The sequence below is a fragment of the Telmatherina bonti genome, assembly GCF_933228915.1.
Source record: "Telmatherina bonti genome assembly, chromosome: 6".
Lineage (NCBI taxonomy): Eukaryota > Metazoa > Chordata > Actinopteri > Atheriniformes > Telmatherinidae > Telmatherina > Telmatherina bonti.
The window spans coordinates 35,967,964-36,112,142 of record NC_136624.1 but is presented as its reverse complement, the minus strand read 5'-3'; the positions used below and the strand labels follow the sequence as shown (position 1 = coordinate 36,112,142).

Sequence of the window (144,179 nt, the reverse complement as noted above, 5' to 3'; positions counted from 1 at the left end):
AGGAGAGGCAGCTGGAAAGGCTCAAAATCCAAAACTCCCAACATTAATTTGATCTGCAAAAATGCTTAGAAGGCTTGCAAATGTCAAAGTTGCATCCATGTGCATGAAACAATGTCATGATACAAGGTTTTCCATCAGAACGTTGCACAGTAACAAGTTAGCTGTTTACATTTATTGTGAAGGGCTTATCGATGTTAATGGCTCCATAATGACTGATTTAGACTGACCAGTGACCACAAAGAGTGTGTGTGTGTGTGTGTGTGTGTGTGGGGGGAATTTCTGGTTGTCTCTTACTGTGAGTTTCAGGGAATGAAGGTGATGCAGGAGCCAAACGCAGACCAGAGAAACCCAGAAGGCAGGTGTTTTAATCAAACCGGAGGAAATGGAAAGCAACAATATAACTTGACTTTGCTTGACTTAACAGAGAAAAGAGAAAAGCAGAAGAGGAGTGAACTGAAACCAAGTGGTATGAATACACTGAAAGCACAACAAGACACAGGTGGAATAAATGAGCTGAACTAACGAGCAGGGAATGACGCTGGATAGAAAACAGAAGGAAAACGACAAAATAAAATAAGAAACCAAAACTAAAGACTAAAAACTCCATTAGAAAGAGTCCTTTCTGTTATGGTAATAAATCAGCTGACTGTGAACAAGAATGTTACATTCAAGTTTTTCTTTTTAAATTAACTATATTTTCCTGTTCTTTCCAAAACATCTAGCCAAAGGTTGCACTTTGTGTGTGTTTTCCTCTTTTCCTCTCTCTTCTGTTTTCTACAAGGTCATCATTTGTCCCTGATAGGTGCCACCACCTCGGCCTGTCTCTGCCTCTTTACGCTCCTCTCCACCGGTACCTCCCTGCCTGTGACACACTATCATTTTCCCCTCCAACAGTTTTCAATTTAGATTGTTAAAACCAGCAAGTTCTTTATAGACAGCAGGGGAGTAAATCTTAAAAGCTGCAGTGAAAGCACAGAGACAATGTTTTCTCCAAAGCTTTTCAGTTTGACCCAGTGTCAGAAGCTGGGCTGATCTGATAAAAGCTGACATCCCATTAGTCTTACATAACTTCACAAACACCAAACTTTTTCCATCGGGCTGTCTCTTTGCCATGTTTGATCTCAACTGTAACATAACATTCAGAGAAGACAGAACAAAGTTGGTCTCAAAGAATGCACATTTTTTCAGGCTCTTTTTTTTCTTATATAACAGACTTGGGGTTATTTTGGGATGGTTGCTTCACTCCTCAACATCATGAAGATGAAAAGTCACCAAACTCCTTAAAGACTTGAAAATATGCCTTGTTTTGTTGTGTGATGTCTCTGTACAGTTCTTTTTAATGAAGTCATTGATCTTCATCTGGTTATCTTTGGTGATGTTTGACAAGAAAAGCCAGCTGTTATTTTAAGCTGAAATAAACTGAATTAAAATAAATTAATTTGTATCCCGAAGGGGAATTTGATCATTGAAATATCAAGCTCAATGTGATTCAAGTAGAATATTAGTACATGCTCTCCTGGCTTGATGAGGTCGGCTTAAATGATCATTTCTGAGCTAAAAACACCATTACTTTTACAACACATCAGTTCTCAGCAACTATTAGTAGTGTTTCCATTACAATGAGAATTGTGCAAAACCTAAGTATCACAATAAAAAAAACGCTAAAGGAAACACACATTAAAAAAAAAACAAAAAACAAATGTCGCTTAACAATCTCATGAGGTGGTTTTTCAGACGTTTTCATATTGAAGTATATTGCAAAAGTGTAATAAACTCTTTTTTGCATTTACATGTCCCTGGACGTGACGTAGAAAGGTCATGTGATCAGTTCATTTTGGTAGTAATGGACGGTTTTGAACAAACAACATTAAATTTCAGGGTTTTACTATGAATTAGAGAAGGAAATGAGGAAGAACGGCTTCCAATAACTGTGGCAGATTCTCTGGAGCAAGTGGAAAACCCAAACTAACACTACGAGGATAACTTGCACAAACCACAACTCTTGTAAAATCTCGTCAGCTGGATGAGATTGTATCAGAACTGAGGCTTAAGTGCAAAACACCGTTCAACTATATCTGTCAACTTCTGGATTTCTAAATAAGGGAAATTCTCTGGCACGGGAGAGTCGAAAGGTATGTTCTGTGGAAATACCTGCAAATCACATTGCTTATTGAAATTTACACAAATATTGTTTTTATTTTGAGAAAAACGTGTTATGGAAACACAAATAATGTCCTGATAAATATAACATCTTGTTTCATTATGTAAATTTGAGAAGCTTGATGTCAGAGTTGTCTGTCTGGTTCTACGGGGGGAGGGGGGGGGGGGGACGACACACACAGGAGGACAAAAGCAAATAAAATGTTAAGAAACTGCTGCTGAATAGCTGAAAATCAGTGAGAAAGTGAACGTGTTGGAGTGTTGTGTTTGTAGCTTAAAGCCATTTGCTTATAAATCATGTAATACATAGACATGTTAACAAGGTTATAAAGCTCGCTCTTCAGCGAAGGAGGAGGAGGAGGACAGACATGGGCTTTTAAAAACACGACACATTTTTTATAAAAGGAAAAATTCTTTTAATAACTTAACTGTGACAAGTCAAATCTTGTACTTTGTGTGTGTAAGTGGTGTCAGTGTGAACAAACAGGGGGATTTTTTTTTCTTTTTTTTGTTTATTCAGCTCCTTTCTCCCTCAACTACAACAAAAGCTCTGTAGTTAGAAAGGGACAGTGATAACCTCCTCTATTGGTTATTGATTGCCTGATAAGGTCAGTGCTCATTTGTCTCCCTTAAACATCCCGTCAGCTGTCGGCGGGCTGATGAACACGCAGGTCGTGCTGTAATGATCAGACACGTGAGAAAGGATCACCATGACCAGGATGTCTTAATGAGGAGACTGTTGTTATCCGTGCACACCAGGAGAAATCCTCCGCCACTGCAACAGATCTACTCACCTGGGGCTTCGTTGGGAAGTCTTAGATTTAGCAAATCCAGCTTTGCTGCTGAGAGAATTTCTTCAATACAACTCGAATTTATGGTAACACTTTACAGTAATGGTACAATTGGTACAATAAATTTATGAAGACTTTGTCATGAATTCTTGTTGCTCATCATGAACTAATGATGATCTCAATGTTCATTCATGTGATTAGGGACCCCTAATTGATCACCAATTGATGAACATTGGTTACCTGTTAATTCATCAATATGTCAACAAATTTGCTGGTTTAGATTCAAATATATAATCTAATTCCCTGCTACTTTTATTTTCTTTTTCATTTAAAGCAAAACATTTTAAAGAAGTTCACTTGGGTGAACATGGATATGTAAAACGCTTGGAGCGATTATTAGGATTTTAAAATGAATGCAGTACATTTAACAAAGATATGACACTGGTATGTATGGGAATGATTTATATCAAATACATAGCTGCTTTAGAAACTACAAAACAAAATAAAACAAACAAAAAAAACAACAACTTACAATCAACCTTTATTAATATTCACTTAAAGCGCTTTTACATCCATGTTCACCCAAATGAACTTCTTTGAATGTGTCTTGCATTAATAAAAAGGAAAATAAAATCAGTAGCTTTCATTTGAACTGGCAAATATGTAAACATATCGATGAATTAACAGTGAACTATAAGGTTCATTAATTGATGATCAATAAAGGATCAAGTAAACACATGAATCAACATTGAGATCATCATTAGTTCATGATGAGCAACAGGAATTCATGATAAAGTCTTCATTAATAACTGCATATGATTTGTACTGTTATTGTAAAGTGTTACCGAATTTATCATATAAAATATAGACATATTTATTGTTCCTACACAGAAAAGCACCAAATGATAGCCTCGACACAGATTATCGTTTAGGACGATCACTACAAAACAAGTCTGAAAGAAAAAATGGCAGACTTAGCAACTATGCAGAATTACTTCAACTCCTGAGCATTCTGTTAAAACTTTTAGTTTCGGTCTTGATATAGATTTTATGCAATTAGATTGCAAAATCAAACTCACCAGTCGCAGTCAGTTAGCCTATTGATTTGTCTAATAATGAGTCAATCTAGCCACTTTCCACCGAGCCTCCAGGCTTATCCCATCAATACTGCATTTAAAACTTTTGTTACACAAACTTTAAGTGAAATTATTGATGGAACCAAATTCCAGCCACAGACATAAAACCTGAAGGCTCAAACTTTCTCACAGTCTGAATAAAAGGATGCAATCAGCCAGTGTAGGCGTTAAAATGATTTATTATCTGTGCGTATCGGATGATAAATAAGGCTGTGTAGGAGTACTTTTATGAAAAAGACGTGAGCTGCTTTCTGCACGACGTGCTGTGAGATAATGAAGGACAGAGCAGCAGGTAGGTCGCTTTAACTTTATTTGTGTGGAATCCAGCTGTGTTGTTTGTGCGTGAGCCAGAGGATGGAAGCTGCTCAGTGGGTTTGGTACAAACATCTTCTCAGACCTTTGCTTTGTTATATCAGATTAAGTCAAATGAAATGAAAAATAGTGTATTAATCCCAGAGGGAAATTCAGTGTTGTTGTAGTTTGTTGTTGTTGATGCTTGTTTGTTTGTTTTCACAAAAACAGTGATACTTTGAAGGTGAATCTTTGTTCCAGAGGCTGATGGCTGCTCTCAGGAAAACCATCTCCTGCATGTTTCTGTCTTTCAGGATCAAGGCAGGAACTGTTTTCTGACTCAGGCTGGTGTTGAAAAGGTGTTGAAAAATCCATCATAGCTGTTCTGAGCAGGTTTTCAGAACCCTGGGGGAGACACCATCTGGACCTGCAGCCTTGTTCCGGTTCAGTCTCTCCAGTTGTTTCCTCACCTGACTGCAGGAGACAGACAGGCCAGAGGTGGAGGCAGAGGAGGTGTCAGTATGTCCAGATGTGGACGATCCATGACTGAACTGCAGGGTGACAGAGTGGAGCTGTGATAGGATTAGTTGTGATGGGACTGTTTTGTGGTTTGTTTGACCGGAGGTGGAGGGGATAACGTTAAGCTGTTTTCTACATAATCTGATAGATGAAAAGATGGCGGCCAAGATGGCGCCTACGTGTGTGGCACGCCGTCTGCCGCTGTCACTTTTTATCGTACTTTTACTAGATATGACATTTATCAGTCAAAATGTCAACTCTCTGTGGGTGTACAATTGTCAAACATTACTGGATCTGAGAGCCTCTGCAAATCTAGTGTGTAAAACACAAGATGGACAAGATACTCTGCCCCCATTACTATCCCAGCTCACCTTTTCGCGTACCCGTGCCACGTCCTCGAAAGAAGCGCCACCGCCGCCGTGGTAAGCGCGGCAGAAAGCTGGTGAGGCTAAAGGCGTGCTTGAGCTGCTGTCCTGTCCATTCTCGGTTGGAGCCGGGAGCGGATCGTCTCACCATCTCTTCCCGGTGCTCTCTGGAGCCTGTAAACGCCTGGTTGGTACTCATCGTCAGGCCCGATGAGCTGTCTTTGCCCGGCCGCTGCCGCTCCCATCGCGCGAGGCATAACGCGCGGCGGCGTGGAATAGATCTGCGGAATCTGCGGCCTGTCTGTCGTGCTCCTCCGACAGCAAACTCCCCGGATCATGTCAAGTGTGGCCTGGTGAACGCCAGATCGCTGGCAAATAAAACCTTCATTCTTAAGGATTACTTTATTTCGAGTGGACTGGATATCCTTTTTGTGACTGAGACGTGGGCAAATGTTGGTGAGTCCTGTGTCTTCACAGAACTATTGCCTCCCGATTGCTGCTTTTTAAATTCACCCCGCATTTCAGGGAGAGGCGGGGGAATAGCTACTGTTTACAAGAGTAAATATGCCTGTAAACAGCTTTCGCAACTGAAAACTTGCAGTTGTAGCTTTGAACTATGTCTATTTGAGCTGGGATGCGCGCGCCCCGTGCTTTGCGCAGTGATCTGTAGACCACCCAAATATCATAAGGATTTTATCAATGACTTTGCTGAGTTTCTGGCAGAAGTTATGCCCAAATATGACTCTCTCCTTATTGCTGGTGATTTTAACATTCACGTGTGCTGTCCAGACAAGCCTATGGCAAACGACTTTTTAAATCTTATTGACTCTTCTAACTTAGTCCAGTCCGTGTCTGCTCCCACTCAAGAGCGCGGGCACATGCTTGATCTGGTCGTTTTCAGTGCCTGTTTTTAATTTAGAGGTGGGCGATTCCACTTTCTCAGATCATATGCCTGTGCTGTTTGATATTACTCTGCCCTGTAACGTTGTCAAACCGTGCGCCCCTGCTCGTCGCTCCCGTGCTATTAACTCTTCCACTGCCGCTCAGTTCTCTCCTGTGTTCAGTCAGGGATGTGGCTGCCCTGACCAATTATACAAATATACTAACACAGGCGAGCTCAGCTCCTGGTTCCACGACACCTGCCAAACTACACTGGATGCTGTGGCTCCACTAAAAACTAGACTAAGGAAAGCTAAATCTGAGCCCTGGTTGAATGAGGAGACTCGTGCAGCCAGACAAGAGTGTGGTAGAGCTGAGCGAAAGTGGAAGAAGGACAAACTGGAGGTGTCTTTCCAAATGTTGAAAGAAAGCTGGCGCATATACCAGTCAACAGTAAAAGAGGCAAAACGGGAACATTTTGCAAACATTATAGTTTCTAATTGCCATAAGCCTCGTGTGTTGTTTAAAACGATTGAATCTGCTCTCAATGCTCCTGTTGCTTGTGTGGAAGCCTCTGTTGAACTGTGTGAACATTTTCTACATTGTTTTTATTGATAAGGTCACTGTGGCCAGGGCCCAAATCACACCCCCTGCTCTTGACCCATCAGCCCCTCCCATGTGCTCTGCTGCCTTCCACCAGTTTGAGCCTATCACACTGTCAGAGCTCCAGGAGGTTGTGAGGTATCTAAAGCCCACAGGTTCCCCCCATGATGCTGTCCCTCCTCAACTGTTTAAAGAAGTCTTCTCTGCATTTGGGTCCTGGGTACTTGCTATAGTAAATAGCAGCCTAACCTCAGGAGTGGTTCCTGGTAATTTTAAGCATGCTGTAGTGGAGCCCCTTTGAAAAAACCCGGTCTAGATGCCAGTAACCTTAACAACTAGAGGGCAACCTCCAAGTTGCCGTTTTTATCTAAAATTTGAGAGAAAATTATTCTCAGACAGTTGACCACATTTTTAAATAAGAACAATCTGCTGGAGGTCTTGCAATCTGGTTTTAAAGCTATGCACAGCACAGAATCTGCACTTTCAAAAGTTTTTAATGACATTTTTTTAGCTTGTGATGCTGGTGATTGTGTGGCCCTTGTATTGCTGGACCTAACCGCTGCATTTGATACAGTGGACCACAATATTTTACTCTCCCGGTTAGAGCACCTTGTGGGCATTAAGGGCGTAGCCCTTGAGTGGTTTAGGTCCTACTTAAAGGGTAGAACTTTCTCTGTCCGTCTGGGAGACTGTGAGTCGTCCTCTGCCCCCTTGATAGCCTTTGGTTATCAGGCCCCTCTCTTATGGAATTAACTCCCAGTTGGTGTTAGGGAAGCAGACACCCTCCCCACCTTCAAGACTAGGCTGAAGACTTATCTTTTTGATAAGTCCTATAGCTAGGGATGGTTAGCATCCCTTAGTTATGCTGCTATAGGTTTAGACTGCTGAGGGACATTTCCTGATACACTGAGCTTCTTTCCTTTTCTCTTTATCTCTCTCTTTTATCCCCCCCCCCCATAACAGTGTTGCATCATTAACATGTATGTCTCCTGTCTCAGCAGGTCTCCCTGGCCGGGAGTAGCAGTTCCTGTTGTCTGTTGTCTTTCTGTCCTTTTCCCCCCACACAGCAGAGGCAGATGGCTGCCTGTCCTTGAGCCGGGTTCTGCCGGAGGTTTCCTTCCTGTTAAAAGGGAGTTTTTTCCTTCCCACTGTCGCCAGTGTGCTTGCTCAGGATGGGAGATTGAGTTGGACTCAACTCAATCTGTTGGTTTCCTTACATAGGCTATTATGAATTGGCCTTCATTATGTTTTCCCCTCTGTCTGTAAAGCATCTTGAGATGGCATTGCCGTGATTTGATGCTATATAAATAAAGTTGAATTGAATTGAATTGTCCTATGGGGTTCCACAGGGTTCAATTTTGGCTCCCACCCTTTTTTCTTTATATCTGCTTCCCCTGGGCTCTATTTTAAGGAAACATGGCATTGCTTTTCATTGTTATGCAGATGATTGTCAAATTTATGTCCTGCTTAAAAAGAAAGACAATTTCTCTGTCAGTGCACTACAAAAATGCCTGTGTGGCATTAAAGATTGGATGGCGTTAACTTCCTCCATTTCAATAATTCAAAGACTGCGGTTTTGGTTGTTGGTCCCAGTAATGGAGTTGCGACTGTGGACCTAGAAACACTAACTAAATATTCAAAAACTGAAATCAGGAACCTTGGTTTTAAAATGGACAGTGACTTTAAGTTGGACAGTCAGATTCGCTCTGTGGTCAAGTCCAGTTTCTACCACCTAAGGCAGCTAGCCAAAGTAAAGCACTTTTTATCACGACAGCACCTTGAAACAGTGATCCACGCCTTTGTCACCACACGGCTGGATTACTTTACTTTGGTGTAAGCCAGTCCGCACTCGCCTGCAGCTTGTACAAAATGCTGCTGCACGTCTTTTAACTGGCACTCGTAAATATGAGCACATCACCCCTGTTTTATCGTCTCTTCACTGGCTGCCCATGCATTTTAGGATCCATTTTAAACTTCTTTTATTTGTTTTTAAATGTTTGAATGATGTAGCCCCCCTCTACCTCTCTGAGTTGTTGCGCCCTTACTTTCCGACGCGGTCACTCAGGTCAGCTGACCAGCACCTCCTGAGTGTACCAAAAACCCACCGTAAACTCAGAGGGGACAGAGCCTTTTCAGTTGCAGCTCCAAAACTATGGAACAAGCTGCCTTTGCACATCCGACAGGCCTCTTCTGTACCTGTTTTTAAATCACGTTTTAAAACCCACCTGTTTTCATTGGCTTTTAACACCACCTGAGATGTTGACATTATTAATCTGACTGTATTTATCATGATTCTACCAGTTTTAGAAATTTTATATGTTTTTGCACTCTGTATTTGTATTATGATCATTATCTCTGTTTTATTCTGTACAGCACTTTGGTCGACTGTGGTTGTGTTAAAAGTGCTATATAAATAAAGTTGCAGTTGCAGTTGCACATAATTCATCAGTCTTGACTTTCATCACTCTGATCTCCTTTAATAGAAAAATGTCGGAGTTTGTGGAGATGTGGGGACTCAAATACAGGACAGAGAGGCGACAGAATACAAGAAATAATCCCAACAGAATGAACAAGGACACCAGGCAGAGGAAACATAACAACAACCTGACAAAGGAAACTGAATACCAGGGAGTATAAATATTGAGGGACTAATAAGAAACAGGTGAAGTGAACGAGGAAATTAAACCAGGTGAGCCAATGAACGGAAAGCAAAACAGGAAAAATAAACAAGAGACCTAAACACAGATAAAACTACAAAATAAAACAGGAAATCAGAACTACACAGAAAACCCCACATGACCACAGAAAAGCTATAATTTACATAAATAATCATTTTATGATGAATTACTCTCAGATCTATGGGTACGGTCACATGATATTTTTTAATTTGGAATTAGTACATCGGAATTAAATAATTCGGAATTAACATATTCTCCTACTAGTTTATATGGAAATAATCATTCTGAATGAAGATTAACATGAAACACGTCCTCACTTAATTCCTCTTTAGAGCGGCGGGTTGGGAAGGGTTCTGATTGGACAGAGGGTGCACAGGACGTATGACGTATACTGAAACTAAACTTGTAAAAACTACATAAGTATCAGTTATCAGTTCGCCGCTATTTTTACTGTAATTTTGAAGTAGCAGCTCAACACAAGCATACTACTTTACTTTTTGCAGCAACTGAGAAGGAGAAGAAAGGAAGACCACCGAACACGGGAGGCAAAACAACGCACGCCATCAGGACAGGACAAGGTAACGAGCATGCTCAGAACGACCGGAATTAACTTGGAGTGGAATGAAAGTTTACATGACAGAGGAATAAAATAGTTCAGAATTAAAATGCGAATAAACCAGCCACTTACATCGGTATTGGGCTTTGTTCCAAATAGAATTTTGCATTAAGAATTAAGTGTTTACATGGTAGTTTTTCATCACTTTAAAGCGGTATTAACTTTTATTCAGAATTAAACAGGAATTAAAACTCCCATGTAAACGTAGCAGATGTCATGAATTGCGTTAAAATTCTGCATTTCTCAGTGCAAAGGTGTTAAAAAGCCAACAAAGGTGTGGCAGCACAGGTGAGTGCAGCTCTTATCTTGATCCTCCAGTTGTGCCCCAGTTCCCCATCAGTGCCTCTGGAAACAGGAATTTAGTTCACAGGGTTTAAAATTAGTGTGAGCATCTATCATTTCCCTTCGGCTGGATAGGTTGGTGCAGGCGCCATGGAAAAGGTAATCTGTCTCCACTTTGCAGTTTGTCCCACCTCTCAGCACCATCATTCAAATACAGCACCTTGTCACTGAGGAGAGAGCCAGTGCAGGTGGAGAAAAGAAATATTGCTGCAGGACACATAAGCAAACACTTATGTCTACCTTAATGGATGTGTGTGGTGAGAATCAGTAACTGAAAGGGGAAGCGTCACAGTTTGCATGAAATCTAACGGAGCGGTGAGGGCAAGGCTTGTGATTTAGCTGTCAGACTTTAGATCTCCAGAAAGTACAGGAACGCCAAAAAAAAAAAAGATGATTAGAAAAGCAAAAAACATCCTTTAAGAAATGCATAAATATAAATTCAACCCCACCAAACTGTTTTTAATAACAGTGTGTTTTCACAGAGGCAAAACTGGTCAAGAGCCGCATCACATCTCAGAGTCTCTGTGGGTTTATCTACAGTAACATTACCCATAATTCATTCTGTTGTGTCAACGGACAACAAAATAACACACATGTGCACCAACATTGTAAACACAACTCAAAAGCAAATCCTGTGAAATCCATCTTTGTTGAAGAAATTCGTTTTTTTTGTCAGAACTTTACTTAATTAGCATGTTTAAAAGTAATCTCAACCCTTTTATGCACAGTGATCACCACAGTGGACACCTATTTACAAGTTTATTTTTCTTGCATGTTCATGAATTAGGATGGTAAATTTTTAAATGAACCACTTTAGCGGACACTGGTGAGCCATCCAATGCATCACTCACTGGCGAATAATTACAGGTAATTGAACATAAATGCATAAATTGTAATTGCACAAGTTTGTATTTGTGATAAATGGGATATAAAATCTTTTTTTTTTCTGCTTATCAGGGGTCGATTTGCAAGGGCAGCTGCCTGAGAAGGGAAACCCAGACCTCCCTCTCCTCGGCCACATTTGCCAGCTCCCCGGGGGGGGTCCAAAGGCGTTCCCAGGCCAGCCAAGAAATATAATCCCTACAGCATGTTTTGGGTCTTCCCCAGGGTCTCCTCTCAGTAGGACATGCCTGGAAGCCTTCATTAGGAAGACATCCAGGAGGCAACCTGACCAGATGCCCTAACCTTCTCATCTGGCTCCTTCGATGTGGAGAAGCAGTTCTACTCTGAGCCGCTCCCAGATGAATGAGCTCCTCAGCTTATCGCTAAGGGAGAGCCCGGCCACCCTGCAAAGGAAACACATTTCACCTGCTTGTGCCCCATTCTTCTGGTCATCCCTCACAGCTTGGGGGTATCATCAATCAGCAATGATACTGCTGTTTCATGGAATATTGACACCTTGTAGTTATAAAAAAATCTATTATTTTATAAATATTTTATGCCGTACATCCAAATAAATACTAGTAAAATTCCAATAATAAGCAGAAAAGGTCTAATTGAATGTGTCTGTAGAGGTAAAATACTGTATTTAAAAAAAAAAAAAAGAAGCATGTTTTTAATCAGTGATGCATGAAAGGGTTAAAATTCTGATACATGTCTAGTCAGGAGGCTGCCTAGTATTTAAGTTATAGTTGCAAAAGCAATAAAACAGATTTTTTTAAAAAAGTAGGAGTTTTATTTGCTAAAAGCCACATAAACCCAACATTTTCTCCAATGTTTAATAAAGATTTCATAAAAACATTTTTATGATTTACATGACGAGGTTTTCATCTTCAACTCTCCATGATGGGACTGTGCTTGTAGTCCTCACAACACGAGGGAAACAAGCAGACACATCACCACCTGACAAAGAAAGTCAGTGATTCAAGCTCAGATGCTGCACTTCCAGTTGTAGCTGCTGATATTCAGCTGTATTGATCGAGGTGTTGGGGTTTGTGTAGGGTGTAATGTTTATTGATCGCTGTGCTCAGCTCAGGTTAAGAGTAAGGTCAATCTCTCAGTCACTCCTGAGAATTTCCTTCAGTGCTGTGTGGGAGTGCTTCTGAATGAGCCGTACATTAATGGGTGTTTTTACACATAGTAAGAGCAAAGAAAGTACAGGTTGTTTTCTATAAATGGATCCGCCTGATGAACTTTGCTCCACTGTGACTGAGATCACATGATCACACACATTGTCGGATGACATGAACAGAAACGCAGAAATGTTTCATAAAGAGGAGGATTTTTTTGGCTTAAAATTCAATTAGTAAGTAAAGAGTTGTGTAAGAAGCTTAAAATACATAAAATATGACACGATTCAGTGAAAAAAATATTTACATAAAGTGCAATAAATAACTGAACCATTTTTCTTTACTTGTGCCAAATAAAACATCCATTTTTCCATGTTACCATGTTGCCAGTTACCATTCTGCCATTATGAGTTTGGTTTTTAATGGGACATTGTGTAAGAAATCTTCTGTTGCATCCAGTGCTTCACACAGCTGTTATCAGCGGTAGCCGCCATGTATGCAGAAGCCTCGACAACATTGGTGAAACCATATCATCCGATGCTTTTGTTCACTCAGGTGAAGAGGTTTGGGATTTCATAAATAATGCTAACGGCATCGCCTCATTAGGCTCAACAAGAAGTTCCCATGTATACAAACCATGTAAACAAAATATGTAAACAAACCATGGATACAGATGAACGTTGTCAAAGTGATAACATTGCTCTACAACAGTCGAATTATTCAGGTTACATTATTTACATTTTGATCTGTGAACTTTATCAGAGCTCATCATGAAGAGCTTTAACGCCTGCAATGAAAATGAATCACTAGAAGAGGGGGAGGCTCTGATCACGTCGCCTTTTTAAGAGCTTTGTTTGTCTTTCTTGGTGATGATAGTGGCGCCTCCTGTTCTGCTGCTGCATATACATTTTGTAAATTGTATTTTTGTAAATGACAACAGAACAGATTTCACAACTTGCTGGAAAGTAAGCCTCTCTCACTGATCTCCTCTTGTGTCACTTGCTGAGTTTCCATTACATTTTTTTGCTAAATAAAAGGGATATTTGTAAGTTTCGACAAACAACAATTGCAATTTGCATGTTTCCATTAAACAGTGTTTAAAAAAAAAAAATTGTTTAGCGTAAAAGTCTCGAAAATTATTGTTCCTCTCGCGAGATTTGACTAAATTTGCAGCTTGCGCAAACTAGCCATGTAGCGTTACTTTGGAGTTTTTTACTTGCTGTGCAGAATTTGCTACAGTTTTTCTAAGCTTTTCTCCCTCATTTTCGAAATTTGCTGTTGTTTTATCCACACCGTGCCATCTTTACCAGAAATTAACTGGCCCCACATCACATCTGGGGAGATGTAAATGAAAAAAAGTGTTTCTATTACACTTTTGCAATATGTTTCTATAGCAAAACGTCTGTGAAAAAACCACTTCATTCAGTCATTCATTCATTTTCTAAACCGCTTAATCCAATTCAGGGTCGCGAGGAAGCTGGAGCCTATCCCAGCTGGCATTGGGCGAAAGGCAGCTTGCCAGTCCATCGCAGTGGAAAAACCACTTCAGAGTGTAAAAAAAAATTAGCAATATCTGAGACTTTTTGAAAGACACTTTTGTTTCCATTAGCATTTTTTTTTAATTGCTATATTTAGTTTTTGTGCAATTCTAGGTGTAATGGAAACACACCTTCAGTCACTGAGTGCTGGCTTGCAGGAAAAACACCTTCTTATCATGTGTTGCTCTATTTGTTCCTTACTGGCAGCCGTAGTTTCAAGATGGCAAACTGTCATGGCACTTCCCTGCCAGCTTATCCGTCATTTGAATAAACAAATCTAAATTTCTTTGCTAATGCGTCAGGTTATGAGTGGAGGTCATAATATGCCAATGTTAACAGATATAGAAATGCTGATGTTAATTTTAGTCCGTAAACATGTTACACAAAATTTCCCTTTAAGTCACCAGGATGGGGACTGAAGCAAACGGATGCAGGAAAAAAAAATGAATAAAAGAACAAATGATGCTTCAAGATAATTAAAGATGTGAAGAAAAAATATCTGGAAAAAACAGAAAAAAACTCTAAAAAAAAGAAGAAATCAAACAGAAGACAGGACGGTAAAACTTTCTGCTGTTTATAACAAGAGGCAGGACAGACAAACACTCAACCAGACCTGGAAACCAAAGAACACATGAAACATAAAGCCAACACTAACCCAAAACCCATGGACCAGTAGGCAGCTCCAGTCCTCACAAGACTGCTGTCTTGCATGTTTTAGATGTTTCCTTTCTCTGATGAAATACATCCAAATTCTGTTCTGCACAGTGTGTTGAAGTGGAAGCCAATAAAATCTTGCACAAGTGTTGCCTACTACTTCCATAGACTACAACATCTTCCTAGCTCACCTCTGCTTCTGTAGGGTTTTTAAAGGTGAGTACAGAAATAGGTATGAACTTATAACTGATTAATAATTATCATAGTCTGTATCTTTACAATACAAATGTTTCATTTTTGTTGAAAACTGTTAGTTCTACACACGTTTCACACGTTCATATGCTTCAGTTTTTATCCTTTAAACTGGAGTTTGCAGGAATTCAATTTGCATGCATTTCACCAACAGACGTTCGATTCTTGTACTGTATATTATAAAAACCACATAAATATATTTTGAACTCTTTATAACTTTTATGTGAAATTAAAGCATGTTTGCAGATCAATAGTGTTTCTGTGCTTTGTAGGATTTCCATTAACTGGTTTTTGTGCATGCAGATATTTGTGAACCATTCATTTCTAAGTAAATGATCACAGTTATACATGATGAATTTCCAATGTTTACGTCCCATATTGCTCCTGCCTAATCAGTCCCTCATTCTGAGGCGTTGTAGGAGGATTTTCCTGGTTCGGTCTCTTGTCCTCCTGGCATTGAAACACAAGACACACCAGAGGAACCAGTCACATGACTTTAAATTTCTCCAGAACTTAATCCGTTAAACCCCACTGTTTAGCTGATCCTCACGAGTAAATTGTGAATTTAAAAGAAGCGATTTACAAATCTATACATTCAGGTCGACATGTACATGAATAGAAAAGGGATTTTACTGTAAACTTAAGTCCAAGTAAAATCTCTGCAGTCCAGGTCTTTAGCATGCTAATTTCAGTGAAGCTATTAGCATCATAAACACAACAAGTGCATAAATATATGCTATTGGAATTATCAGCCAGATTTATCTACCCCTAGAAAAGAAGTCTTGTCACTCCGCTACTGTCATGCCTCCATGGCATCAAGGAGTGGATGGCCTTGAGTTTCTTGACTTTTAACTAGAAAAAGACAGAGGTTGTGTTTGGGTCAAATGGCTCCAGTGGCCCCTCCCCAGTTGAACTGAATAGGGTTTTAAATTGGACAGTGATTTTAAACTGGATGGGCAGATCGAGCTTTTTAACCTTTGTCAACTTGCAAAGATAAAATTATTTCTTACCGCTCCAGACTTTGACACTGTAATCCATCACCTTCATCTCCTCCAGGCTGGAATACTGCAACGCACTTTGTCTCCAACTTGCCCAAAATGCTGCTGCTGGTCGTTTGGTTGGAGCACGTAACAGAGAACACATTATGTCTATTTTAGCATCACTTCATCGACTTCCCGTACATTTTAGAGTTCATTTTAAGATTCTTTTATTTGCTTTTAAGTCCCTACATGGTCTGACCCCTCTGTACCTCTCTGAGCTGTTTAAACCAAACTCACCAGCCTGGAGCCTCGGATCAGCTGGTCAGCTCCTTCAGAAAGGTACCGAGGTCAAGGCAGAAGGTCAGAGGGGACAGAACATTTGCAGTTTCTCCTCCAAAACTATGGAATTTTTTGCCGCTGCAGGTTAGAGAATCCACATCACTGACGACGTTTAATACTCGCCGAAAGAGCCACTTTCATGACCTGGCCTTTCATCCAGTGTGAGACTCTGCTTCTTATTTTCTCTTATTGCTTGTTTTTACTGTTTTTAATGTTTTATCTCTTTTACTTTTTAATCCTTTTTATTGTTTTATCTTTTATTTCTTTAACTTTTATTATTCAGATCTCACTCTCCACGTTTTACTTCTTTGTTCAGCACTTTGTTGCAGCTGGCGTTGTGTTACAGTGCTTTGAAAATAAAGTTGAGTTGAGTTATAATGTAATTTTTTTTTAAATATGATGAAATGTTTGTTCTATGTTTGTTTTTGTTTTCTTTTGCATTTCATGACATATAAAAAGCATTAATTGGATTGACAGTGTCATTTGTCCCTTTCTGTAAGTCACAAAAGGCAGGTATGTGCAAAGCAGGCTTCTGAGTTTGCAACACAGTTTTTAATGTGAGCTGCCTGACTTATTCACTTTTGCTCGTGTGTCAGGTTGTAGCTATGTTCAGTAAGGTTACATTACCTGCCTTGTGTTTGTGGCTGCTGACACAGAATTAGTTATCTACACAATAAGACCAGTGATCCTCTTCAAGGACACACTCCTCATACACTACATGCTCTTGGATGAATGTAATCAGCAGTGTTTTATTATTTTATGTCGCTGTTGTGCAATCCCAACACTACAGCTGTAATTGTTCTCAGCTCCACAGACCTGCTCATTACCATATTATTGTGTATCTTTATTCTTCATATTAACATTCAGTGGTTATGACACAGCTGGAAACATTGTGCATCTCTGCAAAAAGGAAAAAACAAAAACTATGATCAAATAAACGAGTAGGATATGTGACTCTTCCCAATGATAACAGAAGATTTGCCTGCAGGATAAATAAAATATTGATAAGTACAGGAAGATGGATTTCCTCTTGTCTTCCTGGAGGGAAAAGGCTGCATCATCTCTAATTGTTCTTAAAGCGGTGCAACCTGTTTAACAGAAGCCTTCATGCTAACAGTTTCAACATTTTGATACATATCTGGCAGCCTTGTTATGAACAGATCTAACTTTTATTCCTCTGGGCTCAAATGTGATGATTAAAGGCATGATCTGTGCCAGAGCTCTGCACCAGAGGGGAAGATGAGCAAATTACCTACTTGTTAACCTGCCAATACAGATCTGCGTGCAGGATGCACACTTAAGGCAAGGCAAGGCAAGTTTATTTGTATAGCACCATTCATGTACAAAACAATTCAAAGTGTTTTACATGAAACATTAAAGGCATTACGGGAAAAAAGCATAAAAGAAAATACAAATAACAAAATCATAAAAAAAACCATAAATTATATTAAAATAATTAAAATCAGAATCAATCAAAAGTTACTGTGCAGATGTCATGCATATAGGCGCATGAGAAAAGAAATGTTTTTTTAACCTGGATTTAAAAGTTTCTACATTTGGTGAAAATTTAGTCTCCCCTGGCAGTTTGTTCCACTTGTTTGCAGCGTAACGGCTAAATGCTGCTTCTCCATGTTTAGTCTGGACCCTGGTCTGGACTCTGGTCTGGACTAGTTGACCCGAGTCTTTGGATCGAAGAGCTCTGCTTGGTTTATATTCTCTGAACATATCACAGATGTATTCTGGTCCGAAACAGTTCTGGGATTTGTAAACAACCAGAAGGGTTTTTAAATCTATCCTGTGTTTGACTGGAAACCAGTGTAAAGATTTTAAAACTGGTGTGATGTGTTCAGACCTCTTATTCCCAGTTAAAGCTCTTGCAGCAGCATTCTGGATAAGTTGCAGATGTTTAATGCTCTTTTTAGGAAGTCCTGTTAAAAGACCGTTCCAGTAATCCAGTCTGCTGGAGATGAATGCATGGAGGAGTTTCTCCTGGTCTTACTGAGAGACTAAACTTTTCATTCTGTTGTTTCTCAGTTGGTAAAAAGCTTCTTAGTGAAGCTTTTATGTGGCTGCTGAAAGTCAGATCTGAGTCTATCAACACTCCAAGGTTACAGACTTGATTGGTGGTTTTGAGAGCTAAGTCTCCAGGTGTTTACCAACGCTGACCCTCTTCTCTTTGCTGCTAAACAGAATAATCTACGTTTTGTCTTCATTTAATTGAAGAAAATTCTCTCCCATCCAGGTGTTTACTTGCTCCAAACACTGGCACAGTAAGTCTATTGGACTGTGGTCATCTGGTAACAAAGACACATAAAGCTGCATAACTGTGATAATTGATGTCACAGACTTAAATTTGTCTGTGCAGCGAAGATGCTATTTAGCAAGCTGCTACTTAGTAGTCTGGTAATTTGGCTCAATTCTAAATCCACAAGTCTAAATTAGATCAATATCTTTGCAATACTCAGTGACATAAACACAGGGGTGAACTACATGTGACTTATTTTGTGAAAAAAATCGTTCAAACAGGTTTTCTTTTCTGCAGAATGTCAGAATAAAGTTTATGTCCTACTGATCCATATTTTCAGCCAAGTAATACCTGGAAAGCAGCTATCATGATCCATCTGTCAAGCTGTGTGTTTCTATAGTTTTCTTATTGGAACTCTGCTCTTTTTTACTGTTATGTAATCTGCAATGAAGCCAGTGTGATTGGGTGATGAATGGTGGAGGAGTTTAAAGGCGGTGAAGCTGTAGTGAAAAGGCTGTGGCTATCGTGATGCTATCCAATATTTTACTTGTCAATATAACAGTTTATGTTATATTAAACAGTTTATTTTAATTGGGGAGATCCATTTTATTCATCTCTTAGTTGTCATCTAATGAATTCTGACTTTGATATTAAGTATCAGCGCATGCTGTGTCGGGCTGACAGCAGAGGAAAGAAGTATCCATCTTAGCACGGCACTGCCCCCATGTGAGAACTCTGCAAATGAAATCCCCCCTTTTCTTTACAGAAAAACCTTCTTTATGAGGAAGTGGTTGTTTTCATTTATTAACCTCAACTGCAAGGAAAGACAGTGGCAGACTTTTTTTCCTCAGATTTATTTCAAACAATTTGCGGCGACATTCATCAGTCATCTTGCTGAGAAGACATTGATAAAATAAATCTGGTTTCAGCATAGTTTTGACTTTAAGGCGATGGGAGTATACAACTAAGCAGGGAAGAAAGACAAAAACAAGTGAGCCAGTAACCAACCGGCTCAAAGTTTAACTGTAAACATGCAAATTCACACAATTTCTCAATCTTGTATTTGTCCTGTGATCAGGTTTAGTAAGCAACTTGCTTTTCTTAACTAGATCTACATTCAAATGCAGAAAACACACGAGCTTCAGGATCTTTCAGAATAGTACAAAATGCTGAGCGATCCTCAAATACTCTCCCTGCTTAGTTGTAACACTTCACATAAACCTGGTTTTTCTTTTTACTTGTGTATGGATGTCAGTGCAGAAAGATAAAAAAAACTGCCATGCTAACTGACCTTAACCTTCAGAAACCCATTTTAGATGGTTCAGAGTTAAACAGAAGGTAAAGAATCTCTGATTGTTGGGATGTTCAGCTATTTTCTTCAACATGTTTGACTGTATTGCATAGCACCAGATTTCCACTCAATTAAGTTGAAGAGTTTCTGAAGGGAAAGAGGGACGGCTCTCCTTTGAACAGACTTTAATAGATTCTCCTGGAGCTGGTTGATGAGACTGTGGACTTGGTGATAGTGCCACCACCAGACCCAAATCCACCTCCATAACCGTATCCACCGCTGCTGCTGGACAGTCCTGGAGCAGAAAATACAAGGGAAGTATTATCGCATGTTTGGCCTCTGTGCGTCGTCCTGCTGGTTCGCAGACATCCTCAGAGACTTACCTCCACCTCCTGAGCTCTGCTGCACGTGGATGGTGGCGCTGGCTCCTCCGCTGGCCAGTCTGGATGTAGAGATACAGTTAGTAACCCCATCATTTAGAGATTAAGCTTATCCTGCAAACCTGGAATGATAAATATTTAAGTGTGTCTCACCTGCTCTCCTCTCCTTCCAGCAGTTTTCTGTAGGTGGCAATTTCAATATCCAGGGCGAGCTTGACGTTCATCAGCTCCTGGTATTCACGCACTTGGCGGGCCATGTCCTGCTTAGCTCTCTGCAGAGCATCCTCCAGGTCCCTGATGCGAAGCTTGGCATCCTTCACTGCCAGCTCACCGCGCTCCTCAGCTTCTGCGATCTGACCCTCAAGGTTGGCCCTCTGCGGGAAATTATGTCACAAATAATGAACATAATAAAAATGTAAAAAAAAAAAAAAGCTCTGATCCTGAGAGACTCCTGAAACATACCTGTCCTTTGATGGCCTCAATCTCATTCTGAAGACGGGCAATCATGCGGTTCAGGTCAGCAATCTCAGCCTTTGTTGAGCGCAGGTCTTCACCATACTGTCCAGCAGAGGTCTGCATCTCCTCATACTGTTATGAAAACAGAGAGCGTATTAAAAGCATATTCCAGATAGGAGGACAGGAATGCTTATAAACTCCTTCACTCACCTTCTGTTTGTACCAGATCTCAGCTTCGGCCTTGCTGCGATTGGCAATGTCCTCATACTGAGCACGCACTTCAGCCACGATGGCGTCCATGTCAAGGTTACGGCTGTTGTCCATCTCCACAATGACAGAGGTGTCTTTAATCTGGGACTGCAGCTCGCGAAGCTCCTACATTGCAGATGGGTCATGTCAAAAAATTAGCTTTTCATTCCTTTTTCTTGGATTTTTAGTGTTGGAATATTTCTGATATAAGCATATTTATTTTGGCATCAATTATATTGAATTAGACATTTGTACGTACAGCGTCATAGATGGCCCTGAGGAAGTTGATTTCATCCTGAAGAGCATCAACTTTAGCTTCCAGCTCCACTTTGTTCATGTAAGCAGCATCAACATCCTGGAAATGAGGCGAAGCCAGAAATGTTACAGTTTTTCCATTTTATTTCCCAAAAATGCTAAAATAAATAAATTAAATTCCATCTTCAGATTTTCTCACCTTCTTCAGGAGCACAAACTCATTCTCAGCAGCTGCACGCTTGTTGATCTCATCCTCATACCTGTTGGATGACAACACATGAGCACGTTGTAGTCTACATCATGGCTGATGGTCGTGTCAAATAAGCACTGACTTATTCTTGAAGTCCTCGACCAGGCCCTGCATATTTTTCAGCTCTCCCTCCAGCTTAATCTTCTCGTTGCCGAGCCCGTCAAGCTGTCTGCGCAGGTTGGAAATGTAGGCCTCAAACATGCCATCGATGTTGGAGCGAGTGGTGGTCTGTTGCTGCAGGAGCTGCCATTTGGTCTCCAGCATCTTGTTCTGCTGCTCCAGGAAACGGACCTGTGGGAGAAAACAAAAAAGTTAATAACTGCACCAAAAAATATTTATTTGCCGTCAGTCTTATTGAGTAGGCAATTAATCGTGACTGCTGATGACTTATAAGTGAATAAATATTTATAAATCTGATTAAAAAAACTTACATTTTTAAAGCATGTGTGTTTAAAACACACCTACAGGATGTACTGTACTGGCTATCAGATCTTAAGATCCTTCCCCGTATCTGAGTTTGCATGTCTATCCAAACTGCCACACCCTTACAACAATTCAATTCCAACCAATGTTGGCTTTTTATGAGTACATAATGTTCAAATGAGTGTATTCATCACGGTGTAGAGAGGATTTTTTGTCATATACTTTTAATGTAAGTATAAATTTCAATGATTTTTATCACTTCAAAGCATGCAGACGAGTTGATCCACGTGTCACCAACATGTGTCAGTGACCATAAAAGCTTCAGGTATTGCTATGACTCAACCTGTGAGCTCTGTGGAGGTATGAAAGCCACACTAACAGCCATTAAAAAAAAAGTGGGTGTGGTGAGTAAGGTACAGAAAACAAAGAGGTGCAGTAATGTGAGATTAACATCGTCTTTTGTGCTTCTTGGTATCGGCTTAGAGAATTTTAACAGTTGGGGAAGAGATCATAAAATCGCTTCCATCAGTGCAGACTTGGTGGATTCTGCATTTGAATCAAGCGGAAGCAGATTTACAGCTCTGTAATTAACATTCATGTTGCCCTTAACAACCAGGCGATAGGTGCAATGTGCAAATGACACTTTGGACTCTGTGGGTGTAGTACAGATATGTCCCTGTTCCACCTGCTAGTGTACTAAAGGAGAGATGGGCAAGTAACTGATATATAATCACCACCCATGTTTAGTTAGTAGGCAGGGGGGCACCCAGTACGTATATTTAGATGGAGCTGACTGTGTTTGACCAAATCTGCAATGATGAGATTTTTTTTTTAAGCTCCTCGAGTCACAGAGGTTGTAACACGTTGCACCACAAGAGACACATCTTTTTTCAGCACTTCAGCCAAATATGTAAATGCAGGTCACGAGACAGCACGCATCTCACAATCTAATTCCAGTTACAGGTCAAAGACATTAAATAATTCACCTGTAGCTGCAGCTGCATGAAGGTGTGTGATAGTTACAGAGTTAACAGGCACTAACCTTGTCGATGAAGGAGGCAAAGCGGTTGTTGAGGGACTTGATCTGCTCCTTCTCCTGGGTGCGAACGGAGTAGATGTTGGGGTCGACCTCCAGGTTGAGAGGGGCCAACAGGCTCTGGTTTACTTGCACAGCTGTGATTGGTGGTGCGACGAAGGTACCCATTCCTTGGCTTGAAGAAAGGCCAAAACCGCTGGACCTTCCTGACCCCATGCTCATACCCATACCATTGGCATAGCTGGGTGAACTGCCAAAGCCATAGCTGGTTCTGGAGACAGAGCTGACTGGGGTAGCATAGGACTTTCTGGTGCTGCTGGTACTAATGACTGACTGTGACTTCCTCATTGTTGTAGGAGAGATTGTCCGCTGGCTGAGTAAAAGAAAGCTGAAGATGTGCAGTCTTCAAAAGGAGAGCCGAGTCCCTCTGAGTGTGTGACTGCTGACTCTGTCTGCTTTTATGCTTCGCCCAAGAGGGAGTTTACCTCGGAGTCAAACTTCACTCAGACCACACGCTGGAACTAGTGAATCCTGTATTACAGGTAGGGAGGGGTGGGAGGAGGCTGGGCACGCCCAGCAGCAGAGTGGAAGAAAGAGAAGAGTAAAGGACGACCACAAGAGAAACAGGCTCTTTACATGTTACTATGTTTATTTCACTCAGTTTTACAGAATAATATTCATTACCTGGGTTAAGAAATAAATTACATTTACATTTAAAAAGCCATAAAAAAAAAAACAAACGGAAGCTTCTACATTCTCAACACGAAAAGGATAAATATGCACATTTAAAATAAAAGTTTACAACTTATTTTCAAGATGAACAATGCTTCTGTAAAACTGTCAGCTTTTTTGAGCATCGGTTATGCGTTTTGTGTAGCCTGCAGGGCTCTGACTGGGAACGCTGGATCCTCCCAGCAGCTCAACACACTGACTCGCTTATCAAGATGACTTCTGGAACTTTAAATGGTTGCATTTTCAGGTCTCTGGGCTGTTTTTCTTCACCCATCTGAATTTCTTTGTTGCCTCATCCCTTCAGGACTAAATCTGTTGATCTCCAGTTGGAAGATTGTATTCAGACATGCATTACTCTAACATAGATGCAACAGAAATCAATAAAATACCATAAAACAGATGAAGTAGAGTTGCTTGTGCCTTCCAAGAGATCAAGATGAGAACAGAATTGCAAGAAGTGAAAATACAAACACAACTCTCATCTCAGACATTTAGGAAATCTCAAGATCGTAAATGAAAGTGCTGAAACATTGTTAGTATTCTAATGAATTTTAGGCATGTACTGGTTATACTGGGCTTTACTCCATACAGTTGGACGCATATCTGCACTCTGCTCCCAAAAGCCAAATGTGTGTTAATGCAAACATGTAACCAAACTGCAAGCTTTAATAAAGGTTTTCCAGCCAAGTGCCTTAGGCAGAGTTGTCTCATTAAAATCTTGCTGCAGAGAACGTTTAATAAGGTCGTCAATGCTGGCAAGAAGTTTCTTCACAGAACTGTATCCTTCAGGTTTTTCAGTTTTTCCCCCTTGGTGATGATCATTAGAGATTAAGTTGTTCTCTTCTTAGCTAATGACTGAATCCTGCACTCAGAACAGCTTTCTCTGTACTACACTTGTGTTTGGAGGTGAGGCCTACACATGTTTTCATTCTTCCCCAACTTTTCACATGCACTTGCCTTTCATTTCTACCGGGGTGTGAAACTTTACTCTCAAGCTCAAATGTCTCCTCTCCAACAGCTGTTTGGAGAAAATGTATGTTTGAAAGAGAAGCAGTTTATTTCTTGCCTTAAAAATAAAATCTGTCGACAGGTTGTGCAAGTGGTTGCAGACGCCTGTGTGTATCTCATTGCTTTTGCTCAGGCCGTGCGACACTCAACTTGCATACTTGGAGGACATGTAATGCTAATAAATCAGACAATACAAAGGGTATGGAAGCAAGGTGAGGTCTTGGCACTTGGTCCAAACGCTCATTTGATTGAGAAGATTGATAAACGTACATTTATTTTAGCAGAGCAGCAAGGGCAGTTTTTCAGAGAACGTCTTGTTGCAGAGACAACAAGAGGAAAAAAAAGGACAAATACTGGCTTTGTCTGTGCTTGTTAGAAACGTAATTATCTGTCATGGCTGTCATAATTTAAGTCCTCAAGCCTGCTGAAGTCAGAGTAATGTAGAGCAGCGGAGCACATTTAACTTCAAGTTTATTAACACAAGTTTCTTTAACCTGATGTCTGCAGCGGTGATGTTAGGTTTGCAGAGGTTGATAAATCCTGATCTATTATTCAAAATACTCTCAAGTTTCTTATAGGAAGGGATAAAAACCTTTGGTTCCATTTGTTAATCTGCACTGAAGCAGTTGTTCAGTGCTTTAAGAAAGCTAATTTGCCTTAATGTGACACTCACACCCAGCAAGACATTTCTTCTCAAAGATCAACATAAAAAATTTAAATATAATATAATCTCGATCAAATCAAAATGTTGCTGCAGAGTGAAGCAAGAACAATTCATGACCCATTGATGGCTCAGTTTGAGACATGTTGCAAGTCCTGTTTTCTTCTTATGTGCTTTGTTGATTTAATGTGAAGTGAGTACATAGTTTGAGCTCCGCTTGTACTATTTTCTCAAGAGACACACTTTTAAGAGGAGGAAGGGCGTTGGAGAGATTTCCACTCTCACCTAAAACTTAATTCTCTTTGCTTTCATGCTACTTCTCCACCCACTCTGACCATCTTCCTTATACATGCCTCATGTAATCTTTCACTCATTTCACTTGGCAGTTTGTCTTTTGTTGTTATTATTGCTTATACTTTCTTTGGAAACCTAATAATAAAACGATCAAATGGAATCTGCAGCTAAATGAAGTTGCCTGAACTTCAATGGAGGATTTCTTGATAGTAGAAGCTTAAATTTAACTGAAGCCACATATAAAACCTGGTTTCTAACCTTTCTTTTTGTACCTCTGTAGTATGTGTAAAGTAGGTGTGGACACTGAGGTGTGGCTTGGAAGGCTATCCTTCTGTGTACTGAGTAGCCATGCACCATGCTGACTCATTAATACAGAGAAAACTGTATTAATCAATCAATCTGTTTGAAGTGTGAATGAAAGCAAGTGTGTGATTGGATATCTGCAGCTATTTATTATATGACTGGAACTGTGATATTCTTTTCTACTCAGTGTTACAGCTATGAAACATAGGTTTCATTCAAGCTGCGTGTCATTCATTTAAAAGTCAGGTCAGGTCAGGTGAGACATGGAGATTTGACTTGGATTTAAAATAATTGATACTCAGGTAGTTTAGTGTTTGCAGTTGTCAGCGTGCAGATGAAAAGGCTCAGATTTTTTTCTCCTGTTAAGTTTATTAGTGTTGCAAGACAAGCAGGGTTCACCGAGCACACATGCTCACCAGCGTTTCACCGCGTAAGTCTGCGCATCCCTCCACACCTGGTCTCACATTTATCATCTATTTCAGCTGAATGGACAATGCATTCTGCCAGATCCAGATAACTAAATGCAAGTATTTGTTTTTCCCGTAATGCAGTATCCCCCCAAAATGAATCTTCACAAACAGATTTGAAATAAAAAACGTTACGCACATGTTTATATACTTCATTTGACATTTTCTCCTCTGGTGTTTTAAAGAAAGTCTGGCAGTAAAAGTGGGAAAAAAAAAGTGTTTCTGTGTTTCTTTCAGGCTAAAGTCGCTTCACAGCCAAAGGCAACTAAAGTAGGTTTTACCTAAAACCAGGAATTCCACCTGTCAAGCAGTAAACGGCTTCCTGAGCCTGCTTTTCTTTTTAGGCTTCTGTTACGTTTTCATCGCTGCTTTAAAGCTTTTCTCTCTGTTTGCAGAAACCGGACAGGCAGCTTTTGCCTCCTATGTCTGGGAGTCGTTTGGTTTGTTTCTATTTTCACTCTAATGCTGCTATTTATTTAAATGTAACACTGGATATCCTGTTTAGTTGTTAATGCAGCAGAGTAGCAACAGAGGAGTGGCCAGTGAGGATTATCCAGCAGTCTCTGCACACCAATACTACTAAACACGATCACAACAAGGAGTTTATAAGATCCAAACGTTTCAGTGCAGGTAAACGATTTGTGCCGAGTAGTTGTGATGTGTTTGTCTGTAATTATAAAACAGCATCTAACTGGAGCTGAAAAAGCAGGTGCTGTTTCCTATTAGACTGGCTTTTACATGCCATTAATCAGAATATAAAAATTAGCCACTTAAAACTTGTAAACAAGGGAATATTGTCCTTGTTTTGGTGCGGCTGTGGACAGGAGGAAAAGGCGTAACAGTGGCCTGTGGGTCGGATGCATGCTTCCATGTGATACTGGACTCACATTACTTGTAATTCCTCTTTTTCTGTCCACGACCAACATTTTTTGCATCATTTTAACTTCCATGGCAGCTTAACTTTGCATTTCCTGTAAGATTGTTAATCCTGTCAGATTCACATCTGGTGCATACTGTCTTTGGGTGGCGCATGTTGTTGTCAAAATAAGGACGCTGTCAAAATCTGATCTTCGAGGATCTTGAGTCAGTCACTAATGTTGGCCTCAAATCTGCTTTCAGTGAAAGTGTAGGGAGAAAAAGTATTTCAGTATAAGGTATAAGAGGAAACCAGAGCTGATAGCTGTAGAAAAACCATCTGAGTAGAGTCAACAAGGTCTTATGCTCAGTCCATCTCTTTCTGATTATAACTACATAAATTCATTAAAAGGGATTTGAAACAAGCTCCAATAAAAGCAAAACAAAACCAAAGTTGAGTGAATCTTGGCCTAAACATGTACTAGACCAGGGCTACTCAGTTCAGTCCTATGAGGACCACAGTCTGGCAGATTCAATGTATCCCTGCTCCAATACACCACATTACATGGATCCAAAATTCTACAAAGTTTTGCACAACGACTCGCTAATTTTCATTCAGGTGTGTTGCAGCAGGTTGGACTGCACCAAACCATGGACTGTGTATAAAAGATGGACAGAGCCTCCGGGATGTCACCCGTAGGGTTCTGAAGAGCTGAATTGAAGCTTATTGGGCGGGTCCCGCCGTCACCATCTTGGCACCGAAAATACAAACATGGGCAAAGAGGTAGAGCTGAGAGGGGGGCTATGACCATGGGGATTGATGATTGACATCTAGCAGACTCTGACCTGCCTGTAGCTGAGAGCTAACCGTGCAAACTGGGAGCTAACAGCAACTAATCAGCTAACGGAGGTAGTAAAGCTAAATCACTCTGTTAATTGGCTAAAAAGAGCAGTTGTGCAACACTCTGTCTTCTTGCAGTGGGATGCCCGTTAATCAAAAGGACATGCCTCTAATTATGCAAAATTTCGAGATTCATTTACTTCTAAACGGCGGAGCTATTTAAAAAACACTCCAACTATGTCATGAAGGTATAGATGACATATTAAATCTAAAACGCCTTGTTTTGTACAAGGATGTAAACATGTTTATTTCTGCAGTGAAGTTGCTTTTTTTAAGCATGAGAGTCTATGGGGATTTGTTGTTTTGGAGCGTCTAGAGGATGAGAGGTGAACTGCACGTCACTTTTAACCACTGGAGGTTGCCGCTTGAATCAAACTGCCCTGGACCGGACTCCTTTGGGTCGACACCAAATGTAAGCCAGAGTTAGTGCAACTCATAAGCAGGGATAATATCTGTACCATATTAGATCCCAACCAGGCAACAAGGTTTTTTTCTAAATGCATAACATAGCAGAATAATGTGACTTAATTGATAATCTGATAATTTATCTGATAATTTAATTGATAATTTCCGATATTGTATGACAACTTGGTCACAGGCATGTGTTACTACTCTTAAGCCTCTTGAATCACTATTCAAAAGTTCTCTTAAAATTCATGATAAAAAATCACGAATGTATCATCATTGCAAAATTCTTACTAAATATAGTATTTTAAGTTTTGAGAATTGTATTAGATATTCTAATCTATGCTTATTGTTTCGGATCATTCATGGCACTGTTGCTCCACCACTGAAGACTTTTATTCCTCTGTGTTCTGAAGTTTCTTCTCGAGACACTCGGACATCTCCACGGGGCGAGTGCTATATAAGAAAACTCAACTCTGCTTTTGGAAGATCAGCATTCTCTTATGTTGCAATGAACCAATGGAACAAGTTACCTATGGAGCTTTTGAAATGTGCAAATTTTAGTGAGTTTTCACACTTGCTGAAACGATGTTAGCACTCGGCCCAATCTTGTACCCATTACTGATTACTTCGAATGTGCTATGGTGGCAGCCTTGTTTGTAGAGGCTATGGTTAATAATTGGAAGCTTATTGTATGTAATGTTGGGAGTTTTTTTATGTGTTGTGTTTTTATAACCTTGAAGTATCCCAACGCATCTTCAGCCTGCTCTGGGACTACAGGTGGAAATTAGCACTTGTGCTATAACCTGGCATGACGCATCTTTCCCTGCGGGGTTAATGATGTTTGTGCACTGTCCCATGGATCAAATAAATAAATAAATTAAATAAATGAAATCTTGCATGAAAAAGGTGTCAGGCTGAAATCATCTGGAAAAACACAGCCAATGGTTGCTTCAAAGTTTAGCTGATCAAACCATGTATTTTCTTAAACCTGACTAAGCAGTGATGGATAAATTTGTAGAGAATATCACTGGAATTATGATTTCATTAAGGGAATGAAACAGAGTCAAATATACTCTTTTACAACCAACATCTTTGCTTTCAAAGTTAAGCTTTCTTGAATCTCTGTGCACGCTGTAAAGATAAACTGATATTAATAACTATGCGAATCTGAAACTACTTTCAGTGTTTAATGTAATGACATGAAAGACTTTTGGACAAGATAAAATGCACCATTAACTGACTGATGGCCCATTTCTGCAAATTAAATTTGGTTGACGAAGGATTTGCTGCAGATGCTGCGTAGTGTCAGTATAGAACTGTTACAACAGCAAAGCAAATCAGCGGTGAACCGAGTGAGCGGTATTTACAGTATCAGCTGGTCCTTATGTTAGACGCCCTGCTCATATCTAGCGATAAAAGCAAATCTAAACTCTCACCCAGAGAGATGTAAAAGTGAAACTCTGGATTCTGAAACAGTCACAGCAAGAATAAAAACAACAACATGAAAGACATGAAACAAGAAAGAGGATAAAAATATTGAAACCTTTTTAAAAAAGAAGGTAAATCCACTACTTTGCACAGTCAAAAGTAACTCTATCATGAATCAGTAGACAGATTATAAAAGATTTGCAGGGTTATCCTCAGCTGTGATACTACAGAAGAACGTTTGCACAGATACCATCTAGAATATATATTACTGGTAAATATATAAAAAACCAGCCAAACAGGAACTCGTGAGACATTTTCATTCTGGTGTATGTTAGAAAACCAGATCTAACTGGACCTATTTAAAGGTAGCTAACCAGTGACATGAAAGACATGAAACAGCCTCTTGACTTTGAAAGGAAATATCATGTTTATTATTATGTTATGTTTATGTTTCAGAAATGTTAGTTATATGGCTTGATTGGTTGAATTGTTCTTACAACTGAAAGGTTGCTGGTTTGATCCCCAAAAACGTTGCGTGTAAAAGTGCCTTTGCACATGGATCCACACTGTCGCCACATCGCTATAAAAAAATTGCTGTATGCGAGTCTGTGGGAATGGATGAATGAGAAATGCATGTAAACAAGCTTGTTTAACTTAGACAAGGTTGAAAAGGGCCTGAGTGTGGAACAGTTCTCATGTCTAACTGCAGTGAATGCAACCATATAAAGCCTTATAAGTTAGTTACATCTGATGGCAAGCTCTGCATTTAATGGAAGTATTTTGTTTTTATTTGGAAGGAGAAGAAGAAAAGAAGAAATTTTGGGGGAGAAATTGAATCTTTTCCTGTTTTTAATATGGTTTTCCCATTTCAGACTGGTTTTCTGGGACTTTTGAATTTCTATATCGTACGGCCTCCTTGTGAAGCACAGAATGAAGGCATTCGTTGACTCCTTCCTCTCACGTAGGGCTGTCCTGCTCCCTACTAATTACTTCTCCCCTAAATCCAAAAGAGTGTAGTTTGGCCACCAGCAGACAAGCCTCTGAGGCTCTGCATAAAGCAGAATCAAACATATGCTCAACAAACTTGTCTCTCAGAAGAACATCACAATTTGCTTTGTTCACAGAGGCACTTTGGCAATAAACAGAAACAAGTATGGAAATATTCTTGAAAAGATTCACCTCACTGTTCTTTTCCTGGATAAGATTATTCTTTAAGGCCTTGCAAGATTTGGAACAGAGATACAATTCTTCAAGAATATTCAAATCTGGGTCTGACTTTCCATGATCAGACATCCACCGAATCTCCTCTTTAGATTCTCCTTCAAGGTGGTTAGCAGACTTTGATCTGCTAAAGTGAAAGCACACTTTAGCAGATCAGGGAAGCCACTGCTTTTTTCTCCACAGGTCAAATAAAAAAGCTAACGCTTGCTAACACCATGGCTCTTGAGAACAAAGTGTTTAATCAGAGTTAAGCCTTCAAAAGATGTATCCTTCAGTATGGCTAAGAATCAATTGGAAGACAACACTTGGGTGTATGTGCTAACTTTCTTCAAAGATGTTGCATTTGGGCGAGTTTAGCAAACAGCTACCCCCAGTTTAATTTAGAAGCATTTTAGTTTGAGCATTTTGTGATAAAAGGTCAAACCTTTTTGATGTTTATATAAACCCAAGCAACGTTACAGCAGATTAAGATAAATATAATCACGCTACTCACTAACCGTAAGATGAACAATGAACCCAGAAGAGACTCATGGACACACCCCTTGATGCTTACTTTGGCACGCTAGAAGACTGAGGGTGTGTACATCATGAGTGATGTTGACTGGAGTTTTCATCTGGGCCTCAGAATTTCACCACCTGCAAAAAGGTACACACCCTTCTAGCACAGCCACCACAAGTCAAGCATGGAAATATCTAGCAGAGGCCAACTAAAGAAGTTGTGGTTAACCTGCAGTGATGAATGTGCAAAAGTTAGTTAACAAAACATTTGTTGTGCATGTGATGAAACTCAGAGACAAACACAATCGGCTGCATTGCAGAGTCGCTGCTATGAACGAATGTCACACGGTTGCAGAAGTGGCAGCTGGTTAGCATGCTTACAAGTTTCCAGACGCCTCCAAACTGAACGATAAAACACCACAAGAAGATAACGCTTTACAATACTGACTTATCTTTTATAGATCACGCACCCACACCAGCATGCCCAGCTGTTATTGATGTGTGTTATTTGACGCTCACCTTAGACCAGAACCGAAAGCTAGAAAAGATATTTTTCCTTATGGACTAAACTTTGATTACAATAAGCTCAACAAGTCCCCACAAGGTTGGAGTTAATATAGAAAAAGGCTCAAATAGAGAACAAAGAAAACTAAGAACACCACACACACACACACACACACACACACACACACACACATAAATGTATTGACTCATTAAATTAAAGTCAGGCATGGGAACACTAGAACATGCTGTAGTCTGACCCAATGACTCATTCTTTGTCAGACATGCAAGATCATGAAAGTTGTCTCGCCAAATAAAAACTTAGCAACGGAGTCACCTGCTTATGTGAGGGAGAGCGTTCTAAACCACCTGTTTTCCCATGATGTCAAAAACATTGTTTGTGATTTCCTGGTTTGAGGTCTGTTTGAATAGTTGTGTCTGTGATGATCAAAGATGAGCACATACCTAAAATCTTTGCGTGTGCGTCTACTTGTCTACTTGGATTTCTTTCTTTGTTGTTACCTCATTGTCTCACCAGTACATTAATCTCTCTCACGGTTAGGGCTGATGTTCAGGGTCAGGTGTCATAACCCTAAATCCAAAACCATACAGGACTTTCATCCAAGATCAACATTTTGTCCATGACTGAAGGAGAACAGAACGATGTCTTACTGAGCTGTGCAAGTTTGTGTGCGACAGATATTCATGTGAAAAGAATCTTGAAGCCTTGCTTTTTCCGCATGGGTTGCCTTTGCTGCTAAACTGATGGCGTTCCCATCTGTCCCAGCTATTTCGTATGTGGTAGCAAAAGTTAGCTTGACAACAGGTTCTTAAGAGCGCTGCACCAAGACAACCTAAATATCAAAAATCACTTTCAAAAATCACTAAAAAGTTTTTATGGTCTCATGATGTCGGGTTTTTCAGAAGTTTAGATATAGCAGTATATCACAAAGTTGTAATGGACACATATTTTTTGCATTTACGTGTCCCTGGATGTGACAAAGGTGGTCATGTGACCAGTTCACTTCTGTTAAATAGGGCACAGTATGAAACAAACAACAGCAAATTTCAGAGTCTTACAATGAATTAGAAAAGGAAATGAAGAAAAACAGCTTTGGGAAACTGTGGCAAAATATCAGCAGCAAGTTGAAAAGCTGAAAATAACGATTCATGGCTAACTTGCATAAATCTCCCTAATTCTCATCAGCTGGACAAGATTTTATGAGAACTGAGACTTTTGCAATAAACACTGTTTAATGGAAACATCTGCAAAGTTTTGTTTGTTGAAATTTTACAAATATTATTTTTATAATGTGAAAGACTGTAACGGAAACGCAGCTAGTTATTGATACTTAATTAAAAGGGGATATTGCATGCAAAAATTACTTTTCTAAGTGCTTACAATTGGCATTTTAAGTCACAAACAGACAAAAAAAAAAACAACCCCAGGACTAATTAGATTTTAGCGAACTGTGAAATTAAGCATCTAAACAGCTCATTTTAAAATCTCCATTTAATGATGTCATAAACTATAAGTTCCTCCCTCTGTTGGTCTTCAATGACTGTGTGGAGTTTGCTCGCCTCGCCCTCCTTCAGCCTGTCTTCAGCCTGACAGGAAGCAGTCGGAGCTGTGGCCAGTCGGATAGAAGAGGTTTCTCTCCATAAACTCCCAGAATCAGAGGAGAAATGAGCTGCCTGGAACGAAACGTTGCCGGAGCAGTGCTGTCAGGGAGGGTGAGAGAGAAGCAGCAGCACTCAATCTATGGGCTGCATTTACCAAAGCAGGGCTCCAAAGTTTAATTGATATATCAGAGAACTGTTGCAGATTGGGTAGAAAGTGCATTCAGTTTCCCCTTTGAAGAAAAATGCCTCCAAGGCATGCTTTTCAAAGCAAACAACCCAGCATAACATGGGGGTTGCAGGGATCTTTAAAAAATGAACGAATTAGTGATGACAAAAACATTTAACCAGCTCTGTTGTCATGCTCAAGCATATTTTTCAGTATCCTGTTATAAAAACTCACACATTGTATTCTCTTCATGATTGTTTTAACTAGAAAGGTAATTCATGTCCTTACATACAAAGCTGGGTTATGTAACACCTCGGGTGGGGAAATATGATGATCTGGCTACTAATACAGAAATATAAGTTATTTTTTATATGTCAGACTGAGACTTTAGTTATCCTGCATCATGCATGTAACTTCCCACAGTGGACCTTCCAGTGGCTGGACTGCTGGGCAATCCCACTTGTCCAAGCAGGTTTGTCTGTTCTGCCTGCAGTGAAAACATTCCTGGGACACTACCCACCCAAAGGTGCAGCATTGTGACTACCTTCATTGACTACGAGCAGTACGCTGAAGAAGTCATGACCTGAACTCTGACTACTCATCAGGCAGAATTTATGGCAACATGTTGTTTACATTCACTAACACAGGCAATATGTGTCAAAGTTTTACAATCCGCCCTAATAAAAAAAAGACAAGTTGCTTTTTTTTCTTTCCTAGTTCTTGACATAACTGTGTGAAAGATATCACTAGTTTTCTGTCTTGCTGTCATGTACTAAGTCTAGCATGTGCCTTAAAAACGGCTCATCATTAAAATTCAAAGTTTTGTCGCGAAAGGTGTGGCTACATAATAACTGGGTTTGCCAAAACAGCCAGTGGTTAAAGTCTAGGGAGTAGGGGGATAAAACTTGTTTCATGTTGCAACTGGGTTTCCCATTCCTACGTTCTGACAAACATTAGTACTTAGAGACACAGTGGCATTTGTCTCCAAGCATTTACACTCTGATCTGTCATAGAACAAAATGGCCATTTGCTTTATTTTCATGTGTTTAATAACTCAAAGAGAAAATGCAAAACTGTATGAATATCCTAAAACAGGAGTGTCTGGGAAAAAAAGGTGTAATCTCATCATGCTTTTTCTATTTAGAGATACACTCACAGTGTTCACAATGTTCATTCTGTCATTTCCTGTTATTATTATTGAGTTGCCTAGCAACAGCTGTCATGTCTGAATACTCATAATCTCCATAAATCCTTCCCAGTGGTTTGTGGTGTATCTATGTGTGTGTGTGTGTGTGTGTGTGTGTGTGTGTGTGTGTGTGTGTGTGTGTGTGTGTGTGTGTGTGTGTGCTGTGAAAACTAGCTTGGAAAAGATTATTTTCTGCATAAAATGTTCACATGGACAGAAATTAAAGAAAAGAAAAACTACCAATAGAAAAATGTATCAGCTCAAAGCACAGTACTTGGCAAATACCAGTATACTTGCATGCTGGAACAGGTAAAAGGAAAGTGAGAATGAGTTATTAAAACACCTCACCATCTTAGTCATACACTTCTTGTGTGCCAACTTTGATAGTAGGAAATTATTAACTTCTGTTCGTAAATGCGACTGTGCCAACAGGATGCCAGAGTTTTTCTCCTTATTAGCTTATCAGTCACAACATCGCTCTTCTTATTGCCTTTTATTTGAACTGAGGATGGACACAGCGGGCTCTTTACCACCAAGTCCAAAGAGAGTGTGTTGCATTTTCTGATCACTTTCATCCACATAAGTTCACATTCAAAGCAAGCAACAATAAAAATGACATTTTTCTGCTACTTGAAGGTGAAACTGAGTTTGAACATGAGTAAAAAAGCAGATTCAAGGGATTTTGAACATGACAGGGTTGTTGGTGCAAGACAGGTTGTATTTCAGAAATTGCAAAGATCCTTGAAGATGTCAAAGGTCAGAGGAGAATGGTCAGACTGGTTGGAGACTACAGAAAAGCAACAGGAAGGTGAATAAAAACAGGTTTGGACCAAATATGCAGACTCTGAGCTTACAACACATTCAACCTTGAAACAGATGGGATACAGCAGTAGAAGACCACACTAGGTGCCACTTCTGTCAGCTATGAACAGGAAACTGAAGCTACACTTCGCACAGTTTCACCAAGGGTGGACAAATAAAATAAAAGAGAGAGAAATAGTTCCTTTCTTCTGATGAAATTTAATTTCCGCTCCACATCCAGACGTAAAAGTCAGAAGTAGGCGACATAAAGGCATGGCTCCATCCTTCCATGTATCACCAGCTCATGCTGCTGCTGGCAATGTGATAATCAGTCATTTATTTAGTTTCCTGGTACAGTTAATGAGGTTTTGACAGCGCCACTTGAGACATAATTTCACATATACATGTGTTGCTGTGTTATCATCTGAAAGCGTGAGTTGTATGTTGTGTATATGTGGATGTCATGGGCTCTTAATCTAGAAGATTTCATGAGTAATATTGTTTTTTTTTCTTATTTTCTTGCTTTTAATGTAAGCACTTTGTGTTCCATTTTTCACTGTATGAAAATTGCTTCATAAATAAAGATTGATTGATAATAGAGGGTGTGGGGGAGTATGACTGCTGACCATGCTAACTATATCTCCAGCAAGATGATGCTCTGTGTCAAATTAAATAAAATCAAACTTTATATCTATGTATGGCACCTTTTATTCATGCAGCAGTGCAAAAGACTTTACATGTTAAAAACGACAAACAAGAGTTTACCAAATAAAAATAAACACACCTGTGATCATTCACACACATACAGACATAAATAGCATAAATATCCTCCACCCCCCCCCCCCCCCCCCCCCCCCCCCGCCCCCGAACAATCAAATGAAGTCAAACTTTATTCATTGAGCACTTTTCATGCCATGGGCAACACAAAGTACTTTACAAGATATAATCAAGTCATAAGGATTAAAACAAACAGTAGATAACAAGACATTTAAAAACACATTTTGAATAACACAAGTCTAAAAGCACATCTTCTGTCTCCCTGACCAACAAGCAAATTAATCAGGAAATAAATGAACATCTTGCTTTAAGCGCCACTGAGAGGAAAACAATATTCACACAAGGAGCCAGCCCACCCATGACCACAGAGAGCGTCAAAACTGGGCAGGCCCCTGTACACACCACAGCCACAAGGCTGCAATGCAAGGGCCAGACAAGATCTATCGCCATGGCAAAAACCCCGCATAGACCCCAGTGTGGAGGATCCCCATGAGGAAAACACTAGAACAAACAGTTTGAATAGATTAAAGAAGACTAAAGCTAGTAAAGATTAGCTATAAAAGTAAAAATTTCTTTTAAAAAAACTTTGGTGATAAGAAAACAGAATGATAAAAACTATGAGAGGTGGTGTTTAAAATAGGTAAACAAGTGATAAATATATTAAAATGAATAGGTGAATAGAGCAATAATAACAACAGTGATACTAAAATAGACAACAAACAGTTTAGATTATGTAAAAGCTCAAATTAAAAGGTAGATCTTTATCCTTCTCTGGCAGGCTGTTCCACAGAAAAAGGGCCATAATGATGAAAAGAGGCCCAGCTGTAAGTTTTGGTTCTCACTATAGGAATAACTTAAAGGCTGGTGCCAGAAGGCTTCATGCTCAGCCAGGACTCACAATTTAAAAGCAGATCAGACAAATGAGAGAATTTCACAAAGTTTAAATCATCTCACACTGGTTTCTCAAACCACACAGTGACTTTACTATAGGATAATGTCCTCCACAGTCACCAGAGCCAAACAGAGCAGCTTCGGGATGTGGTGGGACACAAGATTCATGTCATTGATGTGTGACCAGCAAAGCCTGCTTCATGTTAACATGTCAGTTAAGACTTAGAAATGTATAAATACCTGAAATGCATTGATATACTGTACCTAAGAGTCCCAACCATGCACATCTACACACACCTACATGATCCACACACTGTTGGACCTGCACAGGACGGCCATAGTGTATGTAAATTCCTCAGGGTGAAGGACATTGGTGAGGGTGCGATTGTACTATGGGGTGTATGAGAGCAGCTCTGTATTATTTGTCGGTGCCAGCATGAATTATTCTTTAAGAGCAATATTCCAACATGAAAACAGTCAATAGCAGGCTGCCAACATGAAGCAGATACTGATAAGTGAGAAGGATGACATGACAAAGTATACTGCATTATTTAATTAAACAGAAATAATTTAGATAATTACTATAAATCGTTTAATGCATCGTTCTTATAAATCATTGAAAAACCAAAAGTTATGCAAGAGGTGGAGAATTTAGTTTGACACACCCTCTGCATTCTTGAGGGCAATGCATGAAAGACAGACCCAGAGCAGTGAAAGTCTGAACATTTCTATCAGAGCTGGAAATCTGAAGTAAAGCTCACAGGACAGCCCCGTGCCTCAAATATCAGATCACAAATAGCAACACCCTGTCTTGGTGATGATGCCCCATCTATGATAAACAGCTTTTATAGCTGTATGTACCATCAGTATGCGCCGTCAGCTCTCTTGGTTAACCGTAGAGAACAGGCTGGTTTTAACACGATTACATTCTTCAGGAGCGTTTTCTTTTCTTTTCAACCTACTCTCATATAAAACCAAAAGTTCAGATGTATTCAGCTTCACACTCATTTTACAAGGTCAGCAGATGTCGTTACCTCATCCAACGTCAAGTGTTTCAAAGAGAACATAAAGAAAATGTAAACTAAAGTATCATCTGATAATACACTATTTAAATTTGTGAGTAGGGAATAAATACATTTGTTGCATGAATGCAATATGATACCCATTGATTTTATAATTCTTGTGAATAATTTCTCATGTTTATAAGGATTTTTAAAATAGTTTACTATTTGTAGATTATTATTGTACTATTTGTATCTTGTGTATTGTTGTTTTGGTTTTTTGTCTTCTTCTATGGAGACTAGATCGTCCCACTTTGGAGACGGCTGATGGGGATCCTTATATCCTGACCTATATCTCTTTTTTTCTGCAGGTCTTCCTGAATAAAAGCAGCTGTACATGTTGATCTGGCCTTTTTGGGCTGGGTTCTGACGGAGGTTTTCTTCCTGTTAAAAGGGAGTTTTTTCCTTCCTACTGTCACCTCATGCGTGCTCAGGATGGGGGATTTGATCGAAGTCATGATTCGATGCACTCAGTTGGTTTCTATTTGCTAGGCTGTTTATGAATTGGCTAGAAATGATGTGTCTGTAAAGTGTCCTGAGACAACAATGTTGTGAAGTGGCGTTACACGAATAAAGTGGAACTGAACTGAATATAGTTCCAGAATACATACATTAAACAAAACAAAACAAAAATAAATTCTAAAGGGAGATGTTATTTGCATAAGTATTATTATTAACACTATTTTATAAGATTATGTAGTAACTCGTAGTAATTGTAAAAACGTTTCAAGCCCTGAGGTTTGTTGTGATATATGTCTGAATGGTCTTGGGCCTCCTTATTTATCTGATCTGTTTTTAAGGTATGAACCCTCGCGGACCCTGAGGTCCTCAGGTACCGGCCTTTTAGTTCTTCCTAAAGTTCGTACCAAAACATATGGCGAGGCCACATTTCAGTATTACGGGCCTCGCCTATGGAACAGCCTGCCTGAGGACCTCAGGGCTGCAGAGACTGTTGATGTTTTTAAAAAAACGCTCAAGACCTACCTTTTTAGTTTAGCTTATAACTAAGTTTTAACATTCTTATATTAACCCATATTTATTCTTCTTTTTAGTTAATTTTATTTATTTATATATTCATTTACATATTAGTATTGATTTTATTTTATTTATTTATTCATATATATATATATATATATATATATATATATATATATATTTTTTTTTTTTTTTTTTTTTTTTTTTTTTTTTAAATGGATTTTATTTTTGTTTTCACTCCAGCTCTCTCCTCATTGGGGTCCTCTTCACCAAGGGCTGCCCCTGCTCTGACTGCATGGGTGTTACAGTGGGGGCTGTCCCTGTCTGGTGGGTTGGGATCCAGCGCTGCAGCCTTACGGTTGTGGCGTGGGTCCTGTCTGCCCGGACCCGGGTGGCCCCCATGGTGATGGCCTGGGTGGTCTTGGTTGGGGGTAGCCCTTTGTGTAGAGCCTCCCTGAGAATATCGTTTCCTTATCTGGTGCAAATGCACCTGGCCATTCAACTTCTTTTAACTGTTACAGGGCAAATGGGGCATGGGTGAGGGTGGTTGTGGGTGGGTGAAAGGGGATGTGTGTGTGTGTTAGTGTTTTATCTATTTTTATCTATTTTGATATAAATTGTTTTATAATGTAAAGCACTTTGTATTGTTTTTAAATAAAGTTTGATTTGATTTGATTTGATTTGATTTGATATGAGAAGATATAACCCACCCACTCCTTTTGAAGGTTTTTTTTTCCTGTTTTTATGATTTATTTCCAATTCCCTTAAACAATAAACAACATTTTCAGTAAAGAGTGAATAAAAAGAAAAGTTTATAAAGCTGCGTTTAAAAAAACAAAGTGGTCTCTGGGAACATGTTCCCAGCTGAAACAGAGGCAGGCCAGTGTAGTCCTGACTGATTGTAACTCAGATAACCTACAAGGTTGGAACCAGACTCTTATTAGTTAATGACAGGTTCTTCCTACTGTCAGGTGCCCTGGAGTTATGCAGTATGTTGACCAATGCACCCCTCCCTTTCTGCCTTCAACAGATGCCTTGCAGGTACTGAATGACTTGTCAGTCACTGTCAGTGGAAAATAACAGACGATGGCGTCGTTAAACCGGCACGTTGCTGTTATCTTTCAGCGTTGTTAAGCAGAGAACTTTTCACGTTGGTCAGAAACCAAACAAGAAATGCTTAGGATTGCTGAGAAGGGCGCAACGCAGATTATGTGACTTTCACACCCACCTAAACACTGTGTGCCTGTTGTGTACCAATTATTAAAATGCCGATGATCCGTTTTTCCTTTATTATGATTGCATATACTCTGTTGAATTTAGCAACAGCTACTCCATGACCACTAGGTGCACATATGCAAATAATGCAGTTCAACTCAACACACAAAAGACTAGCCCTTCTGTTAATACTGAGAGATTTTTTTTTTATCATTTACATTTATTAAACTGAAGTTGGCCATATATCCAGCATTTACTTCTAAAATCATTCACACCAAACAAGATCAGCCTCATTGGGTTTTTAAACCTTTAAAGCATATATTTTCACATTTTTCTTCTTAATTAGGAGATGTGATTTTTTTTTCTTTTTTGGCAAAAATGCTTTTTTTTCTCTCTCCTTTTTCCTTTTATTCTCTTAGATAGTCTTTCAACAAATGCATAAAAGTTTTCTGCCTTAAATTAACTTAGATCAACTTTTCAGACGCCATATAGTTTGATTTTAATTGAATCTGGTGAGTGTTGTGTGCTAAATCTCTTGTGCAATCATTTCTGGAGGCGTGCAGAGTGGATTTTTCAACATTCTAATGCAATGAGATTCCCGTGCAGCAAAATGTCCAAAGAGGCTTAATTCAACCAGCAAGGTATGTTTCAGCTTCAGGTGTTTGAGTCAAAGCAGAAATGACACATCTCCACCTGGAATCTGAAGAAATGTGAATACCCCATAATCATACAGATTTATGTCTGATGCCTCCACCCAAACTTGCAGAGGAATTCAGACCAGTTTTGCAGCATGAGTGGCACACTTTTCTCTTTTTTTTGGCAGAAAAACGCTTGTCAATCACATCATGTCCTGACAGACTGATTCTGAATGAAACAACGTCTTTACTACACTGCCGCCGGTGCAGCTTTAATACATTAAAGACTATTAAATCTGACAGTTTACATGACTAGATCACAAAACCCTGAAGGATCATCGTAACTCATAATGTCTCTCTGCTAGCTTTTAAACGCCAGTCAATCAGATAGTTTTTAAATGTCAAAGATTTTACTGTGCGCAAAACACCTATTAGGTTTAACTGCTTAACAGTGATGCCTGTTAAATTGTATGTTGTTGGCTGTAATATTATGTGCCTTGTAAACCCGACATGCAGCCTGGAGTTATGAACGTGCGAAAATAACTCAGTGATATAAAAAATTATTTTAAAAGACTTTATGTGTGATAAAGTGTATTTCCAATTTAATTACAACATTTTGGACAAATTGCATGATAGTTAGTTATTACACTATTATATCATGTCACATGGTCAATTTTAGAACTATTGATGAATCTGAAACTCTCATTTAAGTACTTTAGATTTTATATGAAAAAAAATAAGATGAGATAAAAAAAATAACATGTTTATTTCAACATTTTTTTTTGTATTACATTATATAATTCATTATATTTTCCAAGTTAAGTCCCTGTAAGCAGTTAACTGAAACAGAGAAAGGTGTATACTTTGTTTTCTCATTCAGGTGTGAACATATTTTCACTGCAGAGAATTCCAGCAGCAGTTGTAGACAGAGGCATATTGTGCAGATTACATAGCATAAAGGATAAACTGATGCTTGTAAATACATGACATGATGTATTCCTTGTCTTTGTTATCAAGCAGCTATTGTATTGTTCTTCTCAATTCTGCCCTATAGCCTCACCCAGAGCTTCACACACTTATGCATCATAGACATTCGTTTGGGACGATCAGCTGTCAAGGTCCTGCAGAACAGTCACTCCTTCGTGTTGCAACATGAACAGTCCACATCAGGTTCTGCAGTCGTGCAGCGAGGAGGAGGAGAATGCATGCTGGTTTACTGTGTCGTTTTCAGAGTGTGTAATGTCTTTCCATCCCGCCTGTGGGCAGCTCACACAGCTGTTTGTGAATGAGTGAATGTAACCATATGTCACTGAATGAATGTATGTCTCAATGTTAAACAATGGAGGAAGATCCTGCATTCAGAAGCTGGTTTCTTGCGAACAAAGAATCTAGCCAAGATAAAAATAAAACAAACTTATGAACCCAAAACACTCATTTTTACTCTCCTGGTTTGTGCAGGTACTACAAACAATAATTCCCAGGATTTTAGGAGCACTGAACAAAGCCAGCTTGCTCAGTTAGCTCAATTTTTATTTCTGAATGTCTGAAATGGAGTGAAAGCTGCTTAAAATTCACCACTGTTATTCTTATTTTGCTTAAGTTTAGAAGTGAATGTTTCTCTTGTGGCGTTTCCTTTATCAGGTGAAATATCAGATCCAAAGCCAACAGAAACAGCTTTTCTTAGCATAGTTTGGACTTTCTGAGCAGGCATGAAAGCAGTTTTTAGCGCCTATGCTGTCATTTCAGGTCAACTGTTGCTGTAAATGTTGTTAAGAAAATATTTTGTGTACAGACTGCGTGTCCTCTCTGTGGTGTCGTTTTTGTGCAGTTAGCTCATCAGGTTTTCAGACCTGAACATGCTCCAGTCTGTCCCAGTGTGTGTCAGTGGCCCATTAAGGCTGACAAACTGTGGGTGGGATTGTGGGATTTGTGAAGTTTTCAGTTTCAGACTATACGAGAGGCTGTATGGTCTTGGGTGGGGCACCACCACCCATAATTCATGCTTAGACTTGTTTTTTGCTGTGCCTGAAAGGCCGTTGAGGTGTTTTACTGAAAGAGATAAAAGTCCATCTATTATGTTACGCTACTTCAGCATCTTAACAGTTGCGTGTTTAGTGGTTTTTTTAACCATCTGCATGTTGAATATTTTGTTTTCTGCATACTTTGAGAGAACTTTAGATGTTGTATTACAGTAAAGGACAAAAGGTGTGAACATTTTACAGGAATGCATCACTTGAAAACGGCATGATGGACATATTGTGTCATATGTAACTGGAGTGTAGCAGGCTGGGGCTTGTCGGGTGTTTCAGGAGAATCAACCATCAACCACTTTGCTGTTTACTTTCTCTGTGAAAATCTGTTAAAAGTCAAACTTGTTGTGTGAGTAAGTGCATCGATATACTAGACAAGAAGTCATTTCAGGACGCTCACATGTGATATCCAGTGGATTTGTGCAATAATTCACAACAAAAGACAAAAAAGCTTCTTCTGTTTGAAGCTGATTTATTGTTGTTGAAACAGGCTTTCAGGTGTTGCCCAAACAGAAAAGTCATGAGGAATTCAGTTACTGCTCTTTGTGAGGGAGGCTTCTTTTCATTGCAGGTTCCACGACAGCTTTGCTTTGCAGCGCTGCCACCTGCTGGATGAATCAGGGTGGTGCAGAAGGCAGAAGAGGAGCAGAAAAAGGGGTAAAGTGAGACATTTTTTTCTTTTTTCCTGATCATTTTTGCTAAACCATTTTGTTAAACCATTATGAAGGCATCACTCTTCAACCACAGCTTCCACAGCTTCCGCCTGCTCCTGCTCCTTCTCTTCTGCAGTGACCGACTCTTCAGTTGCTTCTTTCTGCTTCTCCTCCGTCTTGATCTCCACAGTTTCGGTCTTGGTCACTGTGGTGCTCTTCACCGTCGCTCCTTCGATGGCAGACACTGAACCGCTGCTTGACTTGATTCCATCATAGGAAGAGCTGGCATAGGATGGGATGCGAGAGCTCTCCAGATTGAAGGAGCTGTAGTTCATCGCTACATATCGAGAGGAAGATGATTAAATTAAAGCTTTTGCTACTTATGCATCAGAACAAAAGAAACAAGTCGCATCTCGTCTCAAATGTGCGTATTTGTCAAATTCTTTTTTCACACTTATTGTATAAGAAATACTTTATAATTACATTGTTGTTACATCTGCAACTAATTTAATTTAATCCATTACAAAAACAAGATATTTAATGCTCAAACCGATAAACTTGAAGTCCATAAATTCCTTGAGTGATGCTGTTCTGTTGGACTATTTGCTCATGTAGTTGTTAACAAAGTGGTGAATTTCACCCCATCCCTGCTTATGAATAACTGAGCCTCCTTTTATACCCAGTCATGACACCCATGTACTAAATATCTTGTCTTTGTAGTTCAGTTGAATATTCAGCTGAATACACAACGTCCCAAAGTCATTGGAATTTGGGTAAAATACTGACTTACCAGTCTGCTTAGTCACACTGGTCTTGATTCCGGTTGCTAACCTGTAGAAGCAGAAGAAATTTTTTTAAAAAAAGCAAACAATTGAGACACTGAGTTGTGTTGATGCAGTTGTTATCACTGCCACATGAAGACACACAGCCCTAGTTTACCTGCTCTCCTCGCCTTCAAGCAGTTTCTTATAAGTAGCTATTTCAATGTCCAGAGCCAACTTCACGTTCATCAGTTCCTGGTACTGGCGGACTTGCAGGGCCATATCCTGCTTGGCTCTCTGCAGAGCCTCCTCCAGCTCTCTGACGCGGAGCTTAGCATCCTTCACTGCCAGCTCGCCCCGCTCCTCAGCTTCTGCAATCTGAGCTTCCAGACTGTTTCGCTAAGAGTGGAGGAAGACACAAAGAGTAGGATGTGATCCAAAAGCTTTCAAAGTGCTGATAATACAACATGAAAAAGGTTCCATATTACTGCAGAATGTAATAAATGATTTAAATGATAAACAAAAGCCCAGAATCATGTTGCAGTAAAACATCTCTGAGTTTATAAAACTTCAACTTCATCCCTCACCTGGGCTTTAATCATGTCAATTTCAGACTGGAGCCTCATGATCTTGCGGTTCATGTCAGCGATTTCAGCCCTGGTTGACTTCAGGTCATCGCCGTATCGTCCTGCTGACTGTTGCATCTCTGCGTACTATGGCGGTCAGAGGAAACAACATCATGAAAGCAAAGATCAGGTCTACTCATCAGGTGCTGCTTGTGTTTGCTTTTCACCGCATTGTAGTAGATATTCTTACATTTTATTTATTTATTTTTAATAAATCATTCATGCAAATTGGAGGTGTTTCTCAAGCTTGCAAAATAAACAGTTTAAAAAGAAAGCATAAAAAAAACTCTTCAAAGATCCAGTATGAAATGCTAACAGTTCTTAAACTAGTGGATTATTGCAAAATATATATATATAATCTACATTTATCAAACAACTTTGAGATTTTTATCAGGGCTAACAAAATTATACCATTAATACAAACTTTTCCAAAGAAATAATGCATAAACAACAAAATTAGTACACATGTAGTATTAAAAATGTGAATTCTGCATTTTCTTTGCGAGAGAAGCAGATTAATGGCATCTAGATGCCTTGTTACGGCTGTGAAAAACACTTTTCCTCCTTTTTCATGAAGATTCTGACAATAGTCCTGCCTTGCAATTAAAAGATGAATGCAGGATGACCTATTTGATATATCACACAATGAATCACGTAGCAGTAGGATGTGTGCGTGTATGTGTGTGTGGCTTGAAATGTTGGTGAACCTCTGGTCTTGCTACCATTTTTTTTAAGTGTCAAATGAATCTGAACAACAGCTGCTTTGTCGAAGGGCAATGATAGAAACATGAAGCTGGAGGAAGCTGAAGGTTACATACGGGAGTAACCATCATGTAATCTGAAATTTCTATGATTCAGTAAACAGTCGACAGCCAAATGGGAAAGACATGCACTGCAAAAACTGAAATCTAAGTAAGATTAAAAATCTGAAATTGAGTACACATATGCTTATTTTTTTAAAGGTAAGATAGTTCTTAGTTTTTATGCCAGAGAATTCCTCTTGTTTTAAGAGTATTTTAACTTGTTTTGGGAAGTCTTGACAAGCCAATTTTTATTGTTCTGTTGGCAGATAATTTATCTTATTTTAAGCAACATTTACCTAATTTTTTGTATATTTTTTCTTGTTTTTTAAGGCTGAGTTTTTGCAGTGTGAAAGTATTCTGACCAGTACAGCTAACGTGAATGTGAAGAAGGCACATTTCCATCAGAACAAGCAGCTTTTCAGACATAAAGTTAAAGGTTTTAGGTGAGTAATCAGCTTCTGAAGCTTGTTTCATGCAACGTGAACTTACACTTTTACAAATGAGAAAGAAAGAAATGAACCAGTGTGGCTTGACTGGTTGAAGGTTCTAACTAAAACATGCATTCCCACCTTGTTTTGGTACCAAGACTCGGCCTCTGCTCTGCTCCTGCTGGCTATCTCTTCATACTGAGCGCGCACTTCCGCAATGATAGCGTCCATGTCCAGGTTGCGGCTGTTGTCCATCTCAACCACAACAGATGTGTCTTTGATTTGGCTCTGCAGCTCATTGATTTCCTGCACAAGATCACAAATTCATTCAGACACAGGAAGAAGAAGCTTCAGTTTCATTTGGAGGTGTGAAGCTAAAAGCAGGTTATTACTGCATCATAGATCTGCCTCAGGAACTCAATCTCATCCGAGAGCGCGTCCAGCTTGGCCTCCAGCTCCACTTTGACCATGTAAGCTGCGTCTGTGTCCTGCGGTGTGAAAGACAACGTTCAGAACGTTTGTTGTTAAATTTGGCCATGAAGATAAAAATAGGCTATTGTGGGATTTTATTGTGAAAGAAAAAAACCCACAAACCTTCTTCATGACAACAAAGTTGTTCTCACACTCATTTCGCTTGTTGATCTCATCCTCATACCTGAGTCAGAAGAAGGAGATGTTGTTGAAACAACTTTTAAATGACGTTTTATTATTTAATTTCTTTCTAAATGATTTCTGGTAATAGTCAGAATTTTTTGGCTTCATCAGCCATCAGGGGGATTTGTTAAAATCTTAAATATCAGAAGGTCATATATCATTTAATTTGGTCAAAAATCTGCTTTTTTCAACACTTCCTAGAAAGCATGCAGTGCTACTCAAAGGTACAAAGCAACATGATGATATATTTTGTATAATAAGATTATAATATTCCCAAAAAATGAATGAACACCAATCAAATGATTGTCTGATGACAGTGAAGCTGTGCTATGTTTGGTTAACCCTCGGATGTATAAATTATTAAAACAAACAATGCCACATTTTTTCCACACAAAATTTTACTTCTACAGACAGAGATGCTTTTCTTTGTCTTTATTATTATTGAACTTTTTATTTAGTTTATTTATTTGATCTATTCTAAAGAAATCCTTATAAAATTATATATTGCAATACTTATACAATAGAAATATTCTAAAAAAAAATTGACTAGCATAATTTTCTTGTCCTGTTTATTACTGAGGTAAACTTAGTAATTATGTGTAAATATAAATATGACCTTTTGAACTGTATTTGTTGATTCTTCAGTGAGTGGCAGTGTGTTTGGTGACTCCAAATGTCTACTTAAATGGCAAAATTGCAAACATACCACCCCACTTATGAATATACTAAAAAACAGCCTTTAAATGGGTGTCCACTGTGGTGGACATGATGCATCGAAGGGTTTAAAAAAAAAACTTGTAATAAAAGAAGCCACTTTAAGCTTTTCCGCTCACTTGTTTTTGAAATCCTCCACCAGACCAGTCATGTTATGAAGGTCAGACTCCAGTTTGACTTTCTCATGGCCCAAGTTGTCCAGCTGCCTGCGGAGGTTTGCGATGTAGGCCTCGAACATGCTGTCGATGCTGGAGCGAGACACGGTTTGTTCCTGCAGGAGCTTCCACTTGGTCTCAAGCATTTTGTTTTGCTGTTCCAGGAAACGTACCTGAAGACAGAGAAGCACCAAGCAAACAAAAGGGGGATAAATGCATGTTTTTGTACATTTGCTTTAAAAAAGAGGTTCTTTTCCTGTGTTTGTGTTGCAGAGAAAACATGTGAGATTATAGAAATGGATGAAGGATGAATGTGAAGAGTGGGAGTTGCTGCTTTTTCTAATAGACAACAAAAAGGGAAGCAGACTAAATGAACTTGTTCCTCCGCCGGCAGCCTTGAAATGTCACATCAGTTCCTCATCTCTTGGCTTTAACCCTTACTGATCCACTTCAACACAATGTGGCACTGTGTCCCAGCTGCCCCCTTACAACTTTTCCTTTCAGCATCGTGACCCTGGGCGGTGTCCTTGTACCGCTCAGCAAACACCATGAGGCACACACAGATCGGTGTGTGTTTGTGCCGTAGCACAATGGCAACAGGAGCAGTGGGAGCAGGGGCTTTGTTTAAACATCTGAAGATTGATTTACAAGTTAGCTCCTTGTCTGCATGACGTGTCTGCCTCGAAGCAGATAAGCAGATAAGTGAGGAATGCCATGTCATCAGTCAAAAAACTGTCTGTAAATGAGTGAGATGTTTTTAGTTCACGTGCTGACATCTAATTAATCATGTTAGGGGATGGTTTTTAACAACTATCTATCCTTCTATCAGGTAAATGGCTTTATTAACTGTTTTATGGTCTAATAAGATGAGCATGATCAAGTTTTTGCTGTTATTCAACCCATTTTTTTGGAGTAAGCTCATCTCCAACAATCTTTTATTTAACAATTTGAGCTGTTTTAGTTTGTGTTTGTCCAGGCTGCACATGGATGCAATAAGCTTTGGACATTGCACATCAGATGAAGACACCTGAAGTTTTCTCTGCCTTCACTGCAACTCACTTTTACAGGAAATTGCTTTAAGGAAAACCCTTCAAGCAAAACATATGCTGCTCTTCATGTCAGGCCTGGATCCAGCTCTGCTATCATAGTTCAGAGTGGAAACGTTTGAGGAATATCCCCGACAGAAGAACTTCACAGCTGGAACATTGTTATAAACAGTGTTGCTTTAGTTGGAATTTTCTCAGGGATGATCTCAGTCCTGAAACTCGTGCTCTTTTCTCGATCCCCATTTTGACTCACAGTGCTTTCATTTCCTCTGCATTCCTCCTTTTTCTTATCCTTGTCTATCTTTAGCATCTCAACAGTTACGTCAGGCTGTTCAGTTTGCTCGTTTTGCAGCTTTTATGTCCTGTGCTGCAGCATGTCTGTCAATCACAGCATTTCCTGCTCTGACAGTAAGTTTTGACAACAGGTGAACGTTGGGCGGACTGACCTTGTCGATGAAAGAAGCAAAGCGGTTGTTCAGAACCTTGATCTGTTCCTTCTCCTGGGTGCGGATCACCTGGATGGTGGGGTCAATCTCCAAGTTCAAGGGTGCCAGCAGGCTCTTGTTCACAGTCACCGCTGTGATGGGGGCCCCCACATCATTGGCCATGCCACCTCCCATGCCTCCACCAAATCCCACATAGCCAAACTCCACTCCACCTCCTCGTTGTCCGGATCCCCTGGCAGCAAAGCCGCCAGCCACCTGAAATCCCCCCGCAGTCACAGCAGCACCACTGCTGCCCACCCCTCCATAAGAGCTTCGCACAGCGTAGCTCTGCCCGGCACTCCCCACACCTCGGCCTCCATAGCCGGAGAAGGAGCGGCTGCTGTAGCCCTGGGTGGGGCCCCTGGAGGACGACACAGTGGACAGAGTGGTGGTCTTTATGGCTCTGACGGACATGGTCACAGATGAGGTGGTGTGAGAGGAGAAGAGACTCTGCTGAGGGAAGGAGAGTCAGGCAGATAGACCCTCCCTGGTCCTCTGTGGTATTTATCAGAGGGGGGGGTGGGACCCTACTGAGGTGGGATTGGCTGGTGTCGTCAGTAGGGGAGTGAGGGATGATGAGGGAGAGGGGGGGGGAGAAATGAGGCAAGTTGAAAACTGCATCATGTTACACATTTACAGCACGTTAAAAACACAAAAGTCTTCAGTTTTTTTTCTTGTTGTTTCTGTAAAGCTGCTGCAGAAACACAAGCAAACTCACAAGTTTGTTCGCCTTCACACACACACACACACACACACATTTTCACAGCGGCCAGTCTATCTACTTCACAACTATAAATGTTCATTCAGATCCATGATGCACACACAACAAGTCACATTTTACACACACAAAAAGTCAAACCTTGGTTATAATGAACAACCTTATAATTTTACGACTCTCTCCTCTACTTTTCACTTCTCATAGGCATGACATATGGCAAGGTGAATTGTGGTTGTCCAGTGTGAGGTTCTTTTCCTACTGGTGCCCAGTCACCATGGTGTATGTCCTATAACCATGGGAGAAAACATTTTACCCATTTCATATCACCTACTTTTATAACACTTTGGGTTTTGGATGATTCATGTAGCCAAAAAATTCTGAAATAAACATTAATCATTAAAAAAAATGCAGAAAAATGCAACAAAAACATAATTAATTGAGAATTTCATTTAAAAATGAGCCAAACTGATAATTATTTGGCTCATTTTGCAGGATGTTTTTATTATCAGCTGCAGTCGATGAACCAAACTGAACTTTGCATGCACACACAGTAAGAATTCCTGTCATATCATACAGGTGAAGAGCAAATACTCTTGTCTTTCTTCTTTATCTCCAACCCCACCTTACTCTAAAACAGCTGCACCCACCCATAGAAAGACTGATAAACATCTCAGATAGACCCTTGTCGTTTTCTCATGACCCATTCGTCGTGCCGCTCTTTGGAAATCCTGATTCATTCGTCACCAGGCAGATTTATGACTCATGAGCTTTTCTAGGCAGTTCACCGGCCGTTGTGGAACCAACCAGCGTTTCCACCACTCATCCATTCTGTCGTTTTCCTCGTAATAATTCCAGTTATCTAACAGCAAATGAGAGGAGCCAAATCACATTGCCTCGAAATGTGAACAGGCAAATGGGGCAGATTTGGTGAAAAATAAAACAACCTGAAAGGCTTTCAGGCTTTGGAGAAAACAAAAAAAAAAATGCATGTTTTGCTTGGCAAGTTGCAAATAGTGACGTGATGCTTCACAATGAAGCGCTTGTGCTGGACTCGGAGGCAACCATATATGTAGAAGTTGTCCAGTTTGCGCTGTTTGACTTAACTCTGCCTTACAAACAGAGGCCAAATGTTAACTCAAGCTGCAGTTATGTGACATTTAAGAGCATTAAATAAGATTAAAGTTGCTGTTCTCATTTCCAAAGATCATTCTTCATTTCATGAGCATGAGGAAAGCAAAAAGGGGGGATTTTAAAAGCTTACCCTCTCAACCTTAGGTCTCCTGAGAGGCCAAGGATGTTCGTTTGTGTGAAGCTGCTAAATGACACACTGAGGCAGGAATGTGCTGAGAGAGACACATACATGCGACAAGTCAGAGAGGAGGGATGGTGAGGAGGGTATACGAGAAGACAATTAGCAAAGATAGGGAATAAATCTGTTGCATGACTGGGATGTTCGGTAAGGACTGGGAGGGATGAATGAAAGTCCACAATGATGTTAACAAACAAAACTATTTGTGTTGTAAACACAGTTCACAACACATAATACATTCTAATACACATAATTGTATCATTAAATAAACTGCTAAACACCATGAGAAAACTGAAAAGGAAATCACATTGTTAAACAGAAAACTACACTATAAACTGGGGAAAAGACAAAAAGGGATGGAAATAGTTTATCTTTGTCTGTAAAATTCAGGAGCCAAACCTTCAGAGCTATGAGAATGCTATAAAAAAAGTCATCTCCTGCTTCAGTCTGTAACGTCTGTTCAAACAGAAACCGTGCAACAGATCTGGATGAAATCTCTGCAAGGCGTTTACCTCAGAGCTGAGGACACTCAGCACATTCAAATCAAGTGTCTGCATGGAGCTTCCTCTTCTCCTCCCACGACCGGGTCCTCTAAATGTGAGACTCATGCCCTCTAGTGACTGGATCATGTTGTTCAATGTTTTCAACAAAGCAAGCAGAACTTAAGGAATTCCACATTATTAACGGAGCTTTTTATTGATCAGGAGCTACTCATGAAACTTGATCCATACCGAATAATTCCAGTTTGTAACCACCATGTAAACCACATGGAAGACAGCGTCCATCCACCCATCTGTCGCTATTCTAGACTCACCAATCTGAACAACTACATGATGGATTACAATGAAACTGGATGCAAAGATTCACAGTGAGCAAAAAATTAAATCCACTGATTTTTTTCAAGCATTTGATTTTCTTAAAAGTGCATTCTCAAGGTTCAATACGTTGGTTATTAAGGAGACTTTCAGATAGACAAACACACACATAAAATGTTAAAAGTAAGAATATTTTGATTCCCTTTATTTGACTTTTGAGATTAACATTTTATCAGCCAGCTCTCCATCATAAACACTTTGTTTAAATTTGTAAGAAGAAATTTAGCTTTTAAATTAGTCAATTCATTCATTCATTTTCCTAACCGCGAAATCCAATCCATGGTTGCGGGGAAGCTGGAGCCTATCCCGGCAGATTTTGAGCAAAAGTCTCAATTCAATTCAATTCAATTCAATTCAATTCAATTCAATTCAATTCAATTCAATTCAATTCAATTGATTTAATGTAAAGGGCTGCACGGTGGCACAGTGGTTAACAGCAAGAAGGTCACGGGTTCGATCCTTGGCTGGGGAGGGGTTTGGTCAGTGGCCTTTCTGTGTGGAGTTTGCATGCTCTCCCCATGTATGCGTGGGTTCTCTCTGGGTACTCCATCTTCCTCCCACCGTCCAAAGACATGATGTTAGGTTAATTGGTTACTCTAAATTGCCCATAGGAGTGAGTGTGAGCGTGAGTGGTGAATGGACTGGCAAGCTGTCCAGGGTGTACCCTGCCTGTCGCCCAAAGCCAGCTGGGATAGGCTCCAGCTTCCCCGCGACCCAGAATTGGATTAAGCAGTTCAGAAAATGAATGAATTAATTTAATTCAGTTTAATTCATTTCAGTTAAATTCAGCTTTTTTTTGTTTCACACCAGTTAGACACAAAGTTACCTAAAGGCACTTTTAAAGAAAAAGACCAATTCAATATAATTAACTCTAGTAATCAATAAAAAAATTTACTAAATATGTTCAACATGAGTCCCTTTTATGACAACTGCATTTACATAAAATAATAAAGTGAAATGAAAACTATAAACCTATTACATGCCACAAATATAATGTGGGATGTTTATACACATAGATATCGGTCTCCCAACATTATCAACAAATTTATCTCTACCATGACTACAAGCATCGACATGTAGCTTCATGCTAACATCAGGTTTTTGTTTACATATTTGTATTTTGTATGTACATATAAAGGCACATTTGTGTATATAATTTTAATTTTGCAATGCAACTGTGTATACTTGTATCATGTAAAAGCCCAACTATGGACGGGCATGGAAAATTAGCCTTGGTTAAAATGCTGTAGTATGTTCCATCATTCATGGAGCATTGTCCCGATCAAATAAAGATTTAAAAAAAAAAAAAAAAAAAAAAAAAGGGGGTTATTAGCCTGTTTACAGAACTTTATTGACTAGCTAGGAAATAATTTAGTCTTACTTCAAAGTGGTGTCGGGATTCTGGTGAAAAGACATTGCAGTCCGACTTAAGTGACCTATCAGTCACCTCAGGCCACCAGTACACCAACTTTCCCAAACTTTACCAGTTAAGATTGTATATTTTCTAGTAAAAAATTTTTTTAAAAAAGGACTTATTTTTAAAACATGGTAGATTAATAAAATATGATTTCATCAGCATAAACATTAGATGCAGCTTTGTTGTTAAACTTTAAAAGTGTTTCAATGCAGAACAAATGAGGTGCAGTTTCTGCAGCATCTGTGAAATCTGCGGGTTCAGTTAGTCGTTATCAGCTGATCCACAAACATCCGACTAACAGAGAACCCCATAACTAATATGATTAAACCCCATAAATAACAGATCGAGTGTCCATGTGGTGGTTATGTGATTCTCTTTTCATTTCTATGGTTTGGGAAATTTTAAATAAAACGGCACATTAATAATTTTCCCCTTTAATGTGACTATGTCAGTTTACTCACTAAATATTTACAACTGATAGACATTTACAACTGACTGACAATTCCCAAATTGTCAGTCTCTTCTTTATTACCATGTTTCCTTTCTTGAATCAAACTGATAACTTGTATTAATTCAGGACATGGAAGTGACTCCCTGACCATCCACTCCTTTTATGTGTTTCTGTGAAATGTCTTTGAGCTAGAAATGGACATGACATCCCACAGAGAAAATGCCTTGTAGTCGACACATTTCACTAAGCTGTGATGTGTGACCCTAACACCCACCAATGACCATAAAACTAGAATAGATGTGCTTATATGTAGACAAACTTAAATGTGTGTCTAAACGGATTTATATAAGGAATAAAAAGATAGTTTCCTGTGTTTTTTCCTTTTATTTCTTGGGTCAGTGAGGGAGTGAGAAAGGCAGGAATGAGCAGAGAAGGGAGGACCAAAGGAAGTGAGTAAGAATGTGTCACAGTCGTGTCCTTGTTAGCATTCCTTCATGCTTCAGAGAAAGCTTTATGTATGCATATGCATTCATGCAAATGTACAATTTACTGTTTATAGAAGCATGTGAGAGGGATTCTTCCCCACTGAAACTGCTTGAAGGGGAAAATGGATGGAAGTGAATTCATTCAAGGCAACGCCAGGCTGAGAACTGCCATAATATGGCAAGTGTCCAAGACTTGTGAAGCGTTTCAGCTCCTTTTACTAGTAATTTCCAGATTCCTGCTGTGTGTCACTGTGATTCATGAGCTCCAATTTGCTCCGTTTTCTTCTTTTTTTTTTCTTTCATCCTCTGTCTTATCTTTTGAAAAATATTGTACAACTTAGAAACTTCCTTACTGGTGTCAAAAAAGACAAAGAAATCAATGAAAGATGGAAGCAGGGATGAACAGAAAGGCGTATCTGCTTTCAATATGCTGTTTAGATATGTTTGTTACAGCTGTTGGGCAAGTTTCTTTTAGTAGTTTTCCTTTTTTTTTTTTAAACTTCTGGTTTGCTTTGGTGTCTGCGGCGAAACAAACGTTGCCAACACACACGCAAACAAATAAGACAGTTGTGACACTGTCATGAGGTATGAGTCATGCTGACTGAATTCATCTTTCCTGCAACCTGCATGTAGTCATTTCTTTCCAACTCTGTAAAGTTGTTACTGTCTACTTCTGGATATGTTATAAGAAATAATTAACAAATAGTTACTGACTAGGAGGAGGTGGTGAGAGACTTGTGATATAGTAAAAGCTGCTCGACCATGAAGGTGAATTTAAGTGTAAAAAGAAAAAGAACATGGCCACATGGGAGGTCAGGAGGGTGTTGCAAAGTCTTTGGAGTTTCCCCACTCTGCGAGGATCATGTGGCTTTATCCTCTCAGACTTAGTGCAACAATCCTGTCTGGCTACAACTTTAAGCTCACTTAAACCTCACCAAGGTGATGTTGAAACAGTTTTAAGTGCAGGAAAATGATGTCTCGTTTCTGCATCTCTGTCGATTAAGACATGTTTACGAGTCAGACTTTTAAATGCTATGAGAAGCGCATGATGCTTTTTCTGATCTTCCCAAACAAAGAGAGAAAAGGATCACTCTTTATAATGCATGAATGAGCTCCTGAAAAGGAACCTCGGATGTGGCTTCAAAGATAATTGTTCAAAATCCTCCGTGACTGATTTGTGAAGAAATGTGAACATAGTGTGAAGGATGAATGAGGGCAGCTTTTGTTTCATCTCAATTGTATTCTGAGCAAAGTATCATCTAACCTTTGCTGTTTCTAATCCCCTGTGGAGTCTTTTGATATACCTGAAGTATAAGTTTCGTCTTTTTAACATTGTCAGGTTTCATTCTTCTCTTCGTCCTATTTACAATATATGAATTTGATTCAGATCCTCGGTGTGTTTTAGAGTAAATCAGTTTGGGCTGATTTGGCCTCCTGTTCAACCTTCAGTGTTCAGTTTAGCTTAGATAGGAAAGCTGGTGAAGTCTCTTTGTTTTGGGGCCTTGGTGACCACAAACTTAGAAACTATGCAGCAGCTGGTACATGTAGGCTTTTTATGGACAAGCCACAAGAATTTTGTGGCACGCTTTTAAAGTAAAAGTCACTATGTCCCAAATCTTCCACCGCTTATCGTTTTGTTTTAATCCCACTTATATTCCTCTGACTGAAGCCTTGAATTTTTCCTGAAGAAAAAAAATAGTTGCTGCTTCTTTATTCATTTGCTTTGAGCTGTGGTCTATGTGTGTCGTTCCGTCTGCTCTCTCTGCTCCAAAGTGTTTACACAACTAAATATGCCTCACACATCTCCTTGGAGACAGAAAATAGATTGTAGGTTTTGTTTAAAAAAAAAAAAGAAAAAGGAAGTAATTCTGATAGAAAGAGCGAGCAGTGAGAGGGAACAGGAAACCAATGCTGAAGTGGGCAGGGTCTAAAAGGCCAGCTGTTACTGGGGGAGAGAGGCAGGAGTATAAGTTCTCCACTTTCAGCTGCCAGCGTCACTTTCTAAGCCGGCCAGCAGCGAGCGTCTACATCTCATTTTTCTCTTCATCCTCTGCCAAGCCTAACCATGTCCAGAATGAGCTTCAGAAACTCCAGCATCCAGCAGATACCTTCTGCGAGGATCTCCCTGACCCACTCTGCCCCGCAGTACCGTGCTGCCAGCATTTACGGTGGTGCTGGTGGACAAGGTGCCCGCATCTCCTCCACCTCTTCATCTTCCCTGCGATCTGGTGCTCCAGTTGTATCTTCCTCAAGTGCCTTCAGGCTGAGCAGTGGCATGGGTGGTGGCATGGGCGCAGGCTTCGGTGCTACAACTAATGCCAGTGCCGGTTCTGGGATCCTGGGCAATGAGAAGGGGGCCATGCAGAACCTGAATGACCGCCTGGCCAACTACCTGGAGACAGTGAGGAACCTGGAGCAAGCTAACAAAGAGCTGGAGGTGAAAATCAGGGAGGCCCTGGAGAAAGGGGGTCCTGACACGAGAGACTACAGCAAATATGAGCCCATCATAGATGATCTACGCAAACAGGTGAGAATTATAGCAACACACTAATGATACAGACAATGAGACAATAAAGATGTAATTTGCTATTTGACATCTAATATGAAAATTAGTGAACGCATTCAATGATGTGTGTCTTGCCTTGTTGAAAAAGAAGATCTATTTTAGCATCTGTGTGTTGGATCTTTATATAATTCCAATAATTAAAAGCTAAGAATGGGTAGTATTTCCTTTCTAAGTTATCAAATTTCTAGCAAGAGAATAAAGGGTGTGGTTGCAAAGCTTTAACCCTCCCCCTATAAAACTCTTCAATGCCAGAACTTCCTCTGATGAATCACAAACACGAGGATCACGAGAGACTAACTGGAAAGCTCTCAGACAACCAACAAACAAGAGCATTTCCAAATACTTCTGCTTGTTAGATGATGATTGTACAAGCATATGCTGGTGTAGGAGGGAGTAAATGCAAAGCAGATGTGTGGTAATGGTACACGCACACACACACACACACACACACACACACACACACTGCCAGAGTGAGCACACATTTGCATGCAGAGCTGTGGTTGTATAACAATCAGCTCCAGTCTGTGGAGTCAAATGTCACATTCCTCTGCAAAGACCAGTACTTCAATATCACAAAATGACACACTGATGGTGGCACTTAGTGTTTCGTGGCACATAAAGGGACGTGTTACAGGATGCCGTGGTCACGTGAAATGTTCAACACATTCATGCATTCAGAATTTCCACATATATGAACTCTAAAATATCCAGTGGCTTCCAGTGAAACAACGTTTGACGGCAACAGAGCAGCTGGCTGGACACTGGAGAGAAGAAGAAACTTCTTTTTCAGGCAGGAAATCCATTTCTATAGCAACACTAAAACAAACCAGATCCAGTTTGGCACAGGAACATCCCCTCTCTTCCTGTACTTAAGTTTATGATTCCTCTTTTATTACATGCTGTTACCATGGATACTATGTTGTAAAATCTGTTGGGTATCTGAACTGATCGCAGTCATGAGGTGAGGAAAACACAATTACGTCTCAAAGGGCAGAATAATTTCAGGGCAAATGGGCTTTAAATTAAATCATTTCAGAGGATGTTAAATGATTAAATAAATGCTCTGGTTCTTGACTTTTTCTGTCCAGATCTTTGATAAAATCGTGGAGAACGCTCAGTATGTCCTCCAGATTGACAACGCCCGTCTCGCCGCCGATGACTTCAAAGTGAAGTATGTGGTTTAACTATACTCCTCGTGTATGTTTGCGCCTGATCTGTAACTTCCAGCGGCTCATCTCAGAGAGGACATGCAAAGATGCCATCTGTGTCTGTAAACTTGTGCAGGTTTGACAATGAGATGGCGATTCGCCAGTCGGTGGAGGCCGACATCGCCGGGCTGAAGAAAGTCATTGATGACACCAACATGAGCAGGATGAACATCGAGAATGAGCTGGAAGCTGTGAAGGAGGAGCTGCTCTTCTTGAAGAAGAACCATGAGAATGTGAGTTTATTGTAAATGCAGACATGATTATGTGGAGCTCATCTCAGTCAAAGTTTTCTGTTGTTACCGTGGTGATTAAGATCTTGTGACTCCTTTGCAATTTTCCACGTTTGGATAATAATGACAGAAAATAATGATAGAAATTCATTTTAAAACACCAAACACTGTCAAAATTAGAAAATCTGCTCATATCTAAAAAGAATCTAACATAAAATACATGTGGGATGAAAATTTGATGCTTCTTCTTGCAGTACATAAAGTAAACATTTACAGTAAGTGTAACTTCACGTTTTTGCACAAAACAGCTTCCACTTCACAGTGGCTGCCTTCAATTTAGTCGTTTGGCTTCTTATGACTTGATTTAACTGATAGAAGACCTTTTAAAGCCTTACGTTCCCAGCAAGTCTCTGAGATCTGCTGATCAGGGTCAGCTGGTTGCAAAACAAACCAAAGGTGACAGAACCTTTTCAGCAGTGGCTCCCTCCCTGTGGAACTCCCTTCCTCTCAGCCTGGGACCAGCAGACTCAGTGATCTCTTTTGAAAAGCTGCTAAAAACAGATTTTTTAAACCCGCTCTTACTTATTTTTTTCCTTGATTTTATGTTCTTTTATGTTGTTTTGAGTTTTTGTGTTTTATAGTAAAGCACTGTGTGGTTTTTATCTTCATAGGTGCTAAACATTTACTTACTTACTTACTTACTTCATGTGTTCTTCTCTCCAAAACACAACACCTCCCATTCAAAGCAAAATGTCCTGGTTTTACTTATCTATAAAACAGTTTCTGAATAGCCGTCTGGTCTTCAGCAAATTGCACGTGGAAAATGGTGTTATAATCAGAAAGTAGCCATTTTCTCTTTGCAGTTCTGCCATGCAACCCATTGTTGTTCAGTTTTCTCGTGTTTGCACATCAACACCAGCCGACGAGAGGATCTGAGCATTCTGTAGGTTTTATGTACTGGTATCATGAGTCCCTAATTTCTTCCAGCAGCCTTAAAGGGGTGCTATTATGGTATTTCAAGTTTTCTGAGCTTTCTACAGTGTTACAGTGTTGAATCCTCATCAGACATGTGAACGGCACTGTTTTTTATCACCTAAATGCGTGTTTGAGTTTGAGTTTGAGTTCCAGCACTCTCTCCCTTCGGTTTCCATGGCGATGAAAAAGAGTTTAGAGAGTTTTTTCTACTTGGTAATCCTTGTGACGTCCCGGGGGTTAAGGTTCGGTGATTGGTTACCTTCTACTGGTTAACAAGGGCATGTACAAATACATCAGGCGGGTGGAAAACGTGGGATAAAGTTATTTCCAACGATGGCTGGTGAGTTTACCAAAGAGAGACATCCTGCTGCATTCGTTGCTGTGGGTTGCTATTTTCCACTTCGTTTTCAGGGTCCGATTCAGGTTCCAACATGTAGGGCTGTATGTTATGTGTTGACATTGTATTTTTTTTTTTTTTTTTTTATTGAGTTCATATTAGCCTAATCCTTCTGTTTATGAGACGTTACAATGACGGCGAAAGCAGGTGTGGTGCGCGCTCCCGGTGTAGCGCGGTGGCGGGAGGCGGGGCTTAATGCGGAAGAGTCTCAATCCACTCGTTTTGCCCGCAGGCTGATCTGACAGCCTACGGAGAGGGTCGGTCTGAAGTAAATAAAGCCATTTGTGACAATAACTCCATCAATCCCAGCCCTTTTGGGCTCAGAAATAAAAATAAATTAGCCTGAAATGCACATAATAGTTCCACTTTAAATAATGATTGATTACTGGATTCCAAACTTAGTTTTATTTTTAACCCATTTTCACTGTGATGGGACTCTTGCTCATTTTGTCATCTTTCTTCTCAAAAAACTTCCATTAATGTGTTATGAGCTTAAACAAATGAAGCCCATCAACTCAGATCTGTTTGCAACCCCCCTCTCACCTCCCTCCTCACACTGATTGAAACATTACATTATATTAATGCAAGACTCTTAATCATTCCTCGGGCTTCACAAACTCCAAAAAACCACAAACCTCAAGTCTCTTAACAAAATAAATTAATAAAGTTTATGAGCCCTTCTTTAGCCTCATCTCTCCCAGCAAAGGAAAACTCCAGTGGCCTGTTCTTGTGAGAATTTTTTCTTTGTTTTTTTTAGTTTTATCTGGTTGCAAAGTCAACAAAGGGTTTGCAATTATGACCTTATCTTTCTCTCAAAACAGGTTCATTTTGCTTTCATATGTTAGAATAATATGATAAGGGCTTCTCAGGGACAGGAGAATATTTTTATTCGCTACAGGTCAGGCAAACTTAAAAAGGTAGATGCTGCAAAAAGGAAAAATAAATCAGAAAACTGTGTCACTTCAAAATAATATAAATCATGATTTAAAAAACAAAACTATTTGCATTGGATTATGTGCAGTTATGTAAAATTTTAATGACCATCATTGCATGTTTAACTTATTTTCTATTCCTTCACTGAAAATAGGAGGTAATGGAGCTGAGGAATCAGATCTCCCAGTCTGGCGTGCAAGTGGATGTAGACGCTCCGAAAGGCCAGGACCTGTCCCATGTCATGGAGAACATGAGGTCCAGCTATGAGAAGATCACTGCGAAGAACGCAGAGGACCTAAAACACTGGCATGAGAATCAGGTAATGCAGGGCTGAAAGACTGCCGTCGTGAGACTCTCTGGTGAAACATGGAGTATTTTGTTTGGTCAACGTGTTTTCTTTTTCTGTGTCAGATTGCAGACGTGCAGGCGCAGGTATCACAGAACACAGAAGCGCTTCAGGGGGCCCAAATGGAAAAGACTGATTTATCCAGACAGATTCAGACTCTGGAAATTGAACTTGCATCTCAACAGAGTCTAGTAAGCATAAAAAGTTTTTTTTGTTTTTTTTTTAATCCTTTTTTCATTTTATCCACAAACATGAAAAGATCGAACCCTCCCATTGGAGTGTCATTGCAGCTGATATTCAGTCCATTACTGGAAAATAGTAAATTCTGAAAACCTTGAGAATCACAGAACACCTTTATGTTTACATTCATGTGTTAACTTTACCTTTCTATTTATCCTTCCTTCATCAGAAAGCCTCTTTAGAAGACACACTACGTAACACAGAGCTGCGCAACAACATGGAAATGGAGAAGTACAACAGCATCATCGTCCACCTGGAGGAAGAGCTGACCAACCTGCGTGCAAACATCCAGAATCAGACCCAGGAGTACGAGGCGCTGCTCAACATGAAGATGAAACTAGAGGCAGAGATCAGCACGTATAAGAGTCTGCTGGAAGGTGGAGACTTCAGGTAGGCTCAATGAATGAAAAGTTCAAGACAAACTTCTGGTGGTGGTTTAATTTTAACAATTCAAAATGAATCATTTGTGTTTTGAACAGGCTCCAGGATGCACTGGATGAGCTGGCAGCCAAAAGCTAAGTCAACCCAGAGACGTCCAGCTGGTCCAACCCACAAAGTCATTTTCACTCCATCACATACGATGTAAACCAAAAAGAATTCAAAATACCAAATAAAGGCATGACAACACCACAATAAGAGCAAACATCCCAAAACACCTGCCGCCTGACCTGACATGACAAAAAATAAATAAGTCCAACTGTTGGCACACACTTATGGTGTTTGTGTTGTAATTGATTTAAATAACAAATTATGTTTCATAAGTGAGATCTCTCACTAAATTAAAGAACAAAACTAAAAGGGTTAAACAATCTAACTAAATAAAGGGGTAAATTCTGCTGAATGAAAAAAGTGTTTTGGAATTGACTTTTAAAAACTGTTGTGACGATGAAGACGAAGATGAAAAAGAAATGTTAGACACTCATACAGGTTAAACCTTCAGGTTTCCATTAAAAACAACTAATGCTGAACTGTTTCATTCGTTGTATTTGCTTGTTGTCTGTAAAGACATAATGTAGCAGGAGCCATCCACTTCCAGGGAGGTTAAATCTGTTCTCACTGGTCGGCTCCAATGACCTGGCCTTGCTCTACCCACCTTTCTGGATCAGTGGCAATGACTCTGGTCTAGTTTTGTTAAAGTCTCTAATTAGATTACCTGACAATTTAGAAATGTATAGATATTTTGTATAATCTGAATATTTTGAATAGTAATATGTTTATATACATAAGTTAAAAACAGAGCAAATTACCCTGGTGACATCCAGTAATTCAGCAAAAGGAGAACAAGTTAAGTAAATGTGACACTTTTCCAAAGGTTATCTGAGGCCAAGCTCATTGTCTCAGACATTAAATTCCACAACATAGAGAACACCTGCAAAACTGTTGTAATTGTGGGTTTTTCTACTTGTCCTGTCCAGCATCGTGGAAAACAGAGTGGCGGTCTGGCTGCTTAAGAATTAATCTTCATTTTTCAGTTTTTGTATTGCTAAATTTACATATCAATGCTGGACCTAACAAGTGGCGTGGTTGTGGGGGATGTAAACAGAAGAGGGAAAAGTAGTAAGGTAAAAATTAGAGAAGGGGAAATAAAGAAAGCTGTGTTGTTCTTTGTTGTTGTTTTTTTTTTTTTTAAAGATTGAAGTGACAGTCAGATACTAATGTAGATGTATGATGCAATCCAAGGCACCCCACATAAAAAAAGCAACAAATGTTCATTCAGACTGAAAAGGTGCATCTGCTGATGTTTGACCACTAGGAGGCAGATGAACTCTAAAATAATGTACAGAGTGATCAGTCTGCTCTTCTTTTTTGTGAGTGAATAAAATATGCAGGAACAAAGTCTGCAAGTATTTAATGAATTGAATTAAATTACATACTTCACATATCGCAGAGGAAAATTACAATAGATAAATAAATAAATAAACATGTTCTTAGACATCTTTACATAAATATTATGCTCAGTGAAAAAATCTTATAACACTCAGTGTATTGTATGTCATTTAGTAGTCTTTTGTTGAAATAAACAAAGACTTCCCAAAATGAAACATAATCTGGATGGTAGCATATGTTTTTCCCAAAAATTGTGTGTCTCACACGCCATAATTTCACAGGTTTGCCAAGCTTATGTCATGTGCACATTATAGCCCTGCACCACTGATGTTGGTTATGAACTGTAGGTGGTCAAACACTTTTTCTACTTTTTCACCTTAAATGGACTCAGGCCCTTCGAAGACAGCAGCAATTCAGATAAATTTTATGTGAACAGAACATCCTTTTCTTTTCTTTGCACTGTAGAATTTTTTACTAACGTCTGTGGAAAAGTGAACCAACTATGTTCACTTTTATTTCTTTAAAAAAATATAATTTTATTATAATGTAAGTCAGAGCCTGAAGATTACAGCTGCTCCAATTTTATTCAGCCATGTCCTCTGTGTACAGATGACTGGAGTCCCTTAATATGTAAAAAAAAACAAAAAAAAAAACATATTTGTGATGATGACTATTTACTACATTAAAAAAACATGAATCTTAAAATGATTAATTACTTTCTGACCGTGTTTCACACAGCAGCCCTCACGTTCGCTGTTGTACAAATGTTAAAATAGGTTAAAATACCCTAAATCAGGGGGTATTCAATGTTTATCAGACCAAGTACCCCAAACAGATGCAGAGATGGAGCAAAGACCATCATACAGCTGAGTGACATGTGTGTTGTGAGCTTGCATATAACTGTAATGCTTCTTTTGCTCAGAGAAACTCTCTTTGTACATATCCAGCCCTTCTCACTTTCTCTCATGCAACATCAGTCCTGTTGCCTGCTCACAGTCTGCATTTTCACCTGTAGTTTCTGAGGAAGAGGGAACTTTTTTTGTGCTCTTCTAGCTTTAAATTCAAGTTACAAAATGACTAATTTTTGCTCATAACAATGTCCATATTTAAGATTGACAATAATAGGCTTATCACATGGAACCTGGTAGACTGCTGTGATTAGCAAACAAGCAGCAGGGACAGACAACAGGGTCCTCCTCCTCCTTGTATCTAGGATGTTTGAAGACAAAGGTCTAAGCTGGTCTCCTGCTGTTAGTGAAGTGATGCCCAACACTTGTGAGACAGCTCGTATGTGTTAAATGTTAAACCAAAAGTTTTAGGACTCTCAGTTAAAAGCCTCTTAATAAAATAGTAAGGTGATAGTATATTCAGAGATTTCTGAATGTGGGATTTTGGGAAGAATAACATGGTGTAAGTCTAAATGTAATTTCAGTTTATAAATGTACTCTTACATTTATTGAAATATATTAAAGGTTTATTCATTCTTTCATTTTCCCAACCACTTAATCCAATTCAGGGTCGCAAGGAAGCTGGAGCCTATCCCAGCTGTCTTTGGGCGAAAGGCATGGTACACCCTGGACAGCTCGCCAGTCCATCGCTGGGCAATGTTTATATGATTTTATATTATTTTATTTAAGGATGTTTTAAAGAAAACATAAAAAGGTATATGTTTCTAAAAAAAAAAAAAAAAACTCACATACCCCCTGGAATGCCTTGAAGTACCCCCAGCTGTACGTACCCCCATTTGAGAAATAGTGTTATAGGCAACCCTACTTTAAACACACCTGAATGAAATAAAGGATCGTTAACAGGCTGCAAAAAAACTTGACAAGGAAGTTCAGTAATCTGACTCAGGTGCTTTGGAGGAGGATCATGTCTAAAACATGGAGGGCAGGGGGGGGCCCGAGGACCAGAATGGAGAAACACTGGTCTAAACCAGTGTTTTTTCTACCACTGTGCTGTGGCACACCAGTGTGCTGTGAGAAATTACCCAATTTAACCTAATTATTCTAAAAAGCAGCTCTATCTTAATCCAAACAGGTCCCAGTGAAAGCCAATAATATTCCTTCTTGTGTTTATCTGATTTATATTCAAGAGGCTTTGACAAGATGGACTTTATATTATTTATTTGGACTTTTAAAAAAAAACCAAACATTTTGGTTTGTGGTGTGCCTTGTGATTTTTCAGTGGAAAAAAAAAGTGTGTCTTGGTTCAAAATAGGTTGGGAAAAAAACACTGCTCTAAGCAGATGTGGGTCAGTAAGTAAACAAGGGAGGAGGCCCGTGAACGTGGATGCGCGCTCCCGATAATAAACCTCTGACGCCTTCATCCGGGTACTACAGCGAACTCGCTCTCCAACATGGCGGCGTCAGGTGAGGTTTATGTGGGTGAACGGTCTGAGTCGGTTCGTGGGAATTTCAGAGTTATATCTCCAGTCACGTTGACACTTTATTTGCGCGGATGATTATTTTAATCTGTTTGTTGCTCCCCGTCGTTGTCTCGTGTCTATAAAACACCGCAGCTGGTAGTTTTAGCCCGCTAAAAAAATCCCATAGCGTTTGGGGTTAGGCGAATGAACGAGGCAATGACTTCTTCATATTTTAACATAAAAATTACTTGTAAGATTCTTTTTACTGCAGCAAATGTTACACCGATCTTTGGGTTAACTTGTTATTAAACGTATGGGAAGGTGACAATGCTGTGAAATGTTCCTAACTGCGTGCAGAGCTGGCACATTGTGCGTCAGTGGTGGAGCTTGCCGTGGCGCGCCGTGGCGCAAGCGCGCTGAGTGGAGGAGGGGTCGGGCCGAGGAGTCCGGGCCATCCCGGAGAGTCTCCCCACGTGTGTCGCGTTTCTCTCGTCTATCTCTGTTTGGCCTAAACCGGGCATGTTTAGTCGCGTCCAAAACGTACCCAACACTAAACACGAACACTTCGCTGTCAGCGTCACAACTTTGTCTTCCCCAAGTCTTCCACCGCTGATGGCGCACTTGGATCCTGGCGCTGCAACGTGAACTAGGCCCTAAAACCTAGCCAGCTAAGCAGGGATACTTCCCCTGTCAGCAGTCCTGTGCTGACTAAGCTCACTTGGTCATGGAAGACAAAAGAGATCAGCCTAAATAGCAACCTGTGTCCACAAATGCGCCATATGGGGGGGATTTCACCAATTTATAGTGGCCATAAAAGATGTACAAACTATCAGGGCTGTGACATATGATTTCGATGTTTTTGGGTGGCGATTCGATTTAAATTGCGATTCTCATTATTTGTTGATATTGCTGGTTTTTGTAGAAAAACAAAAAAATGAACAAAACTTTAGTCATTTTTCTTGATTTCACTTAGGAAACAACCACACATTATCCAGATCATCATTCTGCTGCTATAATGCCTAAGAAGACAAGTAAAAAGATCAATAAAAATGCTAAAAATTTTATCATGGATTATTCTTATTTATATGGAAAAAAAATCATTTCAAAATTGCAAAGGAAAAAATCCAGGTTTTCGATTTTTCAATTTGATTTTCTCACCCCTACAAACTATATAAGAAAATCATTAAACCTTAATTTAAAAAAAAAAAAAAGGTTGTAATAAAATATATCAATAATATAAACTGATAAACTATTTATATTAAAATAATCTAGTTAGATGTATGTACTGTTATTTAAACCTTTATAGGGCACTCAAAAGAAATATCTTCAAATTAGAAATTTTAACCTAAAATTGTCCTTCTGGTATGAACCAAAGCCTCCATTCTGTTACATTAACAAAAAACATAGTTTCGTGCTTAATATGAAAAGAAACAAAGTGATAAAAAAAATAATCACTTGCCCCATAAAGGGTTAAACACAGCCTTAGATCTTTATTATGCCCATGAAAAGCTTTTTTTTTTTTTTTTTTTTTATTAGCTTGAAGAAATTGAAGCAAAAACAAAAATCTAAATATTTTAGTTTGCGATATTTCATAGGGCCCAAAATTCATGCAATGTGTCCATGCAATTAACCGTTACTACGCAGTTATTCCCATTTTAGCACAAGAAGGAAACTATCACATTAATGCGGAGAAAACGGCTGAAAACTAATAAATTGTTCACAAGACAAGTTAAGATGATTAGATGTGTTTATTGTATACAGTGATTTAAACTGTTCTCGGGGAGAAGTAAACATGGTGTTGTGTGTGTGCAGATTTGGTGACTGTGTGTGTAAAGAATGTCCTGACAGCTGGGATTTTTTTACAATAAAGCTCCCAGTCAGCTTTGTCTCCTCTTTTTCTGCCACAGACCAAAACAAATCAAACCTGGTCTGTGAACTGTGTGAAGCCCCCTGGGCAACTGGTGCTATCTGTTGACATTTAGACACCATGGGGAATGTTCCATAACTGGCCAGGGCTGTCACACACAACCAAATAGTTGCAATTAATAATGTTCTTTCCATTTTGTAATGGCATGACTATGGCTTGTTAATACCCTGTGTATGCAGGGGTTGGTCCTTATATATGCTTACAGATTGTTGATATTGAGGTGTTTTACAACACCATCTTTAGTTGGAGCTCCACCAACCAGCACCAATGATGCAGCAGTAGATGACTTTTGCAACTAAATCCATGAAGTGCATGCAAGTAAAAACAAATCAGAAGTTGAGCACATTAAGGGTGACTGATTAGTTCAGCAGCTTTTTGTCTCGGCTGACACTGAACCAAAGAACTAGAGGATACAGTGAGGTGGCATAAAATGTTAATGATGCTAGAAAATTTCTTTTAGCTTACTCCAGAATTTTATATCATAGAAATAAGTCTAAGAAATGTACTTTTTTTTTTCTTTCTCCTCTGTGTTGTTATAACCGTGATGATCCTAAGCTGGGTACACACATTAGGGTTATCGGGCTGTTTTTGTCCCGTTTTTCCCTCTTCAGTACCAGGGATGGTGAACGCCTGATTATCTGAAGTCTTATGCAATAAAATGATCCTGTGGTGTGAGGTGGGATAGGGGTGAATTTGTCCCGGCAATCCACTCCAAAACGTTTAGAGACCGACAATTCCAAGTATTAAACTTTTTCTGCATTTGCAACCAAAACTCTTCCAGTCGGTGAAGCTGACGACTCCCGAGTCGTGACTTTGTGGATTTTAACGTGGCCAATAAAGATAGCGAGCTGACTGGGGACGAAGAAGAGGTGAAAACAATAACAAGCATGGCCGACACTCAGACTGTAAAATATGAGTTTCCGCTCTCCTCAGGCTTTTTCCAAAGTTTTTTTTTTTTTTTTTTTTGTGATTATTTTTTTTGTTTGGGATTTTCTGTCATCAGTAGTCCCAAGACCACCATCATTCCGTCGTTTTGTACGTCCTTTTCCGTTCTGGATGTTGTGTTTTCCAGTTGTTGCTTTGTTTCTTCTTCTTTGTTTTTATTAGATCACGTTTTATCACACAAGCTTTCTGGCTCAGAGGACTAAATTCTCCGTCGGCTGTGGGACAGAAGCATTTTCAGAGCACACCATATGCAATACAATCAGAACTGTTCTATTCCTAATTTTTTATCTCTGTGTGCAGGGTCTCTAACAGATAAAAGGCTTTTCAGATTAAAAGAAATTCTTACGTGTACCAAGCTTTAATGAACAAGTAACTTGTAAATTTACACTCAAGATATAAAGCAACTTGGTGTTTGGTTTGGTTCTCCAACTCACTCTCAGAGCTGAACATGTTATTTTCTAGCTGGCTGCAGGCTGACAGTTGGACACAGAAACCAGTCCCTGTGTGTCATTTGCAACAGGAAAATAATTGTTTTATCACATACATGCGTGTCGACCTTGTCTGGTTGAGCTGAACAGCATCTCACTACTCTGCTGTTAGGATTTTTTTGTTTTAATCATACTTTTTTTGTCTTTGCTTGTTCAGAGGAACACATGCATGAGAAAAGATGCGTACGCATGCCTTTTGGACATCCAGACTCTAAATGGGAGCTTAAAGACGGAGCTGTAACATAATAAACGCAATACGTAATAAACGCTGTAACATTTATTGTGAATAGTAAAACATCAGGGCTGGTTTTGAAAGTGTAAACTTTTTTGTTTCAAATAACATTTCACAACATTTACGTTGCATGATTGCATTTAAGACATTTATACGTGCATGTAACTCGTAGTTGTGCACATTTTTTCCTCTAGCTAAAAAGAAGAATAAGAAGGGGAAGACCCTCACTCTGACTGACTTCCTGGCAGAGGACAGTGGAGGCAGCAGCGTACCCCCCAGCTACCCGACCAAGTCCACAAGCTGGGCCGATGAGACCGATGATCTGGATGGAGATGGTAAGTATACACACACACACACACCAAAAACAAAAAAATATATGCAAATTCAACCGATTTTAGAGCCATCATTTAATTGTTATTTAATGTCTGAAGAGAGAAAATGGGTTGCAGACTTGTAAGGATGATTTAACACACACACGCGCACACACACTGGCACCAGTATGAATAAAAACATTGTTGCTAATGGAGACGGTTGCATCATTGCCAATCACAATTGAACTGTTCTCTTCTGGTTCTGCTTTAACCACATCACCAGTTTTCTCCAATAGTTTAAACTGAAAAACAGACAAATTTGCGTTTTCAGTATATTTCCAGACACCTGCTCCTATTAGCTTGGCTGAAATCTTCACGTTTTTAATCCCATTTGGGATATTTTCTGCATTTGACGCCTCTCTAGATGTACTCGAGGGCAGAAGTTCTGCCCAAGAAACAGTATGGGGTGTTAAGGGTCTGAAGACTTGACCCTGGGTGCCTAAAGTCCGTCTCTGAAACCATTAAACTAAACTCAGCTCAGTCCAAACATAACAAATCCAGCAACAGAAACTTCAAATTGTGAGCAAACCTAATATTTAGCATTATTTACATTTAAAGGTCAGGCAGCTGCTGCTGAGATTAATGGAAAAAGTTATTCTAAAGAAACATTTATTCAAGTTTGCTTTAAGGTCAGCAGATGTTTTCACACACTTCAAGCCTTTTGTTGCTCATTATGTCCTCTAAGTGGAATTGTCTCTGTAAAGCCTGACTTGCACCACATGGGTGATTTCAGCTCTGCAGCAAATCTGCAGGTTTCCAGGTGCTCAGCACTCATCATGTTAGAATAAGACATGATGTGAGAGGCAAGCAGAGGCATCCTAATCCCTGACTGAATAGCTAGCATTGGTATTTTTAAGGAGTTGGAGATGAGTTTAGTGAGTCATAAGTGAGGAGCTGCAGCCAATGAGATCACAACAGGTTGAAACCCTGAGAAAGAAAATAACACACAGTTAACACGACCGATTGTAATGTAAAAAAATAAAATAGTTCAATAAAGACTCTTATTTGGTTAAAGAATTTGGTCAAATGTTTGTGAGAGCATCCATGCTCTCTGTTTGCAGCATGAAACATGAGTCTCTCTGCATATATATGTATCATATACATATATCTATATATATGTGTGTGTATATATATGTATATCTATATCTATATATATATATATATATATGTATATGTATAAATATAAAATTGTTCAAAGATGATTTTGTCGAGATGAAAGTGTGTAGATGAATGTTGTCAGACAGGTATTGGTGTACATATGTGTGGTGAAATACTAAATGTATGACTAAATATATAAGGAGTTGTAAGTGTAATTCTGGCATATTTCTCCCCGTCGTATAAAAGTGTATAACAGAATGAAAAAGGTAATGAGGCTTAGATTAACGTTGGCCCAGTGTTAAGTTATCCTGTTGCATGAGGTCATTCTCGCCTCGGGTAATTTTCTCTACCATGTAAATTGACATTTTAAATGCTCTACACTGCAGGAGTTCTGTTTTGCTTCGCCTGCTGGATTGATTGGATCTAATCTGGAAGAGAACATAAATGTTGGCCGTCTTGGTTTGTGCTGTGTGTACTGAAACACACTTGCAACTTGTTTAAACTCAACTGGTTCATTAACTTTTTAAGCAGTCTGTGTTGATACAGGACTGATGTAGACTGTAAACACATGGCTGTCATCATAAATGTTTCCCTTACTGGAGTTTTTTTTTTTTTTTTTTTTTAGCTTTAAATTGCGGATAATTCCTTTTTTTAATAGCATCATCTATGCTGAAAGTCTGTCACAGGAAAAACTGCTGCTACTCATTCGGCTGCTGTGAACTTTTTCCTGGAAGTATTTAGAATCGCTCCCATCTCATTATAAACTTTGCCGTGTATTTAGATCTGTGTTTATGCAACATTTTAGTTTTATACTCTTGGATTTCTTATATTCTCCTTTGTCATGTCTGCATGCTTTTTTTTCCCCTTCATCAACTCTGGTAAACATCCCCCTGTTGTTCCTGCAAACATGTTTTGCACATTTATAGCCATTCGTCTTGGTGGTTCTCTTGTGTATCCTAAATGTTTGTGCGTTTACTTTTTACCTTACTCTTAGCTGCTATAAAAACTTGAAAGGACGACAAAGATATAATTGATTTCATCAGTAAAAGAAAATGTTTTGTTTTCTGAGAAATTTCCTTTGCTTTTTCCTTCAGTCTCGACATCGTGGCACACCGAGGAGGACACGTACAGGGCGCCACCCATTGACCGCTCCATCCTGCCGACAGCCCCCCGCTCAGCCCGTGAGCCCAACATCGACAGGTCCAAGCTCCCCCGCAGCCCGCCATACACGGCCTTCCTGGGCAACCTGCCCTACGATGTTACTGAGGACTCGATAAAAGACTTCTTTCGCGGCTTGGCAGTAGGTGGAACAAACACAGACCATAAACATTAAATATTCCACCACAGAGGTGATCTGCAAAGCAACACAACCAGTGAAATTCATGCTTTGAGCTTCAGTTACAGTTCAGCTGTTTGGGTGACACACTGGTGATTTTTTTTTATTTATTGTTAGCATTGTAAGATTACACAGAGATACACAATAACACACAGAGATACACAGTGAATCTTACACTGCTAAAAATTGATATTATAATAAACATGAATCACCAGCTAACATAATATTGCACTGCTGGGGGACTCTGGGAAATTTTTATCTTTTGTGTCGCCTCGCATTGCTTTTGTGTTTACAATATACAGTGTAATTAATATTATTATTTATTGCAGTTTAATTTAAAAAAAACAAAAAAAAAAACCCCAATTTCAATTAATTTCATGACAGTGAAACATTTAACTGCTCAGTACCGTTTTTGTAAGAATTTAGACGTTATGTCAAAAATACACCATGATACACAATTTTGGAATCATTTTAGGATCTTCTGGTTCAAAAAGATTTGTTTGATTTTCTTCCTTAGTTCCAGACTGTTCTGTCCACTCTTTTCTTCAGAATAGTCATTTGACTGTTGCGACGCATCGTTTTACAGGTGTTATTTGTAAACGATGCCAACCTGATGGACCTGATCCACCATGTGATTCCTGTCCACATCATGGACAGGGACAATACTAAATTCATCTGAGAAGAGATTGATGGACTAAGAAGGAAATAGAAATCAGAACAGGGGTTTAGGGACTCAACCAACAGGGATGAGGAAGTGTTGATGCTCTCATTCGTCTAGAGACCACTGGATGACAGGGGGCGTGGCCAACCTGACAGATCCATCAGGTTGGCCATGTCTAGGAATACCAGCTGATAAATGATACATCATATTGGTCGGATGCAGCTTCTAAGGAAGAAAGCAGACAGAATAGTCTATTGATGACACAAAAAATTCTTTTTGAGCCAGAATAATAATAGTTGGCATATTGCAGAAAACTAGTGGACATGGTCACAAATAAATTGTCATTTGCACACAAACGAAGCAAAACACAAGAAGCCAAAACGGTTAAGCTGCAACATGCCTGATTACAGAAAACGGCTTCTTCTGCTCTTGTAATTCATACGTTAAGGTACCACATGACTACGTACTTCCTCTGTTAATGTGGATGTTGTGTCAGGTATATGTGCGTGTATTACTGACTTGAGGCTGAGAGGGACAGATGGAGACCAGGAATGCCTTTTTAAAAAAAAAAAGAAAAAAGAAAGAAAAACAGAGTAAAACAGCTTTAACAGGCGGTGCTACATGCACAAATACTGTGAGATGGTGCAAAACATAAAAACGAGCTCTTTATTAAATTCAGGCAGCAGTTGCTGATATAGCAGCACCATACGACAAGCATTTACTTTGTCTTATGTATTTTTTTTTTTTTTTTAACTGTTTAGTTTTTACTAGTTTAACATTTTTCTACTTGGACTACTGTCCTTTTACTTGTGCATCTAAGCTCTCCTTGACCATTTCTAAATAAGTAAACTCAAATTAGACTGTCAAGTTGTAGCAATAAAAGACATCTATTTTTATCATGTAGATGTTTGTTAGGGTCATATCATGGCTGCTGAGCTGATGTTTCCTCTGTTCAAAGTCCATCTATGCTTTCTGTGACTTCATGGCCGGTTTCACCTCATCTTCGTTTTCAGATCAGTGCAGTACGTCTGCCTCGTGAGCCCAATAACCCAGAGAGACTCAAGGGATTTGGCTATGCGGAATTTGATGATGTGGAGTCCCTCCTGCGAGCACTCAGCCTCAGTGAAGAGGTGAGATGAACAACAAACAACATAAACTGCATTAAGTTAACTTGTATGTGTGAAAGATTAATCATTTTTTTATTTAATAAATTAATATAACAGGAAATTACACAATAAGTTTTCTTAACATGAAATAGATAAATAACATAAGTACTGCTGTCTCTTCCTCTAACAGAATCTGGGGAACCGAAGGATCCGTGTCGATATTGCAGACCAGTCTAATGATAAAGGTATACACTAGCTAAGTAGTTTCTAGACCCCTTACTCTCAGCTAGACCCTCTTACTCGGGGCTTACACTTTAAATCAACACACTCCAATAATGTGACTGAACTGTTTCTTCTTTTTTCTTACATTTCAGAAAGAGACAGTGGACTTATGGGGGGCAGAGACAGGGGTGGTCGGATGGCAGACATGGGTCCTGACAAGACAGACAGTGACTGGAGAGCTCGGCCGAGTGCAGACGCCGACGATGGACCTCCGAGGAGGGATGATGCCTTCGGAGAAAGTAGGTCCTAATTTAGGATTTTAAGTAGACTAATATGAACCCCAAAAAATATTAATTATGTTTTAAAATGTGTACCTCTGTCTGATTTTATCTAAAAAGTTTACTTTCCCGATTTGACTTTCCCAATTAATTACAGATAAAAAAAAGTTTCTTACACATCAGAGTTATTTATTAAAATAAAAATATGATCCTATAGGAATAAGTTTGGCAGAGACCTGAGTAGATGAACGTTATCAGAAGAAAAACCTAGACTCCTTCAGCTGGATTGTTGCTTTCCTGTTTCAGGATCACGGGACCGTTATGAGTCAGACCGTTACAGAGACGGCCCACGGCGTGACAACGATCGTTACGATGGAGGAAGAGACCGCTACCGGGATCGCTATGACGACAGGGATCGCAGAGACTATGACAGAGGAGGTGAGTTAATTGTGTGGTGTGCAACAGCTTTCCAACCTTTAAAATAAATATATTTGCATTTAGGGAAGTCACGATTACCGGATTTTACAATTAATCCCAGCGTTAAATACCACTATTAATTATTTAACCGTAAAGATCCCACAGTATCGGTACTGTCTGTTCAGGATTGTCAGAACTTTAACGGCAGATCAGCAGCACCTGCACGCAGAATGGGGAAAAAAGTAGGGAGGAGGCGTTTCCGAGTGGGAAAGCATGACGTGGGAAGACTTATTCCCACCACAACAGATTAAGTCATGCTTTCTTCTATTGGGTGAATATGCAGACATTGTCTGTTTGTGGAGCAGTGGAGATTTTGTTGGAAGAGATTGTTGCTGTATTATTTTATGTTGGCATCAAAAGACAGAAACAATTCAGACTGACCTATAAGGAGCTTTCATGTGGTTTCACATGTTTATACTGTTGTGAAATTCAATTAAATTTGGCTTAATTTGTAAAGCACCACTTCACAACAACGTTATCTCCAGGCTCTTTACAGACACCTGTTCAAGCCAATTCATAATAAAGAAAAAACCATTGTCTGATCTTCCTGCATAATAATCATGATGATTATATTATTGTAAATATTTCTGTTTTACCAAATAATCTATAAACTGGATTCCTATTTCATCCTCTAAAGACTCTAGATATAAATACACTGTTCAAAAAATAAAGGGAATACTAAAGTAACACATTGTAGATCTGAATGAATGAAATATTTTTATTAAATACTTGGTTCTTCCCACAGTTGAATGAGCTGAAAACAAAATCACACAAAAATTGTCAATGAAAATGAAATCTATCAACCCATGGAGGTCTGGATTTGGAGTTCTACTCCAAATTAAAGTGGAAAAACACTCTGCAGGCTGATCCAACTTTGATGTAATGTCCTTTAAACAAGTCAAAATGAAGCTCAATAGTGTGTGTGGCCTCCGCGTGCCTGTATGACCTCCCTACAACACCTGGGCATGCTCCTGATGAGGCGGCGGATGTTCTTCTGAGGGTATCTCCTTCCAGACCTGGAATAAAGCATCCGCCAACTCCTGGACAGTCTGTGGTGCAACTTGGCGTTGGTGGATGGAGCGAGACATGATGTCCCAGATGGGCTCAACTGGATTTCGGTCTGGGGAACGGGCGGGCCAGTCCATAACATCAATGCCTAGGTGTTGCAGGAACTGCTGACACACTCCAGCCACATGAGGTCTAGCATTGTCTTGCTTTAGGAGGAACCCAGGGCCAACCGCACCAGCAAATGATCCCACAAGGGGTCTGAGGATCTCATCTTGGTAGGGCTGGGCGATATGACCTTTTAGTAATATGCCGATATTTTTATGGCATGTCACGATATACGATATATATCTCGATATTTACCTTAGCTTTGAATTAATGCTTTGGTGCATACAATCACATCAGTAAGATGATTTAAACATAATTGTTCATACTGCATTAAGATGTGCTGATTTTAAACATTCATGCCAAAAGGATGAAATTGTAATGAAGCAAATTGATCAAAACCGTATATAACAACAGTTAAAGCAGTGGCACAAACATGTCATTTTAAATTTGTGGTACTACTACCTTTTGTAGCGAAACTTTTGCGACATACAACATACATACGACATACATACTCTCCGGTATCCAAACCACCGCCAGATGAAGGATCCTGTACTATTTTTCTTGGGAACAAATTCTTCCTCCTCCATTTTTTGTAACTCGTGCTGCTGCCGGAGTTCTCTGCTAGAAAAGCTGCTACACGCTGCCTCTCATGACGTAGCACGGAGCTCACGTTATGTACGTAACTAGGTGCGCTTGCTTTAACTCTCTGTGCAAAGCGGTGCAGAGTCGAGGAGTGGGAAAACCCCGCCCACAGCTAAAAACAACTGCGTGACAACAGGATACTCGAATATGGCGAATATAGGCATTTTCTATATCGCACAGGGGACTAGCCATGATATCTCAAGTATATTCGATATATCGCCCAGCCCTACATCTTGGTACCTAATGGCAGTCAGGCTACCTCCGGCGAGTACATGGAGGGCTGTGCTGCCCTCGAAAGAAATGCCAGCCCACACCATTACTGACCCACTGCCAAACCGGTCCTGCTGGAGGATGTTGCAGACAGCAGAACGTTTTCCACGGCGTCTCCAGACTCTGTCACGTCTGTCACATGTGCTCAGTGTGAACCCGCTTTCATCTGTGAAGAGCACAGGGCGCCAGTGGTGAATTTGCCAATCTTGTTCTCTGGCAAATGCCAAACGTCCTGCACGGTGTCGGGCTGTAAGCACAACTCCCACCTGTGGACGTCGGGCCCTCATACCACCCTCATGGAGTTTGTTTCTGTCTGAGCAGACACATGCACATTTGTGACCTGCTGGAGCTCATTTTGCAGGGCTCTGGCAGTGCGCCTCCTGTTCCTCCTTGCACAAAGAAGGAGGTAGCGGTCCTGCTGCCGGGTTGTTGCCCTCCCACGGCCTCCTCCACGTCTCCTGATGTACTGGCCTGTCTCCTGGTAGCGCCTCCATGCTCTGGACACTACGCTGACAGACCCAGCAAACCTTCTTGCATTAGCTCACATTGATGTGCCCTCCTGGATGAGCTGCACTACCTGAGCCACTTGTGTGGGTTGTAGACTCCGTCTCATGCTACCACTAGAGTGAAAGCACCGCCAGCATTCAAAAGTGACCAAAACATCAGAAAGCATTGGAACTGAGAAGTGGTCTGTGGTCACCACCTGCAGAACCACTCCTTTACTGGGTGTGTCTTGCCAATGGCCTATAATTTCCACCTGTTGTCTATTCCATTTGCACAACAGCATGTGGAACTGATTGTCAGTCAGTGTTGCTTCCTAAGAGGACAGTTCCATTTCACAGAAGTGTGGTTGACTTGGAGTTACATTGTGTTGTTTAGGTGTTCCCTTTATTTTTTTGAGCGGTGTTTATATATGACCTTCTGTTTGCACTTCTTCAGATTGGATTGGTCATGTGGTTGCATATCTTGTTTACAGGATCAGAATCATTTCTCCCGATTTGTCTTTAGGTTATGACTCCCGTGGTGGTGGAGGAGGTCGTCGTGCCTTTGGTAGTGGCTTCCGGCGAGATTATGACGATAGTCGAGGTAGCAGCGACCGTTACAGCGATCGTGATCGGTACGGCGACCGGGAGGACCGGTATGAGAGACGAGATGAAAGGCGCGAGGAGAGAGGTGAGAGCTCGGCGTATAAATGTTTATTTTCAAGCTAATATTTCAGCTGTTTTGATCTAGAACAGTCATGCTGATCTTCTCAACCTGATTCCAGCTCCTCAGCAACGACCCAAGTTAAACCTGAAGCCCCGCAGCGTACCAAAGGAGGAGGAAGGTACCAGTGGCAGTGGCGGTACCTCCCCAGCGGCTCCTCCAACCTCCAGCAGCAGGGCCTCGTCCATCTTTGGCGGCGCTAAACCAGTTGACACTGCAGCCAAGGAGAGGGAAGTGGAGGAGAGGCTGAAGAAGGAGGAAGAGAGACTGCAAAGGCAGCTGGAGGAAGACAAAGGCCGAGGACCTGAGAGAAAGATGAGAGACAGGTCAGAGGGTGTTTCTATCCAACTTTTGCACAAACAGAATATCGAGATGAACCTTTCTCTGAGGAAACAACGCTGTAGCTGGTGATTGAAACCTTCACGCTTCACCATTCCTGCTCCCAGTGTCGGCATCGCTGCTGGTTGTAGAGGCTGTAGGTGTGAATCGGCTGCCAGATCTCCATCAGTCTAACCAGACTGGCTAGTTTACCTCACCAATAATCAGCGAATGAACAATGAATACAATGTAAAGGGAAAGGGATTTATAAATCTAATTTATTATTATATCATTTACTTTTTTTGTGACCTTAAATGAGAAAAAGCAGTTAAGAAATGTGCAAATGCTTTACTAAAGGAAAAGCACCTCACAGCTTGCTGAAGCTTTTTCTGGTCGTCTTCTTGTTATTGATGAACATTTTCTATACGTCACCTGGCCGATGACTTGCCTTTGTGAGACGTTTCATGTTTAAGTTCTTCTGCCTCAGATTAAAGGTTCAGGTTGTGATTCTGAAAGTAGCTCTGTCTGTCAACTAAACAACAAACAAAAAGACGTAGATCTGATCCAGGCAGATATATACCTACAAAATGAACAGATTTCCACCCTCTAAGCTCTATAAAGCCAGGATGTTGATGCGTGTTGGAGCACATCTTGTAGTTGCATTGTGATGTTTTACAGTTTTAGAAGCAGTGAAATAAATGTTTTATATGTTTTGCTTTTTACAAAATAAAAAATCAATTTGTTGGAGGTGCAGCATTTTCTGTTTGAAAACTGTTTAGTTAATGTTTTTGTGACACTAAAGATAAAAGTTTTTACAGTCGTAGATATTTTGAGAAAAGGTATTTCATGTGTTATCGTGTTTTCAGGGATCCAAGCTGGCGCAACGAGGAAACCCATACGGAGCGATCCCGTACAGGAAGCGAGTCTTCCCAGCAAGGAAGCACCTCTGGAAAAGGTGAGATAATCCTCCTCATTCTCACAGAATCTGCAAACTTGTGTCTGTACTCTCTTTTTGTACATAAAAGCCCATTTTTCCAGAACCACCTCGACTCTCCAAGTCCGCCGCAGTTCCTGTTTTTTAAAGTGGAACTATTATGTGCATTTCAGGCTAATTTATTTTTTATTTCTGAGACCAGAAGGGCTGGGATTGATGGAGTTATTGTCACAAATCGTTTTATTCACTTCAGACCGACCCTCTCCGTAGGCTGTCAGATCAGCCTGCGGGCAAAACGAGTGGATTGAGACTCTTCCGCATTAAGCCCCGCCTCCCGCCACTGCACTACATCGGGAGCGCGCACCGCAACTGCGTTCGCCGTCATTGTAACGTCTCATAAACAGAAGGATTAGGCTCATATGAACTCAATAAAAAAACAAAATACAATGTCAACACATAGCATACAGCTCTACATGTTGGAACCTGAATCAGAGCCTGAAAACGAAGTGGAAAACAGCAACCCACAGCAACGAATGCAGCAGGATGTCTCTCTTTGGTAAACTCACCAGCCATCGTTGGAAATAACTTTATCCCACGTTTTCCACCCGCCTGATGTATTTGTACATGCCCTTGTTAACCAGTAGAAGGTAACCAATCACCGAACCTTATCCCCCGGGACGTCACAAGGATTTCCAAGTAGAAAAAACTCTCTAAAACGACGCCTTTTTCGTCGCCATGGAAACCGAACGGAGAGAGTGCTGGAACTCAAACTCAAACATGCGTTTACGTGATAAAAACAGTGTTGTTCACATGTCTGATGAGGATTCAACACTGTAACACTGTAGAACGCTCAGAAAACTAGAAATACCAGAATAGCACCCCTTTAAGTTTTTGGCAGATTTTCAGTGTTTTATGTAGAAATCTTCTCGTTCACCAGGGTCAAAGTGTCGAGAAAGCGAGCGCTCTGGTGAGAATGAGGTTTTCTCTGGGAGAGAAGGAAACACTTCCCCTGGTCCCTCGCCACGGCCCCCCTCCACCAGCTCCTCCAAAGAGCCGCTGAAAGTGATGCCTGCGCCTCCTCCTAAGGAGAACGCATGGGCCAAAAGAAGTGCAGTGAACACAGGCTCAAGCGAGGGCGAAGGACGACCTCCAGTCTCTCCTGTCTCCCCAAGTGGTTCAACTCCTCCTAAGTTCAGGTGGGAACGCACAAATAAACGAGCAACCCGTTCAAGGTCAGAATTAACCGTACGGCCTTGTAGAACATCTGTCTGCTCTTCCTTCCTCTCTAGTTCCTCAAGTTCTGCAGATGAAAGAGGATCTGGAAAGGGTAAGTCCTGCTAGTGCTGAACACAAATCCTACTGTAGACTGCAAGCAGAACATCCGTCTACAACTAGCTGGATTTGATAACATGGAGTCAAAGTCTGAAGCTAAACATTTATAACCATACACACAAAATGGTGGACTGATGGGAAAAACAATGTTGTGAAACATAATCTATCCTTAGATTTATGTTGTCGCCCTCATCACGCTCAACACGGTGGCTGTTTTAGTGCAAAATGTTCTTATCATGCTCTTTTCTTTATCAACATTTGAACTGCTCAAGATTTCATAATTGTGCTGTTTTTTTCATATGTCTGAGTTGTACCTGCTCATATGATCTGCATTAAACTTCCACTGGTTTGATCCCCACCTCCTCTAAGTGTCTTCTTCCTCATGCCGAAATGAAGAAACGTTGTCTTGTGCTGTAAATGGAAATGTGATGACTGGATTATCTGCTGTAAATTTGGCCTGTACTGCTTTTAGAGATGGGATTGTAGCGTTTCAACGGTTTCCATCACGACTTGCCGCCTTCATCATGAGTTTAAGTATGATTTAAAAAAAACTCTTCTGGCTTATCTTCTGTCTCAAAATGTTTCTGTCCGAAAGAAAAGTCAGGTTGAGCAACCTGCCAAGATGTAATTCAGACCCTTTTTCCGAACATGTGACGTGTTTAAGGTGTTGGTTTTGATGCTCGGCTCGCCATCGTACTTCGGCGTTTTAACACACTTGAGCTTTGATTCTGCGGTGTGTCCAGCAGTCTGCAGGAAAAACAATAAGTCCACCTTTTCTCAAATGTCTTGCTTTTCCTTAAAGATGAGAACAAAGCTGATGGTGTGCGCCGGGACCGGGGACCCCCACGAGCACGAGGGGGGTCTGCAGGCCCTGGAGCTGGGCGGGGCCGAGGAGAGGTGCCCAACAAAGACCGAAGAAAGGAGGCGGACAGGTCAGCCATCCAAAGCTAGCAACTCCACAGCGTGCAAGGGCAGGCAGGGATGTTTCCCCCTGTAAAGAGTGGGTCCGCTCTCAGCTACACAACTGATGATGGATGTCAGTGTGACTGGTGTGGACATCAGATGCAGCTTCAACTGGTGTGCATGTTAATATCTGTATATGTATAGAAGTTGTGGCTAAAACAGAAAGTGGAACGGAAGCTGTTTGTCTGTCTGAGGCTCAGCAGTGTGTGAACCGTTTTCTGAAACTGTCCTCTCATGAGGTGAACTCTTTTCTGGGTTGCGTTGTGTAATCTCTTTGTTAATCTTGATTGTAGAAAGGACAACAAAAGAGACCGAGACTCCAGACCTGCTCCAGAGCCAAAGAAATATGAAGAGACCCCCACCCCTGTAAGTTCTTCCCCTCGGTGTTACCGTCTCTGTTTGGCAGAAATAAGATGCACAGGGTTTGGTTTTTGTTTAGGGCTCCAGTTGTAGCAGTCACCCAGCCCTAGAAGATGTTTTTGGGGCAATTTTTGGATGCCTAAATAACCGCTACATCCTAACCCCCTAAAAATAGGACTATTTTTATTTTTACCTCTACAGGATTTAGTTTAGGCCAAAATCCGCTCAAACTTTGATGCTTCGCTGTTTTCATAAAGCTTAATGTTCACATTAAAGAAAAGCTTTATTTTACTGCGGCTTAACTTCCCTGAAATTATTCCATGATCTTCAGCAAAGTTAATTTTATTTATTCCTTTTTAATCTCATCTCTGCTTTCAGAACTTCAGCTCAGCCAGCAAGTATGCGGCACTGCTAATGGACGGAGACCAGGGAGACAACGCAGAGGATGTCGAGTAGAGAAATGCTAAACAAGGCCTGAGAGATGCTCCCAAATATTAAAAAGAAATAATAAAAATAAAATTTCACATAGCTTATGAAAAACAATATCCTCACACGAAGTGGCTCTGAGGAAGACGCCACTCCCTTCCCTCCTTTTCCTCCTGCAAACCTTTATGTCCTTTTATTTTCTAAGCACCCTCCATACCCCCCCCCCCACCTTCAGGACTTTTCAGGTTCTAAAGAATAGTCTCATACTGGACTTGTTTTAAATGAAGAGAGGAAAAGCTGACACATGGAAAAGTTATGGTTAACATTGAATTAATTGTAATAAATAAATGGAAGATGTGGAGAAAGATGAATTTGTATATTTGTGGATTGCAGGTGTGGTGAGGTGGGGTCTAAATGACAAGATGTAGCTTACTAAGAGGAGCCATTTTTTTTTATCATTACTATTTGACTTTCATAATTCATAGGCAAATGCACGTTTCTTACAAGCCCTTTGTATCTTTAGTGGATAATTTGGTATTCTAAAAGCCAATCTCGCTAAATGCGTTGATAAATTCTGTCTTCCGCTACTAACTCATAAAAATTCAGTCTCTGCTACTAATTCAAAACCTTTTACTGCTCATGCTTCCACCATTTAACGCATCTGAATCAGTATTATAAGAAGGGGCCGATGCGTAGACTGCAGTATCGCGAGCCTCCACACGATTCTCACAGACAACCCATAAAGTGCCATTACTGTTATCCCCATCACTGTACAGATGTCCCTTCATTTCTACGCTGACTGATGAGATGGTCACGTGAATCAAAGACCCATAACGGTAATGTCTGAATCATTTATTCTCCTTGCATCCCTCCACACTTGTGTTGGGAAAGTTTACAGTTTCCTATAATAGAGTGTGAGGATTTCCATGAAATGACATGAACTTGTCTTCCAGTTTGCAATAAATTGGGGTGATTATGTACATTCAAATAGTATGTGGTCATTGTTTATGTAGGGTTATTCAGGCCATCAGATCTTGTGCTTATTGCTGAACAGCTCGTCGTTGATGCCTTTATGAATCTGAGCTGTTTGGAGCACGGCGAGCTGCATCATGGGATGTTTCAGGTTTTCTTTCGCACCAACATTGTTTTATTTTATTCTGCCAACTGCTCTCCTGGTGTGGTCTGAGAGGCTTGCAGTTTCATTGCTTGTTTGTTCAGTCTGGGCCTCCTGCCGAGAACCAGACTCCTGATGGCAGCTGGGGAGGATCCTGCTGAGATTTACATCCTCAAACACACACGGCATTTCTCCACTGTTGGAAAACGAGCCGCTGCTGTCGGTGGACGTCAAACTGACAGCAGTGACCGTGTGGATTTAGGAACCTTTAATGCATCCTGCAACAATTGAATTTGCCATATGAGAAATGTGTAACAGCTGGGCAGCATGAAAGATTTCAGAAAAACACAATTGGTTTGGGGAAATCAAAGCAAAAGGGTGTCAGGATCAAAAAAAAAAAAAAAAAAAAACCAACTAGCTGACTAATGTAAATGCCTGCATTCTAGTTCTCCCTCTGCGTCTCTGTAATGTGCATTTACTTCAGAAAATCTGCCTAATAAAGAGTCATATAGTTCAAACAGCAGAGGAAAAAAAATCTATAGCTACTTATGGATATAATATATGAATATTATATATTTCTTACATAGAGGGAATGAATGGCTGTGATCAGCTTGTTAAATGCAGTGCTCTGCTGGGAAAATGTGCATCCTGACATTCACACAGATGTCAGACGCTTACACAGCTACCTAAATATTTTTTCAGAACAACCACACACCCAACATCTGTCAACAGGTTGCAGCATCCCCCTGCAGGGTGGCAGTGGATTCTGCAACCAAGAGACTAAATGATCTACTTGTTCAGGTATTGATCTGATGGCATCTCTCTGAAGAAAAACCCAATCTATAAAGTCTGAAGGGTTTCTCGTGTCACTCCTGGACGGTTTTGCAGGTTTGTCTCGTCCGTTTTGGTGGCATAAAAAAAAGACCTAAACAGTTATAGCTGGACGGGCATAATCTGGTTTGTTAATGTAAATGTAAAAAAAAACAACTTTCTACCATATCAGCTGTTTAAGTCAGGAAAGATTTACAGGATAAAGTTTTACAGGAGTGAAAAACAACCAGTATGAACCAGTAATAGCACGACAACAGCACTGCTTACGGCATGATTTTGATGGTCCACACATCCTATCATCTTACCACAAAGTGCAGGATACTTTTTAAGTATTCAGCAGAAACAGTGAGTTTCATTGTTGCATCTTAGAGATTCAACATTTATGCACTCAAACGACCCATCAACCCCCCCCCCAGCTGGGGTGTTTTACAGCAGCTGGTCCACGCTGGGAGTGTCTGTCTTTCCACTTTATAAGTGGAAGATAATTATCACTTCTAATATAAAGAATATGTATCTTCTATGCATCATCTGACATCTACATTAGAAGCGAAACATAGGAGCATCTCATTAAGTGGAGATCTTCACCAACCCATGTTGATGGTTTGTGGCTTAATATAGCCTTCAGTCATGGATATGTCTCAGTTTTCAAGCAAAGACTGCTTTGTATAGTCTGACCAGGGGCTAAAAACATGGCTGCAGAAAGAGCTTATTGTTGGAGTTTTTTTTCCCCCTTGCAACCCTAAAACCTCCAGCTTACAGCAGTATTTTGTCTGGGGAACCAACTCGGAGGAAACACAGTCATGTATGAGCTGCAGGAAAAAGGAGCACTCCAGTCTGAAGGAATTCATCAAGAAGAGATCTCAGATTTAAGTACAGAGCCTGTCATTGTTTTCATTTCAGTAGGGAGAGAGCCGAGCGGGAGTAAAGGGTATTAATGCTGGGGTCATGTGCTCTGTCAAACTGGCTGGTGGAGCCAATTCCATTAAGATTTTCTCCAACCAAGACAGATGGAAAGGTATCGAAACGTTAATTCAAGCCGATCACTCAGATCCCAGGCAAGCTGTTAAGAGTATCCCCGTCTGGAGGAGGAAGACGTGGGATCAGTGATATCAAGCCTGCAGCATGCAGAGACTGGAGGGATGACGAGTTCTATCTAATCACTCCCCCATGAGGAAGAAGAGGGGCTGAAGTGAAGCCAAAAGGAAAGGGGAAGGGCCTGACATCAACAAGCCAAAACAGCTGCCCTCATTCTCCCCCTTTGGAGAGACAGAGGAGCCTGATGAAACAAGATCGAGAGGGGAAGACTGGAGGGTCTGTCAGTGTGGAGCAGGAGAGCGAATGAGGGTCTGTAGAGGCCAAGAAGGAGGTACCGGCAAGTGAAAAAGGGGGGAAGGGAAGTGAGAGGTGGTGAGGATAGCCAGGGAGGAGGAGGAAGCGGAGTGGAGGGTCAACTCCTTGTGACACTTCTTGGAGGGGAGACAGGTTGTAAGAGAAGAGGGGGGTGAAAATGTTAGAGCAGAGCAGGACATGAAGCGCTGAGAGGAGGACGAGGAGAGGGACCACCTGGAGGGAACCTCGGATCTGGAAGGAGCAGATAACCATTTAGGACATTTAACACGCGAGGTGGAAGCATGGGGTGCATTCACAGCTCTCACAGGAGGAAGAGGCGCGGAACTGGTGCAGACACTGGAGGAATCCCCATGAAGGCACATCCTGAAGTGCATCCCGAGATCCTTCAGCTTGCTGAGGTCAGTTTCTAAGCGCTCCTTAGAGAACTGTTAACATAGCTGCTACCTGATCAAACAGTTAAGTCCACATGACTTTGAGGAGAGTTTTTAGATCAGCTGTTTGGACATTTGGTCATTTAACTTTATGGTCCTTGCTTGGTGTGCACAATCATTTCAGTGGTAAGTCATCTGATTCAGCAGAAGTCAGCTGAACATTTATTACACTTCTTACTCCTGACACACAGGTCATGAAAGAACAACCCAAGAATTACCACCATGTCTCCAAATTAGACTGGACTTTGAAGCATGTTCTGGTCTCAGAGGAAACATTTGTTAAAACTTGTTCTCTTTTAGATCCCAATTAGAAGCACGACACTATTTTTATTAATCCATACAAATGAGTTATAGCAATGCACAAGCAGGTTAAAAAGGTGCATACAGCAACTGACCACTCAGTCAACTCTTAATGATGTCCCATGAGTGGGAAGGATCAGGAGGAAGTGGTGTAAGTTACTTTTTGGATTTGACCCACCGCCTTCATGTCTGCTGGTTTTATTTTGGAGCATTTGTAAGCAACACTGGTACATGGAAAAATAAATGAAAAAATAACCTCTAAATGACTTCTGTAGAATCCAAAATAAAAGTAGCCTGTTGATTTAACAGCTAGGCTACACACACCGGCGTGTGTGTTCTCACATGTCAGAGTAAATGAGAGTCTGACAGAACAAAGACAAACTGGATTCAGGTGTATCAAGCTGCTTGCTGATATACAGAACTTTTAGAGCCAAGTCTCCTTACAACTCTGATTGTATGTGTGTGTGTGTGTGTGTGTGTGAGAGTGTGTGTGCATGTGTCTGGCCATGCCAAATTATGATAGCATAGTCCCTGCTGAATGGGTGGACTCGAAAGCAGTGGAGAGGAATGAAATGTGTCATACGTGCAAGGAGCTCTTCATGGTGTTTGTAGTTGTAGTGTCTGCTTGTGTCTCAGTTTCATTCCCCCACTCTCTCACACACACACACACACACACACACACAACACACTCATTCACGCACCTATTTTCAGCATTTTTATGGTTGTTTAGAGGTGACAGCCCCGTCTCATGCAGGTTATAAATACCCATCCAGAACTGGAGCGGACCCCTGGCTCACCACCTGCTCCCGTCCCTTCCTGAGCGGTGTGAATGTGTACTTATATATATATATATATATGTGTGTGTGTGTGTGGCTGCATGTATGTGTGTGAGGTTGTGACTTCCCGGCTCCAGCATGTCATCACTTGTGAGGTGAGGTGCCACTGAAAAAAGGCAGAGGCATTTGGTGCCAAAGAGTGTGTGTGTGTGTGTGTGTTACTGTACATGTATTTGTTTACATCATGCATGTTTTGAGTCCAGTGACACGGTGAATCATTTTAATGTGACTTTAGTTTTAGTTTTTAGTTTATTTATTTCAAACAAATGAAAGAAAATAAGAAAAGAAAAATATACATACATACGTGTATGCATACGTATACATACGAATTAAGAAAATAATAATCACAAATATTAATATTAAGAACAATAATAATAATAATTCCTCATCAATTCAATAATTAAATAAATTTGTGAAATAAAAGGAGTTTGAAACAGGAGAGTGAAGAAGTGTACACTTATTTTGTATTCCCACCTCTTTCTACTCATCTAGTTTTCTGCGCTTTGGATCACGTTCTGTAGCATCAGCTCAGCATTTAGGAATTATTTTAGAACATTAATAATGTGCTTCTCCTGCATCCCCCACCCTCACCAAACAAAAAGCTCATGGAGCCATAAAGAAATCCTTTCTGCTGCAGCAGCCTGACCCCCCCCCCCCCCCCCCCCCCCCCCCCCCATACCAGTTTTCATGTTCATGTTAGATGTGGAAGAGCTTCAGGGTCTTGTTGGTGGTCAGAGATGCTTGGGGGATGACATAGGTCTTTGGCTGCCAGAAAACAAGCAGGGTGGGGTTCCATTATTCTGCAATGCAAAACTGCAGCAATTCTTCACACTCATAGAGGCTGGTTGTCCACTCAACTAGAGCTTCCAGTGTTGGTTAACAATTAAGCTAAAACAAAAAATGCAAAGCCTAATGAAGTGCATGTTCAGTCCAACTACCGCCCCTGTAAAAGAAAAAGACATGATGGAACCAATGATATCATCATCAGTTTAGGTTTCGCAATGATGCCGTTGGCTTGCAGCTGTTTTAATTGGCTTCCCACATGTTGTTGAAAGTTCACTCTAATATGAGGAATTAAAGGAAGACAACACTCCCAAGGAAACTTGATAACAGCCGAAACATGGAGACGCTTAATTTTCTCACTGACTACTCTTTAGCTCATTTGTTGGCAGATGATGAAAACCAAATCTGCTTTATGGCAGAATGGAAATCTGATCCGTCTATCTAGAGATGTTTTGCAAAGAGGCTTATCTGGCTTTCTGGTTTTTAAGCATCCTTTTAAAGCCGAGAGCATCAATTGACAGCTTGTCCTCGTATTTAATATTCAAACCAGAACAGACTTGTCTGAATCTTTCCAATCACCTTCTTTTTTAAACTGAAACTCACTTCAGGTGAAATCTGATCAAACAGATAAAGCTGAAATCCTAAATCCTTTAAGACTGATCAACCAAAGTTTTAACCAGCTAATTAAAGGTATGAGTTTCTAATTTCTTCGATATGGAGCTGAGGGATTTATATGTCTTTGCTTTGTTTGGACTGCATTACAACTATTTGTCCACTGGGCTGCACCCTTGACTCATCTTATATTTGAAGTCCAACCAGTTCACTGCCATCAAAATATGAAAGATCACAGAAAGGTGTCAGCAGGACACTGATGAAAAGCTGCTTTTCTAAAGTCAAAGGCTGAAAACTGTTGGTTTAGATGTTTTCTAGTAATTCACAGGCATGCACAGAAAGGTGTGTTACTCTAACTGCTGATAAAGTGTTTAGGTTTTCTTATGGAACTGTGCACCTTGGCAGAGATGTGCAATAACAAAATCCATATTTAAAAAAAAAAAAAGAAAAGCATTTGTTGTTCTGTTGATTCATAGCAAATGAGAGAGAAGAAAATCAATGCATGTTGATTAGTCACACACCATTAAACTTTTACCTCAGAGCAACTGAGTGCAGCTTAGTGTTTATTTATAATCCTTCTGATGCCAATGTGTCTCTCAGTCTTCTCATATAAAGTGTTTCATGGAAACGTTTTATGCATTTAAGATCCAGCTGTTCATCGCAGCATTTTCATTGAAACAAGAATCGTAAAAGTGGCAGCTATTTGTGAGAAAGTGTGGCCCAGCTGACTTCTCATCTCTGCTGCTAAAACGGCTTCTTTTCTTCCTCCTGCAGGTGATTTCACTTCATTTTTGAGCTAGCAGCTTAATGCACTTAGTTGATTCACCTTTCAAAATAAATGACTTCCAGTCAGTTGTAGTCCCATTTCCAGTCCCAACGATGATCCTATCTGACCTCTTTTTGTCCAGCTTGTGGCTAATCTTGTTAAATCCTCCCATACAGACCCAGATTCATCCCATTCAGCAGGTGTTACAGCCCTTCATCATCAGCATGTCAATAGTTTTAACTTGTTATGAGATCGATACATAAAGCATAATGGTGGTAGGCTCCACCTGTGTCTGTAAACAGTGAATTAGTTCTAGTCTGTGGTGTAAAAAATTTTTTTTTGATCACATCATAGCTAATACATGATGATGACAATGATTTTAAAATGTAATATATCACATAAACAACATCTTTCTTGTCTCGTTGCACACTGGCCAGAAATCTTCCTGCACTACCTTATTAATGCCTAAACTGGCTATAACTATAACTATAACTATAACAGGCAGAGATGCAGCAAATGACAAAGAAAAATTGGTTGTGAACTTAAATACAACCTGGATCTACACGCTGACGTTGGTGTAAATAGTTTAGCTGCAGCTAAGCAACTTGTTTTTTTTACAATAAAGACATTTGTGGGCAAAAAAAAAACCAAAAAAAAAAAAACCCAAAAAACGTTTGTAATCTTACTTAAACATACTTTCACAACAAATCTCAAATACAGTTTTAAAAGCATGAACATAATGAAAATGTATATAAAAAGTCAAGTAATTTAAATGTAATGATATGTAAAAGTAGTAGCTCCAGAAAGACAGAAGCATTTCTCTTATATCTTATAGAAGAACTATAATAAAAAGATCACATTTTGTGATGGTAGCAAACACAACAAATTGAGCTCAGATTAGCTCACATCAAACTGACATAAATACACTTGACTAGCAGGAGGAGCTGCAGGAGGACACACCGGGGAAGACCCAGGACATGCTGAAGGGAACATATCCCTCAGCTGGCCTGGGAACGCCTCAGGATCCCCCCTGATGAGCTGGCAAATGTGGCTGGGAAATGGATGGATGGATGATGGATGGATTGATGGATGATGGATGGATGGATGGATGAATAGATGGATGAATGGATGGATGGATGGATGGATGATGGATGGATGGACGATGGATGGATGGATGGATAGATGGATGGATGGATGGAGGATGGATGGATTATGGATGGATGGATGGATGGATGATGGATGGATGGATGGAGGATGGATGGATTATGGATGGAGGATGGATGGATGGATGAATAGATGAATGGATGGATGATGGATGGATTATTAGATGGATGGATGGAGGATAGATGGATGGATGAATAGATGGATGAATAGATAGATGAATAGATAGATGGATGGATGGATGGATGATGGATGGATGGATGGATGGATGGATGGATGGATGAATAGATAGATGGATGGATGGATGGATCATGGATGGATGGATGGATGGATGATGGATGGATCTTTAGGTTCTGATTCCTCTTTTTGTCCTGAGTGATGCGACAAAGACACCGTGGCTGCTAAAGTGAGCTTGTGAGTTTATACTCCTCAGGTCTTAATTCTTTTGTTAGTGATAAAAAACTCAAACAGGATTTAAAAAAATACAATTTCCATAAACCAACGCTTTATTGTCACTCCATTTCTCTGTTTGTTTGATGTTTTAGATTTAAATGAGCTACTATTCAGAACACTTGCGATAGCCTGGCCGCCTGTCCAGGACGAACCACTTCAACTGCAATTTACTGGGAAAGGCTCCAACTTCCTCATGAACAAAAAGCAGATTCATATAACGGCTCCTATTTACTAAAGTTACCTTTATTTTAGTCAAGTTCAAACCACTGAAGGTACAGCTAATGAAAAAAGAGAAGATTTTCTAACATATAAATGAGGGGGAAAAAAGCAGTAAATGTGACTTCAGATGTCTTAATAGGGATTCATACATCAATGAAAAGTCTATTTTTATATTTATTCATACAGACTTATTGCTGAAGAGAATTTGTTGTTATTGGCAAAAGATTAGAACAAGAGTTCCAACGTCTCACCTGGAGGTGGGTGGAGATCGAAACTGGGACTGGATTGAACTGGGAATTTAACATGGAGGTGCCCTCACTCAGATATTTTCAGCCCAAACACAGAGCTGGTGTCTCTTTACTCTGCTGTGACTTCAGCACTCAAATATACTTTCAACCCAAGAAAGTTATTTTCATGTCATCTTAAAAATAATTTTCTTCCATGAAACAAATCAGATTCTGTTTGTGTGGCTTGTTCTGAGTAACTCGGCTGCAGTTATGTTCACTTTATATTACCTCTGAATAAAACATTAGCGATACACAACTCATAAAAGATTTAGATAGTGTACTTTACACAAGAGGCACAGTTGTTTAATCAACTATTGCATTTAAGTGTCTGACTTGGCTTTCCCTCTCAGATTGTGGGAGAAGTTAACGTCACCTGTGAAAAACAAACATTTGTAAGAGTTTCTTGATGTATATGCACTGTCACTGTTGAAGTGAAGGCAGAGATCAGGCATCAGTAGGTTTTTAAAATAATAATAATGAATAAATAAAGAGCTTCAGCTGAGAAAGCATGCATTAAGCCATTTAACAGGAAAAGAAACAGGTTTTTGTGCAGGTACTTCACACTTTCTTGCCCTCCTCCGCTCCCATTGCGTCATACACGCCACACACTCTTATAGCACAAACGTCATCTCCCACTTGATATTTCCAAGCCCCTCCCTCTTCACTGCTGAAGGAAAAATTTCATGGTTTTATGGGCTTCAGATGCTTTCTAAAAGCTCTGCTTTGGGAGGGCGTCACCATAACTGTATATAAACACTGTCCCGCTTCTTGACTTTGGGATTTTTGAGTATTTAGTTCATAAAAAGAAAAAAAAATGACTCAGGGAAGTTCATCTATTTGCTTTTAGAGCACAACTCATCGCCATGACTATGTGTTTCATTCAGTTATTTAGGCCTCTTCTGTTCTTTAAATTAAAAATTAGCACCACAATCTATTTATCTTGAAACCTTTCAGCCCCTAAAATCTTTTTTCTTTGTTCTGAACCTTAACAGTCAGAGTGACTCTGTCAGATTTACCTTTTGCTTTGCCCACACAAAGCTCTCATCTCATGTTGACACAGCTGCCACGACTGCCCAGTGTGCTACCACTTTGCAATGTTGAAAGGAGGAGAAACCCCAGCAGCACTTAAAGAAAGACAAGAAGAAAGCCAACAGTATCAGAAAGACAATGAATTCCTACAACAACACACTCATATCAGTTTTGTACAGGTACATTCGGCCTCTCTGAGCCCCTACAACAGAGTGTGATTAGAAGCAGCAGCAGATAAAAGCTAGCTGCAGCGCAGACAGAATAAGGACAATTCAGAAGACTATGTGACATGACAGGCATTTTAGAGGAAAAGCTGAACGTGAAGCAGGTAGGGAAAAAGTGTTCATGCTGGTATGTCACCGAAACGGCACACATCCATACTGACAGGGGGACAATGCTGAGCTAAAATACCTGAGGAAATACTGAGAAATCTGCTGAACCTTAGTACATCACACACACACACAGTATTCATGCTCTTTTACAAGCACAGTTTCTGCATGGTTAAATCCATGATTTCTGTGCAGAAAAAGACATTTGTTTCTGTCACATTTACATTCAGCGTGTGAGATGCTGTGTTTACTTGCAGCTCACCAAGTCAGCGAGCCACGCTTTCACAGTCAAGAGCTTCAGGAAGAGACGGGTGTGTGATGTGTGCCAGCAGAACATCGACAACCCTGGGGCTTTCTGCAAGGGTGAGTCCACATCGCAGTCAGGTCAGGCAGCAGATCCAGGAATCACACCTGACCAGCATGGACACCCAGAGACAAGTTCACCTTGACAGTCCTCATTCTCTGTGTCTCAAAGCTCATTTCCAGAGTGAAACGTGTCCCTTTTCCCTCCTGTTTACAGAGTGCAAAGTTGCAGTTCACAAGACGTGTGAAGCCAAGGTAAGCTGGACATGACCTGCTTCAGTTCCCCTCAGAGTTCACACTTTTCTTCCTCCTGTCCTGAGTTCAGACTGCTGTCTGTCCAAGGCTTCAGGGTGGCTCTTATGTTGGTTAAAGCCAGAAGCATTTCAGTCACCCGTAAAAATCTGGGTTTTTTTTGCCTCTATGAGGCAGAGAGTTTATGACGGAATATATTCTGTATTGTATAGGATGGCTGGTGGTGGGTAGCAGAGAACTGTCTGTATGTGGAGAAGAATACAAGAGACAGCAGAGCCAGGAGAAGATGATAGCTGTGAACTTAGCAAATAGTCTGAGTTATTTTATCTGTTGTTTGAGACATTATCTCCAATTCCACAGAATTTTCTGCCCATTCACACCTTTGGCAAGTTTAAGAAACACTATCAGCTGCAAGCTTCAGTCATTTAAAATCTAGCTATGTGTTTCTCAGCTGAATTATCCATCGATTGCTTTGCTGTATCGTTTCCGTTTGTTTATTTAGACAGACATTAGAGATTAGATAAAACTTTATTAAGACCTGTGGGCAGGTTCCTTCAGGGGAGTTAGGAGCCTCCCCAGCTACAGCCCCATTTATTCATTCATTCATTTATTTTCCTAACCGCTTAATCCAGTTCAGGGTTGCAGGGAAGCTGGAGCCTATCCCAGCAGTCTTTGGGCGAAGGCAGGGTACACCCTGGACAGCTCGCTAGTCCATTGCAGCAGCCCAATTCATATAGAGTCAAAATAAAACGTGATGCACCAAATAAAGAGCACATTTTTTTAAAAAAAGGAAAGTTCAGACAATGTAAATGTTGACATAAAGTGTGTTGTTTGGCTTGTGGTTGTTGATTTGTCAAAGCTACTTTACCAGAAGCTGAAAATATCTCAGCAACTTAATGGTACAGTGTGTAAGATTCAATGACATCTAGAGGTAAAAAAGGGGATAGAATTTACAATAAATCCAAAGCGCCATTGTGAATGGACGGTGGCCATCAGTGGCTAAAATTCCTCTAGCCATAAACATTTTCTCATACAAGTGGAGCCAGTTGCCTCAGGTGCAGCCATGACTGCTCTACAGGTCACTACACAACGTTGGGTGTTTCTCAATTCAGGGTCTGCACACCCACAAGCACACAGACTACATAGATAACAAAGTGTTCTAAGTCGTCCGGACACAACTAAGTGCCTTACTGTCAGTAAAATGAGACAACTTATCTAGTGTGCGAGAATTACCCATAGGGCTCCAGTCCTCTGTTGCCTAGCAACCACATATGCCAAGTTTATCTAATTACCGATCCCATTCTTCCACAAAAAACATGAAGATATCTTTAAAATGACAGAAAATGGAGCCAGTTTTTTTCAATTTGATTTATTTTCGTTTACTTTTGAGATTAAATCACAAACGTGGAGGAGGCGGTTTAGACAAGCTCTCCTCTGACTGACAGCTCATCCTGTCAAGCTGACGTTAACTTCAGTGAAAAGTAATCCTTGTTAGACACACATACAGTCATCCTCATACGTATTCATATTCTCCCATTAAAGAAGGAGAAAAACAACTGCCTGGGAAATAAGCTGAATTTGACTAAAGTAATAATAAATAAAAGTTTTATGAAAACATCTGCACCTGTTGACAGGTATTTTGTCCCACTGTTCATCAGAAAAATGGTCTAATTTGTCCAGGACCGATTTGTTTGTTTTTTCTTTAACTCAATTAAATGACAAAACAGTGTCTTATATCACTGGATTATAATTAAGCACTTTTTAATTATTGTTCCTTATTCCATTCTCCAGTTATATGAGTGACTGTAATAAATTCAGCCTTTTCTTTAATGAAAGCTGACAATGACATCTTAGGGCGACTGGAATGAAATTCATTTGTGGTTATTGGACACAATATTGCTGGCCTCCCAGTTTGTGATCTGAGACAAATATGTGTGTATATGCATAAAAATAAATAAACGGTCTGGCTGGTGTGGTACCTACACCGGCGCTCTGCTGCTCATTCTTTTCCATCAAGAACGCAATGAATTCTGGGATAGGAGAGGGTGCTTAGGATACATCTCTTGTATCCTTTGTTCTAAGCTAATGTGGAGCCAAACAAAGTGCGGATTTGAAGGGTGGACTCGAAGGAGCCTTTGAGGTGAGACAGAACTTGGTGCACCACTATGATGCATGCAGCTGATGAATCTGCACTTGGAAGTGTCCAGACCCTGAATTGAGAAACACCCAGTGTGTACATCTGTACTGTCGTCTTCTATGGTGCTTTTAATGTAAAACTTGTCTCAAATGGCGCCTATCAAACAAACACAGTACCGCAGCCTTAAATCTCAGAGCATTCTGTCTTCACACAAGACAGATGCCATATTTGATGCCACAAATATGGCAGCAGACATGTATTTGGACTCATGACAAGTAGATGGTTTACTCAAAGAGAATAAAAACATAAAGGTTATTTAAGGTAAGAGATAAAATACCACGAGAAACTAATTTTAATTATGTATTACAATTTACTGCAATTGACCTTTGATTTGTTTTTTGTTTTTTTACAGACTTTACCTTTAATGGAAATTTACATTAGATATTACATTTGGATTTTAGGCCGCTTAATCATACAACAGGTAGATTTTTGTGCTCAAAATCCCAAAGATAAGTATAAAAAATCTACAAAGAAATCTAGAAGTTTAAATACAGGAGCCTTGGGGTTTGGACCAGGAATGAGTTTTATCATTAGAAGGTGACACATTTCCACCAACAAGACAAAAAGTCTCTGTTCACAGTTTATGTCAAAACATGGGCAGCGGTCGTCTCTACACTCATGTGACAGCAGCTTGGTATCACACACCACCAAGTTCATGACCGCACTGTAACTGGGCTGTTGTTCTTCACTGATCAGCTGCACAAAACACACACACACACACACACACACACACACACACACACACACACACACACACACACACACACACACACACACACACACACACACACAAACAGAGGCCTTACACTTTGATTCCAAATCTCTTTAAGTCTTTAAATTGTGCAGCAGCTTTCTTCCTCTCCTTCCTCCTCCTCCTCACACCCAGCTATCACAGTGAAGATACTGCACTGACTTCCATTTATCTTGGGCAAAGGAACTATAACCACAGTTCCTGTCATAATTTCTTTTCTGTCTCCACAAAAATATGAGAAGGAAAAACACACACGTCCCTACAGTAGTAGTACTACATGCACCCCAAACACACACACTGTCATAGTGTAGTACTGAACACTACCAGCTGTTGTGTCTTAGCAGCATGTATTAAAAAAAGGATTATTATTTTTGTCGTCCCATCCCCCTGGTCACCCCAGCTATAGCTAAAAAACATTTGCATGAGTGTGCAGCAGAGCTGGTGCCACGGATGAGCGAGGACATCATCATGCAGGACGATGATCAGTCAGGATAGGAAAAGCCTGAGTGGGTAAATTTAGAAAATAACAAGAGTGCCGTAGATGCCTGCCAGTGAGTGATCGCGGGGGTACGCAAATAAGTAAGAAGCAGCTGGGGAGACAGGCTGTGTGAGTGTAATCAGTCCCGTTTGGGGATATTCATAAATAAAAAGGAACATTAGGTCAAGGCTGCAGAGTCATGTCTGCCTCATGTCATGCCAGCTCTCTAATCCATGTCTTCATTCTGTCTTCCTCACAACACACTGCCTTTTTTTTTTTATCATTTACTTCTCATTGTCATGATCTTTTTTCTTCTTTCTAGGCTTTTTAAAATGTTTTGAATGCATTAATGACTGTTCTGTGACTTTTTTCTTTCTTTCTACCATTTAAAAGGTTTAATGTTTTCATCGGGGACATATGCTGCTCCTCTTTGCATCATCATGTCTCCGCTTGTCTCATTACCATCAACTATCTACTAATACTTGCCCTCCTGCCACTTTTACTTAGCCTCTTTTTTTTTATCTCTCTGCCTCAGCCTCAGGCTGCTGGAGAGGTCAGCAGACATCATCACCCAGCGCTGCGCTGCTCGCTGTCTACACGCGGCGTATTGACATATGTGTGAGTGCACGTGCAAGGGAAAGCGCTCACGCAGTTGATGCGCTTTACTGTGCATATGACACAGACCGAGTAAGAGGGGTAGTGCTATGTTGCATGCGCTGCTGGCACATTCAGGGTGAGTGTGTGTTATTGTGAGCGAGGGAGGGAGTTATAGTGTGTTTGGTGAGAGAGAGTGAGCAGAGAGTTTGTGTGTGAGAGGAGAGGAGGAGGTGGTGTGTCACACTCCACACACAGGATTGCTCAGAGGCAGAGGGAAAGACTGAAGCTGCTTATTGAGAGGTAAAAACACACTGCGCTGCATTTTCTGAGTGAATCTTTGCTTTTAGTTAACCTTCCTGACCACATCAGCTTGAAGTTTTTTTTTATTTTCCATCCTTGACTAAGTAACAATCTAACATCTTTAAAGCCTTTCTGCAGTGTTTGCTCTGTTAATGCAGCATGAGATCGTGCAAATTATTGCATTAAACTGTAGCGAGAGCGCTTGCTTTACACACAAAGTTGATTTTGCTCATGTGATAAGTGCAGCTCCAGCTATGACCTATAAAAACCCACAGATTTAAATCATTTATACCATGGAATTGACTCATAAGATTACTTTTTAATGAGATTATTGTTATGAGGTGAACTGGGTCTCAACCTTATTATACATGCTACTGGAAATTCATGTACATGCATGCGACTATGTTTATGGGCATGCCTTGATCACTAACTTTCTAAAATGTAACTTTCTGCTGCTATATTATATTTAATGTGTGTGTCTACACCAGAACTGTGTATACATGGTTGCATTATTTGCTCTGTATGTGAATAAGCAAACATTTGCCTGCGAAGGACACATGACAGAGACATGCCACTGTGTCCTGGACCCAGTCAACTGTCCTTACATCAGCTGATGGATCCTAATGTTGCATAGTGAAATACAGATGGCTGCAGTGTCCTTTCATACACACCAGCTGCTCTCCTAATGTTTCACCTTGATTTATGAATTCATATTACAGTTGTGATCTACGTGCTTCCGTAATACATTATTGTGCTGCATGATGGTGGCCTTCATTTATTCTCATCACTTCCAGTGGGGAAAGAAATGGTTAAAACAAAAGTACATTCCCTGCAGAGTTGTGAGTGTTTTGCACTTATTCAGTTCAGTTTTCAACAGCCCTCCACTTTCAACCCGGGTTTTTCTTTTTGAGGCAGATGCCAATTATCTGTCTAGCTTTGGTCCAGATGTAGTCAGTTTCTTTCACTCCCTCCTTTTGGGTGCCTTGAGCCGCTTTTTCCAACCTTTGCAGCCTTTCATGTGCCACCACAGGGGACTTAGTGAACAAGCTGGCGTGTAGTAGCCAAAAGTGTCACTGCACATCAGTAGAAAGGTAGAAAAACAGCAAAGTGGATGGAGAATGCTGGGGGCGGGGGTGTTGCAGTGTAAAATATCCTGTCAGATGAATATCTTTAGAAATTGATGACAGTTGTGGCTTATCACTGTAACTTTGACGTTGTCATTTATAACCTTGACTGGCATCATGTACCGTCGACATTTAATTATTATGGTTAATTTAATTTTATTGCTCTCATTGTCTTAGTAACGTTCAAGTGTCTAAGGACACACACGGCGATGCGTGCTCAGAGTGTTTGTATTGACCCTTTTCTTTTAATTTCCTGAGATAGATGCACAGCAAGCTTTGTTTAATATAGTTATGCTGTTCCTATTTCTGTCACGGTCATATCAGTGTCTTTAAAAACTCTGAGCTTAAACGCCATTATTTGCAATATATTTAATTTCATACTGACAAACTATGCTTTGATAAATGAATGATATATATTTTAGTCATTGGGTGATAATTATTTCGTAACAGAGAGGCATGACTCCAGCTGAAGAGTCATGCCAGTTTACTGTAGCCTCTCACATCACACACGGCCTACAACTGCAGCAGCGAGTGGATTTGTTTGATGACTGACATACAAACAGACAAAACGAGCCTTTAAGTGTTCTGAGGGACATGATGTATACTCTAAAATAAGGGGCCCTATCAAAATAGCTCTGTGAAATCTCCCTGCTCTGTGCGAGTGGTCAGGAGGCATGTTCAGCTGTTGACATCTCTCTTGCCTTTTAGCTCTTGTTTTCTGTCTCTGTTTGCCTCCCCCTTTTCCTCTTCCTGTCTCTTTCTTATTTTTGCCCCCTTCAAGCCCTGCCTGTGTTTCCACTGCCTGGACGGTCTGCTTTTGCTTTGAGCTCTTCTTCCCACCTCCTAAGGGCTGCTTTGGTAGTGACATGCCCTAGCAATGCGTGCTGATGCTTATCGAGCTGCTTTTTGTTATCTAACATTGTTTGTTAAGGGGGAGTGCATGCTTATAACTCGTGGAAAGGATGCTTGTCGCTGTTCTGCCCGAAGCTCTGTAAAGCAGCGCAGCAGATTGTAAGACAGTGGGAAGAGGGGGAATTAAAGGGATGATTGGCTGCAAAGTGTAGGAAACAGAGAAATGAGAGATGGAAGATGAGAGAAGAAAGATGAAATGTAGGGAGATAATGAGACAGGAAGCAGTGGGGATGCTGCATCTCCTCTAGAAATTACTCCAGCCACTCCTATATGGTCCTTTATGTGCCTTGAATGTAACATCAACAATATGCAACTGAAAGAAATCGTTCTTTTTTTTTTTTGCTTTCTGCAGCTATGGAACTTGGACTTACTCATGCTCATTGAGCTTTTTCCACTTTTGGACAGGAGGGCTTACTCACTTCTCCCTGTCCAGACTGTGATGTCAGCTCAGAGCCGACTGTCAGAGCGAAAGTCACTCCTTCGAGACACTCTTGCCTGCGTCTCAAGCATTCATGTTTATCTCCTGCTTCCTTTGCTCTGGCAGGTCCATGTGTTGGGTTCCCCTCCTCTCTCTCTCCCTCTCTCTCTCTCTCTCGCTCTCTCTCTCTCTCTCTCTCTGGAAAAATGATTCGAGGCGTGGCAGTAAACATACTCAGATCCAGAGGCTGTTGGATGTCAGGATACTCCAAAAGGTTTTAATGTTTAGGTGTGATCTGCACAAATCTGATCTGATCAGATAGGCTGCGGATATTAGAAAATACTGAATATGTCCTTGACTTTATCCCATAACAGTGAGGTAATGTCTTAAAGGAATAGTTTAACATATTATGTAAGAGGCTAAAAACAGCAGCCACCAGATCTGGAGCTAGCAGATGACAAAATATAAAAAGTTAAAACAGACAAATAACTGATTAATCTAAAAGAAGCAAAATACTAAAGCAAGCTCCAGACATAACTACCTATTTCCTGATCTGCGGTCTGTTCGATGAGCCAATCAGATCCTGGAAGTAGTTTCACACATATCATTTAGATATGACAATAAATTTATCAAACATTTATATCAAGTTTAGTCTTTTCAGTGAGTTTTCTGTCCTGTCAAGTCAACAATTAAAAAAACTGAGATAAAGATGAGAGTAAACAAACTGAATGATGGAGCAGATCAGACATCCAGTCCACACACAGTCAGTCAGTCCCTGAGGGTGGGATTGAGCGCTGTCACTGGCACCTTAGTAAATGCTTACTGATGAACAAGACAAACTGAACCAGATGGCCCCACTCCCAGTCACTCTAGCATGCTTTAATGAAGACCCTGAGGCTGACTGAGCTACCAAGCACACATGGATACTCTGCGTGTACATGTGTGTGGTTGTATGTGCGAATCTCTGCCGACCAGTACTGACATCCTGTTGCAAATTGCTTCCTGTTGACTTTGGTGTCTTGCTCCTCTGCTTTAATTTAGCATTTCTTTGGTTTCTGCCTCTAGGATCTCCGTTTGTCGAGATGTGTATGTTTGTATTTTAGACGGGTTCATGTGTGTATTCAGTCTGTCTCCTACAGTTCCTTCCTGGACCTGACCAATTTATCCAGTTAACCACCGTTATTAAACCTGTTAAGTTCTCCCCCATGGCTGAAACTGTGTTCTTTCATTTCCTATTGTAGGTTTTATAACAGTAGTTTGACATGTTTTTTCTGCCCTTAGACATTGTAAAGTGTGTATGTATGTTGTTGGATAGATATAGATATAGATACAGAAGCATATTTGTACTTTCTGGACAGCATATTTTCATCTTCTCCCGCTACCATTAGTGCAATTACCTTTTTACCCCATTACCCACTACTTCTTAGATCAGGAGCCTTTTTTTTATTTTTGTTTTTTTCTGTCACTCTTTCTGAATTTCTTTAGTTTTTTGTCTCTCTCTTAAGTGTCAGTGCCAAAATATAAGAAAAACTGCCTGTTTGCTCTCTTAAGACATTTGAAAAAAAAATGCAAATCTGATCTGATGTTTCAGGAATAATTATTATTTAAATCATATATGGAGGTCACTTTTCAGCTACTAATAAAAATTATTTAAACTGGCAACTAGAAAGGGTCCGGAGAGTGTAATTGGTCAATTTTCTGTAAGTAAATTTTAAAGAAATTGATGCAGTTCGACTCTGAAAATCCATCAAGTTCGCCAAAATTTGTGTTTTTTCTCACTAATTCTTTAGAAAACACACAACACACCTTCTCATGAGCATGTAACTAACGTGGCAGGACGTTATGTAGGACTACGATGGAGCATGTGGAGGTCTCCTGGTTGGCAGTGAGGGTGGGACTCACAGTTACTAAACTGAGCAGTTCCAAATTTGTTCTGACAATTTGAGTTGATGCTGATTTTTATGCATGGCTGGAAAGTCGTTTTCTGGAAAAGCTGCTATAGCAAGTTTGCTTCTAAAAGTGGCTAAATGACCTTGTAGCAGGATTGTGTGATGCTGTCAAACAACGTTTCACATCACAGAATACACACCAGCCAACAGGACATGACTAGTTGTATGGCACTTTTCCTTTGCATGCTGTTCCATGGCTCCATGTATAAATTTACATGAAAAAAGAAATCATTTCAGTTTTCTGTTATTGAAATTTTCTGAAAAATGTAGTTTTTATATGGAAAGAATGCTTCCCAAAATATTTATTCTGTTACTATCGCAGGATAAGGGTACTGTTTGGAGAAACCAAAAGGTTATCAGAAGCGTTACGACTGCTGAGGTCGCCCACAGAGCACTTTGTGCAGCCAAGCAGCACAAACCGAAGAAAATCTAATTTTATTTACAGGCGTTTGTGGTTTGTTGCAGAAAAATGTGTGAAATTCAGAGATTGAGGCTTAAAGTTTGAACTAAATGTGTGGAATAGATTCTAGATAAAGCACCAGCATTGTATCTGTGTGGAAGAGCTATTAGAGTCCATGCCTTGGCAGGTTTGTCCTCTTTTAATGACACACAAATTATCAGCAACATCTTAGGCAGGAGATAATGTTTTGGCTAATTGGTGTGTCATTATCAGTGTTATTAATATCTCTTTTAGAAGTTTAACAGGGACCATGATGGAGCAGCTGTCAGCCCTCCATGATGGTAGAATTAACTAAGATCCATCTGGTTATTAGTAATGGTAAAAATCGTATTGTTGCTTATAAGATTATAACAGGTTAATACAAAAAAAGTGTAAAAATAATACTAAACAGACAAAACCAGCCTAGCGTAATCTGTCAGTGGGAATGTACTGCCTTTAGAAACACTGTTTTAGAAAAGGTGTTAAATGCTTGCCGTTAGTTGTGCAATAATGGTAATCATTAAAATTTAACAACAATCTGTTTCTATTTCACACTATTTTAGCTGCAGATGATTGTACTTGTCGGGCATTTGACTTGCTGGCTTGTAGCTTGACCCCTGTCAGTACTGGCCAGCACTAGGGTCAGCTGTCAATCAATCACATGGGAGAGTTCAAAGGTAAAACAAGCTGTCATGGTGACAAGTATCAGAATACTGAATGTTTGATTAAATTTCCGCTTAAAAACATATCTTTACCCAGGTTTTCATCCCATCGTGTCACTATCACTTACATTACCAGTTATCTGTCTTGAAATATCCTTTTTATTTGTTGTTATCTGAGTGTCAAAGAAATGATACAGAGAAGAAGAAGCTGCAGAAGCCTGTTGCAGTGTGTTTATGAACTGGTGGTTGTAACCTGCATGGGTGACCTCGGTTTCCCTCTTTGTATGTGTGTGTCCGTGGTTGGAACAAGTCACTGTTGGCAGCAGAGTGCAGGCACTGCACGCCACATGTTGAGTCTTCCTCCTGTAAATCATGCCCGTCTCTATCCTCTCATTTCTTTTAAGAGGCAAAAAAAGAAAATCTAAATCAATCATTGTTATTGAGCTCCTGACATTATGAGCAGCACTTCTCCTTATTCAAGCAAATAGCCAGCACATTGAGCAGTTCCTTAAATAACAACAAAGAACAGAAACAAGCAGCACGAGCGTTTTTTTCCACCTGCTTCCACTTCTTTATGTGTGCAGACCAGCGTTTGTAATAATTTGTGCACTTTCTGACATCATGTGTCGCGAATCTGTCATGTGGAACTACAAAATCCGCGCTGACAGATGTTTCATGGAACCAGCTGCTGGAGATGACAGAGAGTGAGAATAATTTTGACTCCGCTCTCCATCAGCTCCTCTTCCTTCCTTCTCATCCCACAGCTTTCCATCGCTTCATCTGTGTTGCTGGAGTGGGACCAGGAGTGTTAAATCTCACACATGACTTGACATGTGCTGGTTCATTCCCAGTGTGTGGGAGCGAGTGTGTATGTTACTGCCGCAACATCTAACCATATGTTTGTCTCGCCTTAGGTGACTGCAACCTGCACACCAGTTCCAGACCTGGTAAGTTTGTTTTTGGAGGAGACAAGTGCCATATCTTTAGCCACGTTGCGTCATTGCAGCATTGCGTTACACTTTTGTTTGTTTCTCAGCACAGTTCCACTAAATCAACATCACAGAAGAAAAGAGGCTCCATAGCAAGGTATCACAAATCCTGTGACAAACACATTCAGACAAAAAGAAAACAGCATTTTTATAAAAAAAACAAAGGTAAACATGAATCATGTGCCAGCGTGTTTGGCTGCATCGAAAGAACGGCTTTTTCCTTAATGTCCAGAAGCAAAAGCGTGGAACACGTCATGGAGCATGTGATGGAGTGCCACTACGACTTTGACCTCACCTACATCACAGAGAGGATCGTCTCTGTCTTCTTCCTGCCAGACCTGGAGGAGCAGCGCTACCGCAGAAACCTGCAGGAAGTAGCTTCCATGCTCAGATCTAAACACCAAGACAAGTTTCTGGTCAGTCTGAAAAACTAAAACAATGTTTAACTATGGACTGAATATATTTAATAAAGATGTTTTTATGATAGATTTTCTAACACTGAACAATTTGGACACCCATTAAATCTGGTGGGTGTTTATGTCCAAGTGTTTGACTTGAAGTGTATATGCGTTTAAACTAGCAAATGTTTATTAAACTGTACATTTCTTCTTATCTGTGTATGGTCCTCTTATGTGTTCCTGACTTTTCCAGCTTTTTAATTTATCAGAGAAGAGACATGACATCAGCAGACTTAACCCAAAGGTACAAACTTCTACACTTAAAATGGCAGCAAGCTAAACATACAAAGACACCAATGGCACGCACAAATGATACATGGATGCATTCTGCTTCATAAACTTTAAAAAGAAAGATTTCATCCAGTTCAAGGCCGTCTGAATTTTGGACATGAATCTTTGCCTGTGGTCCAGGTGCAGGACTACGGCTGGCCCGATCTTCACGCCCCTCCTCTGGACAGGATTTGTGCCATTTGCAAAGCCATGGAGACCTGGCTGACCTCTGACCCCAATAACGTTGTGGTCCTCCACTGCAAAGTCAGTGTAACCAGAACACACATCTGCTGGCTTGGCTGTGAAAGATTAAAAGGATGGAGTGGGAAAAAGTTCATGGTGACTTTGATCTGTGCTCTGACAGGGAAACAAAGGAAAGACTGGAGTCATTGTGGCAGCCTACATGCACTACAGCAAGATATCAGCTGGGTAATGTGCATCATTTCTAGCAAACAAACACTCAGAAATCCAGGATGTTCCATTTAAGCTTAGTTTTAAACAAGAAATATGCAAAATCCTTTAAAGTGTTTTAACACAACATGGTCCCTGGAGTCGTCGGAGATGCCAGGGACCATGTTGTGTTTAATCCAGCATAGCTTTCGAACCATAAAAGATAGAAACTTACTTTTTTCCCCCTCTTAATCAGGAGCCTCCGGGCTTTCAGGCGGTAGTTCTGGCATCACTGTAGCCCATTCATAAGTGATACAGTGTTGTGTCAAAAGAGGCGTTCCAATCAGAGCCTTTGTCTTTGGCGCATTTTCGCCTTTTTTTTTTAAATTATATTTTTTATTATAATACTCTTTATTTCAAGCAAAGGAGCCTCATTTACATAGCACTTTATGATATTGCAATTCAAAATAAAGCCCAAACAAGGTATAGGACATTATGGGGCATTGAAAGGTGGCGTTTATTAGCATTTAAACTAAAAAAAAAAGTCAGGCGAGGTTTATTTCTCTAAAATACCCTTGGTCCCCAGAAGGTTAAACAAAACAAAACAGAAATCATTATCTTCAAAGCAGATATGATGAAATGCAAAATTTTTATAATCCACGCCTGCTTATGTCCACAGAGCGGACCAAGCCTTCACCATGTTGGCCATGAGGAAGTTCTGTGAGGACAAAGTCTCCTCTTCCCTGCAGCCCTCTCAGAACAGGTCCAACACACCCCTCTCATATATCATTACTTGCAATGGTGCCTGAGTCTCTCCCACTCATTTCATCAAACATCATTTCCTCATGTCTTTTCTCCAGATACATCTACTCCTTTAGTGGTTTGCTGTCTGGAACCATCAAAATGAACAGCAGTCCTCTGTTCCTTCACCAGATCCTTGTTCCCTCGTTACCAAACTTCCAGACGGGAGGAGGTCAGTCTTTTCACAAACTCATGCTGGTGTTGCAGCTTCTGCACGCCTTCACCCATTAACAGCTTTTTCTCTCCTAAACTTCTTTCTTTATGTGCAGGATTTTATCCTTTCCTGAAAATCTACCAGTCTCTGCAGCTTGTCTACACATCAGGAGTCTAGTACGTATCCAGTCACTTAACCGCTTTAATCTCTGGCTTTTTGTGGGCAGGCGTTCGTGTCTGTGTTTAAGTGCAGCCTGCTCTGTGCTTATATTAAAGTGAATCTTGTTTACCAGTGTTTTTACTGAACTGAGACATGTTTTTATTTATTTTATGTATGTTTTAAGCTACTGCGCCCTCTTTATGCTCTCCGTGTGTGTCTAGTGATCCCCAGAGCTCCAGGGCAAGAAAGCTGTGTGTGACGATGGAGCCAGCGTTACTCTTAAAGGGGGACATCATGGTGAGACAGGCATATCCTTGGAGCCACTTTGTTTTGTTTAAAGCATCTTGATAAATTGTGTTTTATTTGTTTACATGTCATTTTTGTGACGAGAAGTTAGCCTTAGCGTTGCATGGTGTGGTCTCGCCTCTGCAGGTGAAGTGCTACCACCGGCGGAGCAGAGTCACAGAGAGGGAGGTGGTGTTTAGAGTCCAGTTCCACACCTGCACCGTTCATGGAGCCCAGCTGTGGTTTGGCAAGACAGAGCTCGACTTGGCCTGTACTGGTATGAACAACACAAGGATTGGAAAAATATTTATTAAAGAAATAAAGGGAAGAGTATTTTAAAATGAAGTATATCGTTATTTTGGTGCAACAATTTGAGACAGTTGTACAGCTTTAGAATGTAAAGGTATTATAAATGTATGAAAGTGAATGTTTATGGCACCTTTTAATGTATATTTCTGTTGCTCTCTTGCTGCTTGAATTATTTTCCTCAGACTTTTGTGGTGCCTCAGTGTATTTTGGGGAAAATTACAAATGACAGTGTCAGGTTAGAAGAAACCAAATTGCTTGCACGTGTCCTGCAAACCAGCTGCTTGCACATTCATAATGCAAGATTCATAGATCATATCAGCCACACCAGTGCATGGATGTCAAAGGAAAGCTTCTTTAAGCTTCTTTTGATTTGTTGTGGATGCTTTACTAAAGCTATTATATTTCTTTTTGGCCTTTTCATTCTATTCTGGTAAAGTAAAATAAATAATATTCATTTGTTCAATGTGGATTTTCAACATCAAAGATCAGACCTTCAGAAGGATGTTTTTCTCACTCTTACAGTTGCGCTCCAGATATTTTAGTCTCTGCTGTTATGCTCATCTTTCTGTAGATGACAGATTCCCTCCAGATGCTACAGTGGAGTTCATCTTTTCCAGTGGACCAGAAAAAATTAAAGGTGAGAATAATTATCAGTCTGTCTGTCACTGCAACCTTTGAAGTATTTTATGCACCTTATGTCTTTTTTTTTTTTTAAATATCTATTTTTCATGTCTGCCTTCAAAGGTCGAGAATACCGCAAAAACGACTCCTCCATCAGGGTAGACTACAACACCTCAGACCCTGTAGTCAGATGGGATTCCTATGAGAACTTCAATCTCCACCACGAAGACAGTTTGGAGAGTAAGAACATGCACGTGGGTGTGAAAATGAAGTCTGGGTGAAATCAGACCAAAGTTTACATTGCTTTTACCTTTCCATCAGATATCTCTCACACAAGAGGCCCTCTAGATGGCAGCTTGTACGCCCAAGTGAGGAAGCGACGTGGACCAGGCGCAACTGCCTCAGCAGCTTCACCTAATGGATGTCTCACGAGCAGCCCGACTGTAAAACCCCAATCTCCCACCCATCTCCAATCGCTCAGCTGCACTTCTAACTCCAGCTGCTCCTCCTCTGAACACTTTGGAGAAGCCGTTTTGTCTGAGGGACAAAACAGTGAGGGTCCATCAAAGAGAGAAGATGTGGAAGACAGAGCAAAGGAGAAAACAAGAGAGAAAGAAAAGGACAGAGAAACTGCTATTTTAGATGATGGAGACCCGTCAAGTCCAGGAGGTTTAAGGCGAGAACGTTCCTGTTGCAGTCAGGCAAGTGTGAAACGTGGCGATGCCGGATGGGAAAGGGACAAAGAGGTCTGTCTCTCCAGCGGTCATTATCACGGTCGCTGTAATAACATTAAAAGCCATCCAAAAAGCCAAACTCTGCCAGCTTTACCGTCCAAATCTATATCCCCTCCTCCTCATTCAACTCACATGGAGTTCTGCCATCGCCATAGCGCTCACCCTTTACCTGAGTTACCATGGGAGCGTCCACTCCCTCCTCCATCCCTCCCTTGCCTGCACAGGCCATGCTACCCTTACCCCTCCTCTGAGCACGCCCACGCTCACAGCCACACCCTGCCAGTCCCGAACAGACTCTGCACTGGGGAAGAGTGCCACCTCTTCCACTACTCCAGCCACGGACCAGGGTCTCACTTCTCCCACCAACCACAGCCCACAAGCCCTTACAGAGAAATGTTTTTCAGCACACCTGTACCATCCTCTTGCTGCCCATGTCAGGACTGTTCCAGCAGGCGGGAGCACCAATCAGCCTCAGTCAGAGCATTGCACCAGCTGCACCAGAATCAACCAGAAAACCCTCACTGGTCCCAAGGAGCTGCCGTACAACCCACAAGAGAGGCGCCTCCACTATGGGAAACTGAAAATCCATGGGAGTTGGCAAGAGAGGCAGAATTCTGGCAATGCAAATCATCTGTTCCAGCGTTTCACCTGTGTCACTCCACTTTGGACCAGGTCCCAAACCCAGAGCCACCTAGATTTGCCATCGCAGCTCACCAGAATTACTCCACTCCTCAGTTGCTGATGGATGTACGGGATGGAGCGAGCAGCGGGTATCACACTCCTCTACAGCCCCGCCACTCCTGCCCCTGCTCTCCGTATCAGTCATCCCCGTCTGAAAGTCGGGAGAGCCGGGGTTATGCCTCGGGGTATCACTCCGGATCAACCTCGCCTCTGCCAGCAAGTAGTCCATCACCTGGGAGAGGAAGGCTACCTGACATCCCCTCAGGATCTGGAAACCAACCACATGCTGTGCACAACAAAGGTGAATGAGAAAATATTGTTGACTGTCTTCCATAGAAAACATGGAATGATTCATCTTTGTTGCTTCTTATTCATTCTTCATTTTTTTCCACCTTAAATTGTCCCTTTTAATCTCTCCTGTCAAAGTGGAAAAGGCCAAGACAGAAGCAGAGGATGGAACAAGTCAAGGTTCAGAAAGTAAACCTGACTCACATGGTCAGCCAAGCACCCCAGGTCTAGATTCTGATCATGATTACACACTTATTGGTAGCAACAGCCCGACTCACACGGAAGACAGGTGGGTGAAACCGTCTTTTGGGCACTAACTAGTGCTAGAAAATAGTTGCATTTATACAAAATATGGCTTATTTGACACCATACTTTGCCTTTTTATCAGTGTAACAGCTGATAGTCCCATTCAAAGACAAGAAAGTGCTACGCATCTGGAGTCCAACACAGATAACGACAAATCTGTCAAAGCAGTGCCAACGGAGACACAGACTCAAAGTTCAGTCATATCTAAAGACACCACACAACCATCAGTTCAGTCTTCTCAGAGTTCTGATGAAAGGATTGGATCAGACCAGGTCACAGGAAGTACAGATGGATGCAAGCAATCACACACTTCAAGCTATGCTGCTGTCATCATCAGCCCAATCCAAGTGCAACTCAACGGTTCTGCTCTTCCTAGCGATAGCCCTTCCAGCTGTGGCATGGGAGTACCCACAACTCCCTCAATAAGTCTCAGTTCTAGTCCTTCCACCACCTCCCCAAATTCTCCCATTGGGTCCCCAGAGACGCAATCCTCTCCTCAGCACTCCACATCAGCTGCAGACACAGCAGGACAAAGACTGACCCCAGACAGAGACAGCTCAGCCGACATCAAACCTCCGTCACCTGTGCCAGACGGATATCACACACCCACCTTCCCCTTGGCATCCTACTACTATTCACTACTAAATGTGCCACATGTCCCTTACACTGGGTACACTGCAGTAACCATCCCTGCCATTCAGCCACCGCTCCCAGAGAAGAAGCGCCATTCATCCACAGCAGCATCCCCCAATGGACACAACACTCTTCTCCGGGTCGCCTCAGCTCCTTCACCTTCACACCATGTCACTTTCTCCCCTGCTGTGGGAGAGCAAAGAAGGGGGTCGGCACAGCAGAGCAACAGGGAAGACGCAGACATCAGGGTGAATGCTAAGTTTGTCCAGGACAGCTCAAAGTTCTGGTACAAACCAGGTATCTCCAGAGATCAAGGTGAGTGTTGTATATACGGAGAACAGGGAGTTGTAGTGAAATGTTAGTAATAATGTGTCATCTGAATCTCAGCCATAGCTGTGTTGAAGGACAAGGAGCCAGGAACGTTCCTCATTCGAGACAGTAACTCCTTCCAGGGTGCGTATGGCCTGGCCCTCAAGGTAGCCACCCCTCCTCCGAACGCCAACATCGCCGGGAACAAAGGTGCTCTTACAATCTCTTCACGAGTTTCCAAGTTTTGATCATGGGTTGTACTTCTCAGCTTGTGTTGTTGTTTGCTGTTTCTCCAGAGGGACTGACTTGCAGTAGAACTCTACAAATTTTTAATGGAAAGCCTAAATTGCAAACTGGAGCATAAACCTTGCAAAGAAAAAAAAGAAAGTACATACAAAGGAGACGTGGTGATGCATAGGAACAAAAGCAGAAATGTCATGAGATACAGTATGTCATAAATAGCATTACATTAGCATCAGCCAGGTTTGAAGTGGAGCTACAAACTGGTGAAGAACAAGACAGAAAGACTCCTCAATTTATTAGAGAGACAGCATGACAGTCGGCTTTATCTTTCATCCCGAATCCCTCCTTTCTCACTTTCCTCTCCCTCTTCCCCAGGGGATCCACTGGAACAGCTGGTGAGACACTTCCTCATCGAGACTGGGCCACGGGGAGTGAAGATCAAGGGCTGTCAGAACGAGTCCTACTTCGGTCAGTTATGTTTTAGACACAACTACTGAGATCTGTTTCACACATTTAGTTCGATATGAGACACTATAGCTGATCATCTAAACACCCAAACTTTGAGATTTTTTGGTTTTATTACTTTACACCCACTATTAAACTTCTTTTAATCCTTTTTAATCAATCCAAGTTGTGTTTTCCCTTAATCTCTTCTCTTTTTTTGTCATTACCTCAGGAAGCTTGTCTGCCATGGTGTACCAACATTCAATCACTCCCATCTCTCTGCCATGTGCACTCCGCATTCCTGAAAAAGGTGATATTTGTATCATCAGTTTTAAATCTTTTATGACACATCTTGTCGTTTTGCCAGCATCGTTTAGTAACTCAAGTTCATGATGTTTTAGATATAGTTGGGGAGCTTCAGGAGATGCAGACCGCAACAAATACCAGTACAGCAGCTGACCTCCTTAAACAAGGAGCAGGTATCGCTCAGGCTCATTCAGCCACCGTAGTAGCTGCAAGTCGTTGGTCTGACCTGTGAGATAAAATGTTAATGTGAGTTCACATCTTTCTCATCTCTCTAATAACCCAGCATGCAACGTGCTCTACCTAAACTCAGTGGAAACAGAATCGTTAACAGGGCCAGAGGCTGTTTCCAAGGCAACCAAGTGTACTTTGGCATTGAGTCCACGCCCAGTCGCAACAGTGGTCCACTTCAAAGTGTCTTCCCAGGGTATCACGCTAACCGACAGTAAAAGAAGGTACTCCTTTCTTCTTAGGATATGTATTTGTTCATTTTCTAATGCAGAGTGATGAAATATTAACATTAGTTTGAGGAGAAAATATATGAATTCGATCACGTTTACTTCAAGCTTGATGCTTACATCAGTTGTCTGAGTAATCTAATTGTTTATGTCTGCGCAGGTTATTCTTTAGGCGGCACTACCCAATCAACAGTGTCACTTTCAGCAGTCTTGACCCCCAAGATCGGAGGTGGGTATGAAATGATGTTAGGAAATGGCTTTAAATGCTGTTAATACAACTACCTTTGCTTGCACATGTTGCTGCTGATTATCCTCAGTCATGATATGTGTGCTCTTGCTGCTGCCACACACATCTCTGCTATGCAGACTTTTACTACTTATAATATAAAGTTTCTCTGCATTGCTTGTCTGGTTATGTACGCTGAGAAGCGAATGCAAAATTCGATTGCAACTGAGTACCTAATCTTATAAAACATTTTCCATCTCCTTGTTATTCATGCATTCCTGCATTTTGTTTCTGTCTTTATGTGCCCGTGCTTCAGGTGGACTAATTCTGATAGCACGTCAAGCAAGTAAGTGCTTGTGTCAATGTGTGTTTTTCCACCCGAGTCTTGCAACTGACTGGTGCAACGTGCCCCATGCATGTAGATTTGTAGCTGATATCTAGAGACAAAAATCTGGTGTCTGTCAGTGTGGATGTATTGCCTGCTCTCCAGCCTTTTGACCTGTCATGTCTCGTCTCTGGTGCAGGATGTTTGGCTTTGTGGCGAGACGGACGGGGACCACAACCGAGAACGTTTGTCACCTGTTTGCTGAAATGGACCCCGAGCAGCCAGCCGCGGCAATTGTCAACTTTATTAACAAAGTCATGCTGGGACCACAGCTACGAAGATGAGGAGCAAGGCCAATGAACACGAATGGACTATTTTCACATAATAAAGTGTTTATATTCTGCAAAAACAACTTTTTGTTTGCATTTATGCAAGAGGCACCTCTGTGTCATATAAAACTGGTTCATGAGAGGAACTGCTTCTGACAAATCACTGCTCTGCAAGGCAACATATCATAGAGTTGCCATTCACAGAGTGACAAGTTAAAGAAGAACAGTTTAAAAGCCAAAGAGTGACCTAGCATTGTTTCATTCAGTTTCTGTTTGTTGGTTTGATGTTTTTTTGTTGTTATTTTTAATTTAGTTCACAAAGAATACAACTAGATTCATAAAGTGAAGTAAGAAAAACCTTTTTTTATACAATACTAGTTTAAATTAAAGGTAAAAGAAGCGAAGAGGATCGTAATGTGGTAGAAAGTATAAGTCACGTTTAAAGGTCTAAAGTGACTCAACTACATATGTGTTCCATTAGTGGTGAGAGAAAAAGAAAAGCAAGTGATTTAATGAAAGGTGATCTATGAAAAAAAGTGCCTTTGGTTACATTTAAATCAGTTGTAAGGTATTGAAAAGGTATCTATTCTAGTAGGTAGGTTTTTTTGTTAAAGTGAAACAACTAATTGTAATTTAAATTATAAAATGCTAATATATAAATTCATAGAATTCTGAGATGCATCCTTTGATAAACACTTTCTCCTGTGGATGTGCAAAGCTTGATCTCTATTTGTCTGTTCTCTTTCACAACCAGGAAAAAACAAGTTTTGTCCCTGAAACACTGACAAAATATTTGAAACTGAACTGATTTCTAATTGTTTTTGTGAGAAAAACTTTTGTCTTGGATTTGGACAGACATTCATGAAAACACTCAAGGTAATAATTGCTTCAAAAGAGAAAGGTTACTTCAAGTCAAAGGTTTATCATGTAACAATATCTAAAGCATTTCTTAATTTCTTTTATATAACTATGTCTGTTTGATAAATGTGTGTTTTCTATAAACTAGGACAGTATTTAGGTTACATCAGCACAATTGTTATTTTTATTTAAACATTTTATTTCTTGGTAAAAGCAATAATATATTTTTGGCCTTTGAGGAGTTGAAAAGAATGGTGTATGTCATATTTGACAAAAAAAAAAAAAAAATTAAACCAAGAATTGAAAATTGTATTCAAGTCTGTTTCTTCATGTTTTATAGTTTCATCTGTTGTTCATTTATCTGTTGATCGATTATGTGCAAATGGCGTGAATTTATTTAAAGATATATATAACATGAAATCAGTGGAACTATTTATGTCATGCAGCAAATTTTCTCCTGTATGCCGCTGTTCTTAATTCACTTTTAAATAGCGTGACCATCCGTAATGCGAAGGATCATAAGGAAGAGGTCCCACCGAGATTTGAACTCGGATCGCTGGATTCAAAGTCCAGAGTGCTAACCATTACACCATGGGACCAAATACCGCTTCCGAGCTGTGAAACGGCTGACTAAAATAGATATGTATAAGCGTCATATTGTTACCGTTGTTTGTTGTGGTCATTTATACTTCATTTGGATCTTGATATACAATTTATGCCACTCCTTGTTCCACTCCTAGGTATCTAGCTTTAGCTGACCTAGCTAACTGCCGTAGCTTGCTGTCAGAAGAAAAGCGTAAGAAATTTGACCTTGCCTACTCATACGTACACAATTATTTAATGTTTATCTATTACGTTTTTATGAAATCCATTTTTTTTATCAATACACAGTGAAGAGTTCTATACAACACATTAGATATTACAACATAATTCTCGAGGTATTTATTTGTCGGCTTCTGAGTGGTCAGTAATGTGTCGATGATCGGTGCTCAGGCTCGATCAATTTATTTTAAGCGACTGTACCAATAAGTATTCGATTAATTAGAATTTTTATTTTTTAAAAATGAAAAAACTTTGAGGAAATTATATGTAATATAAACATGAAACAAATGCTTTGGCCACTACGATGGTTAAATCCTCAGTGAAAACAAATGTAAACGGTGATAGATGGATTAAACACAAGCAAAACTATTACTATAACACTTAAACATCAGTCTTGATGCAAAAGGTTTCAATTTAATTATTTTACAACTAAGTGCTTCAACTAAAAACTGTGGAGTTTCTTTGTTATGGTTTACATTCAGCCACTATTTAAAATGCTCTGACATTCTGTTTTATGCTGCTTTCATCAGGATGCAGGTTTGCATTTTAATATTCCAGCACTTTTTGTTTGCTGTATATGTTTTTTAAATGAATGTGCAGTGATATAAAAAGGTGGTTGCTCCAACCAAAATGTTTTTTTTCTTCAAAGTAGAGTTTACTAACTGTATTATTGATCATAGTTGTTTACTATGGTACACATTTCCACCCAAACATCTGTCTGCCTGAAGGCCTGTTCCATGTCTCTTTTAACAAGTCATTTATTGATACAATGCTCTCTTAATGAGGAGAGCCTCCATTCACAAGCATTTTTTTTTAAATATTACACTCAGTATATTGAACTCTTCTTGTCAAATTTCACAGATTGATCGATCCTTTCCTATTTTTACTTTGGCAAATTGCCCCAAACTCTAAGAGCATATACTTTTTATGTATTTTACCTTTTCCAAACTGTATGTTGCCTTGGTAGTGCTTTCTAATAATTGCATTGTTTGATTATTTGTTGCATTTTTTTTTTTTTTAATTCCACAGTCTTCCGTGCACAGGTTGTGTGTTGAATGAGTAGACAGATGGGTAATGAGTTACATAGATCTGCATAAAACAACAACTTGCATAAAAATATTTTATTGAAAGGCAGTCAGGAATTTACAACACTGAAGCTATATGTGCAATTTTGAAATGATTGCTTCCTTTTTTTTTTTTTATTAACAACTAATGTAAGTTACTGAAGAACAGCAGTGGGTATTAGGCAGCTGTGTCCTTCTTTATTCACCCAGAAGAGGGAACTAGAGGAACAACTAAAGCCTGCATCAGGCTAATAAGTGTAAAATTTCCATATTGCAGCAACTGGTGACCCTCAGGAGAAAAACAAGAGCTGCATGGTCCAAAATTTCTCTCTCTGTGGTTTAAAATCCACTTTCTCACTTTATTGTCAGATTGGACAACTGATATATATCTTTTTTACCTATTTTACATTTTTACCCTTATGTTTTTGTATGACAAAATCTGAGAAGTACAGGAGACCAGAAACAGCTTTGTTCCCTTTTTGCCTATCTTTTGAGGAATTCAAGAAAAATAACCTTTGGTCTTCTAAGTATAGACCTAAAGAAGACAGAAGAATCTCAGTAATGCTTAAGCATGAGAACATGAATGTGAAGAACTCAAACAATTCCTGAAGGGAAATGACCTGTAACACATAAAAACAACTTAATCCATCTATCCATTTTCTATACCTATCCCAGCTGCTATCAGGCAAGAGGCAGGGTTCACTCTGGACAGGTTGTCCAGCCATCCTGTAACCATGTGTGTCGTTTAACTGAACTATATGAAAAAATGTGTAAGAAATAATAAACAGTATGATGCAGAAGGCAGGAAAGGAACAAGTGATATAACTGTCCGCTGGCAGGAAGGATGCTGCTCTTCTGAACCTTCTGGAAATTATATTCTTGTAATGTTTTCCAAGGAGCTCAGACTGCCAAGCTTGTGGGCTAGGATGAGCTCGGTCCTGCATGGTTTCATGGCTGTCCTTCCATCTTTCATGGCAAATGTTTCTGGTGGGCTGGTTGTTTACTGCCTGTGAGAAATGCTGTTTACATTGCCTGCTCCGCAGTTTTACAGATGAAGGGGGGTTCGGGTCGGACACCACAGAAGGATGCAGCTGCTGCATCAAGTACATGTAAAAAATTTTGAGGATGTTTAGAATTACATTGAATTTCCATCTTTACATAACTGAGTAATATTGATCCAAAACAGGACCTTAAACTGCTGACTCTCGTCACTTCACGTGTATCGATCAGCATGTTTCCTCCTCGACCTTGTTATTTCCTGAGCCCCACTGTCATTCCCTTCACCTTATCCTGTCATTATATTTAACTCTGTTTGTGTATACAAATGAAAACAGCACAATGGAGCACATCGACTGGCATTTTATGTGGTTAGAAAATGAGATTTTATCCAATCCTAACCCTAAATTTCTATTTTTTTTCTCAGCATCCAGACAACTGGTGTCATTTTCAAATTGATAAAACTGGCTCTCAGCTGGGCCACATTCATGAGTAACCAGCGAGAAGTGACAGGTTTGAGTTTCAAGTGTTGTTTGCAGTGCTGACAGCATCAAGACAGGAGGAAGTGCCCATCTTCACTGTCGGTGGCCTGTCTGTCAGCAAGTCCAGGGTTCAGTTGCAGAAAGTGGTGCCCGCATATTCTGTAAATAGTGAAGGGAATTATTATAACGCTTGCTGTGTCATAACCAGCATTATCCTCAGCTGTACGGTGAACTAAACTGAGACAGGGCTTGTGGGCTGACTGCGATGGCAGTCTCAGAGGATCTAACATTTACCACAAAGCGCAGACTGTCTACATTGCCTTGAGGAAGTGAGTCTATGTGGGTCTTGACCAGCCCCCTGAGGCATCTAATGATGACAGATGTAAGTGGAACAGGGTGGCAGTCCCTCAGGCAGGATATCCTGAGTTTCAGAGGCATAGCATTGGTTCATGTTGTACGCACTGAAATATTACCAAAATAGAGCAGACAAAGAGTGAGTTGTGTCCACGAGGAAATCTGCTGGCTGATCTGGACATGTTATCTGAATGTGGCTTAAGATGCTCTCAGGTACTTAAAGTGGGTCGGTGCACCTAAGGGCTTTGCCCTCGTTACTAGACAGGGCTCTTAGATGCCCAGCTAGGTGGTGAACTGTCCTCAGACTGACAGAACTGCCATTCAGATGATGTCTTTCTCTTAAGCAGCACAATAATTGGCAATGCAACATGGATATCCTTTATAAGACATGTTTTCTTTCACCTACAGCGATGGACATAACAATGTTATGACATTTGTAAATCATTTAAACAAGCAGCCACCTTACAGCTGGTACATGCATACCAACATGTATTGTGATACAGAGCAGGTTTAAGTCAACGTCTCTCTTTTAGTCGTATTCCAGCTTGAGCTCTGTTATTATGCCAGTTATTTATGTCTCTGCACCAGTGCCACAGATTCTGGCTTTCACAGATTTAGTGGGTCAAGTGTTGCAGATTTATAGTTTCCACTCAAACAGCAAACAAGCTTTCTGAGGAACTGGAGTATCCGAGGGCACAAATTGGCTGGGCCATAATGGGTGCTGCAGAGCCAAATAAATCCCTGTAGGCAGAACAGCTTGATCCTGGTGCTGGAGCTGGAAACCAGCCAAACCACAGGACAAGGATCAACTCTCCATGAACATGAACCTAACACCCACATTTTACTACCAGTTACTGCTCATGAATCAACAGTTAATAAGCCTGTGACACACGTCTGATGCACTGGCAGGCCCTGAACATGCTGGTTCTGAGGAACGGATAGAAGGCAAGCCTGGCATAAACAAGTCTGTATACGACAGTGAACTTTGAGCGGGTACTTGGAGTTTATGTAGTGAGCCTAATTGTTGAGTGGTCTGCATTTTGGGGCCAAACAGCAGTTATAAAACTGTAAAAGTGTCATGTGGAATGGACTAGAATAGTTAGAGAATGTCTGTTGTAAAAATTCTTGTTTTGGGTAAAAAACAAAAAAAAACAAAACAAATGCAAACGTTGGATTTAGAGCAACATACCAATAAATGCTGTAGATATTGCACTATTGAGCTGGGAAAGCAGACGGTACACTGTTGCATTGTTTGTGTATTCTATTTATCTTTATCTTTTTATATTGTGTTTTATTTAATGAATGAGGCATCAACTGAAATGGCACTCTAAATTTCGTTGTACTTGTTGCAGTGACAATAAAGTTTATTCTATTCTTCTATAGTGGGATAATTTGGTGCAGGTTAGACAAATACATATAAATTTGACATAAACTGGTTGCAACTTCTATTTTCTGATCACAGTTTAAACTTTATATGAGTTCATTCTTGCAAACACCTATGTCCAGTTTTATTTATTAGTCTTTTAAAGACATTTCAAGAAGTCAGTGGATGAAAAGAACAGGAATGAAAAGTTTTAAACACACATTATAAAATGCTGTTTATGACTGTGAGAAAGAGCTTTTGTTACATCATGTGCTGCACTGAGGTCTGAATAAATAAATAAAAAAAACAACAACAACAACAAAAAACTTCAGACTTGTGTCTTGTTTTCATCTTTATTTGGACGTGCTTACATGAGACTGGCCCCTCTCTTTGTCCCACTCCCCTTCTTATCTGGGGCCTTTACGGAGTTAACGCCATAGACACACATCTGACCTTCACTTAGGCCCCCCTCCGCTTGCCTTAATACCACACACACACACACACACACACACACACCAACCACTACCATTTTAACCACTTAGCAGAAGTCCTCTGAGGACAGAACGTTCTGTGAGCAAATGCCGCCTAAATAAATAGTTTGGTGGAAAGAAGAAGAAAACAAAATATATACAAACTACGAATATATCCAACAAGGGATCTAACTGTTTTCTTTAAGGGATACTCGGCTTTTTCTCAAACGTGCTGCACATCTACAGCAGCATCGCCATGCCGCTCAGCCTACCACTGTACTGCAGGGAGGACACACCCCTCACACACGCACACGCCTCGCTGCACGTTTGCATAGTGTCAAAGAAAACACGCAGCGAAACGCTTGAAATCAAACATCTGGAAACAAATGATATCCGCGTGAAAGTTTCGGGTGTGTGACATCGATTGGTCATCTTAGTGTGTGTGATGCGCACGCTGCTGCAAAACAAAGACATCCGGTACTGCAGCGCGAGGAGAAACCGAGCTTCGCTGAGGACCAGTTTCTCCCACTGAGAAGCCATGCCCTGTCCAGCATGAGCGCGGTAATCCCCGCGCCAGGTAGCCCACTGATTCAGAGATCAGTGCTAAAAAAAAACAAAAAAAACCCCATGTTGCTTTAAACCTCACGCGGTCAAAGTTGTTTACCTCTCCGTTACCTCTGACGTCACGACACACCCCTGTTTGACGGGGCGGGGCCTCCGCTTTACGAGCACCGGAACCGACCAAACAGATCTGGGCTGGACAAGAAATTAACCAATCACAACGCAGGACGCACGCAGAGTCCAGCGCTGATTGGTTGTCGTACGGGCCGAGGGGGAAATCCCTCTTTTCCCGTAGAAATCCAAGAGAAGGGGCGGTGCATAACAAAAAGTAATGGCTATCTATTTGGGTCCAGGAGAACAAGGTTTAGCACAGTTATCGTCGGACTAACGAGGGTATCTTTGAGTTTTAGTAGATATTAGCGCGTGCGATCGACATATAGTTACGTTTTTCCGTTAGATGTCCGTGATTTGCGTTTGCATTCGCGGATTGTAGGCAGGCTGAACTCGGTGCCGCGTTAGGGTTAAAGCAGCCAGCTAGCCACGCTAACGCTAGCTACTACAACCAATGCTGTGTGTGTGTGTGAGAGAGAGAGAGAGAGAGAGAGAGTGTGTGACAACGTCTAGAAGGGCGTACGGTTTTGACGTTTTCTTTCCAAGTCTCCTCACATTTCAAAGTTTCTCTCAACGCGGTCGTCTCAGCTTTAAGCCAGCCAACATGGAGGGGAGACACTTTGCGTGAAGAAGACCAGCGACGACTAAAGAGGATTAAAAGCTGCTCCGTCTTGATGGGGAAAAGTTGAGCTGAGGTACGAAACTCGCATGCTGTGGAGGAATGCTAAAGTCCTGAATTGAGTTATTGTGACTTTTTGTTTCTCATAAGCCCAGTAAAGACATATTTGACACAGTTTAACTCAGTTATTTGCTAGCGTACTTACTATGGTTTCTAATGAGTGTGTTTGTTGTTGCTGATGAAAATAATTCAGTGTTACATAAACAGAGTTACTGCAGGTCAGGTTCTAAGGTAAAGGCCCACTCAGTGACTTGCGACATGCCAATTTGTTTTTGTATTGAACAGGATTAACAACCTGGGATAAAGTGAAGAAAGGTTTCGAGTCTTACAGATTGTGCAAGGGCATGCTAAAACCCCAGGTGAGCATTTCTTTATTTTTGTTTTGCTTTTAAGTCGTTTCTGTGTATTGATTCAACTGTTTATTCACGTCTTGTCAAATGCTTTTTGGCAACATTTCTGGGGGAGTTTTGAAGTCTTAGGATTTCATAGCTGCTGTTTAGGTATTATATTAGTTAATTCATTTATTCAAAGTAAAAATAAATCTGACGTTAACAAAATAGTTGTGTGAATTTCTTATGATCTCAGTAAGAGAACTGAAGCTTGATTGTTGTGTGAAGAAAGCTGAAGGATTGGACAGAAAATTTGACTCTTCAGACATTTAAATATAAAGCATTCTCATGCACAAGTAAAAACACTAAGTTTTTTTTTTTTCCAAGTAAGTAGTAGTTGTGTAATTGCAATATAATAATTCAGCATTAGGTAATGTCTAGTTATTGTCAGTCCAGATTTTGTTGCATGTGATTAAAGACATTCTAGATAATGCTTTGGTGTAAATACCTTCTACAAGACTGCTTAAGCGAGGAACAGAGATTTCTATCACAGTGATAAACCCAACATACACCCCTGCTTGGAAGTACTGTAGATTCCTACAAGGACTTTGCACTCACTTTAATAGTCATAATGAAAAGTGCCGGAGGGTGAAAGTGACATTCAGTAATTATTACAGGCCAGTTGACTAAGTCTGAAATTGAAACAGCTGCATGTCCCTTTAAAAAAAAGTTACTTTAAAGGAATCTACTTCTTTGAGGTTAGCATGGTGTCATATTTCAGGATCACTTTGGGACTTTATTGACAAATAGGTTTGCACGTACAAGGAATCTGTTCTGGCGTGGTGGTGAAAAAATGAGGAAAAACAGCAAAAATAGCATAAAAACCGTATTACCGGGGCATAAAGTGTACACTATTTTTATACTATATACTATATATATATATATATATATATATATATATATATAATATTGATATAAATATATATTGATTTGAAGTTGAACAACATGAACATTTGGTGACAAATTGTCACAATTTGAAGCAGAACTCAGATGAGAATCAGGACCTTTTTAAAATCATGTTTTCTTTAGGACTGAGCATAAAACTGCTGTTGAAATCTATAACATGGGTTTGGTTTGTGTCTCTTTGAGTGTTTCTGTAGCAGGTTGTTTACAGAGCGGTGTGCTGCTGGTGATGGTACAATCCATTAGGTTCTCTATACACTGCAATACCCCCCCCTCCCCACCCCCTTTCGTGCGTACTGTAATTGGTTGTTTCCTTTTACATGTGACTCTATAGAAAGAATGAGGCTGCTGTACTTAACTGCAAATACCCTCTTTTATGTACTTCTGTGCATGTTGCTAACATCTGTTTAGTTCCTTTGAAACAAAGGACGTGTTAAGTTCTTTCTAAAGTCTTTGAGTCCTCTGCTACCTCTTGTGGTGGATAATTCATAGACTGTATACATCACACAGGTCATATTTGTTGCATATGAAGGGCAGGTTATGTAGAAAAACATCTTGGAAAGCAGGCTACACAGTTTGATAGACCTTAATTACTTTCACAATAGATAGTGTAGAAGTGAGTTGCACAAGAAGTTTCTTATACTTTGCACTTTTAATGAAAGTATTTCCTTATATGGAGGGTTATATAACTTAACTTGTGGGTAAGTGCTTTTGCACCCACCTCCCACATGTCTGCTGTCTGTCCGGTTCTGTCCAGTTGGCTCTGCGATCGCAACTTTGTGTTCTGGAGAATTTGCATTCTCTGTCAAATTTGGCATAGACGTAAACAGGACTTTTGGTGTGTGTTTGAGTGGACCTCTCCCTGCCTGTCTCTTTCCCCTCTCCAGAGTCCAACAAGGGGCCCAGCATAAAGGGGGCAACCTGCCGTTACTGCCTCCCTCTCCCCTTGCTGGCCAGCAGAGGGGCGTGTTGGTGGGGTGGAAGGAGCGCTTTAGAGACCATAGGACTGGACACGGGACATGGTCCCCCCCCCCCCCCACACACACACCCTTCACCAGCTTAGCCCATCCTGTGTGGGGCACAGGTCACCTTGTCATGTGCTATTACTGCTGCTGTAACATGCTCCCTGTGATCGTAGGAAAAGAGCATGAGATAGAGCCGTGGAGGCTGTGGGAGGGAGAATGAGAGGGAAGCGAAGAGACAGGACTGGACTAGTCTGCTCAGCCAGTTGTTTAGCTGCATTACAGACTCAGTTTGTCTACTTTGTTGTTAGGGCCACATCGTCTCTTTTTGTCTATTGTTTTCTGTCCTCTGTCAGCTCTCCCGTTGATTTTTTTTTTTTTGCTTTCCATGAGGAAATTTCTGACCACCAAACATGGATGAATTTGGCCCTTTTTTATTCTCTAATCTTGATCATGTTTTCAGGTGATTTTACCGGTTTTATTCATCCCTACTTTAATTTCACTTTTCTCCTCGGTTTTGCTGCTATTGTTGGCTTACATGCGGCTCCCTGTGTGAATCACCAGGCCCTGTGTCTCCATTGTAGCCCAGTTCTCTCTGTAGCCTGGGTCATTCCAGATCTGAATTTCTTTTATGTCTCCTCTGTACTTGTAGTGACCCAGCCCGAGGTATGCAGTAAAACACTTCAGCTTATGATTTTTTTTCTTTTTTCCTGCAGCTCTCAACAAATTCTTTTTGCCTGTTTCTTCTTTTGTATTTTTTCTTCCACTGTTTGCTGTCTGTTTTTTCCCTTCAAGAGAAACTTTTGGCAGCGAAAGCGAAGCCATTTCAGAACCATTTGTGGGATTGCGTCATGTGATGTAGATTGAAGATGCTCATTGGAAAGTCCTCCAGAGCCTCCTTCTCTCACGCAGGCATTCCACGGCAATGCTTTGCTTTCCTCCAGTACTACTATAGGTCTGGATGTGATTCTGACTTTGACTCTTATGTGTTGGGATGTGGTCTGTAAGCTCATTGCTGACATTCTTAGGACGTGATGCCAGAGGATTTTATTTCCCGCTTTCTCCTCTACATGTCTGTATGCACTGTAAATGCTGTCTAGATCCTCCCATCTGTTCACTTTGTTCTATATGTATATAAATATTAATTTCCCTCATTGTTCAACCATACTCCCATTCAGCACCCAGGTCCTTACATCATCATCTAATTGGGGTTGTAAGATGGCGTGTGTGTGTGTGTTTTGGGTGGGCTTCCAATAAAATGAAAGTTTATCTACTATCTAGGTTGCAGTCTTTATATTTTGTACAGCCTGAGTATCACTGATACCTTTTTATCTATAAGAAACTCTTCCCGACAAAACTCAGTAGGTAGTTACTGTTTAGATCACACTCCAGTTGCAGCTGAAAATCTAATGGGAGGGGGGATACCAGTGAGAAATAAGCCATCTTGTGATTGGGACTGGGCTCATGACTACATCTGCATTGGCATTTATCCCCTTCCTGACTATCTCACATCAGCTCACACCACCACTCTGCACAAAACGTCTGCAGAAATGCACACATTCATGCATTGCTTTATTAGAAGCGCTGTTCTCTTAATGCATAATTATCCCAAGCAAATGTTGCTGCTTCTCGTATCAGCTCCCTCTCGTTTCAGTTCTCGCCATCTGCAGACGGGACCTGATTTCACATTGATTGACATTAAATGTCAACTAATTAGAGTCTGCAAGTTGGAGCTCTTCCTTGGGGACACGGGGCTGCAGATGGTGCAAACAGTTTGTGCTGATAAATGTTTTTGTTTGTCACTTCAGGAAACCTTTTATTATGAAGTCCTTAAATTTCACTGAGTAAAACTGTGACAAGTATTTAGTACTGAGTACTTTTCTTTACCAGACTTTGTATTTCATGTTGCTTAAGCTTGGGTTCTGAGGATATTCTTTTATGTGATGAAATGAATGCTTTTTAAAACATGCTAACTGAGTCCAGATTCCCTACAGAACTAAACATTTATGCAAACACTAAGTTATATTTTCAAATGTTGAGCAATGAGGTCTTCTGTTGAGTGCCGTATCTTTAAATATAACCTGGAAATGGTTATTACATGGCCTCTCTTGGATTATGAGAAGCATGCATGTCATTTCAGCCATAATGTGAATAAATCAAAGCAGGAAAAGATGAGTCACTGCACCACTGCATGCTAAGTTGCACTTGTTCTTCCTCGGCTCGTCTGTTTGGTAGAAGAAAGGGGGAAACACCCTATCCTCTTCTCCGAGTGCACAGCCAAAATCAGGGCTACGTCTTTATTTTGCAGCTTTCGCCACCCAGTAAAAATGACACGCTAGTGTCCGTTTGCGGTACGATGCATAATTACAGCAGACCTCATCTCTTGCTCATCGGTGTCTGCCACTGCTTCTATCAGACCTCCAGACACTTGCCTTTTATACTTTGTTTATACCATCTTTTTATCATTTTCTCTGATAATCCGTTGCTTTCTTTTAAACAAGGTCTTTACACTGCTTAATCAATTCCTATCCATTTTTATTCTTATTATAGATTGCATGTAACTCCTATTCAGTAATGATATGTATGTTAATACAACGTATTTATTGTCTTTCTGAGTAGAGTTTATAAATGTATTCCTTTGTGTGTCTCAATTTGGCTGTAAAGAGCTGATCTTCACTCAAACTTGCCGTGAAGTGCTCGTGGTGACAATAAAAGTGGAAGTTTTGTCCTGAGAGGCCGTAAACCAGCACATATCTCTCACTACGTGAGCAGAAGGGTCAAGGATGAGGAGGTTGTCATATGTCGCTCAGCCCCGCCTACAACCATCAAAACACGACTCCCTCCTTGAACCTAAAGGTCCCCGGTCTTAAAGAGACTTGCATTAGAATTTAAATTACCCATATTCACACACAGACAGACTACCAGAAGATTATGTGCTCATCAGTGTGCAGCACACAGTATGCAAGGGAAAAAAACAGGTCTAAATAACTGAAGCAGGACCAACAGAATAAAAGAAAAAAACACCATAAATGTGACTCCAACATGGACAGCAAACAGCTTTTCCACTGATCCTCCTCAAAATGAGGGGTTGTCAGAGATTAGCCGTATTTATATTTAGCCAGTAATTGAAGTTGCTCATGAGAGTTTATTTTTAAGCGGCTTTTGAAATGACAAAAACAAGCTGTTTGTGTGCGTTGATCGTCTTCTTCGGGCCACCGCTCCGTAGCTGCTATTCTTTATGTTTCTTCCTGATTTCTACAACTGCCAGCAGGGTACAGTAGGTTGTGATGAGACAGAAAAACACTGTGACAAAGAGGTCACCCCTCCTCTCCTTGGCATATCCGAGTACATATCTGTTTTTACTCCACTGCTTCAGCATCCCTTCTGCTTCTTTTCACTCGTCCTTCCATTTATCCTCCTGCATTACTCTGACTGAAAAGGCCAATCACATGACACTATAGGGCAATCATGAGATTAGATGTATAGAAGAAACAATATTTAAAAGAATTGCTGCATCTCCATCTGCGGTTTTCTGTCAAACGTTCTGTACATGTTTTACATTTCTCAATCCAAAGTTTAAAAAAAATTCCCGTCATCAGTTCATCGCTTAACTTTTCTGCACAAGTCACAGTCACGGCTGCTTTAACCCCAAACTTTATACAGCTGTTACGCAGCGTGATATAATTAATTATTATCACGGCAGAGAATTTAATTGGTGTTGCAGAACAGTGGAAGCACAATGTGTGTATCAGTCAGCAGTCAGACATTCGGTTGAAGCCTGAAGCTAAAGACTTGTTGCTTGGCATTGTGTACCCAAGACTGGAATGAGTACAGATCTAGTCTAATAACCAGATGCATTATTTAGAGCTCCTTCAATTCTGCCTTGCATTTAGTCTAATGGCCTGTCAAGCCTAAATGCAGTCGCAGAGGACTGGCTTGTGTGATCATTGGATAATAAACAAAGGTAAATGGGTGTTTTGGTTCACAGTGAATGATGAGCGTAAGAGCCTCCTGGGATTAGTTTTCCTGTGGGCAGTAGCTCTGATATGCTGTTTTTCATTGAGAAAGTCTGTTCCGTTTATATTAGTCAGAATGGTGTAACTTTACATGACAGTGATTTCTGACTCTTATGCTAATTAGATTTTTTTTCCTGTTTTTTTTTTTTTTACATCAGCCACAGACAATGTGACTTTTCTGATGTGTTTAAGAAGAAGTTTATCATTTCTCTAAACACTACCATGGATCAGGACTGTAAAATCTAAGTGACATAGTTATGTTAGTTCAAGTTAAAGTCCAGAATTTCATCAAGCTGATTTCCTTCTTGGTTTAGTCCCACTGAAACCAAACCTACTCTGGAGAAGCTTCATCGTAAAGACTTTTATTTTGTAGAGTCTCTTTTCTTTTCTTTTAGCAGAATTAAAAAAAAAAAAGTGTCAATGATTAGACTTTTACTTTGGAACATTTATTTATTTGTATATGAGACATATCTGTGTTTTTAACTAAAACTTCTTGACTTTTAAAGATCTGGAGCATCTGATTATTCGATTTGTTTCTATTCAAATTAGAGACTAAAATGGACTTAAACATTTGCAATGAGCTCACTTACTGGTTTAAATTATTCCTAAGTTTACCAGTCAGTGTTGCATCTGATGGAATACCTACAAGTATGAGTTACAACATGCTAATTTAATAGAGTACATAGTCCAACAATATCAGTCTGATGTGGCAGTAATATTGATAAGCTTGTTGATTAACATGTTATAATAATCCATTTTTATTTCCCTCTCTTTGCCAAGATTTACTTCCTGCCTTTGATAAAGCACGTGTGTTGCTTCAGCTTTGTTGTTCACATTGCTTTAGATTTAGATTTGTCCTTTTTGAATCTAGAAATATCTATCTTCATACTGATGGTTTTGATTAGTCATTTATAAAACCAGTCTTTTATATGTGAATGTTTAAAGTAAAAACAATAAAATGAATAAATTAAATCGAACTGCTACGTTGGCTTTTAATTGGGGTGGGAAATATATATGAAAATCTAATATTGGGATTTTTTTCCTTACAGTTTTTAATACATTTTTTAAAAGAATTTTTTAAAATAAATAAAAATAATCCATAAAATATTTGTCATTTTTATTATTTTTATTGATCTTTTTACTTGTCTTTTTGGGCATTATAGCAGCAGAATGATTGTCTGGCTACTGTTTTGTTTTTTCCTAATTGAAATCAAGAAAAATGACGGGCAAAAGAAAGTTTTGTACCTTTTTTCTTTTTTTTTCTTTTTTTAAATTTAGTTTTTAGTCTACAAAAATCATTGTTAATATCAAATTGGCACCCAAAAAATCAGAATCAAATCGAATCGGGACAAAAGCATATCGTCACAACCTCAGTTTTTAATCCTGTTCATATACTCTTTATTCATGAAGTTTCCTAAACATATTTCATATTATTTAAGTTGCATAGAATTAAGTTACTTAATATATAAGAATGATCATTTTTAGGATAAAGGTGAACGAGAGAGAAGTTGTGCTGATTGTAAATCCCATTAGTGCTAAACCCAAAGTCCAATAGTTGTAAAAATGAAAAGATGGACTCGCATCAGTGTCCGCCACATCACATGTGGTGTGGGTCTAATAAACAATCCATGTAAACACATTGTTTTCTTGATTTGGATACTTTGAATTGCTCCCCTCTTTTCAGTTTTGCACTTATCTTTTATTTCATACTGAGTGTCAATTCTCCCCTGGATTATCCATTGATTGAAATCTATTATAATAGAGAAAGACTTGACATTTCTTTCCTGTGAAGAGCTTTCGTAGCCTGGTATGTCATTCTGGAGTAAGTCAGAGTCAACTTGTGTACTTTGACCTCAGAAATAAAGGGTTGTGAAAGTTGCTAAGGACACATCAGTGTTTTTTCTCTGACTAACTAGTAACTACGTTGTCATAAAAAAAAAATGAAAAAAAAACCAAAGCGGCCACATTGTTTACAACATCCTTCACTCAGTCTTTCTATTAGTTTTTTATTTCACATCAGAGCTTTGATTCAACGTCACCTTCCCGACCAAATAGTCTGAGGACTTTTTTCTGTGGTCTGAGCTCTGTTCGACCCATCAGCCGAATCCTTCGACAAATATTTGCAGACATGTTTTAGTGTACAGTAACAGATGTATCAGAGATTCCTTTCTAAAGCGTGTGCTGCCTGTTTCAGCTACAGTCCAAGCCTTAGCCACCTGAGTTTCCGACACCTTCGAAGGAAAAGGGAATGACTAGATCTCTCTGTTTTAATACAGAATATGTGTCCTGTTCATCGAGTTTACAGGAACCGTTTGATTAGAAGACTGCTCATGTCTTTGGTGAATTAAACAGCTTACTTTGAGGAGAATTTCCCACTAAAGCTGTTTATTTCTTTGGGGTTTTTTTGTGTGTTTTTTCTCTTACAACATGATTGATGAAGTGCTGTGCTTTAGATTATTCTAAATTATTCAGGCAGGTCCCTTATTGATTGTTGATATGTGATTTGGTTAGTATTTGTTTAGTTACCCACCCTCCTCTTCCTCATTTGTCTTGCTTCGAAAGCAGTAGAAGCAAAGAAATGAACAAAAGAAGGGCTTTGTGATAGTTTTAAGAGGATGCTAGCCTTGTGGTAACATGTCTATCTTTCTCTCCCTCATAAGGAATAAGTTAAAAATGGAGTGAAAACACTCATATTCAACTTTTTAGCATTTTCAGCATTTGATTCATACGACTCCAGGTCCTTACTCTTGGATAAAACCACTGGAGTTTAGTTTGCTTCCAACGCGTAGACTGGGGAGTTGGGTCACATGCACGATGTTTGGTCAGCAGATGAAAACAGGATATGTCTCTTTCTCTCGCTCTCAGTGCAAGGTTTTAATAGAATATAATCACATTTCATTTGAAATACAACAATGCAATTTTCTTTTATTTGGTTTTTTTCTTCTTTTTTCCCAAGTGAAAATGCAGATGATTCGAATTTAAGATGTGTATATTTACAAATACAAAAATGTGCTGTTAAAGTGAACATATCCTTTAACCAGTGAGTGATCTTCATCCTTCTCTTTCCACCTCCTCTCTGTTTAGTGATGGAGTCTACTGTTGTGAGTACGTCCACTCTGGCCACTGATGAGTTTGATAGGAATGTGCCACGCATCTGCGGTGTGTGTGGTGACAAAGCCACCGGCTTCCACTTCAACGCCATGACTTGTGAAGGATGCAAGGGCTTCTTCAGGTATGTAAATGAATGCACCAGTATGGGATGTACAGTTGTGCTCATATTTATTCATACCCTTTCATTCAAGAAGGAAAAGAAACAGCTGCCTGTAAAATAAGCTGAAATTGATTAAAGTAATAATAAATAAAAATTTTATGAAAATCATGACATTTTCTAATTTCAGTTCTTGTTCAATAGAAATATTTTTTTGAAAATGCAAACAAATAAGATAATTTATTACATATTACATCACTCATAAACCAATATTTTGTTGAACAGTCCTTTAATGTTTCCGCTCCAGTCTGGTGTTTTCTGTTCCTCTCAGTCAGACTTCTGCACCTGTTGACAGGTATTTTGTCCCACTGTTCAACAGAAAAGTGACCAATTTATTTGTTAGTTTTTTTTCTTTCTTTAACTCAATTAAATGAAAAAACAGTGTCATCACTAAATTATATTTTAGCAAATTTTTATTTACTGTTCCCTTTTTAAGTCCAGTTATTTGAGTGACTGTTGTAAATTCAGCCTTTTCTTTAATAAAAGGGTATGAATACATATGAGCACAACTGTAAGTGCAGGGGAAAAAAAAGCTTATTTACCTCATGTACACGTTGACAAACACAGAAATTTTATATGTAAGGGCCACCCACATGATTCCACACACATCATGTAATTACCACCCACAGTTAAAAACTGTGAAAACGTTCGTTTTTGCAGTAATTTCCAGCAGCAGGTTGAGAATACAAATGAATTTGCTCCTAAAGTTAATGCTTTGGCTGCTCCCAGCTCATTGACTCTGACATGAGTTTCCAATTTAACTTTAAGGAGAAACTGGAACAAGTCATGTTTTTTTGAGTGTGTGTGTGTGTTTAATGCATCCCTGTATTTGCGTCTGTTCCTCTCAGCAGTGTTGATATTCAAAGGGAGAGCAGAAAAAATACGGATGTTTAATAATCTCCTTCCTCATCTCTCAGATGGCCCTTGTTTGAACTCCAACAAAGCGTGCATGTTTTTGTGTTTTTGCTCACATCTGTGTATAAATGTTCGTACATTCATGCGACTAAATCGTTACACTTTGCGTCACTGTTTGGCTAGCCTCCTCTTCTACCCCTGGATTCTTTGGCACCCGTCCACATTTATGCTGTTTCACACAATCCCATGCATGAAGGGTAAAAATATTTATCCTTCCCTGATGTGATTATTACATTAAAATAAGAAATAACTCCTATGAAATATAACTACAGATATGTTCAGGCACACACACAAACTCCTAAAACTTCTATTATCCACAATATCTCCTGTTATTTTGGTTTTTTTTTTCCCTCATTAAAATGCATACATTTTATCTAGACGCAGTATGAAGCGCAAGGCCTCCTTCACATGTCCGTTTAATGGCAGTTGCACCATCACCAAGGACAACAGGCGCCACTGCCAGGCGTGCCGGCTCAAACGCTGTGTGGACATTGGCATGATGAAAGAGTGTAAGTATGACGGATGATCCGTGTGTCTTCATGGCAATGTATGCATTGGCTTTTAAAAGGCAAATTATGCTCCTCCCTTCACTATACCACAAAGCTTTTTTTATTTATTAGTGGTCCGCAGCAAAGGAAGGTATTGTCTGTCACAAAAGCTCCGGAAGCTGCCTGTTGCCAGTTTTCACCATGTTATACGTTTTACCTGGATAATGTCCTGGACTGACCTGGACTCTGCTTCCTGCTGAAAGAATGTGCAAACATGAATTCCTTATCATATTTTGTTGACATTAGAGATTATTTTGAGATGGAAAAAAGAGCCGAACACAGTTTCTTTAAATTGCTGGTACATTTTCACAACTGCTGTTTGCTGTATCGGGGGGGCCTTCAGTCCCTTCTGAAAATATTATGTAATATTTGGACTCAGATCAAGTATCTCTGGGTCTTTGCCCCTTTAGAGTGTTTACATGTTCTCAACTAGTGGAACCCCCCCTTTCCCAATGCATAGCCTGCCATTGTTTGAAGTAAACCACATGTGAAGTTTATACACCTTGTGTGCTATCTTACCAGGCCTCTTCTTTCCACTGATTGTTTGTCCTCATCCTAAATAGCACGGACATCTTTTCTGGTTTTGTCTTAATATCCGGATTTTGTCCAAAGACTTTTTCTTTCTTCTTTTAAGTGAAAGGTCCCACCCTGCAAGCCCAATGTGGTTTTTTTTTTTGTTTTTTTTTTTTTTTTCCTCTCAGCATTTCTGGGAGTGGTGGCAATGGCACTACCGTTTACTGGACGAGAACAGCAGCCAGTGATGTTGCTGTTACTGTTGCAAAAACAGCAGCATGTTGTTGAGAGCCAGCTCTCTCGCTCTCTCTTTGCTTCTGTGAGCTAATTCAGCGGCTAGAACAACAAGGAGCGAACAGAACAAAGACAATGTGTTCAGTTGTTCAGTGCAGCAGGGGTCTCCATACGGACCCATCCCCTCCCATTCTCTTCCTCCAGAGAATAACAATCCTCCTTTCACCCAACACAACATAGGCATCAATATCAACCCTAAGTACATACTGTACCTCAGTAGAGTTCTGATGGTCAAGTTGTGTTCTGTTTGTCAGCTTCTTTATAATTCATTTTTCTAATGGTTTACCTACCTCTGCTCCACTTCTTTATTTATGTTATTGCTTTGCTTCTACGTTTAATGTCTCTTTGTGTACACGCCGTAGCGGTAACACTCCCTCTCTCTGTGTTCACCCTCCAGTCATTCTGACAGATGAGGAAGTGCAGAGGAAGAAGGACCTGATTCAGCGGAGGAAGGAGGAGGAGGCGCAGCGGGAAGCCGAGAGGGAAGCACGGCGGCCCAGACTCTCCGATGAACAGAACCAAGTCATCACCACGCTGGTTGAGGCGCACCATAAAACATATGACGACTCCTACTCTGACTTCGGCCGTTTCAGGGTTCGTTGAATCCGTTCATCGTCTCGTCATTAAATCAATATGGAACAGTCCTAGTTTGTGCCCATGTTCCCAAATGATCACCCTAATCATTAGGGCTGTGACGATATGCTTTTGTCCCGATTCGATACGATTCCGATTTTTTTTTGGGTGCCGATTCGATTTAAATTGCGATTCTCACAATTCTTCGATATTGCTGATTTTCGTATATGAAAAACCAAAAAAAAATTATAAAACGTTTCTTTGTGAGTAATTCTTCTTGATTTCAGTTAGGAGAAAACAACACAGTAGCCAGACTATCATTCTGCTGCTATAATGCCCAAGAAGACAAGTAAAAAGACCAATAAAAATGACAAAAATTTTCAAAATTATTTTATTTCATTAAAAAAATTGTTTTTTTTCCAACAAAAAAAAAAATCGATTTTAAAATTGTGAAACAAAAAAAAATCCTGATTTTTGATCTTTCGATTCGATTTTCCCACCCCGACTAATCATATCACCTTGCCCTTATTTCTCTTGTGTAGCCCCCAGTGCGTGAGGGTCCTGTGACAAGAAGCGCTAGCAGAGCTGCGTCCCTCCACTCCCTCTCCGATGCCTCCTCTGACTCCTTCAGCCACTCTCCAGGTAAAACTCACAAAGATCAAGTGAAACCCATTACACTAAAAGATGCATTTAGACAAATGTTTTCAGCAGCTTTCCACTTTAGTGGAAACAAATCAAGAAAATGCTAAAATTCTGACTAAAATATGTTTGTTAGTTTGTTAGTTTATTTTGTTTTGTGTGTATCAGTCACAACCAGTTTGTCCATTTCCAAAAAATACAATCAAGTAAAACAAAAACAAAATAGGCAGAAGCAAAGCTTGTATGCCTAATAATGTCCACTTACAAGTAGAGTTACCTCAAATTATACAAATAACAAAAGCAGATGCATTACATGCACAATGTGTATAAAATATTAAACATAAACTACATGTTTTTGGTTAAAGGTTTAACCTGCCAGTTAAAGCAAGCGTGAAAGAGTCATTTTGTTGTGTGCAGCTGCTAGGCAGCTACACAGAAAATCTCCTCCTGTGAACAACTTGTGCCCTGGAGACACCTGACTCACTAGTAAACAGCAGTTCATTATTACATCCATCAGTAAGGAAGAGAACACAGCGAGGGACACGGTCATGTGGCTCGCCACTAAACCTCAGCAGAACAACCCAAGTCGGCTGTGCGTGTTGTCAGAGCTGTCGAATGTGATTCATTTCTCTTCTACTGACCTGCTTTCAGATAATCCTCTCTGTCAACATGTCTGGATGTCAAGACATTTGAGGAAATGTTCATGTGCCACGACATGTACACATTTTCTCCTGTTTTCTTCTACTCCCGTCTCTTTCACTCTGCTCTGTTTGTTTTGTTTCCCGCAGAGTCGATTGACACTAAAATGAACTTCAACAACCTGCTGATGATGTACCAGGAGCAGGGCAGCAGCCCCGACTCCAGCGAGGAGGAAGGCTCCAGCTTCTCAATGCTGCCCCACCTGGCTGACCTTGTGTCCTATAGCATTCAGAAGGTCATTGGGTTTGCCAAGATGATCCCTGGGTTCAGGTATGTATGGTCTTTTTGCTGGGAACGTCTTTCTGTCTGACTCACTTGTCCAGTTGTCTTTGCGTTAGTAGTTAATAAGTGATGTTGGTCAAAAGAGAGAAAGTCTTATGGAAATGTGACACTCTTGGTTTCTTGGCTTGCTAAAACTAAATATACATTCACTGTTACAAAGATTGGAGAAAAAAACTAAATTAAGTTTGTGCTGTTAACCTGCAGCCATTATATGTCACATTGATATGTTGATCATTTTGTTTATTTGTGTGCTTTATGACTGCTCACAACTCTGACAGGGAGAAATTTGATCACAAATTCTCCTATTTTTTATCATTTTAATTGTATTTATTTCTGTAAATTTGCCTTTTTTGTTGTTTATTTATTTATTTAAACTGGCCACATGCAATCCTTGCTTCAGTGAACTTTTAGACTGCTTGTAATGTATATTCATTTGCTTGTCTCAGAGTGACTTTTGACCTAAATACCTGTTGAAGACTTTGTACACGTACTTGTTGTTTTGTTTTTTTTTTGTCTGATGAGTTGGTGCCGTGCCATGCTGATGGCTGTGGTCCAAAGACCAGCGCTCACTGATAGGCTTTGCATGTAGAACAATAGCAGACCACCTTTGGAAACTTAAAAATGTTGCAATGTTCCTAATGTGAGGTTTTAAATTTACCGGTGTCATCCCCTACAACCATATTAGCTGACGATCATTTCATTGTGAAACATGATTCTGATGAGCATGATTTTATAGGAGGATATTAAAACTTTATAAAACTATAAGAATCAACATATTTTAATCTGAAAAAGGGGAGGAGTAGCTGCTTTAGTTAAAATGGCGGTTATTTTATTATCTTTTGTCTTTGACAGCGAAGGCAAAGCTACGATGACTGGCCAAGATGCTATCGTTTGTGTCCCACCTTCACACATGGAACATAGTGTTTGTTTCGCAGCGCGCTGACAGGGACAAATGCTGTGTGTGTCACGGGGTCATTGCAAAGTCAAGGCTGAAACTAGTTCCAGCCTGTATTTTCCCAGAAGTTGTCATAACTACTGAAACGGGTTGATGGACTGCCTTTGGAATGTTTGCCCACTTTCCATCTGTGTTGTAACCCCGACAAGACAGCAGCTCGTTACCTCTTCCAGTTCAGTAGTTTCAATTCACAATATTTGAAAAGAATTGACATAAGACTGAGGCTCTTTAGGTGCGACGGTGGTGACTGGTAAAACAGCATATCTATGGCTTTTGTTCAGATGCATGTCACACACATCCGTATTTGGATGTGTTTTCTGCTTCCTCTCCCATCTGATAAACTTTTTACACTTTGAATGGCCTTGAACATAAAGCCATAAATAAATTACACAACACAGAACAGATTATTACCAGGTGATACATGATCTGTGTTGATTTGTGAAATATTAACATGAATCCCTTTTTTTTGTTTGTTTTGCTTTCTGTAGGGAGCTGACTGCAGAGGACCAGATTGCTTTACTCAAGTCCAGCGCCATTGAGGTGATCATGCTGCGCTCAAATCAGAGCTTCAACCTGGAAGACATGTCCTGGAGCTGTGGTGCACCTGACTTTAAATACCAGATCAGTGATGTCACCAAAGGTCAGTATGAAGTCTGCTGTGTTTACAGTTTGACTGCTGAAAATACAAGCTTGTGGCCAGGATCATATATCTATTCTGGATGCAGAATTTCTCTCCACGTTAGGAGTTTAATAACAGATGTGCATGTTACACATTACCACATTGACTAAGTGTTTAAAGGAAGCAATCAGCTCTAAAAGAAGCGCCCATATCGTTACTGTCAGAACACAGATAAGGTTTCTGGCAGTGGCGTGTGTACACTCCCCCAGCCAAAGATGCTAATTCAAGAAATTCTGCAAAACCAGTCTTGCATATCTGGAGAATTCACTTCGGGCATGGCTTTCATTTGCCTTTCAAAAAGGATCCCCTCTTTCTGGGATCAAGCAAAGAATGTCACTCTTGACCTGCTAACTACAGAACAACAACTGTCTGAACAGGGAGAAGAAGCTCTGTTGTGCTCTTCTTAAAATATCAGACTGTGTGGCTTAACGTGACGGGAATAGATTTGTCTTCTCGTTCAGTAATCAATAGTACATGCATTTTGAACTCTCTTCCACAGCGCTTTTCCTGAGACCCTCACCATGGCAGCTTGTTTAGGAAGAAAGTCTCAAGGCAGTTAATTATTGGAAAAAAGTAGAAAATACTTATTCAATGTTGCAAGGCTGATAGAAAAATTCAGCTTGTTTTGTTCTTTAGAAGCTAATTGTTCATCATCGAGCTTCAACACAACCTGTACACACTGTATGAAAAAGCCACAATCAGAATAATCTGTAATATGTGTTATTATGACTTGTTACTGACACCTGGAACTTTACCACCTGACATGAATGAGCTCTTAAAATTTCACTTAAACATAAGATTTGATGTAAAACATGCAAACGTACGGCTCAGTGGAAATGAAAACGAGCTACAGTCTGAGAACAAGCTGGTCTTTTAATTTAACCGTTTCTGCTTCATTTTAAGGTAGTTTTAGTTTAAAACAACTTCAACATGTAGACATACTAACAGCAGCGGGTTCTACCTTGTTTAGCAGCTTCACTCTGTAGCAGCATTAAAGTACTTACTATGATTGATAACCTGAACACTGGATAGTATATATTTCTTAATATATAACCAAATATTTCTTATGTATTGCTCAGTATATTGCCAAATATTAACGCAGTATATTATAATAACAAGGAGGCAGGCTAGTTAAGACTGCCGGTGTTGGTTATGTTCTCTGTTTACTGGTGAAATTGTAGGCGGCATATAATCCAGTGACAATTAAAATCCTGTGTCCAAGTAGAGCAGATAGGAATTTTCTCTGATTCGTGTGGCTGCAGGACACACACACACACACACCATCAGCTGACTCAGGAAACCAGTTGTACATTCACTTGTGTTAAAATGACTCATTTATCCAACTCCATAATAACATGTTATGTTGTTATTAACTTTGTTGACACTGATGGAAAAACGACAAACAAACAAAAGTCCTAATTACAGATAACACAGTGAAATAATGAGAAGGAGAAAGTGCAGCGCTCCCTTGAGGGCTTTTTGGTTTTTTTTTCTGTGATGGAATGTGAATCTGCACAGAACGTGCTGATGTGACTGTCTCCACCAGCGGGTCACACTCTGGAGCTGCTGGAGCCTCTGGTGAAGTTCCAGGTGGGCCTGAAGAAGCTCAACCTGCATGAGGAGGAACATGTTCTGCTGATGGCCATCTGTCTGCTCTCGCCAGGTACTGGAGCTGTGTGTGTGTGTGTGTGTGTCTGTGTGTCTGTGTGTGGGGAGGAGGGAGTGTGTTGCAGCACATCATGAATAGTTAATGACTAAACGGATTTTTTCCTGATTTTCCTCCTTTCCTCCTTCCTTTTTTTTCTTTTGAAGACAACTTTTTGTTTGTTTGTTTTTTCTCAATTATTTTTTGTGACAAAAAAAAAAGAGCGCAACATTTTTTATGAATATTAAAATCCCATTTCCCTCCTTTTCTGGGTGTGAAATGCAGTGTGGCGCAGTTCCTCTCTTTGTGTGAACATGTTGGTGTGTACGGTATCTATCTGCAGAAGATACTGTATATACATTATGCATGTAGTTATGCAAGCATGTGTTACTAAAGAGATGTTTGCATCACTTAGACCTCATTAATATCGCACGTTTGCTCTTCCTGATCTAAAATTAGCAAGTCACCTGACCAAGAAGCTGTAGAGATGTATTCTGAATATTATACTTATAATAATGGTGGTTTTGCTTAGTTTCTGTTGCTTGTGTAACTACTACAATTACCTGGAACTTTTCTTGCTTTCTGCTGCAGACCGCCCAGGTGTGCAGGATCACACTCGGATCGAAGCCCTCCAAGACCGGCTGTCTGAGACCCTGCAGGCCTACATCCAGCTACACCACCCAGGAGGACGGCTGCGGTATGCCAAGATGATCCAGAAGCTGGCCGACTTGCGCAGCCTCAACGAGGAGCACTCCAAACAGTACCGCTTGCTCTCCTTCCAGCCAGAGCACAGCATGCAGCTCACCCCGCTGGTGTTGGAAGTGTTTGGCAGCGAGGTCTCCTAGAAGCCTCTTCCAAAGCTCGGTTGCGGAGAGTTGGAAGCTGGAGACAAGACCTCTTACTGGGTAAAAATGGAGGAAAGGAAGGAGCTGAGAATGTGCTGGATGGACTAAAAGCAGGTGTGGAGTTTGGAGCAAGCAGAAAAGGAGTGTGTGTATTTCAGTGTGTGCATGCGCGCGCGTGTGTGTGTGTTTGCGAGTGAGGACTGGGGGCGGGGGGGGTGGGCTTTGAGTATGTAACGTCTGAAGAAATATTTCTCGGTGTAAAAGCCGAGGTTATGTGGAGAGCTTGCAGATGTTAAAACACAGTAAACAAGGGAATGTCATGTACAAATGAAGCTATCCATAAAACATCTGCCTAACGTATACAGTGTTTTTCTACGTATTTAACTCAACAAAACAGCTGCTTTAAATGCCTGGACATTTTTGCGAGTGCACGTGTGGTGCGCACACCAACACAACATGCATTCTCAGTTATTCGTTTAGCCATTCGGTCGAGCTACCTCTTGGTTTTAGTGGGGTTGTTTTTATATTTCCATCAACTATGTGAAACAGAACCATTTAGAAACAGCACAGCGTACTTTTCAGTTTACTCGTGCAAAAAAGCAGTGCCTGCACATCATTCAGAAATCATGTACTTTCTTTGTGTTTTGGTTGTTTTTATTTTATTTTTATATTTGCTTCTCTCCAAGGCAGCATATTTATATGACTTTACAATTCAAACATACGCCTTTCACCTTTTCACCAAAGGTATAGTCAACTTTCTTTTTGAAAAAGCTTTCATAACCTAATGATAACGTTGCTGCTCCACGGCCCGCTTCGCGAAAGCGGCCACACGGCAGGTCGTCTGACTACCCTCAGCGTATGAAGGAGAATATCATCATATTGATTTATACTGCACAATATGCAGAATGCAGAGTATAGTCTGTAATTTAGTGAGGTTTTGATAGAATTGTAGGGTGCCTGGTTTTTAGGTGAGAACTAGCCACTAAATGTGTTAGCTACTCTTTACACTGCTAATTATCAATCAAACCAAGGCAGCATTATGGCTTGTTTTACTCTCTTTCAAAATTGTTTTTCATTATTCTTTTTTCTTTGGTTTAATTGTTTTAGTTTCATGCTTATACTTAATTGCTGTCATATGTATCCTAAGCACTGTTAAAGCACCCATTAGCCAACCCTATACAGTATCTATATTGTCACAGATTTTAAAGGGCTAAAATGCCAAATCTAACTGGAGTAGTTAACGGAGGCCAAAGCAAGGGGCCCGTCTTCTTGTGAATATCTAGCTGCTTACCATACTCAGACTTGGCATAGACAAGGATATAACTGCAATAGGTTTTTGTTGTTGTTGTTGTTTTTAATGTGTCATTTCACTTTTAAAAACAATTCCATGACTTGTTCCTCTTTAGTACACAGTGAGCTCAGTGGGCGGGGAGCTTTGGAAGCTGCTGCAGACCTCTACAGATATCACACCCCTTTCGTTTCTGACAGGGAAGTGGATTTTCTAGAATGTCAGAGGGCCCGGTTGTGGCGGTGGCAGCGATGTGCGCTTCCACACCCTGGCCCTCCTGTTTGATGATGTATGCTGCGCAGCCCTCTAGTGGCTGCATTCTGTAAATACCAGGTATATAAATAACACACACATATAAATAAATATATATATATATATATATATATATATATATATATAAATATATAAAATGTCTGCCGCTGTACATAGGGCTATAGCTCCTCAAGACTTGTTTGTTTTCTCTTTTCCCAGACAGATATATGCAAATACAATTGACCGTTATTTGTTTCTAAGATATTATCAATATGTTCTGACACAATCTGTTTTTACTACATTCATGATTTTTTTTTGTTGGAAAGATTTAGGCTTAAACAGGGGTTGCTGGTGTGCTTGACACAGTCAGATTATCATTAGTTTAGTTGTGAGCTAATGTTAATTTCCAAGGTTCCTTTTAATAAAAGAGGACAGGCCGTTCTCAGATATAAGCCATATAGATCAGCTAGTTAGTTGTACATCTGCTACATGACAGTACATCAAAATGTTGACTTCAGAGCCTTGGGAATTTATATTTTCTGATTTAATAAACACAAATGTTTTTCATATGTGGTTTTAGGAATAAGAACCTGTATGCGATGTAAACTTGCCTCCTCTCTGCTGTCAGTCATCTTTGGCTTATGCTTCATCAGACGGCATCTAATGGCATGTAATCCAAACTGCAAAGAGACTTATATCGCTTAGGTGTGCAGGCTCGTGTTCTTCGGCTTGCTGCATGTGGGATTAGCGTAAAATTATAAAAGGAATAACATTCCTTTCCGAAAGAAATGTTTTCCTGTATCCTGCCAAGTGCAGACAGCTTCACTAGAGGCAACTTAAAGGAAATCATTGGAGGTTGTTTTTTTTTTTTCCTTTTTGTGCTCTGGTAGCTTTGTGACAGAGGACATTAGTTAAAGCGGTTGCTGCAGCTGATGCAGTCCCATGTCGGACGTCGCCTTCATGTCAGTAGACGGAGGTAACTGGTGAGAGAAGAGAGCATGTTTGTTGTTGAGATGTCTGCACACAACTTCTGCATGTGGGATGATTTTAGATTTTGCTTTTATCAATTGAACCAACATGGATTTTTTTTAAAAAAAACAAACAAACAAACAAAAAAAAACTAAAAAACAAACAAAACCTGCCATAACAGAGCGGCTCTTTGTCACTGTGGCTCTATTCTAACTCAGTCACTGTGATTTTTCACCACATGGCAGTTGGAGCAGGATGCTCAGATAATCTGCACAGCACAAATAGCTAACAGGTGTTTTTTTGTAAATGTTCCCATATTTTAAAAAAATCATTAATTTTAATTTTGTTGTGAAAATGTTTGCGATTATACATTTAATTTGAATTGTCCCACGAATGAGCCCGCTGTGATTGGGCTGTAAGGAGTCGAAGCTTGCGTATCTTTAGGCAGTACCACTTGTATGTATAGTATGTCAGTTTGATGGGGGGGAGGGGGGTGATGTGCTTGGTTACTGAACACACATTTTTTTTTTAAGTCTCCATATTGATTTTTTCCCCCCTCTTTTCCTGAATACATACTTTTGTATGTAGATTTAGGTTTGATTTAACTCTTTTTGAGGTGCAGTGTTGATATGTGGATGTTTGATACAGTAGGATGATTGGTGAACATGTAAGTGCCACAGGGAGAGTTCCCTCAACACACGAACAGGGTAAATGAGGAGTTGGGGATTTTCGAACCGAACAGGAAAGCTCTCAAGGATGTATTATAGCCACTAGTTGAACGTGTAGATTGTGGTCAGCATTATGAGATTTATGAGAGGCGCCGTTGACACTAAATATCTGATTAGAAACGACTAACTTTTTAATTTCTTTTGTTTGCTTTTTGTTTTGTTTTTTCCCCATTTCCCATCCCAGAATCATGTTCACGACATGCAAATCCACTAAATGTGAGTGCGGTGCACCGTCAGTTTCCTGTTTGGTTTTTATCATGATAGGCTGCTCAGAATCCGTACGGATTCCCACAAGAACACCGACATAACACAGTAACAATGCCTGCAATATACAACTCACGGTACTCAATCACCAGCAAAGCTTTACAGTTTCTCATGTTCTTAAGACATTTTGGAGTTTTATGTATAACTGTTGCCATTACAAATCCTGTCTGAAAAAGTCACGGTTGTTTTTTTTTCTTTAACACAGAATTCCAAGCAAAGATTTTCAGGTCTTGACTCTCTCTCTCTCTCTCTCTCTCTCTCTCTCTCTCTTTTTTTTCTGCTCTTCCTTTCTGGACAGGCATTGTAATGGAATCAACCTAATGTAGTTCTTACAAAAAGAAACGTCCACAATGGATGTACACCATAATCTACCTAAAATACCTACCTCTTTTGGCTCAGATTTTGCTTTAGCATGAAGCATTTGCCTCTGTTTTTACTTTTATATTTGTATTCATGTTGGTATTTATTGCTGTCTAATGAGTCATACTTCAATGATTACCTCAGAGATATCTCACAGGTTTGGGAGAGTCCAGCTAATGAAGTCATTCATAGTTCGTTTTCATTTGTTATTTGTACTTTTTTTTTTTTTTTTTTGTCAGACTTTGCAATGCCTTTTTCTTTCTCTTTTCTTTTTGTTTTTCTCTTACATACAAAATAGCTGGAGTGTTTTTGATATAGTGCCTGCGTTCTGATCATCTGGACTCTGCCTAGGATTAGGCTCCAAAAGCAGCATCTTTTCCTGCATCTTCGTTCTTCTCTCTTTTCTGATCATGTAGTTTTTTAGCAGCAGATGCAGTCTTATCTGGCTGCCGATATCTGCAGTATCTTCATCGTTTTTGAAGGGCAAACTAAGGAGGAGAACTTTTCAGAGCAAATGCAGCTTTAAATAAGCAACAACCTGCAAGACTTTTCAGCAGAAGAAGTGAGATGTGTCGTTTTGCTCCTCTTGATCGCTGTTATCTCGGCCTGTGCTCTGTAGCACACCATGTTTACCCCAAACAGTCTCTCCATGCCCTCAATTTGTCTTCCTCTCTCCTTCTCTTGTAAAGTCTCTTCCCACACCTTCATCATTCCCTGCCAATCTTTGGTCAAGCATAGGGGGAATTAAAAGGTGTGAAATCCTCAGTATCCATGCAATGCTGCTTTTATCTCAAGCACCATTAAGTTGTGTGTAATTGACACTATATTAAATGGGCATCATCCAAAGCGTCGGTCCCCAGCGGAGTGACGGGCCTCATTGGAAGATTATGCAACTTATTGATGCTTATTGAGGGGAAAAAATATTCCATTCAGATCATTTATATCACAATAACAGAGCAACGACTCAGTGTGGTGAACTCCAAATCATGTTTTCTGTCTTCATGTCAAACTGCTTCAGGTAAACACTGAATAAAGTTGGAGCGACTGAGAAGTTAAAAGCTGAGGAGCAGTGTAGCCTTGGTCGCA

At 40.2% G+C, this 144,179-nt stretch overlaps 6 protein-coding genes across 10 annotated transcripts; 4 read left to right on the top strand and 2 right to left on the bottom strand.

Annotated features, from left to right (window-relative positions):
- Positions 1–19,718: 19,718 nt before the first annotated feature.
- Positions 19,719–23,085, bottom strand: LOC306757218 (keratin, type II cytoskeletal 8-like; the record flags this gene model as incomplete). Its single annotated transcript, XM_079242183.1, has 9 exons — positions 19,719–19,983; positions 20,078–20,130; positions 20,222–20,442; positions 20,531–20,656; positions 20,735–20,899; positions 21,033–21,128; positions 21,228–21,288; positions 21,361–21,569; positions 22,744–23,085. The coding sequence occupies 9 exons, from the start codon at positions 23,083–23,085 to the stop codon at positions 19,874–19,876; spliced, it is 1,383 nt and encodes a 460-aa protein (XP_079098309.1). The 3' UTR covers positions 19,719–19,873.
- Positions 23,086–43,915: 20,830 nt separating this feature from the next.
- Positions 43,916–50,113, bottom strand: LOC306757217 (keratin, type II cytoskeletal 8-like; the record flags this gene model as incomplete). The annotated part of the gene is made up of 9 exons (XM_079242182.1): positions 43,916–44,364; positions 44,818–44,858; positions 44,967–45,187; positions 45,376–45,501; positions 46,787–46,951; positions 47,038–47,133; positions 47,240–47,300; positions 48,133–48,341; positions 49,661–50,113. The coding sequence occupies 9 exons, from the start codon at positions 50,111–50,113 to the stop codon at positions 44,105–44,107; spliced, it is 1,632 nt and encodes a 543-aa protein (XP_079098308.1). The 3' UTR covers positions 43,916–44,104.
- Positions 50,114–56,985: 6,872 nt separating this feature from the next.
- On the top strand, positions 56,986–63,680 carry LOC306756864 (keratin, type I cytoskeletal 18-like). Its single transcript, XM_079241764.1, has 7 exons — positions 56,986–57,481; positions 58,609–58,691; positions 58,805–58,961; positions 61,418–61,582; positions 61,675–61,800; positions 62,019–62,239; positions 62,329–63,680. Exons 1-7 carry the CDS (start codon positions 57,020–57,022, stop codon positions 62,366–62,368), a joined length of 1,254 nt encoding a protein of 417 aa, XP_079097890.1. The 5' UTR covers positions 56,986–57,019; the 3' UTR covers positions 62,369–63,680.
- A 2,349-nt stretch (positions 63,681–66,029) lies between these two features.
- eif4ba (eukaryotic translation initiation factor 4Ba) lies at positions 66,030–83,724 on the top strand. Its single transcript, XM_079241489.1, has 15 exons — positions 66,030–66,048; positions 69,831–69,971; positions 72,200–72,405; positions 74,116–74,232; positions 74,399–74,453; positions 74,583–74,729; positions 75,015–75,146; positions 78,219–78,383; positions 78,478–78,742; positions 79,601–79,689; positions 80,606–80,864; positions 80,958–80,995; positions 81,803–81,932; positions 82,257–82,329; positions 82,702–83,724. Exons 1-15 carry the CDS (start codon positions 66,036–66,038, stop codon positions 82,777–82,779), a joined length of 1,908 nt encoding a protein of 635 aa, XP_079097615.1. The 5' UTR covers positions 66,030–66,035; the 3' UTR covers positions 82,780–83,724.
- A 2,346-nt stretch (positions 83,725–86,070) lies between these two features.
- On the top strand, positions 86,071–114,458 carry LOC306757391 (tensin-2-like). 5 transcript variants are annotated; one of them, XM_079242428.1, is made up of 27 exons: positions 86,071–86,442; positions 93,508–93,613; positions 93,771–93,808; positions 104,547–104,579; positions 104,669–104,718; positions 104,854–105,037; positions 105,273–105,323; positions 105,491–105,613; positions 105,714–105,778; positions 106,419–106,502; positions 106,600–106,712; positions 106,810–106,870; positions 107,075–107,150; positions 107,286–107,415; positions 108,019–108,084; positions 108,192–108,308; positions 108,390–109,784; positions 109,910–110,060; positions 110,160–111,025; positions 111,098–111,229; positions 111,638–111,730; positions 111,939–112,016; positions 112,108–112,185; positions 112,296–112,464; positions 112,628–112,696; positions 113,010–113,039; positions 113,218–114,458. In XM_079242428.1, the coding sequence occupies exons 1-27, from the start codon at positions 86,326–86,328 to the stop codon at positions 113,360–113,362; spliced, it is 4,620 nt and encodes a 1,539-aa protein (XP_079098554.1). In that variant the 5' UTR covers positions 86,071–86,325; the 3' UTR covers positions 113,363–114,458. The 5 variants fall into 5 exon arrangements, with proteins under 5 accessions (XP_079098554.1, XP_079098555.1, XP_079098558.1 ...); XM_079242429.1 differs by lacking the exon at positions 113,010–113,039; XM_079242431.1 differs by lacking the exons at positions 86,071–86,442; positions 93,508–93,613 and having other exon boundaries at positions 93,787–93,808; positions 104,547–104,583; positions 104,674–104,718.
- A 6,567-nt stretch (positions 114,459–121,025) lies between these two features.
- Positions 121,026–139,232, top strand: LOC306756700 (vitamin D3 receptor B; the record flags this gene model as incomplete). Its single annotated transcript, XM_079241533.1, has 10 exons — positions 121,026–121,123; positions 121,393–121,466; positions 130,462–130,609; positions 131,939–132,069; positions 133,313–133,509; positions 134,031–134,130; positions 134,916–135,096; positions 136,552–136,703; positions 138,289–138,405; positions 138,979–139,232. Exons 3-10 carry the CDS (start codon positions 130,464–130,466, stop codon positions 139,230–139,232), a joined length of 1,278 nt encoding a protein of 425 aa, XP_079097659.1. The 5' UTR covers positions 121,026–121,123; positions 121,393–121,466; positions 130,462–130,463.
- Between the last annotated feature and the right edge of the window lie 4,947 nt (positions 139,233–144,179).

What these genes read in the sequence shown, in the direction of transcription:
- LOC306757391 (XM_079242428.1), top strand. Translation starts at nt 86,326, where the DNA reads ATGGGGTGCATTCACAGCTCTCACAGGAGGAAGAGGCGCGGAACTGGT. An exon ending in TCAGCAGACTTAACCCAAAG is followed by an intron (nt 105,324 to 105,490) that starts GTACAAACTTCT and finishes CCTGTGGTCCAG; the next exon opens with GTGCAGGACTACGGCTGGCC. An exon ending in CCTCCTTAAACAAGGAGCAG is followed by an intron (nt 112,186 to 112,295) that starts GTATCGCTCAGG and finishes CTAATAACCCAG; the next exon opens with CATGCAACGTGCTCTACCTA.
- LOC306756864 (XM_079241764.1), top strand. Translation starts at nt 57,020, where the DNA reads ATGTCCAGAATGAGCTTCAGAAACTCCAGCATCCAGCAGATACCTTCT. An exon ending in AACACTGGCATGAGAATCAG is followed by an intron (nt 61,583 to 61,674) that starts GTAATGCAGGGC and finishes TTTCTGTGTCAG; the next exon opens with ATTGCAGACGTGCAGGCGCA. An exon ending in CTGGAAGGTGGAGACTTCAG is followed by an intron (nt 62,240 to 62,328) that starts GTAGGCTCAATG and finishes TGTTTTGAACAG; the next exon opens with GCTCCAGGATGCACTGGATG.
- eif4ba (XM_079241489.1), top strand. An exon ending in AGACCAGTCTAATGATAAAG is followed by an intron (nt 74,454 to 74,582) that starts GTATACACTAGC and finishes CTTACATTTCAG; the next exon opens with AAAGAGACAGTGGACTTATG. An exon ending in GGATGATGCCTTCGGAGAAA is followed by an intron (nt 74,730 to 75,014) that starts GTAGGTCCTAAT and finishes TTCCTGTTTCAG; the next exon opens with GATCACGGGACCGTTATGAG.